This window comes from Pelmatolapia mariae, linkage group LG7, assembly GCF_036321145.2.
Source record: "Pelmatolapia mariae isolate MD_Pm_ZW linkage group LG7, Pm_UMD_F_2, whole genome shotgun sequence".
NCBI classification, from domain to species: domain Eukaryota; kingdom Metazoa; phylum Chordata; class Actinopteri; order Cichliformes; family Cichlidae; genus Pelmatolapia; species Pelmatolapia mariae.
The window spans coordinates 29,190,600-29,320,152 of record NC_086233.1 but is presented as its reverse complement, the minus strand read 5'-3'; the positions used below and the strand labels follow the sequence as shown (position 1 = coordinate 29,320,152).

Sequence of the window (129,553 nt, the reverse complement as noted above, 5' to 3'; positions counted from 1 at the left end):
TGTTTCACTAATTGTCACTTTCTCACATGCAGCAAACACAATATTATATTCCACAGCTTGAAAGATCGATCATATCCAATGCTTTTCTTACGTGCAAACAATGCGCAGTATCCACAGCGTCACAAGCTGTCAAAATCAGACCAGCTTCCTCCAGCTTGCCAAATCAAGCACATGCAAGCACACAACGCAAACCAATGTACCCAATGGACAAGCGGTGACACAAACTGTGTTCAAAACATTCAATAATACACCGAGTGAATCTGCGTGTCCTACCGCTTCTGATGTGTATGTTGCGTCAATCTTTTTCGTGTCACTGTGGCGGTGCCGTTTCCAATAACTCCTTTGAGAACAGCGTCCGACTATCTGAAAGCTTCGTGACTCCAAAACGTATATCCACAAATCCTCTTCATTGTTCTGATGCATGCGATAAAACACATTTGAATGTTGGGACTTCCATCCGCAAATGTGGATGTGTGACGTGTCTCCAATGAGCCACTTAGTCCCATTTGTGTTTGCGTATTTATTTTAAAACAAAACAACAAACTTTGCGCTTTGATTCAAAACAAATGTACAAATGTATTAACTGATGTGCTAAAATGACGGTCACCAGAAAAGTTTGCAACCAAACCACTCCCCCAACCTCCGTGTTGAGAACGTCAGGTAAATAACGTGCGACCCCAGGATGCAATTATCTGAGGTGCGGGGAAAATCTAAAGTGCCACCATAACAAATAAAGAAAACCTAAACATTCCCTTTGGCTCTTACAGTGAAGTTCAAGTCTTATTACTCTGGTGTAGTTCTTTTATAGCATAAATGTTAGCACTGCACCTTTAGTGAAAATGTGTAAGAGAACAAAACAAAAAGTTGTTAATTTGAGAACAATATTTTCTGAACAAAACATTTCATCTCTGCTGCACTCTATACAGAAATTAAAGTCAACCAATTCCTCAAACAACATGTTCAAAAAACCAGCAAAAACTGCAAAAATCTGCCCCACAACGCAAAGATTCAGCTCAAAACCTCATTACGGGTTTCTCATACTTTAAATGATCCGTCAGTTTTGGAATACAACTTATTTTCATCAAACTTAGCACTTTTTTTCTTATATAACTAGTATATTGTCTTTTAGAAATCAAAATGTAAACATAATTAAAGCTCAGACCTAAAGCCGACTCCATGGGTCTAAACTGACTGGAGTTTTTGTTTACGCACCAAATAACATCGGTCTGCTCTTGACGCTCAGTGGAAAAACAAACAAAGGAAACGTTCGCTGTTCAAGCTTAACAAATATAAAAATTAAAAATACACTTTTATAGTTGCGGTGGTGTTGTTTTTCTTGCACAACAAAGAACCGAAGCCTAAGCAATGGCTAAAACAGAGGTAAACAATTGAAACCCAAACACACTCCCGCTCATTTCAATACGCATGATCTGAGCATGCGCGGAATGCAAACGCTCCACTTTGATGGGTTCCAGCGACAGTGACGTCAGCGCTTTTGTATGAGAAGATCAAAGAAGATCAAAGCGCTGACGTCACTGTCGCCGCCACAGAAATGCTTAAATACCCCACTTTCACCTTCCTAAACACAGTTTCACTTGGAGCATTTTCAGAAACAGCGATTTGTCCTTGCAAACTAGTATTCTTTGAGAAAGGGAATACTTTTACATTTAAAGAATTCAACAAGCGTTCTTTTTTTTCTTTCGACACTTTGCATTAAGTTTTTAAAGAAATGTCACAGGAAAGATTAAATAATTCACCTTCTAACAGAGAGAATCGAGAGGAGTCACAAAGACAGAGAATGCAGGCAGGGTTTGAAACCATTGAGATGATGCTCCATGAGCTTCAGAAAAACCAAGTGTTTCTCCTTGAGCAGAACAGTAACATTGCTGCTGAGTTGTCCCAGGCCGAAAGCGAGAGAAATGAACAACAGAAAGAGAACACAAATCTCAGGACAGGTTTGGAAAATCCCGAGTGGCAAGTGGGAGAAGCTCTGTGTTTACTAATTAAAAATAATGAAGTAATAGAAAAACAGACCAGGGCAGAGATTAAAACCATTCAGATGCATCTGTATGAGCTTCGGGAAAACCAAGATCTTCTACTGGAGCAGAACAGCAGCATTACTGCTGAGCTTTCCATAGTTGAAAGTGAGCGAGATGGACAAATTAAAGAAAACACAGATCTCAGTCAAGAGAATGCAGATCTCAGGAAAGATTTAGAAACTCTTGAGTGCCAAATGGGAGAAGCACAGGGTTTAATAATTCAAAATAATGAAATAATAGAAAAACAGAGCAAGACAATTGTGGACAAGCAGAAACAGATAGATGAGCTTTATAAGGATTTAGAAATGAGAAGACAGATGGTCCAAGATCTTAAAGAGCTGGTCAGTATGAAGCAAAACGAAAATGTATTGGTTGACGTGAACAATGTTAGAGAGGAATGTCAGATTGCTGGTGAACCTCTGCAGCTGGAGAATCTTGCTCCTGAATCGGAGGCACTTGAGACTCCTGTTGCAAAACCAGTTCCTGACACTCATGAAGAGGTTCAGACTAGTGATTCGGGGCATCGTGGTGCTAAACATCTACCTAAAGTAGGTTTAGGGCTTGCCACAGTGGGTCTTGTTGTTCCTGCAGTTTACTGGGCCTACTCAAAGATGTTCAACTGAAGTGAATGTCCCAGCTGTTATTTGTGGAATTGTGCTCATTATCTACTCAAGCCCTACTGCAATTGTCGATGTGCGCCAGTTACATTTTAAAGAACAGTAATGATGTTTTCCAACCACGTTCTACTGACCATAGCAACCTGTGGTAACTATACTGTGCTCTCCTTTATGTTTTATTTGGCCCCTCATCTCCCAACCAGTCATGGCAGATGGCTGCCCCTCCCTGAGCCTGGTTCTGTCATAGGTTTCTTCCTGTTAAAAGGGAGTTTTTCCTTTCCACAGTTGCCTAGTGCTTGCTCATAGGGGATCATTTGATTGTTGGGGTTGATAATTTCAATCCAATTGGATTGAAATTAATTGGCTTGAAGTGAAAAACTTCAGGTGAGGGGTTCACTTGATGGGGAGCACTAAAAAAACTATGGAAAAAGAGAAAATGTAGTTAAAAGCAAATGAAAATAAAGAAAATAAAAATTAAAAAATCTCCTACTGCTTTGTTTATTTATTTAAATGAACAGTTTTACATTTTGGCCACTGTCTCATTTACTGCTAAGTAAATTATTTCAGACTGGCCAGAACATCACATGAACATCAGCCTGCTATAACTAATTTTTCAGTGACTTAGGATGAAGTAAAGGTCCTACAGACAATGTGTGTGTGTGTGTGTGTGTGTGTGTGTGTGTGTGTGTGTGTGTGTGTGTGTGTGGACGGGTATTAACATCTTCATGGGGACCAAAAATTGGTAGTTTACTATACTTGTGGGGACAAACAGCCCTTGTGGGGACCAAAATCCCGGTCCCCACGAGTTTGAAGGCATTTTTGAGCCTCAAAATGGGGTTTTAGTGTCAGGGTTACAATTAGGTTATGGTTAGGTTTAGGGTAAGGGTCAGGGTTAGGCATTCATTTTTGATGGTTAGGGTTAGGGTAAGGGGCTAGGGAAAGCATTGTGTCAATGAGATGTCCCCACAAGGATATAAATACACACATGTGTGTGTGTGTGTGTGTGTGTGTGTGTGTGTGTGTGTGTGTGTGTGGCCAAGCCACACAGTAAACCTGGATTAGTTGAATTTATTAAAGTAAAGAAGAAAAAAAACTGTAAAACAACATTCAGTTATCTGACATATTTCGAAGGAGTACAGGGGATGTAATCTATAGGCTAGTGTTTGGATTTTTAAGAACGACAGGTGTTTATCTGAGATAAACGGAGGCGGAGAAACCTCTCCGACCCACACTCCAGTCCAGAAGGTGGCGATAATGCAACTAAAAGTTGTTTGCAACCGCCATTAAAATGTAGAAGAAGAAGCACAAGAAGAAGAAGAAGAAGAAGAAGAAGAATTTTTTTCGCTGGTTTGCTGAGTAGCACTCGTCAGTACAGCCCTGTTACTAGTACTAGTCTGTTGTAACTACGTTTTCTTGTATATAGATTCCTGGACCCATTTCTGTTTCCTGATCTGTTCTCCTGAGTCTGGCAGTGAGGTGTGGAGCAAAGGAGAGCGTGAGTGGTGAAGAGGATTGTGAAAGTGGAGAGTGAGGAGCGGACGTGTGGTGTGTTTTGGAACCGTTTCCCTTGCATCCCTGGAAATCCCAGCCCTGTGCACTGTATATAGTTTCATCTAGTGTTGTTGTTAATAAACTTGGGACTTTTATTCTGAATTCAGCTGCTCTATGCCTGAGTCCGTTCCTCCCTTATGACAGTTTTCTAAATAATCGAATATTAATACAACGATAAAAAACACTTGAAATTGGAGAAAACTAATGAAAATAAGGTCCTGGCATTTCTGCACATTTCCTAGTAATTAGTGCATCTTTCCCTGGAATTAATTCAAGACAGACTGGTGATCACAGTCTTGAAGGAAATGTTTGATGGACTGAGATGGAATGACCCGGGAGTACATAAAAGTCCCACAGGTCTTAAACTAACAGCTTTACTTTATGTTTTCCACCAAACACCAGTCACAACATCCACACTGAAGAGTGGTCTCCAGGCTGCTGCGCTTCCGGGTAGAGCGGCAAAGAAGAAGCCAATAAAAGGAAAAAGTTGAGATGGTCAAGTCAATTGGCTTTTATTGTCATTTCAACCATGTACAGTGCTACAGTACAGAGTGAAACGAGACAATGTTCCTCCGAGGCTGGTGCTACATATGACATATAACAGACAATCAAGACAGGATTACATAAAGTGCAATATGCAAAAATTGTAAAAAAAAAAAAAAAAAAAACCCAAGACAAGACAGTGCAACACTAGACAGAACAGGACGATACAGACACAAGACAGTATTTATTATTTTGTTCCACTTCCCCTTTGCCCCATTTATTCAGTATATTTCTGGTTTTCCTTAACAAAAAAATTGCTGTCTATGGTCTCATCATTCACACCATCTGGGCTCCTAAAGAACGTTTCTTCTGCGCGTAAGTCAGTTAAACTCACCCTGCTACGGCCCTAGCAGGGCCTCCTCCTGAAGGTGCCTGTGTGGGCGTGTCCTACAATCTCTTCTGCCTGAGGTGCCACCTTTCTCTTTTACACAGCTAACTCACATCAGTAATTAAAGGTATTTAAGCCCAGGGAAAGGTGAGCTCTGGGCCAGAGTGCCATGTGAATGGTTGCAGCTAGTGAGCTGCTGGTGCTTTTTGTGCCTATTGGTGGTTGCAGCTAGTAAGCTGCGTGTGCTCTGCTCCTACTTGGTGGGGAGTAGTGTGTTTAGCAATTTATCCTTCTCTGGCTTACTTCTCAGTTTAATTGACCAACGTTTGAGTTTTGTTTTGTTTCTTTAAATGGTGATAGCGGCTTGTCCGTCTCTTTCAGTTAGTATCGATAGAAACTTTAATAAAACTCTTTAATTTAACCATTTTGCCTCTGTCTCCTTTTTCTGACCCAGACACATTTTGTTACTTCCCCTTCATCGCCTGGACCCTTTTAGGGGAACGTAACACACCCATTGCAATAAATCTAGCCCTTAAATAACTTTGCATTACACTGCTTTTCTGGCTTGCCTTTTAACGGTGAGTGCAACTGTTTCATAAAGGTTTTAGTGCACCATAAACTCCAGCAGATATTTTTGTCACAATGAAAAACATTTTAGGAAAATAACAAGAAGTAAAAGAAGGAAACCCACAGAAGCAGAAAGGATAAGACGTGCACCATATCTGAGACAATAACCAGGGCCAGACCGTTTCTGACACCTCGATCATATTTATTGTGCAACAACACGGCACCAGAGGACATTTTTAATTTGTCTTGGGAATAATTCACAGGACTCAGATCAACACAGTCTACTCTCCAAAACCAGAACCAGAACAATAGGCTGAGTTCATGGTGGACGATAAATATTCATCACTAGAACGATGAGACACAAACACAGAAGAGCCGTTTGTAACGGCAGGAGATGCAGTGTTGACAGGCGGCAAGAAATGTAAGTACAAGGCTACGTCTGTCTCTATCAATAATTATCCCATATCATACAAAAGATATGACACATATAAACAGAGAATTGTCCAGGTTCATCCTGACCATCAACCTTTCTGACTGAAGATCACTTCTGCCAGCACCACAACACTTACTGCTAAACACATTTAAAGGACCAGTTCTGTGTTTTTACAGTTTTAGCTCACTTCATTTTAATGCTATAAACAAATGCTTCATAAAAACGTGACTGAAGAAATCCTCCAAAGCTCACTGTCATGGTTTCATATCGTTTTCCTACATTCAAGGCAGCCTTTGCTTTACTTCAGTCCAATCTTGTGCAGCTTGGTTTAGCAATCAGTACAAGCCCACAATGACTCCTGGGGTTCATCGGGGATCTGCTTCATATTTCCAGTTTATTTTAATGTAAACAAAAACAAATAGAAATCTAACAGCACACAGATGAAACTCTGTAGAGATTTCGCATGTCTTTCCAACCCACTGCTGTCAGACTCCACAACAAAGACTTTAACTGATCAAACACACACACCCACACATGTGCAATAACACTAAGTGCAATACTCCTTTCTGGCATCGTTGTATTTTTACTCAGTTGTGTACAACATTTTATTCTATTTTTATCCTATTGTATATTTTATTCTACTGTATATAGTATTTGATTTTATTCTATTCTGTACAGTTGTGTACTGTATTTATTCTTATTGTAGTCTAATTATTGCTTCAGAACTTTTGCACTGTCCACTTCCTGCTGTGACAAAACAAATTTCCCACGTGTGGGACTACTAAAGGTCATGTTATCTTATCTTATTTAAACATGGTGAAGGTGTTGATGAACTTACAGTGATTACATGGTTTCACACACAATCACCTGCCAATCAACTTTAAATGACATAAATACAGATGCAATTAAACTGCACATGAATCCCATAAACATGAAGCTCTGACCTCCTACATGACTGAAGGACTTCAGGTTTATCAGTGACTGAATCAGTTGATCCTAACAGCTCCCATCGTGACAGACAGATAAATAAATCTACAACATTAAACACTAGAAATGAAATATATTAGCAAGACCTTCATAAAACCTGCGTTTAAAGTAATTCACATTCATGTGCTCAGACTGTCTCTACTGCCGGCATGACAGGCAGTAAATTGAGGATTTGATCTGTTTAGAAGCTCAGGCCTGCAGTCTGTCACATCAAAGTCAAGCCAATGTACGCTTCATTGTCATCTCCGCTATATACAGTACAGTATCTAGAGATGAGATGATGAGGCTCCAGTTACATTCAGTGCAATCCCCCCCCCCCCCAAAGAAATAATAATATAAGAAGAGTGAAAAAATAAATATACACTTTAAGACTTGGAGGTAAATGTATTAATAACAATTTACAATTTGAATGATTTAAAGTGACCTTGAAGTGATTTAAAGTGACCAGCGTAGCAGCTTGTAAACATGAGCAGAGTTCTTGAGTGTAAGGATTGTCCATAGAGCAGCATCTGCATTACAAAGGCAGTGGTATGTGGAGTGCAATAGAGTTAGGTAACGGTTTGTGTGGGTGTGGGTGGTGGGGGGGAGTGGGAGAGCCGGTAGTGAGTTCAAGAGTCTGATGGCTTGTGGGAAAAAGCTACTTCGCAGCCTGGAGGATTGGGCCCCAATGCTGCGATAGCGTCGGCCAGACGGGAGGAGAGAAAAGAGTGCGTGTGAGGGAGAGAGATGTTCCAGTGATCTTGGCAGCTGCTTTAACAATCCGTTGTAGCTGGATGAGCTTGCCGAACCACACGGAGATGCAGCTGGTCAGAACACTCTCTATGGTGCTCCTGTAGAACACGGTGAGGATGGGAAGAGGAAGGCTGGCCCGCTTCAGGCGTCTCAGGAAGTGGAGGCGCTGCTAGGCTATTTTGGTGATGGAGGTGGTGTTGGTGGTCTCGCTGCACCAGAACGCCAGCTGCTCAAACTCATCTCTGTACGCCGACTCGTCGTCGTTGCTGATGAGCGAACCTGATGATGTGGTTGGAGCTGTGTAGAGCAGTGCAGTGTCAGGACAGCGAACAACAGCGGGGTGAGAACACAGCCTCGAGGAGCTCCTGTTCTCAGTCTGATGGTGCTGGAGATGTTGTCGCCGATTCTGTAGAGCTGTCTCGGTTTTACTGACCTGCTGGGAGGCAGATGTTCAATCTTCAATCTTAAGCAGAATATCCAGTGATGAGCAGCTTCTTTGTACTTCCCGTTTCACTGTTGTTTCTTCTCCCAGCAGATGACTTTCTTATTTTGGAATCATATAGTATATGTGAGGAAACCTGCTGTAAACTGCAGTCTGTGCACTTAATACACAATGAAAATATATATTTTATGTTATTAGAATAAGATGTGTAAAAGGACTTTGATGTGTGTGAGTGACTTCTATTGTTATATCATACACTGATTAGTTTTCTCTGAAATCTAAACAGAAGAAACAAAGAGGTATTTACCCTCCGCCTCTTCCTATAACTGTACAAATATTATATTTTATTATAACTGTCTTGTTAAACAGAATTCAGATGGTGGCGACAGTCTCACCCTGGCGGTTCAGCTCCTTTCCCTCGTCCATCAGGTCAGAGGTCATTTCACTGTCTTCCATAAACTGCTGGAAGCCCAGAAGATCAAGGCAGCGGGTCCTTAAACTGAAGAGAACATTGATTACGACACAGAATCACAAACATAATTACATACAGTACTGTGCAAAGCTTTCATCAATCAACAAAATGCAGTGAATGAACAAAAGAGAAATCTAAATCACGTCGCATTTTGAAGGAACTCAGCTGGTCGGTTGTTCCAAAGATCTTGGAGAACTAACCACAGATTTTCTGTGGATACAGGCTTCCTCAACCCCTTCTGTCTCTTCATGTAATCCCAGACACATTCGATGATGTTAAGATCAGAGCTCTGTGGGGGCCGTACCATCACTTCCAGTACTTCTTGTTCTTCTTTACACTGAAGATAGTTCCTAATGACTTTGGCTGTGTGTTTGGGGTCGTTGTCCTGCTGTAGAATACATTTGGGGTTAATAAACAATCATTAATCATTCATGAACTGAATTGAATGGAATGAATTGAACTGGAGATTGCTATACATGCATTTATTTCCTCACGCTTGGACTACTGTAACTCACTGTTGATGTATCTAAGCAAAGGTTCTCTGGATCGTCTGCAGGTTGTGCAAAACGCTGCCGCTAGGGTTTTGACAAAATCTGTATTCACATGTGACACCGTTGCTATCTCAGCTACACTGGCTTCCTGTTGAATTCAGAGGCCATTTTAAGATCCTGGTCTTGACTTTTAGATCAGAGATGTTGGCACCAGCCTACATCTCTGATCTGCTACAGCCCTATGTCCCTAGACTGTGGAACTCTCTCCCCCAAACCTTAAGAATTGTGGATGGAGTAGTTGTTTTTAAAAAAAACTGCTTTTGGTTAATTTTGCCTGTTTTAAATTGTCTGTTTGATATTGTCTGTTTTACCTTTCTATGACTGGTTATCTTATGTGCAGCACTTTATGACTCTGCCTAGAAAGGCGCTATATATATACAGTATATATATAATTTTATTTACTTATTTATTTTTCTGAACGCATTCTATGTTTACAGCGTTGTTGCATACCTGCCTAAACCTTTGGCACACTACTGTATATGCAACCGCTGTGTTCCTGCATTGTGTTCCTGCGATGAAAGGTAAAAAGAATGAAAGACCTCCAAGTAATTAACTTGCCCGCTCCAGTTCCTCTCCTACAGGGAATTGTAGAAAAGGGGAGAGGCCAAAGGGGTACCCCAAATTTAAAGGGTTGCACCAAAAAGGTGTAACAGCAGGTGTGTTACACAGTGTGGGTATTTACAGAGGTGTGAGCAGTCTGCAGCTTGTTGTGGTGGGAGATGGCCGAGTCCATGTGGATCAAACAGGGGAGGAGTGAGACGACAGGACAGCCTGCAGGAGGAAAACACCACAAAGTCACAAAACCTCCATCAAGTTGACTCCTCCATTATCTCCGGGTCAACATCTGGGTCACATGATATGTTGTTTAATAACACGTTGACTCACTGCACAACTCTGTAGTTTGTGTGCTTTAAGAAAAATAAGAGGAGACTTTAAGGTCTTTTGAAACAGTAAAAATGTTCGCCCTGTATATGAGGAGGAACATTCCCGAAAGAAACACGTGTACTTGTGTCTTCTCTTGGTTTACAGGGATGTGTTTCCTCACGCTTTCAGAACCCTTTCAAGTACCCTCACAGAGTGGAGTGTCTTTTAACATGATGAACTAGAGACTCACACAACCGCAGGTTACATCAAGCACTGCATGGACACTGTCTCCACGGAAAAGCCTGTCCTGCTCTACCCCAAACGTAAACCCTGGATGACGAGTAAGGTTCAGGCATTGTTAAAGGCATGCAACTCAACACACAAATCTGGGGACCAGGACATGTACAGCAGAGCAAGAGCAGACCTTAAATAAGGCATCAGAGCAGCAAAGCTGGACTATTCAAACAATCTATCAGACCACCTCTGTGATAACAACTCCAGAAAGGTATGGGAAGGCCTGAAACACATCACCAATTACAAAGGCAGTTGGACAAATATAGATAATATGGACATCTCATTAGCAGAGGAACATAAGCACTTCTTTGCCCGCTTCGAGAAAACTGCAGTCAACCCCACCATGCACGACGCCCTGCCCACAGCCTCCTCTGAGCACAGTCCCCACACATTTAGCCTCCAAGAACATGAGGTCGGCAATGTGTTCAGAGCAGAATATCAGAGGAAAGCAGCTGGCCCTGACGGAATACCTGGTAGATTGCTCAAAGCCTGCGCTGACCAGCTGGCTCCCATGTTCACCAGACTATTCAATCTCTCCCTGTCACATGCCACTGTCCCTCACTCTCTGAAATCTGCAACAATAGTCCCCAAGTCCACCACCATCAGTAGCCTCAGCGACTACAGACCCATCGCACTGACTCCAGTGATTGCACAGTGCTTCAAGAAGCTGCTCCTAAGGCACATAAAGGACTGCCTCCCACCCTACAAGGCAAAAAAGTCCACAGAGGATGCAATTTGCACCGCCCTTCACTCTCCTCTGCATCACCTGGAGTATCCTGGGAAATCAGTAAGGATGCTCTTTATTGAATTCAGCTCGGCCTTCAATACCATCATCCCAGACATTCGTATAGACAAGCTTTTAAACCTAGACCCAGACCATTTCATCTCCGCCGAAGTTATCTCGGAGAGAAGTAGAGCAAGTGTGTAAGTTCATCTCTGAATGTTTGTAAAGCGTTCCCATGTTAAGCTTAACAACCGATATATGGAGCGACTGCCTCTCGCTCTCCTGCTGCTACTTCAATCGTGAAACTGCTTAATGATCAGCTGATCGGCTTTTCTGTCACGAGTCCGTCTCTCTTCTTTGTTTTTGGCTCACTTTGCGCCAGAAAGAGTAAAACCAGCGGCTGAACAACAGCAGCACGTTTAACCTTGATAAGCTGTTGTTAGAATATATTTAATATTACTTTCTAGACCAGGATCGTTTTCTACGCAGCTGACGGCTGGTAACTGTGCAGGGGCGGATCTAGCAAAGTTTAGCCAGGGGGGCCGATAGGGCATGAACAGGGAAAAGGGGGGCACAAAGACATACCTTTCTTTCTTATTCTCATTTAAAATGTCTAGCTTTTAATAAATAATTATCTGAATCTTACACCCAAAGTTTTAATCTGATGTAAAATGTGTAGAAGTCCATTACTGTATATAGTAACTGTTAAGTCTAATATACCCTAGTAAGCTATAGTACTTTTTCCTTTGGGAAAGTACCATCTGTGAATCCTGCAATTCTGTTGAAGAAAGATGTTTAAGCTATTTACTTATTCTTGAAAAATTATTTGTTTCTGTGCATTTTGTTTTCATCCTGCATCAAATTAAAGTTGATTACATCGATTAAGCATCATGAGGTGGAGGGTGGTTCCCTATTTTTTCTTTTTTTTTTTTTTTGCTGGGAGTTTGCAACCCTATTAGTTAGGTTGCTTAATATTTATGCTAAGTACTCTACCAGAATAGGGAGGATGGAGTAGGTTTAAGTTTATTAGATTGATCAGTGTTGCTGAACTATGAAATATTTTGGGTGCAGTGTATTTTTTTCCCCACACACAGGTATAATGCAGAATAGCTTTAGTGTTGTTGTTTATTTAAACTTGAGTATGAACTTATACAAAATGCAGCGAGATATTAAAAAACAGTTTTATTGATTAAGAAACACACAATATCGGATTCATATGGGTATCGGCTGATATCCAAATTTATGATATCAGTATCGGACATAAAAAAGTGGTATCGTGCCATCTCTACCCTAAACACCAAGGAAACAAAGGAAGAGGTCAGCGTACCACACGCCATCCCTGTGTGGTACGCTGGTTGCACAACAGCTGGCAAGAAGATTATGTGCAATGTCTTATGTGCAATGTCTTATGTGCAATATCTCACTCTTTCCATGCTCTGTGCAATATTTTTGGCTCATGTGCAATATTTTGGTCTCATTGGAATCACCACCCCCACCCTAAATGACCATGGCCCCTCCACCCTTATTTTATTTATTATATTATATAACTGCCCTTGTATACAACCACACAATGTTTCAATGTTTCCTACGCACACACCATGTATATAGTTCACTCACACATATATGGATACATATATATTGCTTTTTATTTATTTATTTGTTTCCCCCTCATTGTATATTGTTTTCCCTTCTTTACTTTTCACCTTGTGGTCCAGCTACCCAGTTTCGCTGTGCAAGAAACTACACAATGACAATAAAACTCTAAGTCAATACCAGGTGCAAAGGAAGAAGATTGTGATGAAGCATGCCATCTGGTGGAGAGAGCAAGCATTACGAGGCAGTGAGCTGAACAAGAGGAGCTCAGCGGTCTGAATGAAGTGAGATCGTGTTTCAACAACGAAGCACTGAAACAAACGTCACATGTCACGTTTCCTTCATTGTAACACAACAAAGACTCAGCTGTGCAGCACTCCATCACACAGCAGCTTTAAACACTTTTAGAGGCTGTATAGAAATATGAAGCTCTGTGTCTGACGGTTTGTGTGTAAACTAGCGTCTGCCCTCTCAGGCTCACCTCGATGTACTGGTAGTTGTAGCCTCTCAGCCAACCGGATGACAATCAGCGAGAGGACGGGCCACGTGCTGAAGAAGGTGAAGAAGGTGCACTTGGACCAAACCACAGCCACGCTGAACAGAGTGAGGACGACGGAGAGGAGGCGGTAAAACCAAAGGTTCAGGAGGCACTCCTAGTACTACTCTGTGACACACACACACACACACACATACACAGGGCAGTGTTTACTCTTCGATGTCACTGCCACTAGCACCCAAAGGAAAACTGTAGCAGGACACCTGTGCAGGTGATCACAGCAGGAATCTGATTACAACCACCTACAGTCAGGATGTAGATGTATCTGCTGAGCCAGCCGGCTGGCTCTGACAACGGGAAGCTGTGGACGAATTGGTGGGTGGAGCTGTTCTCCTTCTTGGCCACATCATCCAGGTGGATGGCATGCTGCAAGAGGATCTACCACTGCACATCAGTACTGTTGTGTCTCAGCACGGTGTAGATCACCTGCACATGATGGGTTGAGACATGAGAGCATAAAAAAAAACACAAAGTTACTGCTAACATTAACCAATCCATGAGAGCGTGACAGCAGGTGACTTATTACCTTAAAACCCCTGAGGAGAAAACCAGTACTTTAAGAGTGCACAGGAAACAGAAGATTTCAGCTGTGTGCAGCCTGAGGAGGAAACTACGAGCACAGAGAGAAACCTCATCATCACCTCGTCATTATCTTCCTCTTCTTTTTTTGCTCTGTGGTGGAACGAGGACTATCTTTTCTCCTCTTCTTCTGCTGTTTACCTGAACCACCATCAAACAAAGCTCAGCTGACAGCAGTGATTACAAAGCTATTGAGTCATGTCTTTATCGCCTTTTGCATCGTGTGCCTTAGTTTGGTTGAAGTCTATGGTACCGTCACACTGGTGCTCTTTCAATGAACCATCACAATGAATAACACGTGTGACAAGCCAGCACAGCTGCTAGGAAACTAATACTCTCCCCACGTTTTACATACAGATCTTTCTCCTGTGTGATTTCACTGTTGCTTCTTGAGATTAAAAATATAAATAAAAAGCTTTTCTTTGCCACTTTGTGTCAGGTTTATATTATTGGATTGTCATTTATGCTTAGAAATATTTACTCATATATGCTTAGAGTTTTATAATCAATTGCATGTTGATAGAGGTTTGATCCTTAGCAGTCTGTAAAGACTCTGTGTGCCTTCCAGAGTGTTCTGGCATACACACTCACATCCTGCGGTCACGAGAAGAGGTTGTACCTTCTTTTATTGTTTTATGGTATAGCAAACAAGTATAAGTGTACTGTAAAATCTAATTGGTTCCCAGAACTAAAAAAAAAGTTGAGTAAAGCTTAGCTAAAAATGACTAAATTTGGACAACTTATTTATTTTGAGTACTCTGTACAGGCTCATTTGTTCCCTGAACTCTGTTTAACAGGTACCGCATCCGTATCTGCCAACGGAATGAGTCGCCACCAAAAAACCCCCCACAAAATTACTCTGGTAAAGAAAAAAAAATACACATCTCTCCATAACAAAATGGAGCCCGAAAGAAAAACGTTTCTGCTGTGTGGGATCATTTTGATCTTTTAACTGCAAATAAGGTAACTGTTTGTTTCAGTGTAATCTACCAGAATAGGAAAAACAGCAATTTGACTTGAAGTGTAAATTATTTATTTCATTTTATGCAGGATAAATGTTGCATCTGTTCTGCAGAGCTTTCTTACAAACAAAAACAAATCCTCAGTGTTACAGAGGCATTACAGAGCCAAACATGAAAATGAGGAGACAAACACACTGAGAATGAACACAGGTCGGCCTATACTGACACTGAACAGCTTTATCATCATTTTTTTTTATTAGTATGCGTTTTATTTTTCAAATCAAGCATCTAGGAAGACTGTTCTGGACCAAGCAGTCCTGAATTTTATTATAAAGGACTGCCAACCCCTTAGTATTGTGGAGAGTGTCAGAGAGAAAAATTCCAAGATCAGAGGATCCTTTAACGTACTGGGGGAATAGGAAGACATCTTATCAGAACCTTTTCCACCTGACTTTACAGCTTTTGTGTACCCCAGCTTCATCTGTGCCTGTGAGTTTTCCAAAGCTGGGGAAAAGGTGTAAAAAACAAACAAACAAAAAAAACAAAACAAAAAAAACACAATAGACTAAATGCAAAAAGATTGGATAAACTTATATTTCTGAATAGAAATTTATAATAAACTGAGTCGAATGGGTAATATTACATTCACAATACTTTCATCTTAATTTTCATTTAATGTGATTCACACTATATTTTAAAGATGTAAATGGCCTGTATTTGTATAGCACTTTACTAGTCCCTAAGGACCCCAAAGCGCTTTACACATCCAGTCATCCACCCATTCACACACTGGTGATGTCTACAATATTTGCAACATAAAAGATATAAAATGATTCCATAGAAAGTACAATACCTTACAGTGTATAAGTATGACTAGGTCATTGAATTGTTGTGAATTGTTGTGAGTCTCAAGTAAGTTGCCTACAATGATATTTAAGGTCCAGCAGGTGTCAGTATGGAGCAAAACAGCAAAACTGTGTCCACACAGTTTGGGGAATGTGCTGAAACGCTTCACGAGGCCTCATCTACCCATCACTACCAATTAGTATGCCAAATAACAACTTGGCCTATGGCATCAATTAGTGCACAACTATACAAAAAACATCAAGTTACAGTCAAAATCTATCAAAGTCATTCAAGCTGCGCTCAAGCTGCGATCAACAGAAAGTTTTGCCTCATGCTCACCCTACCTTTCTGCTCACCAACATCAGGTGCAGTGAACAGGTGAGTGCAACCACATTTATCATCTACCACACCCATGAGGCACGCCCCACACCTGTGCACCAATACAGTGAGTCCATTTAAACCAACCCACTTAGTCAAAAAAGAGCAACTCATATGGCTCCTACATTACTTATATAATCAAGATAAAATACTTTTCCACTCGATAAAGGTTAACGTGAGGGTTCGTGGTGGTTAGGGACAAATGCAATCACATGGCAAGATGCTGTAAACGGACCAAACTTCAGTCAGGAGCACAACTGAGATAATCCATCCACAATACGAGGTTAGTCATTAATATACAGCAACAACATGGGAATAGAGCAGCTGTGATAGAATACAGCATTAATGAATCAATGGTACAGAAGTGGAGGACGCAAGAAGAATGAGTTGAATAAAGTTTGATTTATCTGACTGCTTTGTTTCGCTTAATGTGCCTTATAATCCCGTGCACCTTATGGTCCGAAAAATACATATTTGGCTTTTTTATTTGGCACACTGCAGTTTAATGTTGCAAAGCACCTCTTTTTAACTTCAGTGGATATTATAAATGGTTATGCTCAGGATATGTCAGCCCATTTCTACTGGAAATGCATTTGGGTTAAACTTTCAGCAAGGAATTTGCATTTGCACTGTTAAATTTTGATATAGCTTTAATGCATCAAAAAAAAACAGCTGCTTGTTTAAGTGAAAATAAATGGATGGGTTTTTTCTTTTTGCGCTAGTTGTGGAGTTGTATTTTGTCTCGCATCAATTATATTGTCAGTTATATCGTTATCGCAAATTTTCAAATACATATGGTGATAATTATTTTTGGCCATATCGCCCTGCTCTAGTCTTTAACTTCCCTTAAGTAGAGTGGCAGTGGATGTGGGTTGGAGATGCAATGAGCTTGAACCTGCAGGCGACCATCTTCACTGACCACACCATCTGTGACGGAGGACCCATCTCTCCTGTTGTCCTGCAAGCAAACAATCATATTTTTTGGAACATGAACTTAATTGCTTTCTTAAAATATTTTTTTCTGCATTTGGTATAGAACAGACTCAAATTTAGACAATCTCAGGCTCCCTCCCCACTGGAGAGTTGACATTCAATGTCCCAATTGTCAGTCTGGATAGCCCTGACCACCAACCAACACTGTTACGAGTTCAAAATATTGGGGATGGATACAAGAGGAAAACCAAAATAACAACACTGGTCCGGCCGGGTCAAGTCAAAACGATGATTTTAATGCACACGTGTGGGAGATGAATACGGCGCGCCGACAGCATCGATCTCTCACCGAAAACCACAGAACAATAGTTTTTATGAACCTCAGGGTATTAGAACGCCCCCTCATGCGTAAAGTAGGTACAATACAATCAATGTTGACAACTTTTAACACATTAAAAGAACATCTTCCTCTTCCCGAGGCCAGATCCTTCCCAGTAATCTTCTAACTCTGCTTATCCCCTGGAACAAACAGTCTCTCCTGCAAGCACAATCAAACAGCTACAAGGCCTTGCAAACTGTTTTCTAAATATTTGAACTCTCCCCTTCACATGAGTTTAACTACTGCTTGTGTGTGTGCGTGTGTGCCTCGACCTCAGCATTCACTCTGTCTGTAAGGACAGAGGCCAACTCTTCATATGTGGAATAACCTAACTGAAACCATACAGCTAATATGTTGAATAAATGTTCTAATCAAATGCCACTACTCAACGCTTAATAAAAGAATATAAATGAATAAAGGATAATGATGCATAACATGGTATATGTGTTTTGTAAGCGTGTGCGGCCTTCTACGCTCTGAGCCACTTCCCTCAATATATCAGTCAGACATCCCGCTGACTGTAGCTTTTAACCCTTACTGACTTGAGCACAACTCCATAATAAGCACCAGGCGGCAATATGTATAAAGATGATCATGGTTACACCTGCAATGAAAGATTATATGATTATACTAACACCTGTAAATAGAAGATTAACATGAGGTTATAACAATCACTGTCATCCAAACTAATGTAATGTCAATAGCTTCAATAAATGCTTTAATGTAATGCTTATTATATGATTCTGATGCAATGATAAAATAACAGTAAAATATATTTTCTCATGACCTCTGGATTACTCCAGAGGTCACCACACTTAGTTTTGTGTCACTCCTCGACCTACACAGCCACCTCCATGTCCATTAATGGCATCATGGGCCCCGGAACCACCGTTCCCAGGTCCACTGCCCTCGCTCTGACCCTCTCAAGCCGTCCTCTGGCTCAGGAATGAGTCAACAACCTCAGGTGTTCAAAGAGGCGTTCTCACCCCCTTACCCCGTTGAAATCCCCCTTACACTCGTCAGACACGTCGTCTGGTGTCCGTGCCTTTCTCTGTAAGAGACAGAAAACCAAAACACCGCCCTACCTAATCTTCATAATCTAACTTTATTGTTCATTGTTCTTTCAGTACTGCAAATTTGGTTTAGAATATCATGTTCAGGGCTCTCTGACCCAGCAACTTATTCTAACCATAATCTATGTGTGTGTAAGCGTGTTTGCATTTACCCCTCTGCACTCAAGGCCAATACCTACAATATATCAGTCCGGACAATCACGCCGAACGAAGCTTATGACCTTCAAGACCGAGCGCTAACTCATTATGAGCACATTTGCAATGTGTGTATGAAAATTATTAGAACCACTCATTTTAATCAAAGACAGCAAAAACAAATTAACCATTTCAATTCTAACATTTGCCCCCTTTTCACAAAAAACATGTGTTTCCTTTAGCCTACCGTCCCAGAGTTTCCTCTCCAGTGTGATACTCAGCATCTCGTGAACACAGGCATTTTATCTTCTAAACGCTATTCAGTTTATTTAAATCATTAACGCTCAAACATGGAAATATTGATATATGCTTCCCAGTTGCTCCCTAAAAAATTCTGGGAACAATAAGGTCATTATCAGCTTAAGTTTTACCATACCGACATTATTAAACACACAAGTAAAGTCATAAAAATGTTCATAACACCATTGTTTTATGTTAAACTTCCCCCCTTTTGACACAATCCCTTGTGTCGGATTCATCCGAGCTAGAAAATTAAAAGAAAAGGTTAGTGACATCATATCTCAGAAAGTATCAGAAATTCTCTTCTCCCGTGTTGTTGCTCCAGCCTTGTCTTCCTGTGCTAGGGAATGAAATCAATTTAGTTATCATGATTGACCTGTTACACTCCGGGCTCCGCCCAGAGCCTGCATCCGCAGAATTGCCTAGAAACAAAACCTGTATTAATATGAACTTCACATATAAAACGCCTTTCTAAATTTTTATTTCCCCCTTGTTTTCCCTCGCTGACCACAGCAGGGGAATCTATGTCTTGATTCAGCCATGAATCCAGCTCACCTGATTCATCACTGAGCCCAACCGTCACTGGCATCTGATAGTGTGGCACTGCATCTTCTTCTCTTAGTGTCACTATTTTCAATCTGTTAATTACAATTCTTGAACATGAAGTAGACTGTGTTTATAACAAGTCAATACAGCTGTAAATGTGGCCAATTATCAATCAATTAACAGTCAATAACAAAATCATAGCTTTTATTTTATGCATGTTTAAGTCAACCACTTACCCAGAGGATCCTCAATCCCAGAAAATTTCTTCTCCACCTTTAATACTGTCTGTCATCCGTCCATGCCCTGGCAACTGGGCTATCCAGAGCTGTATCATTTTGAAATATACATACAACAAGCCAAACCATACCTTGGTCACACCAACCCCTCTCTCCACCCTGAGGATGTCCAACGCCATCCTAGTCTGGACTGTGAAAGGTGACTTTAACGCCGACTGTTTCAACAATCCAGTTTACTGCCTTCCCTGGTCAGGTTAGCCAATGTCTGCACACTAGTATAAACATAATCAACATGGTCCGCATTATATTGCATGTTATTTCACAGTATTATAGACTCCAAACCTCCATCCTTCTGTGGGTCGCTAAATTACGTTTATCCAGAACTCCGTTCTGTCTCTAAATTTTGGAGAATTTTATGCTTGTTGTCAAGATTTGAAGAACCTTGAGTTGTTAAGTTCTCCCAATTCTTTCGGTCCTTTGGGCTAAAGGAAGGACACTGCTCGGTGTATAAATGCTTGATCGACCATTACTTTATTCCATACAATTCAACACTTTTAAGCATAAACCATCGTAAAAGCCTAAACATGCACATTCTTTCTCTCACACGGCGCCTAAGTAGCGGCCTTGGCTCCCGTTTTATCTCCTCCTGATGAGATGAGGCAGAAAACCTCTCCGGTATATTCTGCTCTCTTCTAATCAGACAAATAAGGTCATAATTCTCTAAAAACAGTATTTCTTATAATTCCCCGGTATAATGCATTATAAAACAATATCATTCATGCACAATAAATCAGCAGTCCAATGTAATACAAATCAGTTTAAACAAGTGTAATAGTTATCACCTTCTTTTAATCCAGGAGAACAATGCAAACTAAAACTACATAATAGTTTCACCATCTAGTTTCACAATATAATAATCTTACAATTCCCCCTTTGTGATCTCTTTTTTAAAGAGATCACCTACACCTCATAATCCAGTTTTGTGAGGTCCATTGCTTTTTTTTGCTCCTAAATCTAAGGTCCTCTGTCCCCCTTTAACGAGTGGAGTATAATGACTTCTATGTTAGCGCATATCAGATGCAACACAAACTAAATTTACAACAACAACCCAGTTTTTAATTATAAGAATTCAATTCAAATCTATGGTTTTATCACCCCCATCGGGGCTTACCTTTCCCACTACTGATAATATTTCTCCCTCGAATATTGGCAATTGCCCTCCTTTGGTGGCGAAAAGCTGTTGGTGTGGTCAAGCGGGTGCTATAGGAAACAAAAGCTCAGGACAGAACAGTTATCAGTCATGTACTTCATACAGAATTTGCATACATTTTGATTTCATATTGATCCTCTGAGTGTAGTGGTACATTTCACCTGAATTTGTCAAAAGGAATTTTATAAAATACACGAAACACAATAGGTTTTCTTTCTTCACTTTGCTCTTGTTCTTATGCAGCGCCACATCCTATCACATGGCCCTGTCGGTTATATTCTACTTTTTAAATTTCTGACCGTTTCAAGAAAGAACCTAATTCACATGGACCAGTGTTTGTTATTACATATCTCTTATTCTGAATGTGAAGTTTTCCATTTCCCTGATAATCATGCATTTTATTAAAGTTTTGGCTTTTTCTCCATAAACGTTAATTGACTTTTTACAGTGGCCTGCTATGGTTAATAATAACATGTTCAGTCATTAGTAACATCAAACCTTTCCTTCACTGTAGCCTTTGACATTCCCCAACATTTTTAAGGTGGATATAATGTAATGACTTTAATCGAAACACAACTAATAAAACACAATTTTCTTAATGCAAACATCAATAACTCAAAATTAGCAACCAAACGGTTAAGTCCGCAGCTCCACACTCTCATGTGAAGCTACATTCTCCCCCTCCAGTCTCTGTTATCTTCCTACAAAAACAAGGCAAGACAAAACATCCACCCTTCTCTCACAGGCTGGGTGAATTGTCTGTCGACATTTATTAATCCTAAAGTTGGTGCAGTCTTTATCTCAGTCTCAAGTCAGTCCATCACAGTCCAGTTACATGCATACATTCACACACATTCGTACCAGATATTGCTGATAATGGAGTCTCACACGCAACCTATTCGAGTATCCATCACCAGCAAGATGACGCCATCATTTTAAAGGAAACAATTCCTTGTTTTTTAGACTGGATTGACTCGCTGCAATCCTTATAGACTCAGGACTTCTCATGTGATCAGTGTCCCATATAAGTGAAGTTCTCCCAAGCCCATTTTAATCATGGAGAAAAACACTTTGCGACTGTTTTCAGTAAGAATATTTTATCGAGCTTTAAAGTTCAATCTCTCAGGCCTGGATTAAAGAGCTGATTTGTTAAATCAGGAACTCTCAAAATACCAAAATATCACCACCGGTGGATCACACCTCTCAGATTTTCTTATCTCAGTGCACTGTAACAAAAGCAAAAACAAACGTCACCAATAAAATACTAATAAAATACCAAATACTGGGGCCCGTTGCAGACATGTCCACGCATAGACCCATCTCTCTCTCTCTTAGAGAAAGAAAACAGGCGTGAGGTTCTGGGGGCGCTCCGTCTCTGGGCTGGGGCCCTGGCCGGGCCTCGGGGGCTCGGGTCCTGGTTGGTGTGTTGCTGGGGTTGTGGGCGGGTGGGTATATGGGGGCCCAGTCCTGGCGCAGGGCGCCGCCGGTGCATCGAGCCACCTGGGGGACTCTTCAACTGGTGGGGGAGGTTGTCACATCTTGCAGGAGCTTTCCTCTCCTCAGGAATTCTCTCTGCAGGAGGGGGAGATATAGGAGAGGTGGAGGAAGATCTCAGCCTGGGCGTCTATTGTCTTGTGTAGTCTGGAAGATGAGTGGATGATGGGGTGGGTGCAGTTTTCTCTGTAGTGGGGTCGGGTGGGCTGTCCCGGGCTCTGTGGGGCCGGGCGGCGCTGCTGCACTGGGCCCTGGTCCGGATGGGCCTGGGCCCCCTTTCCCTGGCGGGTTGCAGAGCATGGGGGTGCCTACTGGGGTCAGCGGGGGAGCTGGCCCCAGGGAGGGGTCACTTGCCCCTCCCTTTCTTCCCTCCCCATCTCCAGCTGCCTCCCTCTTCCCGCTCCACCACAATCACCCACACATGCAGGGCCTTGGGGTAGGGGTGTGTCACCAGGGTGCAGAGGAGGCATCCCCCCCCTCTGTCCCCTTCTGGCTGCCTCTGCCTCAATTTTATCTCACAACTTAGACATTCACATTACTCACACTCTCATAACACATACATATAGGATCTTGGGGGTGGGCTCACAACACGGACTCCAAATTACCATCAGGGTGTACACCGCACCCCTGGCGTAGTTGCCCACCTCTCAATTTTAAATACACGTAGACATTGAGGGCTATCAGGAGGGGCTATGCGCTTACCTGCTGCTCTCTGGCAGGTAGCTCCATGCCCTCCTGGGTTTTAATTGCACCTTAGAACACATATACATCAACACTACATATGAGCGGGTAGAGGGAGGTTTGGAGTCTTCTCACACCCCCGGTCTCTGCGGCCTGCTGGAGCGGGGGGGCTAGGAGGAGGAGTTGGCCGTCCGACTGGGGTCTGGTGTGTGGGGCCTCCCTGCTGCTGCGGAGTCGGGGCAGTCTGCTTCTCCCCACTGCAGGGAAAAGGGTAACACCACCTGGGTCTGGGTGCACTTTCCCCCTCCAGGGGCAAGGGTACCTAGACCCGGTTCTTAGAGTACGCTTGGGGAGTGTGATTGTGTGTACAGCGTCTCTTTATGTCTGTCTCCACGTTGGTTGAGTGTGGAGTAATTGCCTATGAGAGCATGAGGGTGGGAATGGATGTTTGTATTTGAGTGTGCCTGTATGTCTGTGTCCATATGTCAGGTTGGGTATCAGACGCCACCTCTCTGGGGACATCTCAGGCCCTCCAAGGTTTGGAGGCCTATCTCCCCCCACCACTTCCCCTGCCGGTGGCAGACGCCCTCAGACATCGATGCGTTGGTGGTTCTTTGTGTCCGGGGGTGGGCGTCCGGGTACACACCGGCTCACTCCTTGGTGGCTGCTTATCCGGGCCTGGAACCTGGGGCTCGCTCGGGCCACTTCGGGGGTGGGGTGCCTTCGGCCTCTCGGCCTGGGGCTCGGTCACTCAGGCACAGCTGGCTGCCGGCGGAGCTCACGGGCACGTCACTGCAACCCCCCCTGGCTTCTGCTCCGCGGCTGCTGGGTGACCCCTCATCTGGGACTCTCCTCAGCTCTTTCTGGGACAGTGGCGCGGCTGCCCCTCTGTTGGTCTTCCTTGGTCTCTTGTGTTCTGGGGGCCTCTGGATGTCTGGAGTTTTGATCTCCTCCATACCTGCTTCATGCCCTGGAGGATGGGACTGTGGCCCCCCACACCCTCTAGCAGATCATTACATTAAGGAACCTTTTAAATACAAGCGCGCTCATGCTCACAGGTGTACACACAGGTGATCACACACACAAACTACACCCTTTTTGGCTCCTACCTCAAAGCACACTGTGCGCTGTCGATCTTACGTGCTGCACAATAATGTTTAATATTAAGTATTTAGTGTTATATTCCCATATATCATTGTGATGTTGTTTATTCTATTACTCTCGTTTTCTTCTGCTTGTTTTCTTTTTTCTTTCTCAACAGGTGATCCAGGTGATCGATATATGTATTTTTTGTCTGCTTATTTTGTTGGTTTTTGTTTTTTGCCCTTTATCCCCGTCCCTCTTCTCCGCTGTTTTTTTTTTTTGTTTTGTTTTGTTTTGCTTTTTTCCCCCCTCTTTCTTTCTCCCTTTTCTTTTCCCCTGTCCCGTATCTAGCAAGTTAAAAAAAAAATAATAATAAAATAAAATAAAATAAACAATAAAAGGTAAATCAAATGGACCATTACGGCAAGGCTGGGATGGTCCATTTGGTAAAGTAAATCCGTTGGGCATCTTTCTTCGCCTTTAGACAACAATTCTGATGGCAAAAGAACCAAACGGGACAGGTTTTAAAAAAAAAAAAAAAAAAAAAAAAAAAAAAAAGAGAGAAAGAAAACAACCCAAACCTCACTCATAAAAATCGACCTAGTGTTAAGCAAAACCCAAAAATTAACCAAAACTTCACCACAAAGTTCTCCTAACTCCACGGACAATATCGTGTAGGAATACAGGTACCATAACTCCTTTTGCACTGAAAAACATGTTGGATTTACTTGATTCAATAGTGGACACCGGTTGCACACAAATATTTTGTATTGGCAGAAACTTAAACAACTGAGTTAAATCAACACAACTTTTCCATATTCAGTAAACCTGTGCCTTTTGTGTTCATAGAACATGATTGAAACATATTCAGATCAAGTAAGTTGAGCTCTTGGAATATTTCAATCCTTCACAATTCTGTCAATTTATTTCAACACTATTCAATAACACTTATATAAATACTACTCGGTCACTTAAATACTACATGTTGTCTTCATATCACATACTGTTTAACAAAGTCTAGGTCCCGGTTACCATAAAAATTGAATGGGCCTACAACAACTACCATCCTCCTATCTTTATCCTGGTTGCAGGAGGGCTGGGAAACAACCCTGAAGAGATAGGTTACTAGGCGGGGACGGCTCGCCAGTTTATCACATAAAAACAAACAACCATTTACACTTACATTCACTGGTAATTTAGAATCATCAATTAACCTAGCTCTAATAACTGCATGACTTCTACCTGTGGCAGGAAACCAGAATACCCAAAGAGAAACCACTGCAAACTAGCCAGACTGTGGACTTGAACCCAGGACCTTCTTTTTTTCTTCCAGTGTGTTCCTGCTTTAATTAAGTCTCCATCACCAACATGTGGTGCTCTGAAATAAAACTCACACCGTTAATTCAACATTTTCACTCTGTACCACACAGGCTGTGTGAAGCACAGTAAACAATTCAGTCGAGGCCCTGAGCCATAAACAGACTTTGTTTTCATAACCAAACTGCTTTAGACCCTGTCTCTTAAATCTACAGAAATGCCCTCTGGGTGACATGAAACGCATTTACCAATAAACAATCAATGGCTTCTTGTTGTTGTGACAGATTCTGTGTTTGGATGTTTGTGTGCAGCATTTTTTCTTTTTTTTTTTGCGTATCAGCATAAGCATTTGTTAGCAAAGCATTCTTCATTGCATCAGCGCATGTGTGTGTGCGCATCACTCTTCATTGCACAAGCGTGTGCATGTGTATGTATCACTTCTAATGCCTCAGCATTTCGATTCAGGTGTGTGGTTGTGTGTGTGTATGTGTGTGTGTCATTTCTCACTCAATCAACGAGTGCACATGTGTTCATGTGTGTGTTTCTCTTCATTCTGAGTCAGTGTATATATATGTGTGTGTTTGTGTGTTCATCACTTTCCTGTTCTGGTGTCTTGGGTAAACCACGGCCTGAAGCGTGCCCTGGGGTCCTGCCCTCCTCCATTTCAGCCTGTTCGCCACCCTTGCTGCTGTTCAAAGTTCAGTCTGTCCTGGTTCTGGCCCCAAATCAGGCAGTGCTTTTCTCCAGTGTCCATGTTCACCGCAGGTGAAACCTGCATCTTCTCCTTGTCCAGCTCCTCCTGAGCCATGCTCAGTTTCTGCTCTGATGCCTTGAGCTCTTACTGAGGACAGAAACCTCAGAGTCTTTTCCGTACACGTCAGATTGAAGTTTATTGATGTTTTCCTTGCTTTGCTCCACGGACTTCTGCACCTCTGCTGTCCGGCTCTTCTCAGAGGTCAGCTCCTGGCTGAGCCCCGACACCTGTGCCTTCAGCTTATTTTCTTCTTGTGCTTTTGTCCGTTCTGAGGTGCCTCCTGACCTCAGTTACTCCTCCTGTCTCTGGCACGCCTTTTTTGCTGCCGTGTTGGTCCATCACTGTCCTGCACAGTGTTAATGCAGAGTTGTTAAGGTCAGCATTCTGTTGCTCGGCCTCACCTTTCATCCGGGCTTAATGGGCGTCTCGTCACAGCTCTGTCAGCTGAAGCTGTCTCAAAATCTCCCCCGTGTAGTGAAACGAGCCTTGGGTTTAACGCGCTCCGTCTCTGCTGCATGAGATCGCTTTCCTGCAGCACTGTTTACATTTTCAGGTTGTTGTTGTGGGTCCAGCTGCTGCAGCGTTTGGTCAGGGTCACATCAAAGATGGCAGAGGGGAGAGCAGGAGTCCAGGTCAGCCTCGGCTTTCCGGGCTGGCAACGCAGCCTGCAATTAAACATAAAGAGATAAAACAAAACAAAACAAAAACAGACGAACAGGAAAATGATGTTGTTTTGGCTGTGTTATTCAGAGAGGGGAGAAACACCGGGCCAGGCCCTGTGTCAGCCTTCTCTCACCCTTTTGTTTTTTCTCACCGTATAATCAACCCACCAAGTTGACAGGACAACACAGGTACATGTTAAAATTCTTAGGATCGTGTTTAAAAGCCCAAAAAGCAATTTCCTTCCTTCAGTAATCACTTATATTATTCAATCAGCAGAAAACATCTCACAATTTGACTCTTAACCACTAAATCTGTTGTTTCAACACTGGTTGGTCATACCAGTATCTTTCTTTTTGAAGTTAAGTTGTTGTCCTGCAACCCAGAGAGTTTATTTGTTAGTAGTGGATAAACTTCATCATTAAAACAACAGGTGTCTGTTCATTTTCGCTGCTTTAACCTTGCTGGAAAATCTTCACATGTTCATGAGTGTAAGCTGTTTCTTCATTGCATGTGTGTGCGTTTGTAGGTGGGTTATTTTAACTTGCTTCTCCAGCAAGGCATTCCTCTAACAAGTGCCTTTCTCATACATTTCTCTGGTTGTGTGTGTGTTTTTATTTTGTTTCCCAACTTTTGATTTCCCACCTTAAATAACAGCATTCCTTGTCTTCAGCCAGGAGTTAGGGCTTGCTCGTGAGATTCAGGGACACATGGTGCTAACAACAATTTAGCCAAAAACTTGCCTGAAAATTTCCAGTGATGGTAACCGATAACCGGATGAGAAGATGTCTTTTAAGCTTCTTCTCAGGGTGGGGACCAAGTAAGAGGTCAAGGCTGTAAAATTTTGAGCCAGTCTGTCGTCCTAATCCTGTTAATCTATCCTTTTTCGCTGTACTCAGGTTTCCAGGTTGAGAGAAATCCACCTGTATTAACACACTAAAACATTCAATTAGTATTCCATTTCTGAAAACCGCCATTCACTTCATCTACCTAGATTTTACTCTCTCTCTGTCTGGGTGCATACTCCACACAGTCTGGCAGTTGCCTTTTATGGGCATGCAGAGTTCCTGTCACACACACACACAGCTACTCACACCCAGCAGCTGCAAAGTTGTCTTCACGGTATCTATCCGCACACTTAGCCACAATCATCCGCTCCTCAATATCAATGTATAAAACCAGTATTACCCCTAGAAACACACACACCCTCAAGAATTCACTGTATTTAATCCTTTATTCATACTCACTGAGACAAATGCAATTCATGTAAAGAAAATCCCCTATAGGTGAAATTTCAATTTGGCACGGCCCTGAAATAAGCATGCCCTTTATCTACACAAAATTAAGTTGCTACACCACATATAGTGGTGAAATTCATGCTTAATCACACCCTATATAATGATAGAACCAAACAGTAAAGTAAATTAAATGTAAATGCTTATATTATTCAACTAAAACAATAACCACTTAAAGATCTTATAAAATCATGCTTCACACCGCAAACATGATCCAAATCATTTTATGATTTTATCATTACAAATACAATTTTCTTTAAAGTCTGTCTGTAAGTACAAATCAATTTAAACTTTTCACCAGACTTATGTTAAACTGCCCCTAACAAGTCCACTTTATTGCGTGCTCATAGATTTTTTTTATCAGAGAGATTCACCAAATGTACTTTGTTTAAGCTTATTGCTCTGTCACGCTCATTAGGCTACGTTCACACTGCAGGCGAAAGCGCATCAAATCCGATTTTTTCGACCCTATGCGACCCGTATCCGATCATGGTATGACAGTGTGAACGGCACAAATCCGATATTTTCAAATCCGATCTGGGTCACTTTCGTAAGTGGTACTGAATCCGATACGTATCCGATGTTTTAGAAAGCGACTGCTGTGTGAACGGTCAGGTCGCATTAAATCCGTCTTTTACGTCACTGACACAAGACAGACGCCGATTATCAGCGCCGGAGAAGCGCCCGATAGGACATCGCGAACGCTTCCTGGCCATCCAGTGTAGATGTTAGTGAAACTGTTGGGAAGACAACGTTGGAGAAACGTGAACATTTTATTTGTACTGTATAATCTGCAGAATCTGACAGTAATCTGCAGCTATCCTTTGAAGCACCGCTCCTCTAAAACAGCAATAAGGATAATTATTAGGTTATATACATTATTATGTAAATAACAAAATAACTTAAAGCAAAAATTGTGAAACGTAAAGTCCGAAGTCTTTATTTTAAGGGCCATCAGTCAAACAATATTGTTTGCTCTGGGTCTAAACAGCACCTTGTGTGTGACATCTTCTTTTGCGCATGCGGGCCGCTTTGAGCGTTCACACTGGAGAGCGTTTGCTGTCGCATTTTATGTGTAGTGTGAACAAGCAGACAAAAAAATCGGATTTGATCAAAAAATCGGAATTGAGCATTAAGACCTGCAGTGTGAACGTAGCAGCTCATGACTGCTTAAAGCCTGTGTCTGGAGTTGACCACAGAGGCAGAACATCATTCAATCCTCCACGATGGCAAACTCCACTTTCTCTGTATCAAGATAGCTCATACTCTAAATACACCATACATTATACTAAAGCCAAACGGTAACTTGATTTATCAAAAATATCTATCTATGTGTTTTCAAGCTGAGAGAAAAAGAAACTCAACCTTTTGTATCATCATGTATACATTACTTGAATCAAAAGCATTTTCAAACTCTAAAACATCCAGCTTTGCATCACAATATGCCAACCACAGCCATTAATCACATATTCACAACAATACACTTCTCATGAGGTTTTCACCAAAATCAAAACAGACCTTTACCAGTAATTTCAGTGAGCAGACTTTTAATTTTGTCAATGTCCAATTTGGCACACTTCGGAATAAATCAACAGGTAGTGCCTCACCTTTTAGATGTGACCAGTCTGCCCACTCACTTCAGCTCACTGGCTCGCGCCTGTCCGTTCGACCACCTCGGACCGTCCAAGCCTCCAGATTCAACTTCCACCCCAATACCTCAGGACGAGCCCCCATAACTGTTATGAGTTCAAAATATTGGGGATGGATACAAGAGGAAAACCAAAATAACAACACTGGTCCAGCCGGGTCAAGTCAAAACGATGATTTTAATGCACACGTGTGGGAGATGAATACTGCGCCGACAGCATCGATCTCTCACCGAAAACCACACAACAATAGTTTTTATGAACCTCAGGGTATTAGAACGCCCCCTCATGCGTAAAGTAGGTACAATACAATCAATGTTGACAACTTTTAACACATTAAAAGTAGAGATGGACCGATCCGATATTACGTATCGGTATCGGTCCGATACTGACGTAAATTGCTGGATCGGATATCGGTGAGAAATAAAAAATGTAATCCGATCCATTAAATATCAAAAAAGCACCTCACAAAACTTGCGACACGGCGTAACTCGGCTCATAACCGTAGCATGTCGGAGCAGTGTGCTCACGTGATAGAGCGGCTGTGTGTATTTGTAGCCTCGCTAGCAAACCAGCATTTCATCTCCGAGGAAGTTATCCCAGAGAGAAGTAAAGCAAGTGTGTAAGTTCATCTCTGAATGTTTGTAAAGCGTACCTACGTTAAGCTTAACAACCGATATATGGAGCGACTGCCTCTCTCTCCCTCCCTCTCCTGCCGCTACTTCATGAAACTGCTTAATGATCAGCTGATCGGCTTTTCTGTCGCGAGTCCGTCTCTCTTCTTTGTTTTTGGCTCACTTTGCACCAGAAAGAGGAAACCAGCGGCTGAACAACAGCAGCACGTTTAACCTTGATAAGCTGTCGTTAGAATTTATTTAATATTACTTTCTAGACCAGGATCCTTTGTACGTAGCTGACGGCTGGTAACTGTGCAGGGGCGGATCTAGCAAAGTTTAGCCAGGGGGGCCGATAGGGCATTAACAGGGAAAAGGGGGCACAAAGACATACTTTTCTTTCTTATTCTCATTTAAAATGTCTAGCTTTTAATAAATAATTATCTGAATCTTACACCCAAAGTTTTAATCTGATGTAAAATGTGTAGAAGTCCATTACTGTATATAGTAACTGTTAAGTCTAATATACCCTAGTAAGCTATAGTACTTTTTCCTTTGGGAAGATACCATCTGTGCAGTCTGCAATTCTGTAGAAGAAAGATGTTGAATCTATTTAATTATTCTTGAAAAATAATTTATTTCTGTGCATTTTTTTTTCCACACTGCATCAAATTAAAGTTGATTACGTTGATTAAGCATCATGAGGTGGGGGGTGGTTCCCTTTTTTTTTTTTTTTCATGGGAGTTTGCAACCCTATTAGTTAGGTTGCTTAATATTTCTGCTAAGTACTCTTTAAAATACCAGAATAGGAAGGATGGAGTAGGTTTAAGTTTATTAGATTGATCAGTATTGCTGAACTATGAAATATTTTGGGTGCAGTGTATTTTTTACATACAGGTATAACAGAATAGCTTTAGTGTTGTTGTTTATTTAAACTTGAGTATGAACTTATACAAAATGCAGCAAGATATTAAAAAAACAGTTTTATTGATTAAAAAACACACTATATCGGATTAATATCGGTATCGGCAGATATCCAAATTTATGATATCGGTATCGGTATCGGACATAAAAAAGTGGTATCGTGCCATCTCTAATTAAAAGAACATCTTCCTCTTCCCGAGGCCAGATCCTTCCCAGTAATCTTCTAACTCTGCTTATCCCCTGGAACAAACAGTCTCTCCTGCAAGCACAGTCAAACAGCTACAAGGCCTTGCAAACTGTTTTCTAAATATTTGAACTCTCCCCTTCACATGAGTTTAACTACTGCTTGTGTGTGTGCGTGTGTGCCTCGACCTCAGCATTCACTCTGTCTGTAAGGACAGAGGCCAACTCTTCATATGTGGAATAACCTAACTGAAACCATACAGCTAATATGTTGAATAAATGTTCTAATCAAATGCCACTACTCAAAGCTTAATAAAAGAATATAAATGAATAAAGGATAATGATGCATAACATGGTATATGTGTTTTGTAAGCGTGTGCGGCCTTCTACGCTCTGAGCCACTTCCCTCAATAGATCAGTCAGACATCCCGCTGACTGTAGCTTTTAACCCTTACTGACTTGAGCACAACTCCATAATAAGCACCAGGGGGCAATATGTATAAAGATGATCATGGTTACACCTGCAATGAAAGATTATATGATTATACTAACACCTGTAAATAGAAGATTAACATGAGGTTATAACAGTCACTGTCATCCAAACTTTAATGTAATGTCAATAGCTTCAATAAATGCTTTAATGTAATGCTTATTACATATGATTCTGATGCAATGATAAAATAACAGTAAAATATATTTTCTCAACACACAATAATGTCATGAAAGCATCATTTTAAAAAGGTCTATGCAAACATGGCCAATAACTTTCATTCTAATGATGTGCAAAATGATTTGGGCACAAAACAAATTTTGCTGTTAGAAAACTTGCAGACTTCACTATATACAGTGTAAACCCTCTAAACTAAGTTTGGGGGATGTGATCTTTCAAGAAATGCAGACCAAACTGTTGTTGTTTGTTTACTTACACAGCATGTCTTGTAGAATTAACTGGAGTCACAGCAACAGCATAGTGCAGTCATATCTCAAGTCTAATAACAGAAGACAGGAAAAGATCAGTAAAGAAACAACTTTCCCAAACCATAGCAAAATTAAACAATAAGTAAAACAGGCTGATCTAAAGTATGATTAAAGTTCAGCCTGATTAATATAAATCTCACTGACAGTTGCTAATGTATTGGAAAACCAAAATACTTACCACTGAGTTGATTTCTTTTTGTCCAACAACAGGAGTGCTGGTCCCGAGCCTCAAAGACAGTAAGAAGCAAGCAGAGGGAGAAAAAAACAGAACATTTTTCAGAAACTGATTTCATCCTTAATGGCTGTGCAATCACGGGCGACCGTGGCTCAGGGGGTTGGGAAGGGCACCTGTAACCGGAAGGTCGCCGGTTCGATCCCCGGCCTCTGTCCTGGTCGTTGTGTCCTTGGGCAAGACACTTTACCCTACCGCCTACTGGTGTTGGCCAGAGGGATATGGCAGCCTCGCTTCTGTCAGTCTGCCCCAGAGCAGCTGTGGCTACAACCGTAGCTTGCCTCCACCAGTGTGTGAATGTGAGCGTAAATGAATAATGGCATTGTAAAGCGCTTTCGGTGCCTTAAAGCTCACAAAACTATTTCCACAACCACCAAACAGCAAATGAGAGCAGGCACACGGATTCCACACAAAGACGTAACACAGAGCGGACCCGACGCATCAGAATCAGCTTTGTCTTTCTCGGCTTTCTCACCCGATGATAACATCTTGAGCTGACGCTTCTCCAGGTTTGATCAACATATTCCATAACAAATGCTGGCACTATGAACATGCGGACTGATCCGCGAGGGAGAAGGACGGTAGTGACCTGGCATTTTCAAAACACATCTTTCATCCTTCCGCAGTGAGAAGCAAAACTTCCGGCTTACTTAGTATTTTCTAAATTAAGACAACTCAAATAAATTGAGTTTATCAGCATTTTTGCATAAAAAGTACTGGTAACTTTTGACCAGTTGGTCTTCCTCGTATACGAGAAACAGCCAATGATGCTGCCAAAATGCTGCTGTAACAAAGACTTTCTGAATCCTGCTTCTGAAGTCATGTGTAGGCAACTCCTCACAGGTTCTCTTGGTTGTCCTTTTGTGTATTGTTCTAAATAATAAAGAAAACCTCTAGGGTTTTATTTCTGCTTTCAATGTTGTGTTCAAATCATTTAATAAAAGTCTGCGTCACAGTCGTAGCCGACCCGAGAGAAAAGGACTCCAATGCAGGATGCAGATGGAGCACAGGGAACGTTTAAGTGACAAAGTTTATTTAGAAAACAAGTGAATGCAACAAGGCTATTCAACTGTGAACTAAGCAGCGAGTTTACACTTGTGCCGTGAACAATGCCGAAACTATGGAGCACTTATGCAATCAATCTGAGCTAAGCAAACAATAAGTGAGATTTCAATTAATGAAACTGCAGTTCTGCGATTTGGGGGCCAAAGGGAGAGTCAGACTGGATGGAGGGTCCTGGGCAAGGGTCAGAGTCACTGAAACAAGAGTAACCAAGTTCAGGTATGGTTCCAGAAGAATGCTGGCAGATATTGGCTCTGAAAGTTCCTGTAAACTGCTTCCTTGTCGCAGGTGGATCAGCAGCGTGGAGGGGAGAGTGATCCGGATGAGTGGTAAGAAATCCAAAACTCCTGATGTTGAGGCATGCAGGTACAAGGGCAAGGTAATTTACTATGACGTTTACAAAACACAACAGTGGCCTGCATTAACTGTGGTTAGCTGCGAATCTGGCAAAGCGAAGTTGAGAGCGCTGGCCTTATAATTCGACAGCTTTATTACCCACAGGTGAGAGCAATTAGCAGGGACACTGTGGATCCTCCCAGAGGGAAACTGCCGGCTCAATGAAAGAAAAAAAGAAAAAAAAAAACACTGGCACACAAACACACCCAGACCATGACAGGTACTGAAGTAGATCACCATCAAAAACTGGGCTCTCCTTTTTAGGTAATGAAGAAAAATCATGCTGTTGGATTAATCAAGCAGTGGGTTCATTTTGCTTACTTGTGACAGATAAGATGTAACATTCTTCTTCATGACTAGAAACTTGAGAACATTGTGACAAAGTGGGTAAGAACACCACTTGTCCATATTCTTAGTTAACATTCTTGTTTTGATTTAACCATATTTCATATGTAGTCTGCAATAGGCAAACATCTAGTCAAGTCTTACCACACACACACTTTTATTTTCATGTGAATTTCTAATGTTTGACTGCTATGTCAAGGGATCTTCAGAAAAAGTCTGTGGTTAATTTGGAACTTTGCCTCCAGTTAAGAGCGTGTCAATCTGCAACATTATGCTCCTTAAAGATATGCACATGTTGCTTTTCATGTACAGGATCATCAGGACTAGTACAATATTTTCTGAACAAAACATTTCATCTCTGCTGCACTCTATACAGAAATTAAAGTCAACCAATTCCTCAAACAACAAAAGCTAAAAAACTGCAAGGGTTGCGCTTGCAAACCGCAGCAAAAACTGCAAAAAATCTGCCCCACAACGCAAAGGTTCAGCTCAAAACCTCATTACAGGTTTCTCATACTTTAAATGATCCGTCAGTTTTGGAATACAACTTATTTTCATCAAACTGAGCACTTTTTTTTCTTATGTAACTAGTATATTGTCTTTTAGAAATCAAAATGTAAACATAATTAAAGCTCAGACCTAAACCTAAACACACTCCCGTTCATTTCAATACGCATGATCTGAGCATGCGCGGAATGCAAACGCTCCACTTTATGGGTTCCAGCGACAGTGACGTCAGCGCTTTGAAATGAGAAGATCAAAGTAGATCAAAGCGCTGACGTCACTGTCGCCACCACAGAAATGCTTAAATACCCCACTTTCACCTTCCTAAACACAGTTTCACTTGGAGCATTTTCAGAAACAGCGAGTTGTTTTTGCAAACCAGGAAATTTTGAGAAAGAGAAGGATTTAGTGATTTATGCGTTAAGCTCTTAAAGAAATGTCACAGGAAAAATTCAATTATTCACCTTCTGACAAAGAGAATCGAGAGGAATCACAAAGACATACAGAGGCACAGGTATCTCATAAGACAAAAATGCAGGCAAAGATTAAAACAATTAAGATGCATCTGCATGAGATTCAGAAAAGACAAGAGTTTCTCCTTAAGCAGGAAATGAGCATTGCTGGCTTAGAAAGTCTTGAACGCCAAGTGGGAGAAGCTCAGTTTTTCATAATTAAAAATAATGTAATAATAGAAAGACAGAACACAGCAGAGATTAAAAACATTAATCTGATGCTCCATGAGCTTCAGGAAAAGGAAGAATTTCTCCTTGAGCAGAACAGCAGCATTACTGCTGAGCTTTCCAATGTTGAAAGTGAGAGAGATGGAGAAAAGATAGATAACACAAATCTCAGGAAAGCTTTGGAAAATCTTGAGTGCAAAGTGTCAGAAGCACAGGATTTAATAATTAAAAACAATGAAATAATAACAAAACAGAACAGAGCAGAGATTAAAACCATTCAGATGCATCTGCATGAGATTCAAAAAAAGCAAGCGTTTCTCTTTAAGCGGAGAAGGAGCATTGCTGCTTTACACACACTTGAGCGGCAAGCGGGAGAAGCTCATCGTCTAATAATTCAAAATAATGACATAATAGAAAGACAGTACAGGGAAATTGTGTACAAGTGGGAACTGATAGATGACCTTCATAAAGTTTTAGAAACAAGGCTACAGACGGCCCAAGATCTTAAGGATGTGCTCAGTATGGTGCAAAAACAAAATGTATCGGGTGATGTGAACAATGTGCAAGAGGAATGTCAGATTGCTGGTGAACTTCTGCAGCTGGAGAATCCTCCTGACGAGGTTCAGACTAGTGATTCGTGGTGTTGTGGTGCCAAACGACTACTTAAAGTAGGTTTAGGTCTTGCCACAGCGGGCCTTGTTGCTTGCTGGGCCTACTCAAAGATGTTCAACTGAAGTGAATGTCCCAGCTGCTATTTGTGGAATTGTGCTTATTATCTACTCGAGCCCTACTGCAATTGTCGATGTGCACCAGTTACATTTTAAAGAACAGTAATGATGTTTTCCAACCACGTTCTACTGACCATACCAACCTGTGGTAACTATACTGTGCTCTCTTTTATGTTTTATTTGGCCCCTCATCTCCCAACCAGTCATGGCAGATGGCTGCCCCTCCCTGAGCCTGGTTCTGTCATAGGTTTCTTCCTGTTAAAAGGGAGTTTTTCCTTTCCACAGTTGCCTAGTGCTTGCTCATAGGGGATCATTTGATTGTTGGGGTTGATAATTTCAATCCAATTGGATTGAAATTAATTGGCTTGAAGTGAAAAACTTCAGGTGAGGGGTTCACTTGATGAAGAGCACTAAAAAAAACTGCGGAAAAACATCAAATGTAGTTATTTGCAAATGAAAATAAAGAAAATAAAAATTAAAAAATCTCCTACTGCTTTGTTTATTTATTTAAATGAACAGTTTTACATTTTGGCCACTGTGTCATTTACTGCCAAGTAAATGGTTTCAGACTGGCCAGAACATCACTTGAACATCAGCCTGCTATAACGAATTTATCTTAGGATGACTTAGGATGAAGTAAAGGTCCTATAGACACCGTTTCCATGTAATTTCATGCTGTGGCTGTTTGTGTGTGTGTGTGTGAAATTAGATCATCTTTCCTTGGAATTAATTCAAGAAAGACTGATGATCACAGTCTTGATGGAAATGTTTGATGGACTGAGATGGAATGACCCACGAGTCAAAAACCAGTCACAGCCTCCACACTGAAGAGTGGTCTCCAGGCTGCTGCGCCTTCTGGTAGAGCGGCAAAGAAGAAGCCAATAAAAGGAAAAAGTTGAGATGGTCAAATTATTACTTTTATTGTCATTTCAACCATGTACAGTGGTACAGTACAGAGTGAAACAGGACAACGTTCCTCCGAGGCTGGTGCTATATGACATATAAGTCATATGTAGCACAGTTAGTTAGTTTCAGTTAGTATCAATAGAAACTTTAATAAAACTCTTTAATTTAACCATTTTGCCTCTGTCTCCTTTTTCTGACCCAGACACATTTTGTTACTTCCCCTTCATCGCCTGGACCCTTTTAGGGGAACGTAACACACCCATTGCAATAAATCTAGCCCTTAAATAATGCGATGCGATGCGATGTCATGCGATAAAACACATTTGAATGTTGGGACTTCCATCCGCAAATGTGGATGTGTGACGTGTCTCCAATGAGCCACTTAGTCCCATTTGTGTTTGCGTATTTATTTTAAAACAAGACAACAAACTTTGCGCTTTGATTCCAAACAAATGTACAAATGTATTAACTGACGTGCTAAAATGACGGTCAGCAGAAAAGTTTGCAACCAAACCACTCCCCCAACCTCCGTGTTGAGAACGTCAGGTAAATAACGTGTGACCCAGCCATGCAATCATCTGAGGTGCGGGGAAAATCTAAAGTGCCACCATAACAAATAAAGAAAACCTAAACATTCCCTTTGGCTCTTACAGTGAAGTTCAAGTCTTATTACTCTGGTGTAGTTCTTTTATAGCATAAATGTTAGCACTGCACCTTTAGTGAAAATGTGTAAGAGAACAAAACAAAAAGTTGTTAATTTGAGAACAATATTTTCTGAACAAAACATTTCATCTCTGCTGCACTCTATACAGAAATTAAAGTCAACCAATTCCTCAAACAACAAGTTCAAAAAACCAGCAAAAACTGCAAAAATCTGCCCCACAACGCAAAGACTCAGCTCAAAACCTCATTACAGGTTTCTCATACTTTAAACAAGCAGCTGTTTTTTTTTTATGCATTAAAGCTATATCAAAATTTAACAGTGCAAATGCAAATTCCTTGCTGAAAGTTTAACCCAAATGCATTTCCAGTAGAAATGGGCTGACATATCCTGAGCATAACCATTTATAATATCCACTTAAGTTAAAAAGAGGTGCTTTGCAACATTAAACTGCAGTGTGTCTGTGAAGGTTCTCAGTCATCCAGGTCATCGTAGACTAAGGAGCTTGGAAAGAAAAGCGTCTGGACTTCTTGAGTTGCTTGAAGACGTTTCACCTCTCATCCGAGAAGCTTCTTCAGTTCTAAGGGGAACTGAAGAAGAACTGAACTGAAGAAGCTTCTCGGATGAGAGGTGAAACGTCTTCAAGCAACTCAAGAAGTCCAGACGCTTTTCTTTCCAAGCTCCTTATTAAACTGCAGTGTGCCAAATAAAAAAGCCAAATATGTATTTTTCGGACCATAAGGTGCACGGGATTATAAGGCACTTTAAGCGAAACAAAGCAGTCAGATAAATCAAACTTTATTCAACTCATTCTTCTTGCTTCCTCCACTTCTGTACCATTGATTCATTAATGCTGTATTCTATCACAGCTGCTCTATTCCCATGTTGTTGCTGTATATTAATGACTAACCTCGTATTGTGGATGGATTATCTCAGTTGTTCTCCTGACTGAAGTTTGGTCCGTTTACAGCATCTTGCCATGTGATTGCATTTGTCCCTAACCACCACGAACCCTCACGTTAACCTTTATCGAGTGGAAAAGTGTTAGCGTTTATCCTCCAGCTTCACTGTTTATGTTATGCTAACATAGCTGTGTCGCTAGCGATCACGTAGCACATCATTATATACCACATAGCCCAACTTCAGTAACCCTACAAACGTCACTGCTGTTTAATTTTCTGTCTTCATTTATGTTGGAAGTGATAGCAGAGCTATACGTTTGAATTTTTTCAGAAATCACTCAGTCAGAACATGCTATACCATGCTTAGGTAACTAGAGAGCTAACTTCCGCTTAAATGTAATAAATTCTGTTTTCATGGATGCCTGGATGTTAAACACCTGGTAAAGCAGCAATGCTGATCGTTTTATTAAAGATGAAAGAATTTAGACAGTTTTTAACTCTCAGTGATGCTGTGTGTTCGGTTGACTTTGGGACCTGAAGCGACGGAGATTAGGACCCAGATTACTCCCAGATTTACAAGCACCTTAGTCCGACAAATATGGCAATAACGACGGCCCGCTTGCATGTTCTACAAAAAAATGTGCTTTGCTGTGTATCTGACGGACAAACACCAAACCAGTTCCACATCACTGAAGTTGCACCATTTTTACAAACCGATTCTGGTTCATCCGTTTCACTCAACAATCAGCCATGTGCGTATGAAAACAAAGGCACTGCGCATGCGCGTTTTACCCATATTCTATCGCTATATTTCATTTTCTTATCGTTGCCTAACATTGTACCGGTATTACCGTGAACGGTATAATATGGCCCAGCCCTATTAAAGACTTTCTTCTGCACCTACATTTGGATCACCTCGATCCATGACAGTCATTCAGGCAGTAATGCCTGGACTGGAAACAAGTCATCTTTAAAATATTACGACATTCCAGCTCCTGTGTTGGAATGAAAAACAAATGTGTTGTTTAAATAAGAGACTGCACTTGTGACAGAACAATAAATATATTTTATCTTGATTATATAAGTAATGTAGGAGCCATATGAGTTGCTCTTTTTTGACTAAGTGGGTTGGTTTAAATGGACTCACTGTATTGGTGCACGGGTGTGGGACGTGCCTCATGGGTGTGGTAGAAGATAAATGTGGTTGCACTCACCTGTTCACTGCACCTGATGTTGGTGAGCAGAAAGGTAGGGTGAGCATGAGGCAAAACTTTCTGTTGAGCGCAGCTTGAGCGCAGCTTGAATGACTTTGATAGATTTTGACTGTAACTTGATGTTTTTTGTATAGTTGTGCACTAATTGATGCCATAGGCCAAGTTGTTATTTGGCAAACTAATTGGTAGTGATGGGTAGATGAGGCCTCGTGAAGCGTTTCAGCACATTCCCCAAACTGTGTGGACACAGTTTTGCTGTTTTGCTCCATACTGACACCTGCTGGACCTTAAATATCATTGTAGGCAACTTACTTGAGACTCACAACATTTCACAACAATTCAATGACCTAGTCATACTTATACACTGTAAGGTATTGTACTTTCTATGGAATCATTTTATATCTTTTATGTTGCAAATATTGTAGACATCACCAGTGTGTGAATGGGTGGATGACTGGATGTGTAAAGCGCTTTGGGGTCCTTAGGGACTAGTAAAGTGCTATACAAATACAGGCCATTTACATCTTTAAAATATAGTGTGAATCACATTAAATGAAAATTAAGATGAAAGTATTGTGAATGTAATATTACCCATTCGACTCAGTTTATTATAAATTTCTATTCAGAAATATAAGTTTATCCAATCTTTTTGCATTTAGTCTATTGTGTTGTTTTTTTTTTTTGTTTGTTTGTTTGTTTGTTTGTTTGTTTGTTTGTTTTTTACACCTTTTCCCCAGCTTTGGAAAACTCACAGGCACAGATGAAGCTAGGGTACACAAAAGCTGTAAAGTCAGGTGGAAAAGGTTCTGATAAGATGTCTTCCTATTCCCCCAGTACGTTAAAGGATCCTCTGATCTTGGAATTTTTCTCTCTGACACTCTCCACAATACTAAGGGGTTGGCAGTCCTTTATAATAAAATTCAGGACTGCTTGGTCCAGAACAGTCTTCCTAGATGCTTGATTTGAAAAATAAAACGCATACTAATAAAAAAAAAATGATGATAAAGCTGTTCAGTGTCAGTATAGGCCGACCTGTGTTCATTCTCAGTGTGTTTGTCTCCTCATTTTCATGTTTGGCTCTGTAATGCCTCTGTAACACTGAGGATTTGTTTTTGTTTGTAAGAAAGCTCCGCAGAACAGATGCAACATTTATCCTGCATAAAATGAAATAAATAATTTACACTTCAAGTCAAATTGCTGTTTTTCCTATTCTGGTAGATTACACTGAAACAAACAGTTACCTTATTTGCAGTTAAAAGATCAAAATGATCCCACACAGCAGAAACGTTTTTCTTTCGGGCTCCATTTTGTTATGGAGAGATGTGTATTTTTTTTTCTTTGCCAGAGTAATTTTGTGGGGGGTTTTTTGGTGGCGACTCATTCCGTTGGCAGATACGGATGCGGTACCTGTTAAACAGAGTTCAGGGAACAAATGAGCCTGTACAGAGTACTCAAAATAAATAAGTTGTCCAAATTTAGTCATTTTTAGCTAAGCTTTACTCAACTTTTTTTTTTAGTTCTGGGAACCAATTAGATTTTACAGTACACTTATACTTGTTTGCTATACCATAAAACAATAAAAGAAGGTACAACCTCTTCTCGTGACCGCAGGATGTGAGTGTGTATGCCAGAACACTCTGGAAGGCACACAGTCTTTACAGACTGCTAAGGATCAAACCTCTATCAACATGCAATTGATTATAAAACTCTAAGCATATATGAGTAAATATTTCTAAGCATAAATGACAATCCAATAATATAAACCTGACACAAAGTGGCAAAGAAAAGCTTTTTATTTATATTTTTAATCTCAAGAAGCAACAGTGAAATCACACAGGAGAAAGATCTGTATGTAAAACGTGGGGAGAGTATTAGTTTCCTAGCAGCTGTGCTGGCTTGTCACACGTGTTATTCATTGTGATGGTTCATTGAAAGAGCACCAGTGTGACGGTACCATAGACTTCAACCAAACTAAGGCACACGATGCAAAAGGCGATAAAGACATGACTCAATAGCTTTGTAATCACTGCTGTCAGCTGAGCTTTGTTTGATGGTGGTTCAGGTAAACAGCAGAAGAAGAGGAGAAAAGATAGTCCTCGTTCCACCACAGAGCAAAAAAAGAAGAGGAAGATAATGACGAGGTGATGATGAGGTTTCTCTCTGTGCTCGTAGTTTCCTCCTCAGGCTGCACACAGCTGAAATCTTCTGTTTCCTGTGCACTCTTAAAGTACTGGTTTTCTCCTCAGGGGTTTTAAGGTAATAAGTCACCTGCTGTCACGCTCTCATGGATTGGTTAATGTTAGCAGTAACTCTGTGTTTTTTTTTTATGCTCTCATGTCTGAACCCATCATGTGCAGGTGATCTACACCGTGCTGAGACACAACAGTACTGATGTGCAGTGGTAGATCCTCTTGCAGCATGCCATCCACCTGGATGATGTGGCCAAGAAGGAGAACAGCTCCACCCACCAATTCGTCCACAGCTTCCCGTTGTCAGAGCCAGCCGGCTGGCTCAGCAGATACATCTACATCCTGACTGTAGGTGGGTGTAATCAGATTCCTGCTGTGATCACCTGCACAGGTGTCCTGCTACAGTTTTCCTTTGGGTGCTAGTGGCAGTGACATCGAAGAGTAAACACTGCCCTGTGTATGTGTGTGTGTGTGTGTGTGTGTGTGTGTGTCACAGAGTAGTACTAGGAGTGCCTCCTGAACCTTTGGTTTTACCGCCTCCTCTCCGTCGTCCTCACTCTGTTCAGCGTGGCTGTGGTTTGGTCCAAGTGCACCTTCTTCACCTTCTTCAGCACGTGGCCTGTCCTCTCGCTGATTGTCATCCGGTTGGCTGAGAGGCTACAACTACCAGTACATCGAGGTGAGCCTGAGAGGGCAGACGCTAGTTTACACACAAACCGTCAGACACAGAGCTTCATATTTCTATACAGCCTCTAAAAGTGTTTAAAGCTGCTGTGTGATGGAGTGCTGCACAGCTGAGTCTTTGTTGTGTTACAATGAAGGAAACGTGACATGTGACGTTTGTTTCAGTGCTTCGTTGTTGAAACACGATCTCACTTCATTCAGACCGCTGAGCTCCTCTTGTTCAGCTCACTGCCTCGTAATGCTTGCTCTCTCCACCAGATGGCATGCTTCATCACAATCTTCTTCCTTTGCACCTGGTATTGACTTAGAGTTTTATTGTCATTGTGTAGTTTCTTGCACAGCGAAACTGGGTAGCTGGACCACAAGGTGAAAAGTAAAGAAGGGAAAACAATATACAATGAGGGGGAAACAAATAAATAAATAAAAAGCAATATATATGTATCCATATATGTGTGAGTGAACTATATACATGGTGTGTGCGTAGGAAACATTGAAACATTGTGTGGTTGTATACAAGGGCAGTTATATAATATAATAAATAAAATAAGGGTGGAGGGGCCATGGTCATTTAGGGTGGGGGTGGTGATTCCAATGAGACCAAAATATTGCACATGAGCCAAAAATATTGCACAGAGCATGGAAAGAGTGAGATATTGCACATAAGACATTGCACATAATCTTCTTGCCAGCTGTTGTGCAACCAGCGTACCACACGGGGATGGCGTGTGGTACGCTGACCTCTTCCTTTGTTTTCTTGGTGTTTAGGGTAGAGATGGCACGATACCACTTTTTTATGTCCGATACCGATATCATAAATTTGGATATCAGCCGATACCCATATGAATCCGATATTGTGTGTTTCTTAATCAATAAAACTGTTTTTTAATATCTCGCTGCATTTTGTATAAGTTCATACTCAAGTTTAAATAAACAACAACACTAAAGCTATTCTGCATTATACCTGTGTGTGGGGAAAAAATACACTGCACCCAAAATATTTCATAGTTCAGCAACACTGATCAATCTAATAAACTTAAACCTACTCCATCCTCCCTATTCTGGTAGAGTACTTAGCATAAATATTAAGCAACCTAACTAATAGGGTTGCAAACTCCCAGCAAAAAAAAAAAAAAAGAAAAAATAGGGAACCACCCTCCAACTCATGATGCTTAATCGATGTAATCAACTTTAATTTGATGCAGGATGAAAACAAAATGCACAGAAACAAATAATTTTTCAAGAATAAGTAAATAGCTTAAACATCTTTCTTCAACAGAATTGCAGGATTCACAGATGGTACTTTCCCAAAGGAAAAAGTACTATAGCTTACTAGGGTATATTAGACTTAACAGTTACTATATACAGTAATGGACTTCTACACATTTTACATCAGATTAAAACTTTGGGTGTAAGATTCAGATAATTATTTATTAAAAGCTAGACATTTTAAATGAGAATAAGAAAGAAAGGTATGTCTTTGTGCCCCCCTTTTCCCTGTTCATGCCCTATCGGCCCCCTTGGCTAAACTTTGCTAGATCCGCCCCTGCACAGTTACCAGTTGTCAGCTGCGTAGAAAACGATCCTGGTCTAGAAAGTAATATTAAATATATTCTAACAACAGCTTATCAAGCTTAAACGTGCTGCTGTTGTTCAGCCGCTGGTTTTACTCTTTCTGGCGCAAAGTGGGCCAAAAACAAAGAAGAGAGACGGACTCGTGACAGAAAAGCCGATCAGCTGATCATTAAGCAGTTTCACGATTGAAGTAGCAGCAGGAGAGCGAGAGGCAGTCGCTCCATATATCGGTTGTTAAGCTTAACATGGGAACGCTTTACAAACATTCAGAGATGAACTTACACACTTGCTCTACTTCTCTCCGAGATAACTTCGGCGGAGATGAAATGGTCTGGGTCTAGGTTTAAAAGGTTGTCTATACGAATGTCTGGGATGATGGTATTGAAGGCCGAGCTGAATTCAATAAAGAGCATCCTTACTGATTTCCCAGGATACTCCAGGTGATGCAGAGGAGAGTGAAGGGCGGTGCAAATTGCATCCTCTGTGGACTTTTTTGCCTTGTAGGGTGGGAGGCAGTCCTTTATGTGCCTTAGGAGCAGCTTCTCGAAGCACTGTGCAATCACTGGAGTCAGTGCGATGGGTCTGTAGTCGCTGAGGCTACTGATGGTGGTGGACTTGGGGACTATTGTTGCAGATTTCAGAGAGTGAGGGACAGTGGCATGTGACAGGGAGAGATTGAATAGTCTGGTGAACATGGGAGCCAGCTGGTCGGCGCAGGCTTTGAGCAATCTACCAGGTATTCCGTCAGGGCCAGCTGCTTTCCTCTGATATTCTGCTCTGAACACATTGCCGACCTCATGTTCTTGGAGGCTAAATGTGTGGGGACTGTGCTCAGAGGAGGCTGTGGGCAGGGCGTCGTGCATGGTGGGGTTGACTGCAGTTTTCTCGAAGCGGGCAAAGAAGTGCTTATGTTCCTCTGCTAATGAGATGTCCATATTATCTATATTTGTCCCACTGCCTTTGTAATTGGTGATGTGTTTCAGGCCTTCCCATACCTTTCTGGAGTTGTTATCACAGAGGTGGTCTGATAGATTGTTTGAATAGTCCAGCTTTGCTGCTCTGATGCCTTATTTAAGGTCTGCTCTTGCTCTGCTGTACATGTCCTGGTCCCCAGATTTGTGTGTTGAGTTGCATGCCTTTAACAATGCCTGAACCTTACTCGTCATCCAGGGTTTACGTTTGGGGTAGAGCAGGACAGGCTTTTCCGTGGAGACAGTGTCCATGCAGTGCTTGATGTAACCTGCGGTTGTGTGAGTCTCTAGTTCATCATGTTAAAAGACACTCCACTCTGTGAGGGTACTTGAAAGGGTTCTGAAAGCGTGAGGAAACACATCCCTGTAAACCAAGAGAAGACACAAGTACACGTGTTTCTTTCGGGAATGTTCCTCCTCATATACAGGGCGAACATTTGTACTGTTTCAAAAGACCTTAAAGTCTCCTCTTATTTTTCTTAAAGCACACAAACTACAGAGTTGTGCAGTGAGTCAACGTGTTATTAAACAACATATCATGTGACCCAGATGTTGACCCGGAGATAATGGAGGAGTCAACTTGATGGAGGTTTTGTGACTTTGTGGTGTTTTCCTCCTGCAGGCTGTCCTGTCGTCTCACTCCTCCCCTGTTTGATCCACATGGACTCGGCCATCTCCCACCACAACAAGCTGCAGACTGCTCACACCTCTGTAAATACCCACACTGTGTAACACACCTGCTGTTACACCTTTTTGGTGCAACCCTTTAAATTTGGGGTACCCCTTTGGCCTCTCCCCTTTTCTACAATTCCCTGTAGGAGAGGAACTGGAGCGGGCAAGTTAATTACTTGGAGGTCTTTCATTCTTTTTACCTTTCATCGCAGGAACACAATGCAGGAACACAGCGGTTACATATACAGTAGTGTGCCAAAGGTTTAGGCAGGTATGCAACAACGCTGTAAACATAGAATGCGTTCAGAAAAATAAATAAGTAAATAAAATTATATATATACTGTATATATATAGCGCCTTTCTAGACAGAGTCATAAAGTGCTGCACATAAGATAACCAGTCATAGAAAGGTAAAACAGACAATATCAAACAGACAATTTAAAACAGGCAAAATTAACCAAAAGCAGTTTTTTTTAAAAACAACTACTCCATCCACAATTCTTAAGGTTTGGGGGAGAGAGTTCCACAGTCTAGGGACGTAGGGCTGTAGCAGATCAGAGATGTAGGCTGGTGCCAACATCTCTGATCTAAAAGTCAAGACCAGGATCTTAAAATGGCCTCTGAATTCAACAGGAAGCCAGTGTAGCTGAGATAGCAACGGTGTCACATGTGAATACAGATTTTGTCAAAACCCTAGCGGCAGCGTTTTGCACAACCTGCAGACGATCCAGAGAACCTTTGCTTAGATACATCAACAGTGAGTTACAGTAGTCCAAGCGTGAGGAAATAAATGCATGTATAGCAATCTCCAGTTCAATTCATTCCATTCAATTCAGTTCATGAATGATTAATGATTGTTTATTAACCCCAAATGTATTCTACAGCAGGACAACGACCCCAAACACACAGCCAAAGTCATTAGGAACTATCTTCAGTGTAAAGAAGAACAAGAAGTACTGGAAGTGATGGTACGGCCCCCACAGAGCTCTGATCTTAACATCATCGAATGTGTCTGGGATTACATGAAGAGACAGAAGGGGTTGAGGAAGCCTGTATCCACAGAAAATCTGTGGTTAGTTCTCCAAGATCTTTGGAACAACCGACCAGCTGAGTTCCTTCAAAATGCGACGTGATTTAGATTTCTCTTTTGCTCATTCACTGCATTTTGTTGATTGATGAAAGCTTTGCACAGTACTGTATGTAATTATGTTTGTGATTCTGTGTCGTAATCAATGTTCTCTTCAGTTTAAGGACCCGCTGCCTTGATCTTCTGGGCTTCCAGCAGTTTATGGAAGACAGTGAAATGACCTCTGACCTGATGGACGAGGGAAAGGAGCTGAACCGCCAGGGTGAGACTGTCGCCACCATCTGAATTCTGTTTAACAAGACAGTTATAATAAAATATAATATTTGTACAGTTATAGGAAGAGGCGGAGGGTAAATACCTCTTTGTTTCTTCTGTTTAGATTTCAGAGAAAACTAATCAGTGTATGATATAACAATAGAAGTCACTCACACACATCAAAGTCCTTTTACACATCTTATTCTAATAACATAAAATATATATTTTCATTGTGTATTAAGTGCACAGACTGCAGTTTACAGCAGGTTTCCTCACATATACTATATGATTCCAAAATAAGAAAGTCATCTGCTGGGAGAAGAAACAACAGTGAAACGGGAAGTACAAAGAAGCTGCTCATCACTGGATATTCTGCTTAAGATTGAAGATTGAACATCTGCCTCCCAGCAGGTCAGTAAAACCGAGACAGCTCTTCAGAATCGGCGACAACATCTCCAGCACCATCAGACTGAGAACAGGAGCTCCTCGAGGCTGTGTTCTCACCCCGCTGTTGTTCGCTGTCCTGACACTGCACTGCTCTACACAGCTCCAACCACATCATCAGGTTCGCTCATCAGCAACGACGACGAGTCGGCGTACAGAGATGAGTTTGAGCAGCTGGCGTTCTGGTGCAGCGAGACCATCAACACCACCTCCATCACCAAAATAGCCTAGCAGCGCCTCCACTTCCTGAGACGCCTGAAGCGGGCCAGCCTTCCTCTTCCCATCCTCACCGTGTTCTACAGGAGCACCATAGAGAGTGTTCTGACCAGCTGCATCTCTGTGTGGTTCGGCAATCTCATCCAGCTACAACGGATTGTTAAAGCAGCTGCCAAGATCACTGGAACATCTCTCTCCCTCACACGCACTCTTTTCTCTCCTCCCGTCTGGCCGACGCTATCGCAGCATTGGGGCCCAATCCTCCAGGCTGCGAAGTAGCTTTTTCCCACAAGCCATCAGACTCTTGAACTCACTACCGGCTCTCCCACTCCCCCCCAACACCCACACCCACACAAACCGTTACCTAACTCTATTGCACTCCACATACCACTGCCTTTGTAATGCAGATGCTGCTCTATGGACAATCCTTACACTCAAGAACTCTGCTCATGTTTACAAGCTGCTACGCTGGTCACTTTAAATCACTTCAAGGTCACTTTAAATCATTCAAATTGTAAATTGTTATTAATACATTTACCTCCAAGTCTTAAAGTGTATATTTATTTTTTCACTCTTCTTATATTATTATTTCTTTGGGGGGGGGGGGGGGGGGGCTGTCATGCCGGCAGTAGAGACAGTGTGAGCACATGAATGTGAATCACTTTAAATGTAGGTTTTATGAAGGTCTTGCTAATATATTTCATTTCTAGTGTTTAATGTTGTAGATTTATTTATCTGTCTGTCACGATGGGAGCTGTTAGGATCAACTGATTCAGTCACTGATAAACCTGAAGTCCTTCAGTCATGTAGGAGGTCAGAGCTTCATGTTTATGGGATTCATGTGCAGTTTAATTGCATCTGTATTTATGTCATTTAAAGTTGATTGGCAGGTGATTGTGTGTGAAACCATGTAATCACTGTAAGTTCATCAACACCTTCACCATGTTTAAATAAGATAAGATAACATGACCTTTAGTAGTCCCACACGTGGGAAATTTGTTTTGTCACAGCAGGAAGTGGACAGTGCAAAAGTTCTGAAGCAATAATTAGACTACAATAAGAATAAATACAGTACACAACTGTACAGAATAGAATAAAATCAAATACTATATACAGTAGAATAAAATATACAATAGGATAAAAATAGAATAAAATGTTGTACACAACTGAGTAAAAATACAACGATGCCAGAAAGGAGTATTGCACTTAGTGTTATTGCACATGTGTGGGTGTGTGTTTGATCAGTTAAAGTCTTTGTTGTGGAGTCTGACAACAGTGGGTTGGAAAGACCTGCGAAATCTCTACAGAGTTTCATCTGTGTGCTGTTAGATTTCTATTTGTTTTTGTTTACATTAAAATAAACTGGAAATATGAAGCAGATCCCCGATGAACCCCAGGAGTCATTGTGGGCTTGTACTGATTGCTAAACCAAGCTGCACAAGATTGGACTGAAGTAAAGCAAAGGCTGCCTTGAATGTAGGAAAACGATATGAAACCATGACAGTGAGCTTTGGAGGATTTCTTCAGTCACGTTTTTATGAAGCATTTGTTTATAGCATTAAAATGAAGTGAGCTAAAACTGTAAAAACACAGAACTGGTCCTTTAAATGTGTTTAGCAGTAAGTGTTGTGGTGCTGGCAGAAGTGATCTTCAGTCAGAAAGGTTGATGGTCAGGATGAACCTGGACAATTCTCTGTTTATATGTGTCATATCTTTTGTATGATATGGGATAATTATTGATAGAGACAGACGTAGCCTTGTACTTACATTTCTTGCCGCCTGTCAACACTGCATCTCCTGCCGTTACAAACGGCTCTTCTGTGTTTGTGTCTCATCGTTCTAGTGATGAATATTTATCGTCCACCATGAACTCAGCCTATTGTTCTGGTTCTGGTTTTGGAGAGTAGACTGTGTTGATCTGAGTCCTGTGAATTATTCCCAAGACAAATTAAAAATGTCCTCTGGTGCCATGTTGTTGCACAATAAATATGATCGAGGTGTCAGAAACGGTCTGGCCCTGGTTATTGTCTCAGATCTGGTGCACGTCTTATCCTTTCTGCTTCTGTGGGTTTCCTTCTTTTACTTCTTGTTATTTTCCTAAAATGTTTTTCATTGTGACAAAAATATCTGCTGGAGTTTATGGTGCACTAAAACCTTTATGAAACAGTTGCACTCACCATTAAAAGGCAAGCCAGAAAAGCAGTGTAATGCAAAGTTATTTAAGGGCTAGATTTATTGCAATGGGTGTGTTACGTTCCCCTAAAAGGGTCCAGGCGATGAAGGGGAAGTAACAAAATGTGTCTGGGTCAGAAAAAGGAGACAGAGGCAAAATGGTTAAATTAAAGAGTTTTATTAAAGTTTCTATCGATACTAACTGAAAGAGACGGACAAGCCGCTATCACCATTTAAAGAAACAAAACAAAACTCAAACGTTGGTCAATTAAACTGAGAAGTAAGCCAGAGAAGGATAAATTGCCAAACACACTACTCCCCACCAAGTAGGAGCAGAGCACACGCAGCTTACTAGCTGCAACTATTCACATGGCACTCTGGCCCAGAGCTCACCTTTCCCTGGGCTTAAATACCTTTAATTACTGATGTGAGTTAGCTGTGTAAAAGAGAAAGGTGGCACCTCAGGCAGAAGAGATTGTAGGACACGCCCACACAGGCACCTTCAGGAGGAGGCCCTGCTAGGGCCGTAGCAGGATGAGTTTAACTGACTTACGCGCAGAAGAAAAGTTCTTTAGGAGCCCAGATGGTGTGAATGATGAGACCATAGACAGCAATTTTTTTGTTAAGGAAAACCAGAAATATACTGAATAAATGGGGCAAAGGGGAAGTGGAACAAAATAATAAATACTGTCTTGTGTCTGTATCGTCCTGTTCTGTCTAGTGTTGCACTGTCTTGTCTTGGGTTTTTTTTTTTTTTACAATTTTTACATATTGCACTTTATGTAATCCTGTCTTGATTGTCTGTTATATGTCATATGTAGCACCAGCCTCGGAGGAACATTGTCTCGTTTCACTCTGTACTGTAGCACTGTACATGGTTGAAATGACAATAAAAGCCAATTGACTTGACCATCTCAACTTTTTCCTTTTATTGGCTTCTTCTTTGCCGCTCTACTCGGAAGCGCAGCAGCCTGGAGACCACTCTTCAGTGTGGATGTTGTGACTGGTGTTTGGTGGAAAACATAAAGTAAAGCTGTTAGTTTAAGACCTGTGGGACTCTTATGTACTCCCGGGTCATTCCATCTCAGTCCATCAAACATTTCCTTCAAGACTGTGATCACCAGTCTGTCTTGAATTAATTCCAGGGAAAGATGCACTAATTACTAGGAAATGTGCAGAAATGCCAGGACCTTATTTTCATTAGTTTTCTCCAATTTCAAGTGTTTTTTATCGTTGTATTAATATTCGATTATTTAGAAAACTGTCATAAGGGAGGAACGGACTCAGGCATAGAGCAGCTGAATTCAGAATAAAAGTCCCAAGTTTATTAACAACAACACGAGATGAAACTATATACAGTGCACAGGGCTGGGATTTCCAGGGATGGAAGGGAAACGGTTCCAAAACACACCACACGTCCGCTCCTCACTCTCCACTTTCACAATCCTCTTCACCACTCACGCTCTCGTTTGCTCCACACCTCACTGCCAGACTCAGGAGAACAGATCAGGAAACAGAAATGGGTCCAGGAATCTATATACAAGAAAACGTAGTTACAACAGACTAGTACTAGTAACATGGCTGTACTGACGAGTGCTTCTCAGCAAACCAACGAAAAAACATTCTTCTTCTTCTTCTTCTTCTTCTTGTGCTTCTTCTTCTACATTTTAATGGCGGTTGCAAACAACTTTTAGTTGCATTATCGCCACCTTCTGGACTGGAGTGTGGGTCGGAGAGGTTTCTCCGCCTCCGTTTATCTCAGATAAACACCTGTCGTTCTTAAAAATCCAAACACTAGCCTATAGATTACATCCCCTGTACTCCTTCGAAATATGTCAGATAACTGAATGTTGTTTTACAGTTTTTTTTCTTCTTTACTTTAACCTCCCAAGACCCGAACTCTGCCACGACATGCATTTTTAATTTCTCTTGGATATTTGTGCATATTGGGGCCCAATGAATGTAAAAACAAAGAATTTCCAGATTTTTACCTTAGTTTTTGTTTTTTAAAAAATGAGAGCCACAAATGAGGATATTCATTTAAAATGTTGATAGAACAGTAGCAGTATAATGTCCTCGTAAGTAGATATCAGGCCCGTGTAGAGCAAATTTGAATATTTTGGTCTAAATAACGCAAGATGTGATGTCCACATATGTGGACGGCAGGTCCTAGGAGGTTAATAAATAAATTCAACTCATCCAGGTTCACTGTGTGGCTTGGCCACACACACACACACACACACACACACACACATGTCTGGTTTGCTATCCTCGTGGGGACATCCCATTGACATAATGCTTTCCCTAGCCCCTTACCCTAACCCTAACCATTAAAAATGAATGCCTAACCCTAACCCTTACCCTAAACCTAACCATAACCTAATTGTAACCCTGACAGTAAAACCGCATTTTGAGTGTGAAAATTGCTTTCAACCCCAAGGGGACCTGGATTTTGGTCCCCACGGTGCAGAAAGTCCCCACCAGGATAGTAAAAGTCAGATTTTGGTCCCCACCAGGATAGTACGAACCCGTACACACACACACACACACACACACACACACACACACACACATTGTCTATAGGACGATTACTTCATACTAAGTCACTGAAAAATTAGTTATAGCAGGCTGATGTTCATGTGACGTTCTGGCCAGTCTGAAACCATTTACTTGGCAGTAAATGACACAGTGGCCAAAATGTAAAACTGTTCATTTAAATAAATAAACAAAGCAGTAGGGAATTTTTAAATATTTGTTTTCTTTATTTTGATTTGCAAATAACTACATTTGATGTTTTTCCGCAGTTTTTTTTAGTGCTCTTCATCAAGTGAACCCCTCACCTGAAGTTTTTCACTTCAAGCCAATTAATTTCAATCCAATTGGATTGAAATTATCAACCCCAACAATCAAATGATCCCCTATGAGCAAGCACTAGGCAACTGTGGAAAGGAAAAACTCCCTTTTAACAGGAAGAAACCTATGACAGAACCAGGCTCAGGGAGGGGCAGCCATCTGCCATGACTGGTTGGGAGATGAGGAGCCAAAAACATAAAAGAGAGCACAGCATATTTCCTTAAGATCTGAGTACAGGCTTTTCATTATTTTCAGTTTTGATTTTCTTATTTACTCGAAGGGCATGAACCTTTAGCTGCAGATTGTAATTTTCTGCCTAATTTTTTCTGACGATCATACAGGGCCGCTCTGAGACTTCTCATCTCTTTTTGATATTCCTCCATCAGATGTTCCAGATGGGCCACTTTATCATCGAGGTTGTCTTCAATCTCATCTGAAACTAATCTCTCTTTTTCAAGGTCTTCTGATGATAATTGATGATAATTCTTTTCGAGCTTTAGAGTGTTCATCTCCAACTGGAGATCTTTAATTTTCTGTTTAAGCTCTATATGCTCAGATAGTTCTCTCTCCACTGACTTATACACTCTGCGTAAAGTCAGATGGCCAAAAATCTTTGAGAATCCCCAATAAGCTGCAGGAGCAAGAAGGCCCAGTGTGGCAATACCTAAACCTATGTCAAGTAGGCGTTTGGCACCACGACGCCATGAACCACTAGTCTGAACCTCGTCAGCAGGTGGTTCAGAGGCAGGACTCTCTGAACTGCCTGCTGTGGCAAGATGTAAACCTACTTCAAGTAGGCATTTGGCACCACGACGCCATGAACCACTAGTCTGAACCTCGTCAGCAGGTGGTTCAGAGGCAGGACTCTCTGAACTGCCTGCTGTGGCAAGATGTAAACCTACTTCAAGTAGGCATTTGGCACCACGACGCCATGAACCACTAGTCTGAACCTCGTCAGCAGGTGGTTCAGAGGCAGGACTCTCTGAACTGCCTGCTGTGGCAAGATGTAAACCTACTTCAAGTAGGCGTTTGGCACCACGACGCCATGAACCACTAGTCTGAACCTCATTAGGAGGTGGTTCGGAGACAGGAGTCTCAACTTCCTCAGGTTCAAGAGGAGGATTCTCCAGCTGCAGAAGTTCATCAGCGATCTGACATTCCTCTTGCACATTGTTCACATTAGCCGATACATTTTGTTTTTGCACCATACTGAGCACATCCTTAAGATCTTGGGCCGTCTGTAGCCTTGTTTCTAAAATTTTATAAAGGTCATCTATCAGTTCCCACTTGTACACAATTTCCCTGTACTGTCTTTCTATTATTTCATTATTTTGAATTATTAAATGCTGAGCTTCTCCTGCTTGGCACTCAAGATTTTCTAAAGCAGCAATGCTCCTTTTCTGCTTAAATAGAAACGCTTGCTTTTTTTGAATCTCATGCAGATGCATCTGAATGGTTTTAATCTCTGCCCTGTTCTGTTTTGTTATTATTTCATTGTTTTTAAGTATTAAACCCTGTGCTTCTGCCACTTTGCACTCAAGATTTTCCAAAGCTTTCCTGAGATTTGTGTTGTCTTTATTTTGTTCACCTCTCTCACTTTCAACATTGGACAGGTCAACAGCAATGCTCCTTTTCTGCTCAAGGAGAAACACTTCCTTTTCCTGAAGCTCATGGAGCATCAGATTAATGGTTTCAATCTCTGCTGTGTACTGTCTTTCTATTATTTCATTATTTTTAATTACAAAACACTGAGCTTCTCCCACTTGGCATTCAAGACCTTCTAAATCAGCAATGCTCGTTTCCTGCTTAAGGAGACACTCTTGCCTTTTCTGAAGCTCATGGAGCATCATCTCAATGGTTTCAAACCCTGCCTGCATTCTTGTGTTATGAGATACCTGTGCCTCAGTCTGTCTTTGTGATGAATTAATGAATCTTTCCTGTGACATTTCTTTAAAAACTTTACACAAAGTGTCGAAAGAAAAAAAAGAACGCTTGTTGAATTCTTTAAATGTAAAAGTATTCCCTTTCTCAAAGAATACTAGTTTGCAAGAACAAATCGCTGTTTCTGAAAATGCTCCAAGTGAAACTGTGTTTAGGAAGGTGAAAGTGGGGTATTTAAGCATTTCTGTGGCGGCGACAGTGACGTCAGCGCTTTGATCTTCTTTGATCTTCTCATACAAAAGCGCTGACGTCACTGTCGCTGGAACCCATCAAAGTGGAGCGTTTGCATTCCGCGCATGCTCAGATCATGCGTATTGAAATGAACGGGAGTGTGTTTGGGTTTCAATTGTTTACCTCTGTTTTAGCCATTGCTTAGGCTTCGGTTCTTTGTTGTGCAAGAAAAACAACACCACCGCAACTATAAAAGTGTATTTTTAATTTTTATATTTGTTAAGCTTGAACAGCGAACGTTTCCTTTGTTTGTTTTTCCACTGAGCGTCAAGAGCAGACCGATGTTATTTGGTGCGTAAACAAAAACTCCAGTCAGTTTAGACCCATGGAGTCGGCTTTAGGTCTGAGCTTTAATTATGTTTACATTTTGATTTCTAAAAGACAATATACTAGTTATATAAGAAAAAAAGTGCTAAGTTTGATGAAAATAAGTTGTATTCCAAAACTGACGGATCATTTAAAGTATGAGAAACCTGTAATGAGGTTTTGAGCTGAATCTTTGCGTTGTGGGGCAGATTTTTGCAGTTTTTGCTGGTTTTTTGAACATGTTGTTTGAGGAATTGGTTGACTTTAATTTCTGTATAGAGTGCAGCAGAGATGAAATGTTTTGTTCAGAAAATATTGTTCTCAAATTAACAACTTTTTGTTTTGTTCTCTTACACATTTTCACTAAAGGTGCAGTGCTAACATTTATGCTATAAAAGAACTACACCAGAGTAATAAGACTTGAACTTCACTGTGAGAGCCAAAGGGAATGTTTAGGTTTTCTTTATTTGTTATGGTGGCACTTTAGATTTTCCCCGCACCTCAGATAATTGCATCCTGGGGTCGCACGTTATTTACCTGACGTTCTCAACACGGAGGTTGGGGGAGTGGTTTGGTTGCAAACTTTTCTGCTGACCGTCATTTTAGCACGTCAGTTAATACATTTGTACATTTGTTTTGAATCAAAGCGCAAAGTTTGTTGTTTTGTTTTAAAATAAATACGCAAACACAAATGGGACTAAGTGGCTCATTGGAGACACGTCACACATCCACATTTGCGGATGGAAGTCCCAACATTCAAATGTGTTTTATCGCATGCATCAGAACAATGAAGAGGATTTGTGGATATACGTTTTGGAGTCACGAAGCTTTCAGATAGTCGGACGCTGTTCTCAAAGGAGTTATTGGAAACGGCACCGCCACAGTGACACGAAAAAGATTGACGCAACATACACATCAGAAGCGGTAGGACACGCAGATTCACTCTGTGTATTATTGAATGTTTTGAACACAGTTTGTGTCACTGCTTGTCCATTGGGTACATTGGTTTGCGTTGTGTGCTTGCATGTGCTTGATTTGGCAAGCTGGAGGAAGCTGGTCTGATTTTGACAGCTTGTGACGCTGTGGATACTGCGCATTGTTTGCACGTAAGAAAAGCATTGGATATGACGTGGTTGAAATGACAATAAAAGCCAATTGACTTGACCATCTCAACTTTTTCCTTTTATTGGCTTCTTCTTTGCCGCTCTACCCGGAAGCGCAGCAGCCTGGAGACCACTCTTCAGTGTGGATGTTGTGACTGGTGTTTGGTGGAAAACATAAAGTAAAGCTGTTAGTTTAAGACCTGTGGGACTTTTATGTACTCCTGGGTCATTCCATCTCAGTCCATCAAACATTTCCATCAAGACTGTGATCACCAGTCTGTCTTGAATTAATTCCAGGGAAAGATGCACCAATTACTAGGAAATGTGCAGAAACGCCAGGACCTTATTTTCATTAGTTTTCTCCAATTTCAAGTGTTTTTTATCGTTGTATTAATATTCGATTATTTAGAAAACTGTCATAAGGGAGGAACGGACTCAGGCATAGAGCAGCTGAATTCAGAATAAAAGTCCCAAGTTTATTAACAACAACACGAGATGAAACTATATACAGTGCACAGGGCTGGGATTTCCAGGGATGCAAGGGAAACGGTTCCAAAACACACCACACGTCCGCTCCTCACTCTCCACTTTCACAATCCTCTTCACCACTCACGCTCTCGTTTACTCCACACCTCACTGCCAGACTCAGGGGAACAGATCAGGAAACAGAAATGGGTCCAGGAATCTATATACAAGAAAACGTAGTTACAACAGACTAGTACTAGTAACAGGGCTGTACTGACGAGTGCTACTGTTAAGGTTCAGATATTGAGGAGGAATCCAAAATAACCACCACTGATCCGGCCGTGTGCAATTAGACGGCATTTTAATGAATACACGCAGCGTGGAGCCAACACTGTACAGATTCAGTGTTGGACTCTCTTACAATAGTCAGAACCCAATATTTATAGGGGTGAAACAGTACAGCCCCCCTTTCTGTTGCCAGGCAGAAACCAAAACCACAATGACTTTTAACATAGTTTAAAAAGAACATCGTCGCGTCTCCATCCAGGTGCCTTCCTGTTGTCCCCGGACGCTCGCTTATCGGTCTGGAACATCCTGCAGCTGCTTCTCAAACAGTCACATATGCACGCACAATTTTGCAGTTGCAAGTAAAACACAAGATTAACTTTTACCTATATAACTGAGTCTATCTACGATGTGTGTGTGTGTATGTGTCAGCCTCTGCTTGCACTTTGTTTCACCTCTCAGCTCCCCAGCTAGACCTTGTAACCTTTCCACTAGACAGAAGGCCAGCACAACTGAAACTATGTGTGTGCATGTGTGTATGTCTGTCTGTGCGTGCACAGAGTTTGCATATGCTCTCTGCACCTTAGTTGACCTCAGCTTAAGCAACCAGGCTAAGGCTATCCTGTGTGTGCCGATCTTGACTTATATGTAAAATGTATAAAACAAATGTTCCAATCTAATACAACTACTTAAAGCTTAATCAGCGATAAATGCATACAAGACACCCTACTCTTAACTTGCACTTAGACTCTGGTTTCAGTTTCGCTTCTGCAAAAGCATACTCTGCACAAGCCTGTGTCTCCTGTCAAGACCGTGTAGGCCTAAAGTTAGACCTTCTCTTCTATAAAATAATGTGGCCAGGAAGTACGTATTCAGATTATAAATTTAAATCTCAATAATTCCCCCTTTTTGTGTTTCCCTAGAAACACAACACAATTCCTAGTTTTCACCCTATCTGTCCCCTCAAAGGGTTGTATATTTTCAATGTTTCCTCATTATTTTGTCATAATTACTTCTATCCACAACAAATAAATCAAACAAATAAGCTATGACCGGTCCTAAATCTACTTCCTTCACCCCCTTTTCACCCAGTTTAGTTTTCTTTCAATCCTACTTTAAACTCTTCCTGATTTTTGTTCATATATAGTCTTAAACAGCACTTATTGTAATCTACAACATTCTAACAGTCTTAAAGCACTGCTTTCACGCCCCCGCATATATTTCCTGCTGCTCCCCTTATCTGATCATCAACATCCTGTACTGTCGCAGCTGCATGTAACTCTCATCTAAAATCACATTTCACAAGAAAAATCATCATAAACGCCTATTCTACTAAAGGATTGAAGAAAAAAACAACCATTCTAATCAGCCAAGTGTAAGCATATACTTAATTACTCATCCTAGCTAAAAGCTCCCTAAACACAAGTTCTATATGTTAACCCTAACTTCATTTTAAACTCACATTTCCTGTGTTATTCCGGTTCTTGGTATAACATTTTATTTCACTTTGCTGCTCTTAATGTAAGGGTACATTCTAATTTATACTTTATCAGACTTAACCAAAATATATATGCTTTCCCCATTTACTTCTGTTTTAAAACAAAAAACTTGGTCACTTCACCAAGCATTTGTTATTCTGTAACTGCATTTTATATAATAAGACTAATTTAGAGCTGCATGTGTTATCGCAATATTTTACATGTCACACAGTTTAGTTACAAGCAAAACTCCTATTCAAACAGAGGCTAAATGGATTTGAGGCCTTTGGCCTGGAATCAATACTGTCATGTGTGGTTATGGACTCTATATGTCTGTAAGCGTGTGCGGCCTTCCATGCTCTGTCATCTTGCACAATAAATTGCTTGGACATCGCGCCAAACAAAGCTTCTGACCTTCAGTTATTGACTTGAGCAACATTTCTTTAATAAGCACAAAATGCAATGTGTATGAAATCATTTCTATGTATGTAATATTCAATGCTATTCCTTTGGGTCAGTGACACTTTTAACATCCTCATAAAAAGCTCTCCTCTACCCTAGAAATAAATCTATTTAATATCTGTTTCTAAAGCCTACATTATAACAGCTTATTCTACAAATAAAAATAAATCAAACATTTTCTACTCCTAAAATCTTCACTAGTTTTCCCCAAATTATCTAAGCCTATCTTTTATTCCCACAGTTTTCCTTTAAATTTGGTGTACAACTTCTCATGGACACCATTTATCTTCTGAACAGAATTCAGTTCATTTTACTCCTTTAACTTAAACATGAAAATAACAATTCCTGCCTCAGTTTTACCATATCTAAATTATCACAAAAAACCCCATAATTATAAACTCATCCTAAAACCCATTTCAAATTAAATCCCCCTTTTTATTTGGACTTCACATGTGTGTCCAAATAAAACTCAAAATGCATCACCCAGGCTTAAGAAATTAAAGGGAAAAAAGGTTAGTCATATCATCTCTCTAAACACTCAAACACTACAGCCATCCTCCTCCCAGGTATTTTGCCCTAAAAACCTGTGTTCAAGGAATAAAATCAATTTAATCATCATGACCCATCTCCTTGCTCCTTTCGAAATCTGGATCCTTGAAAATTCCTGGAAACAGAACTGTACTTTACATTTCATAACCAACTCCCCCTTTATGATCCAATCCGTGTTATAAGAAAGAAACCCCAACAAAGCACAATTATCAAGCAAATACATTATAAAAAATAGCAGCAAAAATAGCAGCAAAATATGAAACATGTGTTTCTTCTGTTAATGGTAACATGAGTTATAAAAAATAGCAGCAGAAATATCAGCAAAATACGAATCTAACCCCAGTCAGTAAAACAGAAATTCCCTCAAAGCAACTCAAAAGTCAGCATCCCCCGAATTAAGTCTCCCCCTTGTCCTGCTTATGACAAAAGCAAAACAAAGCATCCCATTTCTCTTCCTGGCATGGTAAACTGTTTGTCCACATTCATTCATCCCCTCTTTGGTCCAGTCACTCACATTCACTCACACGCATTCACACATGATGTTTGCTGATATCGAGCCTCCAAATAATCAGATACTCCACATCAGCAAAATGAGCTCAATCATTTGTTTTATTTCGTTGTCCTTTTTAAGAAAATAGTCCTTTAGGCTTTTGACTGGATTGAATCGCTACAATCCTTTTAGACAGAGACTCACAGCCAATCAGGTCCCCACGATGGACTCCTCTTCAGCCAATTACAATCTGAAAAGCCCACCCTACATTTTGTTCTCCCGAGAATTTTGTCAGCGCTGCTCACCCTCTTCCAGGCCTGCTTCAGAACAAAAATGAGAAAAAGAGAGCTGCTTATTAGCTCATCAAAGTACAAAACAAAATCACCTGACAGGTTTTTTCTAAGTGCACTACTACAAAAACTATGGGCCCTTTTCGACATGTCCATGTTTATTAAAACTCCTTCTATTAAAATAAAAACCGCAACCTCACAAATCTTAACCAATCCCAAATGTCACCCGTTCAACACACCGAAAACCCCGTCAAAAGCTGCACCGTTTTCCACACAACAATGTCTCCCTAGACACTTCACCATACTTAGATTCAGCATAAGATATACACCCATTACAACAACGTATCATCACTACATTATAAATTTCCTGTCCAAATCTGCATCTCTGAACAGACCTGACCACCATAATCAATTATCCTGTTACTTTACCATCATATATTTCGCCCAATAATCCTTCTCAGTCACTGCTCCGTTTGCTCACTGAAAGCCTGAGTCTCACACGCACACAGGAAGTGTCTTCTTCACCACTCACTCCAGCTAATTTGCATACTGAGTCATATCTCAAGAAGTTACTGTGACAAGAAAAATGCATGTTTAAACCTTATCACATCATTCAATTATTTTCATTTTCTTTCTATACTAATCACTTGCTTTGATCATTCAGCGCAAAAGCACTCCTAACTCACTCTTATAAAAACTACTTTAATCACTGTTCTGTTTGTTTTTTCCATAACTCACTCCCTTGTCATACAGCTTCTTTTGAGTCAACTTCAAGCTTTAATCTATCTTATTAAACATTCACACCCTTCTATCACTCATACACTTAGCAAGCTGATTTAATTGCATGTGTTTGTGTCCTTTAGCCAAGTTTAATCACTATCTTTGCATTACTCTTCACAAGCTTGTCTCTATCTTCTTAAGGTTAGTGCATTTTCTGTTTGTGTGGGTCATTTTGTATGTGTTGCTTTTCCAGTGATTCAGACTCCTTCACAATTCTCCAGTTAAACAGTCAGTTTTCTCCTTCCCCGAATTACTAGCCCAAACTTTTCGATTTCCCACCTTAAATAACAGCCCTCCTGGTCTTCAGCCAGGAGTTAGGGCTTGCTTTCAGGTTCCTGGACACATCATGCTGTGAACAATTCAACCAGAAACTTGCCTTAACATATCCATTGATGTTAACCTATAATTTCTTCCGACCGCTGCTGTGGAGAATTGGTCCAGGTCTGCTTTGCTCCTGAAAATAACAAAACTGAAACGTTTTCATTATTATCACGGGTACCTAAACGACCCATTTCTCTTTCTCTGGTCAGAAATACCAACTTATGTCATGTATGTAAGCGTGTTCTTCCTTGCGTTATGGGGTCATGTAAATGCAGTGTAAGCTGTTTCTTCATTGCATCTTACGTTATAATCAGGTTTAATTCATGCGTCTTTTCTCTGAGTTCTGGATTCAAACTATCTCACTTCTGCTTCTCTCCAAAAATACTTTCACATGTAACAATTTGTGCATGTGTGTTTTCTATCCATTAATATAGTTGTCAGTTATTTACTTTCATTATTTTACCTTTTCTATTGTTTACCTGTTTGTTGTGACGTGGTGGACCTCCCTAAACCATCATAAGTCCAGCCTTCAATTTCAACCCAATCATATCCTATATTCTCGCAGTCAAACTTGTCCTGCTTCACCTGACACCGGTCCCTCTCTTCACAGTGTCCTGTGCGGCCTTCAAAGCTCCAACAAACACAGTCTGTTTCTTCTCTGTTTTGATGTTTCAGTATTCTTCTTTTAAGTTGAGTTCCAGTCTGGCAAAATATCACGTTCAGTGCCTTCGACTCAGTGCCCCCCAGTCCAGTCACACTGCTCTTTACCAGCAACTGGGCATATTGCATCACGTGCTTTCATTCATACTGCTGGACTCATCAGTCGTCGTCAGTGTTAATGCTTTCACTTGCACTGCCTTTTGGCTGCAGTCAATTCTTCCATGATGTTCTGTCGGTCTTCCTCAGGAGATTAACTGTCCTTTAAGCTTCTTCTCAGAGTCCGGACAAAGTGACAGGTGAAGCTATCAACTTTTAGCCAAAAAAGTGGCCTGTTTTCCCAATTGTGTTAATCTACGCTTTTGCCGCTGTACTCAGGGTTCCAGGTTGAGAGAAGTCCACCTGTATTAACACACTAAAGCATACAATTAATATCCTTTTCATTTCTTTTCTCTTCTGTGCTTTCTCCACCCAGAGTTTAACTCGTCTCTCTCTCTGGGTTCTCTCTTCACACACTCCGTTCCTTTTATGGGCATGCAGCCCCGGTTACACACACACACAGGCACACAGAGCCATATTTCCTGTTTCTTCAGACTAATCTAACTCTTTTGTTTTTCATCGTATTTATAGTCTACAGACCCTCTTTAATTCTACTAAATCTTAATCTAAAATACACCTTTATTTCCTGCACACTTTTAACTATTCTAACCTCTTTCAGACATCATGAATCGTCTCACACACACTGCCTTTTCTCTCACACTTCCACTTTTTCGCTCACTCTACTATCAACCTCCTGAGTGTTATTATTACCTATTTACTTATTTTATACAAATCACGCACAGTCACTCAAATACTTACATCATTCACACAGTTAAAATCACTCAAAATACCCTCTCCAGCATTTGTGGCTCAAGATAGGTTACTACTTTACAATAATATATTGGTCTTAGGTACTGTACAATGCACTCAATCTATATATATCTATCAAAAGTCAGTCAACTCCTATACATCTACAGTAATCAATTCACACTCTATTTATACAATTGTAGTGAGCAAAACCAGCATCTCAGTCACAGGCTTTTAGCCATTTTCAAACAATAGTTATAAAGCTCAATCACACTCTAAACTGAAAGCAACACTCTCCATGCACGTCACCGCTCCTCATTTGCATTCTCACACACACACCGTGCATGTTCACAGACTCTCTAAAAATAACTCACAGGACCGTAGCATCCTGTCACTCAGTCAGACTCATCACACACCACTCTGTTTATACATAACTTTACACAGACGTCATATATACACAACTGCACAGATTTTCGGCCTAGTGGTTCCTAACAAATTTCGATAAATTTAACCTAACGGCTCCAACCGATAAAGTCCCAGACTTTTTTGCGTCCACTTCACCAGAACAGACTTTAACTGCTCCGTCCAGATTTCTAACCCTAACTTTAATTTACAGGTAGCCAAACAAGCGCAGAAATAGGAGACTTTAACTCCTAGCAGTTTTGAAGGTTCCCAACATTCCTTCCCCGCTGTCGACGGTACTATCCCTACTCGCCGGTAGGTCAAGGGTCAGCGTCCTGCCCAGGCGCAAGCGTTACCAAGGAGAAAATGCGCTTCTTAACAGACGCCGCTGTTGTTCTAGAAAGATTTGGAGTAATTTAAACCCACCATCTACACTCCCCAACAGGAGTAAGATTCAGGCCGACTTATCCTTGTGGACATAGGGGCTCCAACCCACAAAATGACCATCACAGAATACAGTCAATGATCAATCGGGCTCCAACCCACAAAATGACCAAATTCCCTACCACACTAAATTAGCAGCTCCAACTGCTTTAATTCTCTCGACGGCTCCAACCGTTCTTAATTCTCTCAGCGGCTCCAACCGCTTTTAATTCTCTCAATACTGTACTTTATTACTTTCATTATCTTAATGTCAATTCCATTAAATTTTCACCAAAATCGAAACAGACATTCACCAGTAATTTCCAGTGATTAGGCTTTAATTTGACATGCCCAATGTGACACCTTTTGGAAATATATTTTGTAACACCTACTTAGTATAGTAAGGTTAAGCTTATCAACTAGATTCGAGAGGAGTAAAATAAATTTGAGATAATTGAGTGTTGAACAGCCGGCAGATTTATTACAATGTTACAATGGTGCGGTAACCCAATGTAAACAACATAGAAAATTAACAGAAGATCAACAGAGAAGAGCGCTCTTTTGAAAATAACAACAAAATAAAATAAATAGTCCCTTTAGACCTGACTCCTGATGAACAGGATATTGTGAGTTCAATAGTTTCCGGAGAAACGATCCGTATGAAGTAAGCAGTTTTGCTCTTGCTTATCTGAAATCCTGTGATCCGAAGTAAGTCAGACTGTAGCTCTACTCCTGCATCCAGAACAGCTGGCCACACTGCTTTTGGATTCGCCAAGAGTTTTCACAGGGTCTGGCTCGCCATCCATATCCAGAACCACTTCAGATCCAGGATCACAAAAAACCAGTCTGCACATACAGTACAGAGCAATAAACAAAACAGTTCTTAACAGTTTTTCTAAATAAAATGAGATCTCATAACGTTTTCAAAATCAAGTACACTGTTGTTTTAACATTGTTCTGTCTCTATGAATTCCATTTGTATTGCTTTACAGCATTACAATCAATTGTATTTATATACCCCCTTTTTAAGGCATATGTAATCACATCATGAAATGTTTGTAACGTAACTAGTTTTAAATAACTTATTTACATGAATCAACCCATAACTGAAATCACAAAGTGCAGAAAAAGCACTGAACAATGTTCATGGCTAAAAGAAACGTGCATCCTGCATTAGTTTTGCACATTTGTGAAGATGCCCAATCAAATAGACAATAAAATAAGATACGACACCCCATTTCACATACAATTCAAGTACTCCGACTGGTTTTAAGCTTCTTAGACAATGCAGAATTCACACTGTTGCAGTATTTACCACATGTAAAATTAGCATAGGTTTTCCTGCTAACTTATCATCTTTAGTAACTCACCGGAGTTCCCAAGAAACAAACACACGCTCTGCCTGGTTTTGGTCGAGAGTAAAACACATAAAGGCCTCTGAAAAGTACATAACTTTAAGTTAGAGACTGTTAAAAATACTTTATAACACTTATTTTATATCGAAAGACTCACTGTGTAGCTTGTTAATTGCTCTCGGGTGTCTTGCTCCGTTTTGCCTAGCTTAATGCAGCAGCGTGCTTTTGTCGCATTCACTGAACTACGGAAAATCAAAGTGTGTTCAAGGGGTGTCGGAAATAATAATACAAGGTAAAACAAACAAAATACTAGTAACCATGTCTATAGGGGTTACACCCTCCCCCTTTGAATAAACATGAGTCCCTTCATGTACTTAAATTTTATCTAAACATCATAGATTTGAGTGTTTTCATAGCTACTAAACGACTCAAGAGCTTGGTTAAAGTTATCCAGAAATTGTTGTGCAAAGGATATAAGGGGTTGACCCAACTGGGGGTAATGAAACCGTCCTGGGGGTCGCTTTAATCTCTCAGATTTTCTCACTTGAGATGTTTCAGGAGTTATTTCAGGCATTTGGTCAACATGTATGTCAATGACACTTTCACTCTGCTCTGTGTTTTCTATCTCAACATCTGGTTCTCCTTGAACTTGGACAATATGATCCTCTCCCATGATGTTGGAGTGAGATTCCTCATTGAACAGTTCAGATTCAGTTTGATTTCTCTGTCCATGGTCAATCTCGTCCGAGATTGTCTCTATTGGTTGGAGCAAAGGGTTGTCACTTTTGAGCGTACATGAATCATTTTGAACTTCTGAGCTGGTTGTCACATTGGAATGGTTTTGAGTTTGGTCACAAATCCTGATAAACGTCTCGGTTTGGACTGAGGGATGACCTAAAATGCATTCATACTCCTCCTCAGACTCTGACATTTCTGTATCTTTAGGTTCAGAAGGGCTCTGACGAGTCTTAGGTCGACGTGGAGGTTTGGGCTTAGTCTCAACCTCATCCTCAATGTCTGAGAGATCACCACATGCAAGTAAAAGGTCTCGATGAAGAGTCCTGCTCGGACCATCACCCTTCTCTGGTTGGACCACATACACAGGAACATTTTCCAGTTTCTTAACAACACGGTACACCATGTGTTCCCATTTATCGCCAAGTTTGTGTTTACTGCGCAGGCGAACGTTCTTGACTAAGACTCTGTCCCCAGCTTGAAGTGTGGACTCTCTGACTTTTTTATCAAACCTGTTCTTGTTTCGCTCAGCAATCCTCTTGGAGTTTTCGAGTGCAATCTGGTAACTTTCCTCAAGCCTAGCTTTCAGATTGCGCACATACTGGGAATGGGATGTTGGTGAGTCCCCTGTAACTGGCAACCCAAAGGCAAGGTCGACTGGTAGCTTGGGTTTATGACCAAACATTAGCTCATAAGGGCTAAACCCGGTAACCTCACTCTTTGAACAGTCGTAGGCATGGGTAAGAGGCTTGACAAAATCACGCCAATGAATCTTTTGCTCATCCTTCAGGGTGCCCAGCATACCAAGCAGGGTGCGATTGAATCGCTCAACGGGGTTACCCCTCGGGTGATAAGGACTGGTCCTTACTTTTTTAATGCCTGTGATAGAGCACAATTCCCTAATCACATGTGACTCAAAATCCCTCCCCTGGTCACTATGAAGGCGTTCGGGGAACCCGTAGTGAACTAAAAAGTTTTCCCAAAGGTTTTTGGCCACAGTGGTTGCCTTTTGGTCTCGGGTGGGCAAGGCCACTGCGTATTTCGTGAAATGATCTGTGATGACCAACACATCTTTGGTACTCTTACTGTCAGGTTCAATAGAAAGAAAGTCCATACACACCAATTCCATTGGGCGTGTGGTTTTGATGTTAACCAGCGGCGCTGCCTTTTCAGGCGAGGACTTCCTTCTAACACAACGACCACAGTTCTTTATTTTGGTCTCAATATCAGTACCCATCTTAGGCCAATAGAATCTCGCCCTCACTAGATCATGAGTCCTCTCCCACCCCATATGACCCATATCATCATGGAGCAGCTTGAGAACAGTAGACCTAAGAGAGACAGGGAGTACAAGCTGGTAAGTTGTAACTGAGTCACACTGTCGTTTCCTAAACAAAAGGCCATTTCTCATTTCAAAACGTTTCCATTCTCTGAGCATCAGTTTTATGTCAAATGCTTCAGACCTGTTTTCACGTGGAACATCAGCACCAGATTCTAGTAACTGAATGACGTGGTTTATGCTTGGGTCAGCTCTTTGGTGTTCTTTAAGCTCATGCTCAGAAAACAAGGGAGCAGCTACTTGACCAGATGTTTCAGCATCACTGTATGCATCAGGAATGGCATCAGCACTCATAGCCAAGGACTCAACCAGAGTGACATAAGGTGAGTTTTCACTTTTCTCATTGACAAGATGCTTATTACATATAGCTGCTACAGTGTTAGGGCATACACTGTTAGAGCTTGGAAGGAATCCGAGAAGACGTGAGGTGAGTTGTTGAATCCTGTTTTCCTCTTCCAGTGTCACACTATCTGCAGCCAGAGTTTGATGAGGCCTCCTTGATAGGCCGTCGGCATCCTGGTTAGCCTTCCCAGCTCTGTATTTGATTTGGAAGTTGAAGGTAGACAGCGCTGCTAACCAGCGATAACTCGCTGCGTCAAGTTTTGCCGTGGTCAGAATATATGTAAGCGGATTGTTATCCGTTACAACAATGAACTCGTTACCGTAAAGGTAATCATAGAATTTTTCGACAATGGACCATTTCAGAGCTAGAAATTCTAGCTTATGAGTTGGATATCTGGTCTCGCTTGGTGTCAATCCCCTACTAGCATAGGCAATGACGCGCATTTTACCATCCTGCTCCTGATAAAGAGCGGCACCCAGGCCCGTGGTGCTAGCGTCAGTGTGCAGAACATATTGGAGCTTTGGATCTGCAAACCCCAATACAGGGGATGATGTTAACTTCTCCTTAATGCATTCAAAGGCTGACTGACAAACAGATGTCCATCTGTCTGCAAAGGGTTCTCGAGGATTGAGATATTTGGAAGTGCCTGTTTGTTTCTGGCCTTTTCTGAGAGGTGGATAGCCGCATGTGAGGTCATTTAAGGGCCGGACTATCTTTGAATAGTCCTTAACAAATCGGCGATAATAGCCTGTGAACCCTAGAAATGACTTCAGCTGTTTCAAGTTTTGTGGCACTGGCCAGGTCTTGATAGCAGCAACCTTTTCAGGATCTGTCTCCACACCATTTTTGGAGACAATATGGCCCAAATATTTAACTGATGTCTGGAAAAAGCGACATTTTTTCGGGGACAACTTTAAGCCATATTCACGAAGACGGTCCAAAACATGCTTTAGCCTCTGTTCATGTTGCTCGAGGGAGTCTGAGAAAACAATCAAATCGTCTAGGAAGACGAGTACCTCCTTGAGATTAATGTCTCCCATACACCTCTCCATTAACCTCTGAAATGTGCTGGGAGCATTTGTGATGCCTTGGGGCATTCGATTGAACTCATAAAACCCCAGTGGGCATACGAAGGCTGTTTTGGCTTTATCCTCCTCCTCCATCTCTATCTGGTAATAGCCTGACTTCAAGTCCATGACAGAGAACCAGTTTGAACCAGATAGGGCGGAGAAGGTCTCTTCGAGGTTTGGCAACGCGTAAGCGTCTTTCACCGTTTGCACATTAAGCTTACGGTAATCCACACAGAGGCGTACCTCACCATTCTTTTTCTTGACTACAACGATGGGGAATGAGAAGGGAGATTCTGATGGTCTTATTACCCCAGCATCGAGAAGCATTTTAAGGTGTTTCCTGACTGCTTCGTAGTCATTTGGATGAATGGGCCGCGATCTCTGTTTTATAGGCGTTTCGTCTTTAAGCTTGATCTTATGCTTAACTTTAGTGGCATGGCCAAAGTCGAGATCGTGGCATGCAAAAACGTCATGGTAGGCACTAAGACTCTGTGTGACCCGACTTTTCCATTCCTCGGGCAGAGGTGAATCGCCAAAATCAAAAGTCAACTGGTCACTGGGTAATGAACATGAGTCTGCAGACAGGCTGCAACACCCTACAGAGTTTGCACTCGACGTGGATTGAGTTTCAAGAACTTGGTCTGCAATGTGTAGTTCAGCAAGAACACAGTTGCCAGGAAGCATGATGTCATGATCAGTTTCGTTTCTGATCCAAATAGGATGCTTGTAAGGACTTCGCCGTGGCACTGTGATAAGGCAGCAATCGACAAAGATTCCTCCCGGAAGGGCTGAGGAAGTTGGCTGCTCTACAACTGCCCATCTGTCAGTGGGTGGTGAATTTAGGTGGGCGTAACTCTCTAGGCAAACCCTTTCATGAGCTGGTATTACGTAAGGTGTGTTGCCCCTCAGTGTCATTAGTCCAAGCTTTCCTGTACTTTTTGTTTCATGTCTATGTTCAAGGATTTTTAAAATCTGACTATAGCCATAGACTGCTGATGAAATGGGAGTATCCCTACAGTGTTCTTCATATAAAACATCAAGGGCATTTGTACCAATTAAAACTGGTAAGTCTGTGCTGGAACGTAAGTCAGGGACAATGAGAGCTAATGTAGAAATTTGGGGCTCAGACTCAACAAACTCTTTTGGAAAGCCAATTGGAACTTCTACATACCCTAGATAAGGTACAACTTGTCCATTTGCACCCTCAACATCTAAGTCACTGATCGGCTGGATGGGGAGATCAGACAAATGTCTCTGGTAAAATGAGTGTGAAATAGTCGTTACTTGCGACCCAGAGTCTAACAAAGAATTGCAACTCACTCCAGCTATGTTGACATTAGCTGTGCACTTCTTGCCAATTAAGCCCTCTGGAAAGCTAGAATGATGCATACTTGTTTGTGCACAAGAATGTTTTCTTGGGGGCTTTTGAGTGGGACTTGTGTCGCTTCTAGTTCCAGTTTGTCCCTCAACTGAAACAGGAACTAGTTTAAATCAGAGTCACATTGGTCTTCCCAAGCTTTTTGTTTCGCCCTTAGCTCTTTCCGCTTGGCTTCAACAGTACTGGGATTCGGCTCATTGTCACAAGAGGGAGCTATATGGCCATCCTCGCCACAGTTAAAGCAGAACCATGGGCGAGGCTTTTTGTTTTTGCCAAAGACTTCATTTTTCAATTGAGAGTTCTGGGTTTGTGCTTCCTTTAGCTGCTGTTTCTTTACAGCTTTTGGGAATTTTGCCTTAGGTTTCTTTGCAACCATGGTTTCCATTGAAGCTTTTAAGGAAGTTAACTGTTCTTGCCGCTGAGCAATTTGCTTTTGCAGTTTCTTGGCAGATGCTTGAGCTGAGCTGTCAGCAGCAGCAGCTTGAAACTCAGTGTTTGAGTAAACATTTAAAGGATTGGACTGCACCTTCACTTTTGAAATTCCCAAGTGCTGCTTCATGCGAGTTGACTTGGCTGCCTGCTTATCTTCCTCTGTTCGCAAGAGTAAAAGCAGCTCAGAAAAGGAGGGTGGACTGGATTTCTTTTGCTCTAGATGGAGGCTAGCGATTAGGTTATCATCCCAGCATCCCCTACAGAACTGCTTCAAAAGCTGCCGATCGAAATCACTAACTGGGACTCCTCCCCCTTTTACAACTTTGTCAAGGGTAGTCTGCAGCCTGTGCACATAGGCTGAAGGTTTTTCGCCAGCATTTTGGTTTGTACTCAAGAATTTTGCGAACAGCTCATCAACGTCATCTACAGTCCCATATGCAGAATCAAGCAAGCTCAAAAAGTCTTTGGGGCTGGACAAGGGACCCAATTGTTTAACAATGTTTGCAGCTGGCGGTAAGAGGCTTTCAATGATCCTCCGCACTACTTGTCTTTCAGGAACAGAAGAATCTGCAAGATAAAACTCAACATGACTTCGCCAAGTGTCATAGTCAACCTCCGTATTAGGGCATGGAGTTTTTCCAGAAAAGGACCTGAACTTTGCAGAGCTTGGATAGGATTGGGACATGTCAGTACTTTTGACAATGTGCTCCACAATGACCCTCTGGACTTCAGGTGTGGTCAAGTGTTCAGGGTTCAAAACAGGGGCTGGTCTGTCAATAAGGGAAGGATTGATGGTATCAGTGGTCAGAGTGGGTGGGATAGTTTCACTGCTTGGTCGCCTCAAAACAGAACCAGGTATTAAAGGGACTGGGTCATCTACTGAAATGACCTTAGAGGGGGCTGTACCCTCCCTTTCCCCAGCAGAGGCCTGAAGTTTGTTAAGTTCACTGAGTAGTATTTTCTCATAATCGACCCCACTCACCTTAGCAATCCCTTTTAACTTAGAAAGGTAGGACTCTGTACTACTAGCCGTTAGCTTAGCACTGTAAATTGGGGATAAGAGTTGGATGCCATGAACTACATTTGGGTCAGATGTTGTTCTTTGACAGGGTAGTTCACCCTGAATCGACTCAATGGCTGTGCCATACTCAAACTCAACTATAGCTGTATCTTTAAAGTCGGGGTCAGAACTAGTAATTTTCACTGTTCCTGCAATAGAACCATAGTGTTGCAAAAACGTAACAACTTCTTCATCAGTCTCTGTACTAGAAAACCCACTTATTAGTACAGCATTTGGTACCTTGATACGTTCACGTTCAATGACATCCATGTTACTTCAGTGGAAAAATGTGCAAAAATTGTCATAAAACTGCCAAACTGTGTGCCAATGATTGGATTAAAGGCATTAAATAGCCAACTCCTCCTGGCTGGCTCGCCACTGTTATGTAACACCTACTTAGTATAGTAAGGTTAAGCTTATCAACTAGATTCGAGAGGAGTAAAATAAATTTGAGATAATTGAGTGTTGAACAGCCGGCAGATTTATTACAATGTCACAATGGTGCGGTAACCCAATGTAAACAACATAGAAAATTAACAGAAGATCAACAGAGAAGAGCGCTCTTTTGAAAATAACAACAAAATAAAATAAATAGTCCCTTTAGACCTGACTCCTGATGAACAGGATATTGTGAGTTCAATAGTTTCCGGAGAAACGATCCGTATGAAGTAAGCAGTTTTGCTCTTGCTTATCTGAAATCCTGTGATCCGAAGTAAGTCAGACTGTAGCTCTACTCCTGCATCCAGAACAGCTGGCCACACTGCTTTTGGATTCGCCAAGAGTTTTCACAGGGTCTGGCTCGCCATCCATATCCAGAACCACTTCAGATCCAGGATCACAAAAAACCAGTCTGCACATACAGTACAGAGCAATAAACAAAACAGTTCTTAACAGTTTTTCTAAATAAAATCAGATCTCATAACGTTTTCAAAATCAAGTACACTGTTGTTTTAACATTGTTCTGTCTCTATGAATTCCATTTGTATTGCTTTACAGCATTACAATCAATTGTATTTATATACCCCCTTTTTAAGGCATATGTAATCACATCATGAAATGTTTGTAACGTAACTAGTTTTAAATAACTTATTTACATGAATCAACCCATAACTGAAATCACAAAGTGCAGAAAAAGCACTGAACAATGTTCATGGCTAAAAGAAACGTGTATCCTGCATTAGTTTTGCACATTTGTGAAGATGCCCAATCAAATAGACAATAAAATAAGATACGACACCCCATTTCACATACAATTCAAGTACTCCGACTGGTTTTAGGCTTCTTAGACAATGCAGAATTCACACTGTTGCAGTATTTACCACATGTAAAATTAGCATAGGTTTTCCTGCTAACTTATCATCTTTAGTAACTCACCGGAGTTCCCAAGAAACAAACACACGCTCTGCCTGGTTTTGGTCGAGAGTAAAACACATAAAGGCCTCTGAAAAGTACATAACTTTAAGTTAGAGACTGTTAAAAATACTTTATAACACTTATTTTATATCGAAAGACTCACTGTGTAGCTTGTTAATTGCTCTCGGGTGTCTTGCTCCGTTTTGCCTAGCTTAATGCAGCAGCGTGCTTTTGTCGCATTCACTGAACTACGGAAAATCAAAGTGTGTTCAAGGGGTGTCGGAAATAATAATACAAGGTAAAACAAACAAAATACTAGTAACCATGTCTATAGGGGTTACAATTTCAACAGGCAGTGTCTTACCTTTAAATGCCCCGGGGAATGCCTCCTCACTTTCACTACTGATTAGCGTCTGCCCGTCTAATCACCACGGACCCCGGATCTCTCCGTCTACACCTCCAAAATTCCCCCTCTCACCGGACGATGCCCCCAAATGTTAAGGTTCAGATATTGAGGAGGAATCCAAAATAACCACCACTGATCCGGCCGTGTGCAATTAGACGGCATTTTAATGAATACACGCAGCGTGGAGCCAACACTGTACAGATTCAGTGTTGGACTCTCTTACAATAGTCAGAACCCAATATTTATAGGGGTGAAACAGTACAGCGAAACAGTACAGCCCCCCTTTCTGTTGCCAGGCAGAAACCAAAACCACAATGACTTTTAACATAGTTTAAAAAGAACATCGTTGCGTCTCCATCCAGGTGCCTTCCTGTTGTCCCCGGACGCTCGCTTATCGGTCTGGAACATCCTGCAGCTGTTTCTCAAACAGTCACATATGCACGCACAATTTTGCAGTTGCAAGCAAAACACAAGATTAACTTTTACCTATATAACTGAGTCTATCTACGATGTGTGTGTGTGTATGTGTCAGCCTCTGCTTGCACTTTGTTTCACCTCTCAGCTCCCCAGCTAGACCTTGTAACCTTTCCACTAGACAGAAGGCCAGCACAACTGAAACTATGTGTGTGCATGTGTGTATGTCTGTCTGTGCGTGCACAGAGTTTGCATATGCTCTCTGCACCTTAGTTGACCTCAGCTTAAGCAACCAGGCTAAGGCTATCCTGTGTGTGCCGATCTTGACTTATATGTAAAATGTATAAAACAAATGTTCCAATCTAATACAACTACTTAAAGCTTAATCAGCGATAAATGCATACAAGACACCCTACTCTTAACTTGCACTTAGACTCTGGTTTCAGTTTCGCTTCTGCAAAAGCATACTCTGCACAAGCCTGTGTCTCCTGTCAAGACCGTGTAGGCCTAAAGTTAGACCTTCTCTTCTATAAAATAATGTGGCCAGGAAGTACGTATTCAGATTATAAATTTAAATCTCAATACTACTCAGCAAACCAGCGAAAAAAATTCTTCTTCTTCTTCTTCTTCTTCTTCTTCTTGTGCTTCTTCTTCTACATTTTAATGGCGGTTGCAAACAACTTTTAGTTGCATTATCGCCACCTTCTGGACTGGAGTGTGGGTCGGAGAGGTTTCTCCGCCTCCGTTTATCTCAGATAAACACCTGTCGTTCTTAAAAATCCAAACACTACCCTATAGATTACATCCCCTGTACTCCTTCGAAATATGTCAGATAACTGAATGTTGTTTTACAGTTTTTTTTCTTGTTTACTTTAACCTCCCAAGACCCGAACTCTGCCACGACATGCATTTTTAATTTCTCTTGGATATTTGTGCATATTGGGGCCCAATGAATGTAAAAACAAAGAATTTCCAGATTTTTACCTTAGTTTTTGTTTTTTAAAAAATGAGAGCCACAAATGAGGATATTCATTTAAAATGTTGATAGAACAGTAGCAGTATAATGTCCTCGTAAGTAGATATCAGGCCCGTGTAGAGCAAATTTGAATATTTTGGTCTAAATAACGCAAGATGTGATGTCCACATATGTGGACGGCAGGTCCTAGGAGGTTAATAAATAAATTCAACTCATCCAGGTTCACTGTGTGGCTTGGCCACACACACACACACACACACACACACACACACACACACACACACACACACACACACACACATTGTCTATAGGACGATTACTTCATCCTAAGTCACTGAAAAATTAGTTATAGCAGGCTGATGTTCATGTGACGTTCTGGCCAGTCTGAAACCATTTACTTGGCAGTAAATGACACAGTGGCCAAAATGTAAAACTGTTCATTTAAATAAATAAACAAAGCAGTAGGGAATTTTTAAATATTTGTTTTCTTTATTTTGATTTGCAAATAACTACATTTGATGTTTTTCCGCAGTTTTTTTTAGTGCTCTTCATCAAGTGAACCCCTCACCTGAAGTTTTTCACTTCAAGCCAATTAATTTCAATCCAATTGGATTGAAATTATCAACCCCAACAATCAAATGATCCCCTATGAGCAAGCACTAGGCAACTGTGGAAAGGAAAAACTCCCTTTTAACAGGAAGAAACCTATGACAGAACCAGGCTCAGGGAGGGGCAGCCATCTGCCATGACTGGTTGGGAGATGAGGAGCCAAAAACATAAAAGAGAGCACAGCATATTTCCTTAAGATCTGAGTACAGGCTTTTCATTATTTTCAGTTTTGATTTTCTTATTTACTCGAAGGGCATGAACCTTTAGCTGCAGATTGTAATTTTCTGCCTAATTTTTTCTGACGATCATACAGGGCCGCTCTGAGACTTCTCATCTCTTTTTGATATTCCTCCATCAGATGTTCCAGATGGGCCACTTTATCATCAAGGTTGTCTTCAATCTCATCTGAAACTAATCTCTCTTTTTCAAGGTCTTCTGATGATAATTGATGATAATTCTTTTCGAGCTTTAGAGTGTTCATCTCCAACTGGAGATCTTTAATTTTCTGTTTAAGCTCTATATGCTCAGATAGTTCTCTCTCCACTGACTTATACACTCTGCGTAAATTCAGATGGCCAAAAATCTTTGAGAATCCCCAATAAGCTGCAGGAGCAAGAAGGCCCAGTGTGGCAATACCTAAACCTATGTCAAGTAGGCGTTTGGCACCACGACGCCATGAACCACTAGTCTGTACCTCGTCAGCAGGTGGTTCAGAGGCAGGACTCTCTGAACTGCCTGCTGTGGCAAGATGTAAACCTACTTCAAGTAGGCATTTGGCACCACGACGCCATGAACCACTAGTCTGAACCTCGTCAGCAGGTGGTTCAGAGGCAGGACTCTCTGAACTGCCTGCTGTGGCAAGATGTAAACCTACTTCAAGTAGGCGTTTGGCACCACGACGCCATGAACCACTAGTCTGAACCTCGTCAGCAGGTGGTTCAGAGGTAGGACTCTCTGAACTGCCTGCTGTGGCAAGATGTAAACCTACTTCAAGTAGGCGTTTGGCACCACGACGCCATGAACCACTAGTCTGAACCTCATTAGGAGGTGGTTCGGAGACAGGAGTCTCAACTTCCTCAGGTTCAAGAGGAGGATTCTCCAGCTGCAGAAGTTCATCAGCGATCTGACATTCCTCTTGCACATTGTTCACATTAGCCGATACATTTTGTTTTTGCACCATACTGAGCACATCCTTAAGATCTTGGGCCGTCTGTAGCCTTGTTTCTAAAATTTTATAAAGGTCATCTATCAGTTCCCACTTGTACACAATTTCCCTGTACTGTCTTTCTATTATTTCATTATTTTGAATTATTAAATGCTGAGCTTCTCCTGCTTGGCACTCAAGATTTTCTAAAGCAGCAATGCTCCTTTTCTGCTTAAATAGAAACGCTTGCTTTTTTTGAATCTCATGCAGATGCATCTGAATGGTTTTAATCTCTGCCCTGTTCTGTTTTGTTATTATTTCATTGTTTTTAAGTATTAAACCCTGTGCTTCTGCCACTTTGCACTCAAGATTTTCCAAAGCTTTCCTGAGATTTGTGTTGTCTTTATTTTGTTCACCTCTCTCACTTTCAACATTGGACAGGTCAACAGCAATGCTCCTTTTCTGCTCAAGGAGAAACACTTCCTTTTCCTGAAGCTCATGGAGCATCAGATTAATGGTTTCAATCTCTGCTGTGTACTGTCTTTCTATTATTTCATTATTTTTAATTACAAAACACTGAGCTTCTCCCACTTGGCATTCAAGACCTTCTAAATCAGCAATGCTCGTTTCCTGCTTAAGGAGACACTCTTGCCTTTTCTGAAGCTCATGGAGCATCATCTCAATGGTTTCAAACCCTGCCTGCATTCTTGTGTTATGAGATACCTGTGCCTCAGTCTGTCTTTGTGATGAATTAATGAATCTTTCCTGTGACATTTCTTTAAAAACTTTACACAAAGTGTCGAAAGAAAAAAAAGAACGCTTGTTGAATTCTTTAAATGTAAAAGTATTCCCTTTCTCAAAGAATACTAGTTTGCAAGAACAAATCGCTGTTTCTGAAAATGCTCCAAGTGAAACTGTGTTTAGGAAGGTGAAAGTGGGGTATTTAAGCATTTCTGTGGCGGCGACAGTGACGTCAGCGCTTTGATCTTCTTTGATCTTCTCATACAAAAGCGCTGACGTCACTGTCGCTGGAACCCATCAAAGTGGAGCGTTTGCATTCCGCGCATGCTCAGATCATGCGTATTGAAATGAACGGGAGTGTGTTTGGGTTTCAATTGTTTACCTCTGTTTTAGCCATTGCTTAGGCTTCGGTTCTTTGTTGTGCAAGAAAAACAACACCACCGCAACTATAAAAGTGTATTTTTAATTTTTATATTTGTTAAGCTTGAACAGCGAACGTTTCCTTTGTTTGTTTTTCCACTGAGCGTCAAGAGCAGACCGATGTTATTTGGTGCGTAAACAAAAACTCCAGTCAGTTTAGACCCATGGAGTCGGCTTTAGGTCTGAGCTTTAATTATGTTTACATTTTGATTTCTAAAAGACAATATACTAGTTATATAAGAAAAAAAGTGCTAAGTTTGATGAAAATAAGTTGTATTCCAAAACTGACGGATCATTTAAAGTATGAGAAACCTGTAATGAGGTTTTGAGCTGAATCTTTGCGTTGTGGGGCAGATTTTTGCAGTTTTTGCTGGTTTTTTGAACATGTTGTTTGAGGAATTGGTTGACTTTAATTTCTGTATAGAGTGCAGCAGAGATGAAATGTTTTGTTCAGAAAATATTGTTCTCAAATTAACAACTTTTTGTTTTGTTCTCTTACACATTTTCACTAAAGGTGCAGTGCTAACATTTATGCTATAAAAGAACTACACCAGAGTAATAAGACTTGAACTTCACTGTAAGAGCCAAAGGGAATGTTTAGGTTTTCTTTATTTGTTATGGTGGCACTTTAGATTTTCCCCGCACCTCAGATAATTGCATCCTGGGGTCGCACGTTATTTACCTGACGTTCTCAACACGGAGGTTGGGGGAGTGGTTTGGTTGCAAACTTTTCTGCTGACCGTCATTTTAGCACGTCAGTTAATACATTTGTACATTTGTTTTGAATCAAAGCGCAAAGTTTGTTGTTTTGTTTTAAAATAAATACGCAAACACAAATGGGACTAAGTGGCTCATTGGAGACACGTCACACATCCACATTTGCGGATGGAAGTCCCAACATTCAAATGTGTTTTATCGCATGCATCAGAACAATGAAGAGGATTTGTGGATATACGTTTTGGAGTCACGAAGCTTTCAGATAGTCGGACGCTGTTCTCAAAGGAGTTATTGGAAACGTCACCGCCACAGTGACACGAAAAAGATTGACGCAACATACACATCAGAAGCGGTAGGACACGCAGATTCACTCGGTGTATTATTGAATGTTTTGAACACAGTTTGTGTCACCGCTTGTCCATTGGGTACATTGGTTTGCGTTGTGTGCTTGCATGTGCTTGATTTGGCAAGCTGGAGGAAGCTGGTCTGATTTTGACAGCTTGTGACGCTGTGGATACTGCGCATTGTTTGCACGTAAGAAAAGCATTGGATATGATCGATCTTTCAAGCTGTGGAATATAATATTGTGTTTGCTGCATGTGAGAAAGTGACAATTAGTGAAACATAAGAAGCCACATGAACTGGAAGAAAAAAAAGATCTGCAAAACTGACGGGTAAATCACGTGCTTATAAAATGGAAACCACAGAAAGAGCGAAAACCTCAGGTTAATATCACGCGTTAACCCTTGAATTTTGTTAAAGAACTACGGTTGCCCTGAGAGGCCAAACGGCCCGCAACTTAAGAAAACACAGAAACCACCCGCAATAAGAAAAACGCCGCAAAAACGCAAAACGCAACTGAAATGGGGGGAAAAAAATTCCAAAAGCACAAGGGAAGTGTTTCTGGGGAGACAATAACCCGACGGAGCAGTTGCAGGAACCAAAATATGCCAAGAATTGCGCTGGGAGACATTTAAAAGAAGTGGAGGATCTATCGGTTTTGTGAGGGGGAAAAAGATGAGAGGTAAGTGGGTTAGCCTAAAAATCCGTCATCAGTATTATATGAATCTTGATAAAACACATCTACCATGTTTTGGATTCCTGCAACTGGTCTGTTGGGTTATTGCTTTTGGAAACCGTAAAGAAAGAAAGGGTCACCGTAAAGAACTGATTAAAAAAAAAAAGAAGCAAAAGCTGTGCAGTTCAAATTGGAAAAACTGAATGATTTGTATCAAAATGCTGAAGCAGTTCATGATCCATTCATTTTACTGATTCCGGAAGATGAACAAGACACTCATGTTGACTGTTTGGGACGCATCACAAAATGTAATAATGATTTTGTTTGACAGCGGGAGCAACTGGAGCTGGAAACAAATATAGCTGCCACGGTTGCAAAAATGAAAGTACTTGGAGACTCAAAAGGATCCAGCATTAAAAGTAAACTTACCAAAATATGTGATGGTATGGAGTCTTATTTTGAAAAGGGACAAAAGGTAACTAATACATTGAATACTAGTCCTGATGATCCTGTACATGAAAAGCAACATGTGCATATCTTTAAGGAGCATAATGTTGCAGATTGACACGCTCTTAACTGGAGGCAAAGTTCCAAATTAACCACAGACTTTTTCTGAAGATCCCTTGACATAGCAGTCAAACATTAGAAATTCACATGAAAATAAAAGTGTGTGTGGTAAGACTTGACTGAAGTGGCCAAAGAAGTGCAGGAGAAAAATGCTGTCCAGTGTAGCAAGTGATTTATTCACCAATTAAATCAACGGATTTAAGGTCAAACTGCACACAGCTAAACTGACCTGTTTTGTTTTTTTATTCCTGAACACCTGCGTTCATCTGCTTAAATAGTCAATTCACCCTGGACTATTCCATTAGGGCAGGTAAGGCAAACATATTCTCCGACCTATACTGCTACTCTTCCTAGCAATAAAACTCTACGGTATACTCTAGACATCTTACAACAAATCCTGTTTCTCTACTAACACTCTAAAATCAGCTTTATTAAATTACAGGGATTCTCCCCCTTCTTCTCCTGGTCTCTTCCTGTGACCTCAGATTAACCAGGAAGCTATAAATGCAGGAAGTAAAACAATATTTCCTCCTTTTGTTCCTAGAACACAGGTAGGTGAGTTCAAACAAAACCAATTAACAGTTAAAATAAATACATGTTAACTTAACAAACTTGTAGGAATTGATTTAAACCAAGATGTTATGTTACATAATCTGTAAAAAAGCAAAACATAAACAAACCCGGGATAGTAGATGTTTGCCTATTGCAGACTACATATGAAATATGGTTAAATCAAAACAAGAATGTTAACTAAGAATATGGACAAGTGGTGTTCTTACCCACTTTGTCACAATGTTCTCAAGTTTCTAGTCATGAAGAAGAATGTTACATCTTATCTGTCACAAGTAAGCAAAATGAACCCACTGCTTGATTAATCCAACAGCATGATTTTTCTTCATTACCTAAAAAGGAGAGCCCAGTTTTTGATGGTGATCTACTTCAGTACCTGTCATGGTCTGGGTGTGTTTGTGTGCCAGTGTTTTTTTTTTTTTCTTTTTTTCTTTCATTGAGCCGGCAGTTTCCCTCTGGGAGGATCCACAGTGTCCCTGCTAATTGCTCTCACCTGTGGGTAATAAAGCTGTCGAATTATAAGGCCAGCGCTCTCAACTTCGCTTTGCCAGATTCGCAGCTAACCACAGTTAATGCAGGCCACTGTTGTGTTTTGTAAACGTCATAGTAAATTACCTTGCCCTTGTACCTGCATGCCTCAACATCAGGAGTTTTGGATTTCTTACCACTCATCCGGATCACTCTCCCCTCCACGCTGCTGATCCACCTGCGACAAGGAAGCAGTTTACAGGAACTTTCAGAGCCAATATCTGCCAGCATTCTTCTGGAACCATACCTGAACTTGGTTACTCTTGTTTCAGTGACTCTGACCCTTGCCCAGGACCCTCCATCCAGTCTGACTCTCCCTTTGGCCCCCAAATCGCAGAACTGCAGTTTCATTAATTGAAATCTCACTTATTGTTTGCTTAGCTCAGATTGATTGCATAAGTGCTCCATAGTTTCGGCATTGTTCACGGCACAAGTGTAAACTCGCTGCTTAGTTCACAGTTGAATAGCCTTGTTGCATTCACTTGTTTTCTAAATAAACTTTGTCACTTAAACGTTCCCTGTGCTCCATCTGCATCCTGCATTGGAGTCCTTTTCTCTCGGGTCGGCTACGACTGTGACGCAGACTTTTATTAAATGATTTGAACACAACATTGAAAGCAGAAATAAAACCCTAGAGGTTTTCTTTATTATTTAGAACAATACACAAAAGGACAACCAAGAGAACCTGTGAGGAGTTGCCTACACATGACTTCAGAAGCAGGATTCAGAAAGTCTTTGTTACAGCAGCATTTTGGCAGCATCATTGGCTGTTTCTCGTATACGAGGAAGACCAACTGGTCAAAAGTTACCAGTACTTTTTATGCAAAAATGCTGATAAACTCAATTTATTTGAGTTGTCTTAATTTAGAAAATACTAAGTAAGCCGGAAGTTTTGCTTCTCACTGCGGAAGGATGAAAGATGTGTTTTGAAAATGCCAGGTCACTACCGTCCTTCTCCCTCGCGGATCAGTCCGCATGTTCATAGTGCCAGCATTTGTTATGGAATATGTTGATCAAACCTGGAGAAGCGTCAGCTCAAGATGTTATCATCGGGTGAGAAAGCCGAGAAAGACAAAGCTGATTCTGATGCGTCGGGTCCGCTCTGTGTTACGTCTTTGTGTGGAATCCGTGTGCCTGCTCTCATTTGCTGTTTGGTGGTTGTGGAAATAGTTTTGTGAGCTTTAAGGCACCGAAAGCGCTTTACAATGCCATTATTCATTTACGCTCACATTCACACACTGGTGGAGGCAAGCTACGGTTGTAGCCACAGCTGCTCTGGGGCAGACTGACAGAAGCGAGGCTGCCATATCCCTCTGGCCAACACCAGTAGGCGGTAGGGTAAAGTGTCTTGCCCAAGGACACAACGACCAGGACAGAGGCCGGGGATCGAACCGGCGACCTTCCGGTTACAGGTGCCCTTCCCAACCCCCTGAGCCACGGTCGCCCGTGATTGCACAGCCATTAAGGATGAAATCAGTTTCTGAAAAATGTTCTGTTTTTTTCTCCCTCTGCTTGCTTCTTACTGTCTTTGAGGCTCGGGACCAGCACTCCTGTTGTTGGACAAAAAGAAATCAACTCAGTGTTTTGGTTTTCCAATATATTAGCAACTGTCAGTGAGATTTATATTAATCAGGCTGAACTTTAATCATACTTTAGATCAGCCTGTTTTACTTATTGTTTAATTTTGCTATGGTTTGGGAAAGTTGTTTCTTTACTGATCTTTTCCTGTCTTCTGTTATTAGACTTGAGATATGACTGCACTATGCTGTTGCTGTGACTCCAGTTAATTCTACAAGACATGCTGTGTAAGTAAACAAACAACAACAGTTTGGTCTGCATTTCTTGAAAGATCACATCCCCCAAACTTAGTTTAGAGGGTTTACACTGTATATAGTGAAGTCTGCAAGTTTTCTAACAGCAAAATTTGTTTTGTGCCCAAATCATTTTGCACATCATTAGAATGAAAGTTATTGGCCATGTTTGCATAGACCTTTTTAAAATGATGCTTTCATGACATTATTGTGTGTTGAGAAAATATATTTTACTGTTATTTTATCATTGCATCAGAATCATATGTAATAAGCATTACATTAAAGCATTTATTGAAGCTATTGACATTACATTAAAGTTTGGATGACAGTGACTGTTATAACCTCATGTTAATCTTCTATTTACAGGTGTTAGTATAATCATATAATCTTTCATTGCAGGTGTAACCATGATCATCTTTATACATATTGCCCCCTGGTGCTTATTATGGAGTTGTGCTCAAGTCAGTAAGGGTTAAAAGCTACAGTCAGCGGGATGTCTGACTGATCTATTGAGGGAAGTGGCTCAGAGCGTAGAAGGCCGCACACGCTTACAAAACACATATACCATGTTATGCATCATTATCCTTTATTAAGTGTGCCTATGTAATGGCACACTTATTACTATTCGACGGATTTATTATTCTTATACTTATTATTATTTTTCTTCCGCCTGAAATTATGAACCGTTTCACGGCCCGCAGCTTTGAGATGACCCCCACGTATGTCACACCGTTTCGTGCGGCTCGATCGGGAATAGGGTGCTATGACTTTTGGTAGGGATTCGTTGCACAGTTTTCCCAAAATTCCACAAAAAAGACCCCATTTTTCCCCATGCATTTCGATTGGGAAGGGCCCAAAAAAAGGCGCCAACCCAGGCCACTTTGAAGGCCTACCGCTCGGCCATACTTTGTCGTGGAAACGTCATTTAAACTTTAAACGGGTCACAAGATGTTGGACTTTTATTGACCAAATCCTCGTTGCAATATCTTTTACGGTTGTTTCACAAGAGCAGTTTAAGTTTTAGGAAAATTGAGATTTTCACGGAATGTTCGCCGCACTGTCAACTGCCAAAAAAACAGAGTGTGGGGAATAATTTAAAAAATTTGTCTTTCTCTTCCTGTCCCATCCAAACTATTTACCCTACATCAATAATTTATACAGCAAAACGTAGCTATCGTTGTCTTCTTTCATCCAATGTTTTTCTTATCAAGATCAGATTTACGGTTTTCTCACAAATGCCATCAAAGCGCAGCCTCCTCCCTCTCTGTCCCCCATAGACGACCATTCTAAAACTGCTCTCAATTTTCAGCTCAAACCTAACATCGAAGGGTGTCTTTACACTGTCACCACGTCAGTATAATACACTCTACAGGCATGAAAATTTAATATGTTGTAGTCTGGAAGTTCCTGCCACTCATGGTGAAAGAATTATTGCGATCGGACCTACAGTTTTCTCTTGGCAAGCATTTGTTTCAGAGCTTAATTCCTGTTTGCCCAACTCTCTGTCTGACCCCAACTGCAGAGTGTGTGTGTGTGTGTCCCATCCCCTCCTGCCACTCACAGGAGTTACTATAGCAACAGGCCCTAACAGCTGAGTACAGGAAAAGCTGATGACTCTCTGCTTAAAACTCAGCAGTTTTTTGCTCTAAATACATACATCCTGATGACTTTGGACAACTGATCCGGCAGTAGCATAGGCACACTTAAAATTTCTTCGGAAATTTTCGCTTTCTAGTTCATTTATATTCTTTTATTAAGCGTTGAGTAGTGGCATTTGATTAGAACATTTATTCAACATATTAGCTGTATGGTTTCAGTTAGGTTATTCCACATATGAAGAGTTGGCCTCTGTCCTTACAGACAGAGTGAATGCTGAGGTCGAGGCACACACGCACACACACAAGCAGTAGTTAAACTCATGTGAAGGGGAGAGTTCAAATATTTAGAAAACAGTTTGCAAGGCCTTGTAGCTGTTTGATTGTGCTTGCAGGAGAGACTGTTTGTTCCAGGGGATAAGCAGAGTTAGAAGATTACTGGGAAGGATCTGGCCTCGGGAAGAGGAAGATGTTCTTTTAATGTGTTAAAAGTTGTCAACATTGATTGTATTGTACCTACTTTACGCATGAGGGGACGTTCTAATACCCTGAGGTTCATAAAAACTATTGTTCTGTGGTTTTCGGTGAGAGATCAATGCTGTCGGCGCGCAGTATTCATCTCCCACACGTGTGCATTAAAATCATCGTTTTGACTTGACCCGGCCGGACCAGTGTTGTTATTTTGGTTTTCCTCTTGTATCCATCCCCAATATTTTGAACTCGTAACAGTGTTGGTTGGTGGTCAGGGCTATCCAGACTGACAATTGGGACATTGAATGTCAACTCTCCAGTGGGGAGGGAGCCTGAGATTGTCTAAATTTGAGTCTGTTCTATACCAAATGCAGAAAAAAATATTTTAAGAAAGCAATTAAGTTCATGTTCCAAAAAATATGATTGTTTGCTTGCAGGACAACAGGAGAGATGGGTCCTCCGTCACAGATGGTGTGGTCAGTGAAGATGGTCGCCTGCAGGTTCAAGCTCATTGCATCTCCAACCCACATCCACTGCCACTCTACTTAAGGGAAGTTAAAGACTAGAGCAGGGCGATATGGCCAAAAATTATTATCACCATATGTATTTGAAAATTTGCGATAACGATATAACTGACGATATAATTGATGCGAGACAAAATACAACTCCACAACTTTACTAGCGCAAAAAAAAAAACAACCCATCCATTTATTTTCACTTAAACAAGCAGCTGTTTTTTTTTATGCATTAAAGCTATATCAAAATTTAACAGTGCAAATGCAAATTCCTTGCTGAAAGTTTAACCCAAATGCATTTCCAGTAGAAATGGGCTGACATATCCTGAGCATAACCATTTATAATATCAACTGAAGTTAAAAAGAGGTGCTTTGCAACATTAAACTGCAGTGTGTCTGTGAAGGTTCTCAGTCATCCAGGTCATCGTAGACTAAGGAGCTTGGAAAGAAAAGCGTCTGGACTTCTTGAGTTGCTTGAAGACGTTTCACCTCTCATCCGAGAAGCTTCTTCAGTTCTAAGGGGAACTGAAGAAGAACTGAACTGAAGAAGCTTCTCGGATGAGAGGTGAAACGTCTTCAAGCAACTCAAGAAGTCCAGACGCTTTTCTTTCCAAGCTCCTTATTAAACTGCAGTGTGCCAAATAAAAAAGCCAAATATGTATTTTTCGGACCATAAGGTGCACGGGATTATAAGGCACTTTAAGCGAAACAAAGCAGTCAGATAAATCAAACTTTATTCAACTCATTCTTCTTGCTTCCTCCACTTCTGTACCATTGATTCATTAATGCTGTATTCTATCACAGCTGCTCTATTCCCATGTTGTTGCTGTATATTAATGACTAACCTCGTATTGTGGATGGATTATCTCAGTTGTTCTCCTGACTGAAGTTTGGTCCGTTTACAGCATCTTGCCATGTGATTGCATTTGTCCCTAACCACCACGAACCCTCACGTTAACCTTTATCGAGTGGAAAAGTGTTAGCGTTTATCCTCCAGCTTCACTGTTTATGTTATGCTAACATAGCTGTGTCGCTAGCGATCACGTAGCACATCATTATATACCACATAGCCCAACTTCAGTAACCCTACAAACGTCACTGCTGTTTAATTTTCTGTCTTCATTTATGTTGGAAGTGATAGCAGAGCTATACGTTTGAATTTTTTCAGAAATCACTCAGTCAGAACATGCTATACCATGCTTAGGTAACTAGCGAGCTAACTTCCGCTTAAATGTAATAAATTCTGTTTTCATGGATGCCTGGATGTTAAACACCTGGTAAAGCAGCAATGCTGATCGTTTTATTAAAGATGAAAGAATTTAGACAGTTTTTAACTCTCAGTGATGCTGTGTGTTCGGTTGACTTTGGGACCTGAGGCGACGGAGTTTAGGACCCAGATTACTCCCAGATTTACAAGCACCTTAGTCCGACAAATATGGCAATAACGACGGCCCGCTTGCATGTTCTACAAAAAAATGTGCTTTGCTGTGTATCTGACGGACAAACACCAAACCAGTTCCACATCACTGAAGTTGCACCATTTTTACAAACCGATTCTGTTTCATCCGTTTCACTCAACAATCAGCCATGTGCGTATGAAAACAAAGGCACTGCGCATGCGCGTTTTACCCATATTCTATCGCGATATTTCATTTTCTTATCGTTGCCTAACATTGTACCGGTATTACCGTGAACGGTATAATATGGCCCAGCCCTATTAAAGACTTTCTTCTGCACCTACATTTGGATCACCTCGATCCATGACAGTCATTCAGGCAGTAATGCCTGGACTGGAAACAAGTCATCTTTAAAATATTACAATATTCCAGCTCCTGTGTTGGAATGAAAAACAAATGTGTTGTTTAAATTAGAGACTGCACTTGTGACAGAACAATAAATATATTTTATCTTGATTATATAAGTAATGTAGGAGCCATATGAGTTGCTCTTTTTTGACTAAGTGGGTTGGTTTAAATGGACTCACTGTATTGGTGCACGGGTGTGGGGCGTGCCTCATGGGTGTGGTAGATGATAAATGTGGTTGCACTCACCTGTTCACTGCACCTGATGTTGGTGAGCAGAAAGGTAGGGTGAGCATGAGGCAAAATTTTCTGTTGAGCGCAGCTTGAATGACTTTGATAGATTTTGACTGTAACTTGATGTTTTTTGTATAGTTGTGCACTAATTGATGCCATAGGCCAAGTTGTTATTTGGCATACTAATTGGTAGTGATGGGTAGATGAGGCCTCGTGAAGCGTTTCAGCACATTCCCCAAACTGTGTGGACACAGTTTTGCTGTTTTGCTCCATACTGACACCTGCTGGACCTTAAATATCATTGTAGGCAACTTACTTGAGACTCACAACATTTCACAACAATTCAATGACCTAGTCATACTTATACACTGTAAGGTATTGTACTTTCTATGGAATCATTTTATATCTTTTATGTTGCAAATATTGTAGACATCACCAGTGTGTGAATGGGTGGATGACTGGATGTGTAAAGCGCTTTGGGGTCCTTAGGGACTAGTAAAGTGCTATACAAATACAGGCCATTTACATCTTTAAAATATAGTGTGAATCACATTAAATGAAAATTAAGATGAAAGTATTGTGAATGTAATATTACCCATTCGACTCAGTTTATTATAAATTTCTATTCAGAAATATAAGTTTATCCAATCTTTTTGCATTTAGTCTATTGTGTTGTTTTTTTTTTGTTTGTTTGTTTGTTTGTTTGTTTTTTACACCTTTTCCCCAGCTTTGGAAAACTCACAGGCACAGATGAAGCTGGGGTACACAAAAGCTGTAAAGTCAGGTGGAAAAGGTTCTGATAAGATGTCTTCCTATTCCCCCAGTACGTTAAAGGATCCTCTGATCTTGGAATTTTTCTCTCTGACACTCTCCACAATACTAAGGGGTTGGCAGTCCTTTATAATAAAATTCAGGACTGCTTGGTCCAGAACAGTCTTCCTAGATGCTTGATTTGAAAAATAAAACGCATACTAATAAAAAAAAATGATGATAAAGCTGTTCAGTGTCAGTATAGGCCGACCTGTGTTCATTCTCAGTGTGTTTGTCTCCTCATTTTCATGTTTGGCTCTGTAATGCCTCTGTAACACTGAGGATTTGCTTTTGTTTGTAAGAAAGCTCTGCAGAACAGATGCAACATTTATCCTGCATAAAATGAAATAAATAATTTACACTTCAAGTCAAATTGCTGTTTTTCCTATTCTGATAGATTACACTGAAACAAACGGTTACCTTATTTGCAGTTAAAAGATCAAAATGATCCCACACAGCAGAAACGTTTTTCTTTCGGGCTCCATTTTGTTATGGAGAGATGTGTATTTTTTTTTCTTTGCCAGAGTAATTTTGTGGGGGGTTTTTTGGTGGCGACTCATTCCGTTGGCAGATACGGATGCGGTACCTGTTAAACAGAGTTCAGGGAACAAATGAGCCTGTACAGAGTACTCAAAATAAATAAGTTGTCCAAATTTAGTCATTTTTAGCTAAGCTTTACTCAACTTTTTTTTTTAGTTCTGGGAACCAATTAGATTTTACAGTACACTTATACTTGTTTGCTATACCATAAAACAATAAAAGAAGGTACAACCTCTTCTCGTGACCGCAGGATGTGAGTGTGTATGCCAGAACACTCTGGAAGGCACACAGAGTCTTTACAGACTGCTAAGGATCAAACCTCTATCAACATGCAATTGATTATAAAACACTAAGCATATATGAGTAAATATTTCTAAGCATAAATGACTTATGAATAAAATAAGGGTGGAGGGGCCATGGTCATTTAGGGTGGGGGTGGTGATTCCAATGAGACCAAAATATTGCACATGAGCCAAAAATATTGCACAGAGCATGGAAAGAGTGAGATATTGCACATAAGACATTGCACATAATCTTCTTGCCAGCTGTTGTGCAACCAGCGTACCACACGGGGATGGCGTTTGGTACGCTGACCTCTTCCTTTGTTTTCTTGGTGTTTAGGGTAGAGATGGCACGATACCACTTTTTTATGTCCGATACCGATATCATAAATTTGGATATCGGCCGATACCCATATGAATCCGATATTGTGTGTTTCTTAATCAATAAAACTGTTTTTTAATATCTCGCTGCATTTTGTATAAGTTCATACTCAAGTTTAAATAAACAACAACACTAAAGCTATTCTGCATTATACCTGTGTGTGGGGAAAAAAAATACACTGCACCCAAAATATTTCATAGTTCAGCAACACTGATCAATCTAATAAACTTAAACCTACTCCATCCTCCCTATTCTGGTATTTTAAAGACTACTTAGCAGAAATATTAAGCAACCTAACTAATAGGGTTGCAAACTCCCAGCAACAAAAAAAAAAAAAATAGGGAACCACCCTCCACCTCATGATGCTTAATCGATGTAATCAACTTTAATTTGATGCAGGATGAAAACAAAATGCACAGAAACAAATAATTTTTCAAGAATAAGTAAATAGATTAAACATCTTTCTTCAACAGAATTGCAGGATTCACAGATGGTACTTTCCCAAAGGAAAAAGTACTATAGCTTACTAGGGTATATTAGACTTAACAGTTACTATATACAGTAATGGACTTCTACACATTTTACATCAGATTAAAACTTTGGGTGTAAGATTCAGATAATTATTTATTAAAAGCTAGACATTTTAAATGAGAATAAGAAAGAAAGGTATGTCTTTGTGCCCCCCTTTTCCCTGTTCATGCCCTATCGGCCCCCCTGGTTAAACTTTGCTAGATCCGCCCCTGCACAGTTACCAGCCGTCAGCTGCGTAGAAAGCGATCCTGGTCTAGAAAGTAATATTAAATATATTCTAACAACAGCTTATCAAGCTTAAACGTGCTGCTGTTGTTCAGCCGCTGGTTTTACTCTTTCTGGCGCAAAGTGGGCCAAAAACAAAGAAGAGAGACGGACTCGTGACAGAAAAGCCGATCAGCTGATCATTAAGCAGTTTCACGATTGAAGTAGCAGCAGGAGAGCGAGAGGCAGTCGCTCCATATATCGGTTGTTAAGCTTAACATGGGAACGCTTTACAAACATTCAGAGATGAACTTACACACTTGCTTTACTTCTCTCCGAGATAACTTCGGCGGAGATGAAATGGTCTGGGTCTAGGTTTAAAAGCTTGTCTATACGAATGTCTGGGATGATGGTATTGAAGGCCGAGCTGAATTCAATAAAGAGCATCCTTACTGATTTCCCAGGATACTCCAGGTGATGCAGAGGAGAGTGAAGGGCGGTGCAAATTGCATCCTCTGTGGACTTTTTTGCCTTGTAGGGTGGGAGGCAGTCCTTTATGTGCCTTAGGAGCAGCTTCTCGAAGCACTGTGCAATCACTGGAGTCAGTGCGATGGGTCTGTAGTCGCTGAGGCTACTGATGGTGGTTATTTATGGTCTGCTCTTGCTCTGCTGTACATGTCCTGGTCCCCAGATTTGTGTGTTGAGTTGCATGCCTTTAACAATGCCTGAACCTTACTCGTCATCCAGGTTTTACGTTTGGGGTAGAGCCGGACAGGCTTTTCCGTGGAGACAGTGTCCATGCAGTGCTTGATGTAACCTGCGGTTGTGTGAGTCTCTAGTTCATCATGTTAAAAGACACTCCACTCTGTGAGGGTACTTGAAAAGGTTCTGAAAGCGTGAGGAAACACATTCCTGTAAACCAAGAGAAGACACAAGTACACGTGTTTCTTTCGGGAATGTTCCTCCTCATATACAGGGCGAACATTTGTACTGTTTTAAAAGACCTTAAAGTCTCCTCTTATTTTTCTTAAAGCACACAAACTACAGAGTTGTGCAGTGAGTCAACGTGTTATTAAACAACATATCATGTGACCCAGATGTTGACCCGGAGATAATGGAGGAGTCAACTTGATGGAGGTTTTGTGACTTTGTGGTGTTTTCCTCCTGCAGGCTGTCCTGTCGTCTCACTCCTCCCCTGCTTGATCCACATGGACTCGGCCATCTCCCACCACAACAAGCTGCAGACTGCTCACACCTCTGTAAATACCCACACTGTGTAACACACCTGCTGTTACACCTTTTTGGTGCAACCCTTTAAATTTGGGGTACCCCTTTGGCCTCTCCCCTTTTCTACAATTCCCTGTAGGAGAGGAACTGGAGCGGGCAAGTTAATTACTTGGAGGTCTTTCATTCTTTTTACCTTTCATCGCAGGAACACAATGCAGGAACACAGCGGTTACATATACAGTAGTGTGCCAAAGGTTTAGGCAGGTATGCAACAACGCTGTAAACATAGAATGCGTTCAGAAAAATAAATAAGTAAATAAAATTATATATATACTGTATATATATAGCGCCTTTCTAGACAGAGTCATAAAGTGCTGCACATAAGATAACCAGTCATAGAAAGGTAAAACAGACAATATCAAACAGACAATTTAAAACAGGCAAAATTAACCAAAAGCAGTTTTTTTTAAAAACAACTACTCCATCCACAATTCTTAAGGTTTGGGGGAGAGAGTTCCACAGTCTAGGGACGTAGGGCTGTAGCAGATCAGAGATGTAGGCTGGTGCCAACATCTCTGATCTAAAAGTCAAGACCAGGATCTTAAAATGGCCTCTGAATTCAACAGGAAGCCAGTGTAGCTGAGATAGCAACGGTGTCACATGTGAATACAGATTTTGTCAAAACCCTAGCGGCAGCGTTTTGCACAACCTGCAGACGATCCAGAGAACCTTTGCTTAGATACATCAACAGTGAGTTACAGTAGTCCAAGCGTGAGGAAATAAATGCATGTATAGCAATCTCCAGTTCAATTCATTCCATTCAATTCAGTTCATGAATGATTAATGATTGTTTATTAACCCCAAATGTATTCTACAGCAGGACAACGACCCCAAACACACAGCCAAAGTCATTAGGAACTATCTTCAGTGTAAAGAAGAACAAGAAGTACTGGAAGTGATGGTACGGCCCCCACAGAGCTCTGATCTTAACATCATCGAATGTGTCTGGGATTACATGAAGAGACAGAAGGGGTTGAGGAAGCCTGTATCCACAGAAAATCTGTGGTTAGTTCTCCAAGATCTTTGGAACAACCGACCAGCTGAGTTCCTTCAAAATGCGACGTGATTTAGATTTCTCTTTTGTTCATTCACTGCATTTTGTTGATTGATGAAAGCTTTGCACAGTACTGTATGTAATTATGTTTGTGATTCTGTGTCGTAATCAATGTTCTCTTCAGTTTAAGGACCCGCTGCCTTAATCTTCTGGGCTTCCAGCAGTTTATGGAAGACAGTGAAATGACCTCTGACCTGATGGACGAGGGAAAGGAGCTGAACCGCCAGGGTGAGACTGTCGCCACCATCTGAATTCTGTTTAACAAGACAGTTATAATAAAATATAATATTTGTACAGTTATAGGAAGAGGCGGAGGGTAAATACCTCTTTGTTTCTTCTGTTTAGATTTCAGAGAAAACTAATCAGTGTATGATATAACAATAGAAGTCACTCACACACATCAAAGTCCTTTTACACATCTTATTCTAATAACATAAAATATATATTTTCATTGTGTATTAAGTGCACAGACTGCAGTTTACAGCAGGTTTCCTCACATATACTATATGATTCCAAAATAAGAAAGTCATCTGCTGGGAGAAGAAACAACAGTGAAACGGGAAGTACAAAGAAGCTGCTCATCACTGGATATTCTGCTTAAGATTGAAGATTGAACATCTGCCTCCCAGCAGGTCAGTAAAACCGAGACAGCTCTTCAGAATCGGCGACAACATCTCCAGCACCATCAGACTGAGAACAGGAGCTCCTCGAGGCTGTGTTCTCACCCCACTGTTGTTCGCTGTCCTGACACTGCACTGCTCTACACAGCTCCAACCACATCATCAGGTTCGCTCATCAGCAACGACGACGAGTCGGCGTACAGAGATGAGGTTGAGCAGCTGGCGTTCTGGTGCAGCGAGACCACCAACACCACCTCCATCACCAAAATAGCCTAGCAGCGCCTCCACTTCCTGAGACGCCTGAAGCGGGCCAGCCTTCCTCTTCCCATCCTCACCGTGTTCTACAGGAGCACCATAGAGAGTGTTCTGACCAGCTGCATCTCCGTGTGGTTCGGCAATCTCATCCAGCTACAACGGATTGTTAAAGCAGCTGCCAAGATCACTGGAACATCTCTCTCTCTCTCTCTCTGCTACAGGACATCTTCACCAAGCTCTGCATTAGCAAGGCCTCCTGGATCATGCTTGACCCCTCACACGCACTCTTTTCTCTCCTCCCGTCTGGCCGACGCTATCGCAGCATTGGGGCCCAATCCTCCAGGCTGCGAAGTAGCTTTTTCCCACAAGCCATCAGACTCTTGAACTCACTACCGGCTCTCCCACTCCCCCCCACCACCCACACCCACACAAACCGTTACCTAACTCTATTGCACTCCACATACCACTGCCTTTGTAATGCAGATGCTGCTCTATGGACAATCCTTACACTCAAGAACTCTGCTCATGTTTACAAGCTGCTACGCTGGTCACTTTAAATCACTTCAAGGTCACTTTAAATCATTCAAATTGTAAATTGTTATTAATACATTTACCTCCAAGTCTTAAAGTGTATATTTATTTTTTCACTTTTCTTATATTATTATTTCTTTGGGGGGGGGGGGATTGCACTGAATGTAACTGGAGCCTCATCATCTCATCTCTAGATACTGTACTGTATATAGCGGAGATGACAATAAAGCGTACATTGGCTTGACTTTGATGTGACAGACTGCAGGCCTGAGCTTCTAAACAGATCAAATCCTCAATTTACTGCCTGTCATGCCGGCAGTAGAGACAGTCTGAGCACATGAATGTGAATCACTTTAAATCAGAATCAGAATCAGAATCGTGTTTATTGGCCAAGTATATGTGCAGACAAATACAAGGAATTTGGTTCCGGTAGATGGTGGCTCTCAAGCACAGCAATGTAAAAACACACACACACACACACACACACACACACACACACACACACACACACACACACACACACCTATATGTACATTACGCATGCATACACATACATACACAAAGCTGTGTGAACCAACTATAAATAACTAAACTTATGTACATAAGATACAGAAATGAAATGAGGTGGAATGAATACTACAGAATGTACATAAGGTGCAGTCTGGCAGTGGGAAGCAGTGTGACAGGTCAACTGTTTAGGAGGGAGATGGCGAGGGGAAAGAAAGTGTTCCTGTGTCGGGTGGTCTTGGTTTGCAGGCTTCTGTACCGTCTGCCAGAGGGCAGCAGGTCAAAAAGTCTGTGTCCAGGGTGTGAGGGGTCTGTGACGATTTTCCCTGCCCGTTTCCTGGTTCTTGAGAGGTACAGATCCTGGATGGAGGGCAGGGGGGCACCGATGATCCTTTCTGCTGCCCGTACAGTCCGCTGCAGTCTGCTCCTGTCCTGTTTAGTGGCTGCACCATACCAGACTGTGATGGAGGAGCACAGGACAGACTCAATGACTGCAGTGTAGAACTGGATCAGCAGCTCCTGTGGAAGACTGTACTTCCCCAGTTGTCTCAGGAAGTACATCCTCTGCTGGGTCTTTTTGAGGATGGAGTTGATGTTGGTCTCCCACTTCAGGTCCTGGGAGATGGTGGTACCCAGGAACTTGAAGATCTCCACAGTCGACACAGGGCTGTCTGATATGATGAGGGGGGGCAGAGTTGGGGGGTGTCTCCTGAAGTCCACTGTCATCTCTACAGTTTTAAGAGTGTTCAGCTCCAGATTGTGCTGACTGCACCAGAGTACCAGCCGCTCAACTTCCTGCCGGTATGCAGACTCATCACCATCCTGAATGAGGCCAATGACGGTGGTGTCATCTGCAAACTTTAGGAGTTTAACAGCCGAGTTCTTGGAGGTGCAGTCATTAGTGTAGAGGGAGAACAGTAGTGGTGAGAGGACACATCCTTGAGGGGCACCAGTACTGAGGGACCGAGTTTCAGAGGTGATCTCCCCCAGCCTCACTTGTTGCTTTCTGTCTGTCAGGAAGCTGGTGATCCACTGACAGGTAGCTGGAGACACGCTGAGCTGGGAGAGTTTGGAAGAGAGAAGTTCAGGCACGATGGTGTTAAAAGCCGAACTAAAGTCCACAAACAGGATCCTGGCATAAGTTCCCGGGCGGTCGAGGTGTTGCAGGATGTAATGCAGCCCCATATTCACTGCATCATCCACCGACCTGTTTGCCCGGTAGGCAAACTGCAGAGGGTCCAGCTGGTGGCCTGTAATGTCCTTCAGATGGGCTAACACCAGTCGTTCGAAGGATTTCATGACCACAGACGTCAAGGCGATAGGTCTGTAGTTGTTCAGTCCTGTGATGGTAGGTTTCTTGGGAACAGGGATGATGGTGGAGCGTTTGAAGCAGGATGGAACTTCACACAGCTCCAGGGATCTGTTGAAGATGTGAGTGAAGATGGGAGCCAGCTGTTCAGCACAGGTCTTGAGGCAGGAGGGTGAAACACCGTCTGGTCCGGGGGCTTTCCTGGGCTTCTGTTTCTGAAATAGTCGGCTCACATCCTCAGTGTGTATTCTGAGTTCCAGGGAGGAGGAAAGGGGGGTGGGAGGTGTGATGGAGGTCGTTGAGTCTGGATTGGAGAGGGTGGTGGCGGTCGTTGAGTCTGAAATGGGAAGGGTGGTGGTGGTCGTTGGGTCTGGATTGGGGAGGGTGGGGGTTGTCGTTGAGACTGGATTGGGGAGGGGGAGGGTGAAGGGGGGAGAAGTGGAAGGTGTGTTGGGGGTCATTGTCTGAAGCAGTGTCTCTGGGGAGGGGAGGATGAGGCGTGGGAGTCTGTCCGTCTCAAACCTGCAGTAGAATGTATTTAGCTCGTTGGCCAGGTCTTTGTTTGCTTCAACAGTGGGTGGGGGGCGTCTGTAGCTGGTGATTTCCTGCAGGCCCCTCCACACTGACGCAGGGTCGTTGGCTGAGAGCCGTTCTTCCAGCTTCTGGGAGTAGATCCTTTTAGCTGCTTTGATCTCCTTGGTCAGTGTGTTCCTGGCTTGCTTGTACAGGGCCCTGTCACCACTTCTGTAGGCGTCCTCCTTAGCTTTACGAAGATGTTGGAGTTTAGGAGTGAACCATGGTTTATTGTTGTTGTATGTGCAAAAGGTCTTTGTTGGCACACACACATCTTCACAAAAACTGATGTATGATGTCACAGTGTCCGTGAGCTCATCCAGGTTATCAGATGCAGCTTCAAAAACAGTCCAATCAGTGCAGTCAAAACAGTCCTGTAGTTCCTGCTTTGCTGCGTTAGTCCACTTCTTCACAGTTTTGACTACAGGTTTGGCACGTTTGAGTTTTTGCCTATAAACTGGAATAAGATGGACCATGCAGTGATCAGAATGTCCCAAAGCTGCCCGGGGCACAGAGCGATAGGCATCTTTTAGAGTGGTGTAGCAGTGATCCAGTATGATGTTGTCCCTGGTGGGGCAGTCTATATGCTGTCTGTATTTAGGGAGTTCGTGGTTGAGGTTTGCTCTGTTAAAATCCTCAAGGATAATTGTAAAGGAGTCCGGGAATTTCCTCTCCAGGGTGGTGATCTGGTCAGCCAGCTCGCACAGTGCGTTGTTCGCGTTGGCCTGAGGAGGGATGTAAACTCCGACCAGCATGAAGGAAGAAAACTCCCGCGGTGAATAAAACGGTTTACAATTGATGAAAAGACTTTCCAAGTGTGGGCTGCAGTGTTTCTGTAACACTGTGACATCAGTACACCAACCTTCATTAATGTAGAAGCAGACTCCACCACCCTTTGTTTTCCCTGAGAGCTCCGTTTCGCGGTCCGCCCGGTGAAGTTGGAAGCCCGGCAGATTTAAGACAGCGTCTGGGACACGCTCACTGAGCCAGGTTTCAGTGAAGCAGAGGGCAGCAGAGCGTGCAAAGTCCTTGTTAGTCCGGTTTAAGAGCAGTAATTCGTCGACTTTGTTTGGAAGAGAGCGGAGATTCGCGAGGTGAATGGAGGGGAGTGCCGTGCGGAATCCTCGCCGACGTAGTTTCACCAGTGCACCAGCGCGGGTCCCCCGTCTGCGTCTCCTCCAGGAGCCACAGAGAGCTGCTGCGCCTCCAACTAAAATCTCCAAAAAACTTTCCGGGTTTGTGAAAAATGGATAAGAACTATAGTGAGACGACTGCCTGATGTTTAGCAGTTCATCTCTGGAGAAAGTGATGTGGTCTGAGTGACCAAAAGCGCAGAAAATAAACAAAAACAAGAAAAGTGCGAGAGAGCGCAGTACCGAGGCTGCCATCCGCGGCGCCATCTTGAAACAAACAAATGCAGGTTTTATGAAGGTCTTGCTAATATATTTCATTTCTAGTGTTTAATGTTGTAGATTTATTTATCTGTCTGTCACGATGGGAGCTGTTAGGATCAACTGATTCAGTCACTGATAAACCTGAAGTCCTTCAGTCATGTAGGAGGTCAGAGCTTCATGTTTATGGGATTCATGTGCAGTTTAATTGCATCTGTATTTATGTCATTTAAAGTTGATTGGCAGGTGATTGTGTGTGAAACCATGTAATCACTGTAAGTTCATCAACACCTTCACCATGTTTAAATACGATAAGATAACATGACCTTTAGTAGTCCCACACATGGGAAATTTGTTTTGTCACAGCAGGAAGTGGACAGTGCAAAAGTTCTGAAGCAATAATTAGACTACAATAAGAATAAATACAGTACACAACTGTACAGAATAGAATAAAATCAAATACTATATACAGTAGAATAAAATATACAATAGGATAAAAATAGAATAAAATGTTGTACACAACTGAGTAAAAATACAACGATGCCAGAAAGGAGTATTGCACTTAGTGTTATTGCACATGTGTGGGTGTGTGTGTTTGATCAGTTAAAGTCTTTGTTGTGGAGTCTGACAGCAGTGGGTTGGAAAGACCTGCGAAATCTCTCCGTCCCACACCGTGGGTGCTGCAGCCTGCCACTGAAGGAGCTGCTCAGTGCTGTCACAGTCTCCTGCATGGGGTGGGAGATGTTGTCCAACAGGGATGACAGCTTAGCCACCATTCTCCTGTCACTCACCACCTCCACTGGGCGCAACGATTCATTGAAACGTGCAAATATTCCAATATCCATTAAAAAAAATACAGAATATGAAGGAAAAACAAAGCTTTTACAGTTTTAACGAGCTTGTAAGTGAATGTGTGGTCTGACCTATATCCGTCAGCTCACTCTGAACTCTCTGAGCAGCTCTCGGTCATCTGTGTGAGGATCTGCAGGAACACTTCTCCAGGCTTCTTGAAGGACATTCAAAGCTCTTCCTTGGATGTTTCTGCCATTTGTTGATGATTCCACACTTTTATGTCATGCTGAGCTTTGTGCTCTGGGAAAGCCAGCCCATGACTGATAGTGTTATCGTCTTATATCTCACATCACTGCTGAACTGTTTTTCTGTTTCTTAAGGACGTGACTTTGACATACTGTTCAGAAAATATTCCAAACTTTGAATCAAAAATATTAAACAAATTAAGGGCAGCTTTACACTTTTGGACATTACTGTGCGCTATCGAAGGAAATATTGACAAGTGTTTGCTTCATACATGGATTACAGAAGTAAGAAAAAGAGAAGTGACCTTTTAAAACTCAGTTTCAGCTTCGAGGGTAACCGTGGTGCTGGTCATTCTTACAAAGCTGTCATGTTTTAGAGCTTTGGATGGTTTTTCTTAACTTCCAGGCAGCCAATGTTATTTTTGTAAAGTACAGAGTTTCATCTGTGTGCTGTTAGATTTCTATTTGTTTTTGTTTACATTAAAATAAACTGGAAATATGAAGCAGATCCCCGATGAACCCCAGGAGTCATTGTGGGCTTGTACTGATTGCTAAACCAAGCTGCACAAGATTGGACTGAAGTAAAGCAAAGGCTGCCTTGAAAGTAGGAAAACGATATGAAACCATGACAGTGAGCTTTGGAGGATTTCTTCAGTCACGTTTTTATGAAGCATTTGTTTATAGCATTAAAATGAAGTGAGCTAAAACTGTAAAAACACAGAACTGGTCCTTTAAATGTGTTTAGCAGTAAGTGTTGTGGTGCTGGCAGAAGTGATCTTCAGTCAGAAAGGTTGATGGTCAGGATGAACCTGGACAATTCTCTGTTTATATGTGTCATATCTTTTGTATGATATGGGATAATTATTGATAGAGACAGACGTAGCCTTGTACTTACATTTCTTGCCGCCTGTCAACACTGCATCTCCTGCCGTTACAAACGGCTCTTCTGTGTTTGTGTCTCATCGTTCTAGTGATGAATATTTATCGTCCACCATGATCTCAGCCTATTGTTCTGGTTCTGGTTTTGGAGAGTAGACTGTGTGTTGATCTGAGTCCTGTGAATTATTCCCAAGACAAATTAAAAATGTCCTCTGGTGCCGTGTTGTTGCACAACAAATATGATTGAGGTGTCAGAAACGGTCTGGCCCTGGTTATTGTCTCAGATATGGTGCACGTCTTATCCTTTCTGCTTCTGTGGGTTTCCTTCTTTTACTTCTTGTTATTTTCCTAAAATGTTTTTCATTGTGACAAAAATATCTGCTGGAGTTTATGGTGCACTAAAACCTTTATGAAACAGTTGCACTCACCGTTAAAAGGCAAGCCAGAAAAGCAGTGTAATGCAAAGTTATTTAAGGGCTAGATTTATTGCAATGGGTGTGTTACGTTCCCCTAAAAGGGTCCAGGCGATGAAGGGGAAGTAACAAAATGTGTCTGGGTCAGAAAAAGGAGACAGAGGCAAAATGGTTAAATTAAAGAGTTTTATTAAAGTTTCTATTGATACTAACTGAAACTAACTAACTGTGCTACATATGACTTATATGTCATATAGCACCAGCCTCGGAGGAACGTTGTCCTGTTTCACTCTGTACTGTACCACTGTACATGGTTGAAATGACAATAAAAGTAATAATTTGACCATCTCAACTTTTTCCTTTTATTGGCTTCTTCTTTGCCGCTCTGCCAGAAGGCGCAGCAGCCTGGAGACCACTCTTCAGTGTGGATGCTGTGACTGGTGTTTGACTCGTGGGTCATTCCATCTCAGTCCATCAAACATTTCCATCAAGACTGTGATCATCAGTCTTTCTTGAATTAATTCCAAGGAAAGATGATCTAATTTCACACACACACACACAAACAGCCACAGCATGAAATTACATGGAAACGGTGTCTATAGGACCTTTACTTCATCCTAAGTCATCCTAAGAAAAATTAGTTATAGCAGGCTGATGTTCATGTGATGTTCTGGCCAGTCTGAAATAATTTACTTAGCAGTAAATGAGACAGTGGCCAAAATGTAAAACTGTTCATTTAAATAAATAAAGCAGTAGGAGATTTTTTAATTTTTATTTTCTTTATTTTCATTTGTTTTTAACTACATTTTCTCTTTTTCCATAGTTTTTTTTTTTAGTGCTCCCCATCAAGTGAACCCCTCACCTGAAGTTTTTTCACTTCAAGCCAATTAATTTCAATCCAATTGGATTGAAATTATCAACCCCAACAATCAAATGATCCCCTATGAGCAAGCACTAGGCAACTGTGGAAAGGAAAAACTCCCTTTTAACAGGAAGAAACCTATGACAGAACCAGGCTCAGGGAGGGGCAGCCATCTGCCATGACTGGTTGGGAGATGAGGGGCCAAATAAAACATAAAAGAGAGCACAGTTTAGTTACCACAGGTTGCTATGGTCAGTAGAACGTGGTTGGAAAACATTACTGTTCTTTAAAATGTAACTGGTGCACATCGACAATTGCAGTAGGGCTCGAGTAGATAATAAGCACAATTCCACAAATAGCAGCTGGGACATTCACTTCAGTTGAACATCTTTGAGTAGGCCCAGCAAGCAACAAGGCCCGCTGTGGCAAGACCTAAACCTACTTTAAGTAGTCGTTTGGCACCACAACACCACGAATCACTAGTCTGAACCTCGTCAGGAGGATTCTCCAGCTGCAGAAGTTCACCAGCAATCTGACATTCCTCTTGCACATTGTTCACATCACCCGATACATTTTGTTTTTGCACCATACTGAGCACATCCTTAAGATCTTGGGCCGTCTGTAGCCTTGTTTCTAAAACTTTATAAAGGTCATCTATCAGTTCCCACTTGTACACAATTTCCCTGTACTGTCTTTCTATTATGTCATTATTTTGAATTATTAGACGATGAGCTTCTCCCGCTTGCCGCTCAAGTGTGTGTAAAGCAGCAATGCTCCTTCTCCGCTTAAAGAGAAACGCTTGCTTTTTTTGAATCTCATGCAGATGCATCTGAATGGTTTTAATCTCTGCCCTGTTCTGTTTTGTTATTATTTCATTGTTTTTAATTATTAAATCCTGTGCTTCTGCCACTTTGCACTCAAGATTTTCCAAAGCTTTCCTGAGATTTGTGTTATCTATCTTTTCTCCATCTCTCTCACTTTCAACATTGGAAAGCTCAGCAGTAATGCTGCTGTTCTGCTCAAGGAGAAATTCTTCCTTTTCCTGAAGCTCATGGAGCTTCAGATTAATGTTTTTAATCTCTGCTGTGTTCTGTCTTTCTATTATTACATTATTTTTAATTATGAAAAACTGAGCTTCTCCCACTTGGCGTTCAAGACTTTCTAAGCCAGCAATGCTCATTTCCTGCTTAAGGAGAAACTCTTGTCTTTTCTGAATCTCATGCAGATGCATCTTAATTGTTTTAATCTTTGCCTGCATTCTTGTCTTATGAGATACCTGTGCCTCTGTATGTCTTTGTGATTCCTCTCGATTCTCTTTGTCAGAAGGTGAATAATTGAATTTTTCCTGTGACATTTCTTTAAGAGCTTAACGCATAAATCACTAAATCCTTCTCTTTCTCAAAATTTCCTGGTTTGCAAAAACAACTCGCTGTTTCTGAAAATGCTCCAAGTGAAACTGTGTTTAGGAAGGTGAAAGTGGGGTATTTAAGCATTTCTGTGGCGGCGACAGTGACGTCAGCGCTTTGATCTTCTTTGATCTTCTCGTTTCAAAGCGCTGACATCACTGTCGCTAAAGTGGAGCGTTTGCATTCCGCGCATGCTCAGATCATGCGTATTGAAATGAACGGGAGTGTGTTTGGGTTTAGGTCTGAGCTTTAATTATGTTTACATTTTGATTTCTAAAAGACAATATACTAGTTACATAAGAAAAAAAAGTGCTCAGTTTGATGAAAATAAGTTGTATTCCAAAACTGACGGATCATTTAAAGTATGAGAAACCTGTAATGAGGTTTTGAGCTGAATCTTTGCGTTGTGGGGCAGATTTTTTGCAGTTTTTGCTGCGGTTTGCAAGCGCAACCCTTGCAGTTTTTTAGCTTTTGTTGTTTGAGGAACTGGTTGACTTTAATTTCTGTATAGAGTGCAGCAGAGATGAAATGTTTTGTTCAGAAAATATTGTACTAGTCCTGATGATCCTGTACATGAAAAGCAACATGTGCATATCTTTAAGGAGCATAATGTTGCAGATTGACACGCTCTTAACTGGAGGCAAAGTTCCAAATTAACCACAGACTTTTTCTGAAGATCCCTTGACATAGCAGTCAAACATTAGAAATTCACATGAAAATAAAAGTGTGTGTGGTAAGACTTGACTGAAGTGGCCAAAGAAGTGCAGGAGAAAAATGCTGTCCAGTGTAGCAAGTGATTTATTCACCATTTAAATCAACGGATTTAAGGTCAAACTGCACACAGCTAAACTGACCTGTTTTGTTTTTTTATTCCTGAACACCTGCGTTCATCTGCTTAAATAGTCAATTCACCCTGGACTATTCCATTAGGGCAGGTAAGGCAAACATATTCTCCGACCTATACTGCTACTCTTCCTAGCAATAAAACTCTACGGTATACTCTAGACATCTTACAACAAATCCTGTTTCTCTACTAACACTCTAAAATCAGCTTTATTAAATTACAGGGATTCTCCCCCTTCTTCTCCTGGTCTCTTCCTGTGACCTCAGATTAACCAGGAAGCTATAAATGCAGGAAGTAAAACAATATTTCCTCCTTTTGTTCCTAGAACACAGGTAGGTGAGTTCAAACAAAACCAATTAACAGTTAAAATAAATACATGTTAACTTAACAAACTTGTAGGAATTGATTTAAACCAAGATGTTATGTTACATAATCTGTAAAAAAGCAAAACATAAACAAACCCGGGATAGTAGATGTTTGCCTATTGCAGACTACATATGAAATATGGTTAAATCAAAACAAGAATGTTAACTAAGAATATGGACAAGTGGTGTTCTTACCCACTTTGTCACAATGTTCTCAAGTTTCTAGTCATGAAGAAGAATGTTACATCTTATCTGTCACAAGTAAGCAAAATGAACCCACTGCTTGATTAATCCAACAGCATGATTTTTCTTCATTACCTAAAAAGGAGAGCCCAGTTTTTGATGGTGATCTACTTCAGTACCTGTCATGGTCTGGGTGTGTTTGTGTGCCAGTGTTTTGTTTTTTTTCTTTTTTTCTTTCATTGAGCCGGCAGTTTCCCTCTGGGAGGATCCACAGTGTCCCTGCTAATTGCTCTCACCTGTGGGTAATAAAGGTGTCGAATTATAAGGCCAGCGCTCTCAACTTCGCTTTGCCAGATTCGCAGCTAACCACAGTTAATGCAGGCCACTGTTGTGTTTTGTAAACGTCATAGTAAATTACCTTGCCCTTGTACCTGCATGCCTCAACATCAGGAGTTTTGGATTTCTTACCACTCATCCGGATCACTCTCCCCTCCACGCTGCTGATCCACCTGCGACAAGGAAGCAGTTTACAGGAACTTTCAGAGCCAATATCTGCCAGCATTCTTCTGGAACCATACCTGAACTTGGTTACTCTTGTTTCAGTGACTCTGACCCTTGCCCAGGACCCTCCATCCAGTCTGACTCTCCCTTTGGCCCCCAAATCGCAGAACTGCAGTTTCATTAATTGAAATCTCACTTACTGTTTGCTTAGCTCAGATTGATTGCATAAGTGCTCCATAGTTTTGGCTTTGTTCACGGCACAAGTGTAAACTCGCTGCTTAGTTCACAGTTGAATAGCCTTGTTGCATTCACTTGTTTTCTAAATAAACTTTGTCACTTAAACGTTCCCTGTGCTCCATCTGCATCCTGCATTGGAGTCCTTTTCTCTCGGGTCGGCTACGACTGTGACGCAGACTTTTATTAAATGATTTGAACACAACATTGAAAGCAGAAATAAAACCCTAGAGGTTTTCTTTATTATTTAGAACAATACACAAAAGGACAACCAAGAGAACCTGTGAGGAGTTGCCTACACATGACTTCAGAAGCAGGATTCAGAAAGTCTTTGTTACAGCAGCATTTTGGCAACATCATTAGCTGTTTCTCGTATACGAGGAAGACCAACTGGTCAAAAGTTACCAGTACTTTTTATGCAAAAATGCTGATAAACTCAATTTATTTGAGTTGTCTTAATTTAGAAAATACTAAGTAAGCCGGAAGTTTTGCTTCTCACTGCGGAAGGATGAAAGATGTGTTTTGAAAATGCCAGGTCACTACCGTCCTTCTCCCTCGCGGATCAGTTCGCATGTTCATAGTGCCAGCATTTGTTATGGAATATGTTGATCAAACCTGGAGAAGCGTCAGCTCAAGATGTTATCATCGGGTGAGAAAGCCGAGAAAGACAAAGCTGATTCTGATGCGTCGGGTCCGCTCTGTGTTACGTCTTTGTGTGGAATCCGTGTGCCTGCTCTCATTTGCTGTTTGGTGGTTGTGGAAATAGTTTTGTGAGCTTTAAGGCACCGAAAGCGCTTTACAATGATTATACTTTACATTATTCATTTACGCTCACATTCACACACTGGTGGAGGCAAGCTACGGTTGTAGCCACAGCTGCTCTGGGGCAGACTGACAGAAGCGAGGCTGCCATATCCCTCCTTACACTGTATATAGTGCAGTCTGCAAGTTTTCTAACAGCAAAATTTGTTTTGTGCCCAAATCATTTTGCACATCATTAGAATGAAAGTTATTGGCCATGTTTGCATAGCCCTTTTTAAAATGATGCTTTCATGACATTATTGTGTGTTGAGAAAATATATTTTACTGTTATTTTATCATTGCATCAGAATCATATGTAATAAGCATTACATTAAAGCATTTATTGAAGCTATTGACATTACATTAAAGTTTGGATGACAGTGACTGTTATAACCTCATGTTAATCTTCTATTTACAGGTGTTAGTATAATCATATAATCTTTCATTGCAGGTGTAACCATGATCATCTTTATACATATTGCCCCCTGGTGCTTATTATGGAGTTGTGCTCAAGTCAGTAAGGGTTAAAAGCTACAGTCAGCGGGATGTCTGACTGATCTATTGAGGGAAGTGGCTCAGAGCGTAGAAGGCCGCACACGCTTACAAAACACATATACCATGTTATGCATCATTATCCTTTATTCATTTATATTCTTTTATTAAGCTTTGAGTAGTGGCATTTGATTAGAACATTTATTCAACATATTAGCTGTATGGTTTCAGTTAGGTTATTCCACATATGAAGAGTTGGCCTCTGTCCTTACAGACAGCGTGAATGCTGAGGTCGAGGCACACACGCACACACACAAGCAGTAGTTAAACTCATGTGAAGGGGAGAGTTCAAATATTTAGAAAACAGTTTGCAAGGCCTTGTAGCTGTTTGATTGTGCTTGCAGGAGAGACTGTTTGTTCCAGGGGATAAGCAGAGTTAGAAGATTACTGGGAAGGATTTGGCCTCGGGAAGAGGAAGATGTTCTTTTAATGTGTTAAAAGTTGTCAACATTGATTGTATTGTACCTACTTTACGCATGAGGGGACGTTCTAATACCCTGAGGTTCATAAAAACTATTGTTGTGTGGTTTTCGGTGAGAGATCGATGCTGTCGGCGCGCCGTATTCATCTCCCACATGTGTGCATTAAAATCATCGTTTTGACTTGACCCGGCCGGACCAGTGTTGTTATTTTGGTTTTCCTCTTGTATCCATCCCCAATATTTTGAACTCGTAACAGTGTTGGTTGGTGGTCAGGGCTATCCAGACTGACAATTGGGACATTGAATGTCAACTCTCCAGTGGGGAGGGAGCCTGAGATTGTCTAAATTTGAGTCTGTTCTATACCAAATGCAGAAAAAAATATTTTAAGAAAGCAATTAAGTTCATGTTCCAAAAAATATGATTGTTTGCTTGCAGGACAACAGGAGAGATGGGTCCTCCGTCACAGATGGTGTGGTCAGTGAAGATGGTCGCCTGCAGGTTCAAGCTCATTGCATCTTCAACCCACATCCACTGCCACTCTACTTAAGGGAAGTTAAAGACTAGAGCAGGGCGATATGGCCAAAAATATTTATCACCATATATATTTGAAAATTTGCGATAACGATATAACTGACGATATAATTGATGCGAGACAAAATACAACTCCACAACTAGCGCAAAAAGAAAAAACCCCATCCATTTATTTTCACTTAAACAAGCAGCTGTTTTTTTTATGCATTAAAGCTATATCAAAATTTAACAGTGCAAATGCAAATTCCTTGCTGAAAGTTTAACCCAAATGCATTTCCAGTAGAAATGGGCTGACATATCCTGAGCATAACCATTTATAATATCCACTGAAGTTAAAAAGAGGTGCTTTGCAACATTAAACTGCAGTGTGCCAAATAAAAAAGCCAAATATGTATTTTTCGGACCATAAGGTGCACGGGATTATAAGGCACATTAAGCGAAACAAAGCAGTCAGATAAATCAAACTTTATTCAACTCATTCTTCTTGCTTCCTCCACTTCTGTACCATTGATTCATTAATGCTGTATTCTATCACAGCTGCTCTATTCCCATGTTGTTGCTGTATATTAATGACTAACCTCGTATTGTGGATGGATTATCTCAGTTGTTCTCCTGACTGAAGTTTGGTCCGTTTACAGCATCTTGCCATGTGATTGCATTTGTCCCTAACCACCACGAACCCTCACGTTAACCTTTATCGAGTGGAAAAGTATTTTATCTTGATTATATAAGTAATGTAGGAGCCATATGAGTTGCTCTTTTTTGACTAAGTGGGTTGGTTTAAATGGACTCACTGTATTGGTGCACAGGTGTGGGGCGTGCCTCATGGGTGTGGTAGATGATAAATGTGGTTGCACTCACCTGTTCACTGCACCTGATGTTGGTGAGCAGAAAGGTAGGGTGAGCATGAGGCAAAACTTTCTGTTGATCGCAGCTTGAGCGCAGCTTGAATGACTTTGATAGATTTTGACTGTAACTTGATGTTTTTTGTATAGTTGTGCACTAATTGATGCCATAGGCCAAGTTGTTATTTGGCATACTAATTGGTAGTGATGGGTAGATGAGGCCTCGTGAAGCGTTTCAGCACATTCCCCAAACTGTGTGGACACAGTTTTGCTGTTTTGCTCCATACTGACACCTGCTGGACCTTAAATATCATTGTAGGCAACTTACTTGAGACTCACAACAATTCACAACAATTCAATGACCTAGTCATACTTATACACTGTAAGGTATTGTACTTTCTATGGAATCATTTTATATCTTTTATGTTGCAAATATTGTAGACATCACCAGTGTGTGAATGGGTGGATGACTGGATGTGTAAAGCGCTTTGGGGTCCTTAGGGACTAGTAAAGTGCTATACAAATACAGGCCATTTACATCTTTAAAATATAGTGTGAATCACATTAAATGAAAATTAAGATGAAAGTATTGTGAATGTAATATTACCCATTCGACTCAGTTTATTATAAATTTCTATTCAGAAATATAAGTTTATCCAATCTTTTTGCATTTAGTCTATTGTGGGTTTTTTTTGTTTTTGTTTGTTTGTTTGTTTGTTTTTTACACCTTTTCCCCAGCTTTGGAAAACTCACAGGCACAGATGAAGCTGGGGTACACAAAAGCTGTAAAGTCAGGTGGAAAAGGTTCTGATAAGATGTCTTCCTATTCCCCCAGTACGTTAAAGGATCCTCTGATCTTGGAATTTTTCTCTCTGACACTCTCCACAATACTAAGGGGTTGGCAGTCCTTTATAATAAAATTCAGGACTGCTTGGTCCAGAACAGTCTTCCTAGATGCTTGATTTGAAAAATAAAACGCATACTAATAAAAAAAAAAATGATGATAAAGCTGTTCAGTGTCAGTATAGGCCGACCTGTGTTCATTCTCAGTGTGTTTGTCTCCTCATTTTCATGTTTGGCTCTGTAATGCCTCTGTAACACTGAGGATTTGCTTTTGTTTGTAAGAAAGCTCTGCAGAACAGATGCAACATTTATCCTGCATAAAATGAAATAAATAATTTACACTTCAAGTCAAATTGCTGTTTTTCCTATTCTGGTAGATTACACTGAAACAAACAGTTACCTTTTTTGCAGTTAAAAGATCAAAATGATCCCACACAGCAGAAACGTTTTTCTTTCGGGCTCCATTTTGTTATGGAGAGATGTGTATTTTTTTTTCTTTGCCAGAGTAATTTTGTGGGGGGTTTTTTGGTGGCGACTCATTCCGTTGGCAGATACGGATGCGGTACCTGTTAAACAGAGTTCTGGGAACAAATGAGCCTGTACAGAGTACTCAAAATAAATAAGTTGTCCAAATTTAGTCATTTTTAGCTAAGCTTTACTCAACTTTTTTTTTAGTTCTGGGAACCAATTAGATTTTACAGTACACTTATACTTGTTTGCTATACCATAAAACAATAAAAGAAGGTACAACCTCTTCTCGTGACCGCAGGATGTGAGTGTGTATGCCAGAACACTCTGGAAGGCACACAGAGTCTTTACAGACTGCTAAGGATCAAACCTCTATCAACATGCAATTGATTATAAAACTCTAAGCATATATGAGTAAATATTTCTTTTTTTTTTCTTTTTTTTTTTTTTTTTTTTTTTTAAACCTGTCCCGTTTGGTTCTTTTGCCATCAGAATTGTTGTCTAAAAGCGAAGAAAGATGCCCAACGGATTTACTTTACCAAATGGACCATCCCAGCCTTGCCGTAATGGTCCATTTGATTTACCTTTTATTGTTTATTTTATTTTATTTTATTATTATTTTTTTTTTACTTGCTAGATACGGGACAGGGGAAAAGAAAAGGGAGAAAGAAAGAGGGGGGAAAAAAACAAAACAAAACAAAACAAAAAAAAAAACAGCGGAGAAGAGGGACGGGGATAAAGGGCAAAAAACAAAAACCAACAAAATAAGCAGACAAAAAATACATATATCGATCACCTGGATCACCTGTTGAGAAAGAAAAAAGAAAACAAGCAGAAGAAAACGAGAGTAATAGAATAAACAACATCACAATGATATATGGGAATATAACACTAAATATTTAATATTAAACATTATTGTGCAGCACGTAAGATCGACAGCGCACAGTGTGCTTTGAGGTAGGAGCCGTGTAGTTTGTGTGTGTGATCACCTGTGTGTACACCTGTGAGCATGAGCGCGCTTGTATTTAAAAGGTTCCTTAATGTAATGATCTGCTAGAGGGTGTGGGGGGCCACAGTCCCATCCTCCAGGGCATGAAGCAGGTATGGAGGAGATCAAAACTCCAGACATCCAGAGGCCCCCAGAACACAAGAGACCAAGGAAGACCAACATGAGTAAATATTTCTAAGCATAAATGACAATCCAATAATATAAACCTGACACAAAGTGGCAAAGAAAAGCTTTTTATTTATATTTTTAATCTCAAGAAGCAACAGTGAAATCACACAGGAGAAAGATCTGTATGTAAAACGTGGGGAGAGTATTAGTTTCCTAGCAGCTGTGCTGGCTTGTCACACGTGTTATTCATTGTGATGGTTCATTGAAAGAGCACCAGTGTGACGGTACCATAGACTTCAACCAAACTAAGGCACACGATGCAAAAGGCGATAAAGACATGACTCAATAGCTTTGTAATCACTGCTGTCAGCTGAGCTTTGTTTGATGGTGGTTCAGGTAAACAGCAGAAGAAGAGGAGAAAAGATAGTCCTCGTTCCACCACAGAGCAAAAAAAGAAGAGGAAGATAATGACGAGGTGATGATGAGGTTTCTCTCTGTGCTCGTAGTTTCCTCCTCAGGCTGCACACAGCTGAAATCTTCTGTTTCCTGTGCACTCTTAAAGTACTGGTTTTCTCCTCAGGGGTTTTAAGGTAATAAGTCACCTGCTGTCACGCTCTCATGGATTGGTTAATGTTAGCAGTAACTTTGTGTTTTTCATGCTCTCATGTCTGAACCCATCATGTGCAGGTGATCTACACCGTGCTGAGACACAACAGTACTGATGTGCAGTGGTAGATCCTCTTGCAGCACGCCATCCACCTGGATGATGTGGCCAAGAAGGAGAACGACTCCACCCACCAATTCGTCCACAGCTTCCCGTTGTCAGAGCCAGCCGGCTGGCTCAGCAGATACATCTACATCCCGACTGTAGGTGGTTGTGTGTGTGTCACAGAGTAGTACTAGGAGTGCCTCCTGAACCTCTGGTTTTACTGCCTCCTCTCCGTCGTCCTCACTCTGTTCAGCGTGGCTGTGGTTTGGTCCAAGTGCACCTTCTTCACCTTCTTCAGCACGTGGCCCGTCCTCTCGCTGATTGTCATCCGGTTGGCTGAGAGGCTACAACTACCAGTACATCGAGGTGAGCCTGAGAGGGCAGACGCTAGTTTACACACAAACCGTCAGACACAGAGCTTCATATTTCTATACAGCCTCTAAAAGTGTTTAAAGCTGCTGTGTGATGGAGTGCTGCACAGCTGAGTCTTTGTTGTGTTACAATGAAGGAAACGTGACATGTGACGTTTGTTTCAGTGCTTCGTTGTTGAAACACGATCTCACTTCATTCAGACCGCTGAGCTCCTCTTGTTCAGCTCACTGCCTCGTAATGCTTGCTCTCTCCACCAGATGGCATGCTTCATCACAATCTTCTTCCTTTGCACCTGGTATTGACTTAGAGTTTTATTGTCATTGTGTAGTTTCTTGCACAGCGAAACTGGGTAGCTGGACCACAAGGTGAAAAAGTAAAGAAGGGAAAACAATATACAATGAGGGGGAAACAAATAAATAAATAAAAAGCAATATATATGTATCCATATATGTGTGAGTGAACTATATACATGGTGTGTGCGTAGGAAACATTGAAACATTGTGTGGTTGTATACAAGGGCAGTTATATAATATAATAAATAAAATAAGGGTGGAGGGGCCATGGTCATTTAGGGTGGGGGTGGTGATTCCAATGAGACCAAAATATTGCACATGAGCCAAAAATATTGCACAGAGCATGGAAAGAGTGAGATATTGCACATAAGACATTGCACATAATCTTCTTGCCAGCTGATGTGCAACCAGCGTACCACACGGGGATGGCGTGTGGTACGCTGACCTCTTCCTTTGTTTCCTTGGTGTTTAGGGTAGAGATGGCACGATACCACTTTTTTATGTCCGATACCGATATCATAAATTTGGATATCGGCCGATACCCATATGAATCCGATATTGTGTGTTTCTTAATCAATAAAACTGTTTTTTAATATCTCGCTGCATTTTGTATAAGTTCATACTCAAGTTTAAATAAACAACAACACTAAAGCTATTCTGCATTATACCTGTGTGTGGGGAAAAAAATACACTGCACCCAAAATATTTCATAGTTCAGCAACACTGATCAATCTAATAAACTTAAACCTACTCCATCCTCCCTATTCTGGTAGAGTACTTAGCATAAATATTAAGCAACCTAACTAATAGGGTTGCAAACTCCCAGCAAAAAAAAAAAAAAAGAAAAAATAGGGAACCACCCTCCACCTCATGATGCTTAATCGATGTAATCAACTTTAATTTGATGCAGGATGAAAACAAAATGCACAGAAACAAATAATTTTTCAAGAATAATTAAATAGCTTAAACATCTTTCTTCAACAGAATTGCAGGATTCACAGATGGTACTTTCCCAAAGGAAAAAGTACTATAGCTTACTAGGGTATATTAGACTTAACAGTTACTATATACAGTAATGGACTTCTACACATTTTACATCAGATTAAAACTTTGGGTGTAAGATTCAGATAATTATTTATTAAAAGCTAGACATTTTAAATGAGAATAAGAAAGAAAGGTATGTCTTTGTGCCCCCCTTTTCCCTGTTCATGCCCTATCGGCCCCCCTGGCTAAACTTTGCTAGATCCGCCCCTGCACAGTTACCAGCCGTCAGCTGCGTAGAAAACGATCCTGGTCTAGAAAGTAATATTAAATATATTCTAACAACAGCTTATCAAGCTTAAACGTGCTGCTGTTGTTCAGCCGCTGGTTTTACTCTTTCTGGCGCAAAGTGAGCCAAAAACAAAGAAGAGAGACGGACTCGTGACAGAAAAGCCGATCAGCTGATCATTAAGCAGTTTCACGATTGAAGTAGCAGCAGGAGAGCGAGAGGCAGTCGCTCCATATATCGGTTGTTAAGCTTAACATGGGAACGCTTTACAAACATTCAGAGATGAACTTACACACTTGCTCTACTTCTCTCCGAGATAACTTCGGCGGAGATGAAATGGTCTGGGTCTAGGTTTAAAAGGTTGTCTATACAAATGTCTGGGATGATGGTATTGAAGGCCGAGCTGAATTCAATAAAGAGCATCCTTACTGATTTCCCAGGATACTCCAGGTGATGCAGAGGAGAGTGAAGGGCGGTGCAAATTGCATCCTCTGTGGACTTTTTTGCCTTGTAGGGTGGGAGGCAGTCCTTTATGTGCCTTAGGAGCAGCTTCTCGAAGCACTGTGCAATCACTGGAGTCAGTGCGATGGGTCTGTAGTCGCTGAGGCTACTGATGGTGGTGGACTTGGGGACTATTGTTGCAGATTTCAGAGAGTGAGGGACAGTGGCATGTGACAGGGAGAGATTGAATAGTCTGGTGAACATGGGAGCCAGCTGGTCGGCGCAGGCTTTGAGCAATCTACCAGGTATTCCGTCAGGGCCAGCTGCTTTCCTCTGATATTCTGCTCTGAACACATTGCCGACCTCATGTTCTTGGAGGCTAAATGTGTGGGGACTGTGCTCAGAGGAGGCTGTGGGCAGGGCGTCGTGCATGGTGGGGTTGACTGCAGTTTTCTCGAAGCGGGCAAAGAAGTGCTTATGTTCCTCTGCTAATGAGATGTCCATATTATCTATATTTGTCCCACTGCCTTTGTAATTGGTGATGTGTTTCAGGCCTTCCCATACCTTTCTGGAGTTGTTATCACAGAGGTGGTCTGATAGATTGTTTGAATAGTCCAGCTTTGCTGCTCTGATGCCTTATTTAAGGTCTGCTCTTGCTCTGCTGTACATGTCCTGGTCCCCAGATTTGTGTGCCTTTAACAATGCCTGAACCTTACTCGTCATCCAGGGTTTACGTTTGGGGTAGAGCAGGACAGGCTTTTCCGTGGAGACAGTGTCCATGCAGTGCTTGATGTAACCTGCGGTTGTGTGAGTCTCTAGTTCATCATGTTAAAAGACACTCCACTCTGTGAGGGTACTTGAAAGGGTTCTGAAAGCGTGAGGAAACACATCCCTGTAAACCAAGAGAAGACACAAGTACACGTGTTTCTTTCGGGAATGTTCCTCCTCATATACAGGGCGAACATTTGTACTGTTTCAAAAGACCTTAAAGTCTCCTCTTATTTTTCTTAAAGCACACAAACTACAGAGTTGTGCAGTGAGTCAACGTGTTATTAAACAACATATCATGTGACCCAGATGTTGACCCGGAGATAATGGAGGAGTCAACTTGATGGAGGTTTTGTGACTTTGTGGTGTTTTCCTCCTGCAGGCTGTCCTGTCGTCTCACTCCTCCCCTGTTTGATCCACATGGACTCGGCCATCTCCCACCACAACAAGCTGCAGACTGCTCACACCTCTGTAAATACCCACACTGTGTAACACACCTGCTGTTACACCTTTTTGGTGCAACCCTTTAAATTTGGGGTACCCCTTTGGCCTCTCCCCTTTTCTACAATTCCCTGTAGGAGAGGAACTGGAGCGGGCAAGTTAATTACTTGGAGGTCTTTCATTCTTTTTACCTTTCATCGCAGGAACACAATGCAGGAACACAGCGGTTACATATACAGTAGTGTGCCAAAGGTTTAGGCAGGTATGCAACAACGCTGTAAACATAGAATGCGTTCAGAAAAATAAATAAGTAAATAAAATTATATATATACTATATATATATATAGCGCCTTTCTAGACAGAGTCATAAAGTGCTGCACATAAGATAACCAGTCATAAAAAGGTAAAACAGACAATATCAAACAGACAATTTAAAACAGGCAAAATTAACCAAAAGCAGTTTTTTTTAAAAACAACTACTCCATCCACAATTCTTAAGGTTTGGGGGAGAGAGTTCCACAGTCTAGGGACGTAGGGCTGTAGCAGATCAGAGATGTAGGCTGGTGCCAACATCTCTGATCTAAAAGTCAAGACCAGGATCTTAAAATGGCCTCTGAATTCAACAGGAAGCCAGTGTAGCTGAGATAGCAACGGTGTCACATGTGAATACAGATTTTGTCAAAACCCTAGCGGCAGCGTTTTGCACAACCTGCAGACGATCCAGAGAACCTTTGCTTAGATACATCAACAGTGAGTTACAGTAGTCCAAGCGTGAGGAAATAAATGCATGTATAGCAATCTCCAGTTCAATTCATTCCATTCAATTCAGTTCATGAATGATTAATGATTGTTTATTAACCCCAAATGTATTCTACAGCAGGACAACGACCCCAAACACACAGCCAAAGTCATTAGGAACTATCTTCAGTGTAAAGAAGAACAAGAAGTACTGGAAGTGATGGTACGGCCCCCACAGAGCTCTGATCTTAACATCATCGAATGTGTCTGGGATTACATGAAGAGACAGAAGGGGTTGAGGAAGCCTGTATCCACAGAAAATCTGTGGTTAGTTCTCCAAGATCTTTGGAACAACCGACCAGCTGAGTTCCTTCAAAATGCGACGTGATTTAGATTTCTCTTTTGTTCATTCACTGCATTTTGTTGATTGATGAAAGCTTTGCACAGTACTGTATGTAATTATGTTTGTGATTCTGTGTCGTAATCAATGTTCTCTTCAGTTTAAGGACCCGCTGCCTTAATCTTCTGGGCTTCCAGCAGTTTATGGAAGACAGTGAAATGACCTCTGACCTGATGGACGAGGGAAAGGAGCTGAACCGCCAGGGTGAGACTGTCGCCACCATCTGAATTCTGTTTAACAAGACAGTTATAATAAAATATAATATTTGTACAGTTATAGGAAGAGGCGGAGGGTAAATACCTCTTTGTTTCTTCTGTTTAGATTTCAGAGAAAACTAATCAGTGTATGATATAACAATAGAAGTCACTCACACACATCAAAGTCCTTTTACACATCTTATTCTATTAACATAAAATATATATTTTCATTGTGTATTAAGTGCACAGACTGCAGTTTACAGCAGGTTTCCTCACATATACTATATGATTCCAAAATAAGAAAGTCATCTGCTGGGAGAAGAAACAACAGTGAAACGGGAAGTACAAAGAAGCTGCTCATCACTGGATATTCTGCTTAAGATTGAAGATTGAACATCTGCCTCCCAGCAGGTCAGTAAAACCGAGACAGCTCTTCAGAATCGGCGACAACATCTCCAGCACCATCAGACTGAGAACAGGAGCTCCTCGAGGCTGTGTTCTCACCCCGCTGTTGTTCGCTGTCCTGACACTGCACTGCTCTACACAGCTCCAACCACATCATCAGGTTCGCTCATCAGCAACGACGACGAGTCGGCGTACAGAGATGAGTTTGAGCAGCTGGCGTTCTGGTGCAGCGAGACCACCAACACCACCTCCATCACCAAAATAGCCTAGCAGCGCCTCCACTTCCTGAGACGCCTGAAGCGGGCCAGCCTTCCTCTTCCCATCCTCACCGTGTTCTACAGGAGCACCATAGAGAGTGTTCTGACCAGCTGCATCTCCGTGTGGTTCGGCAATCTCATCCAGCTACAACGGATTGTTAAAGCAGCTGCCAAGATCACTGGAACATCTCTCTCCCTCACACGCACTCTTTTCTCTCCTCCCGTCTGGCCGACGCTATCGCAGCATTGGGGCCCAATCCTCCAGGCTGCGAAGTAGCTTTTTCCCACAAGCCATCAGACTCTTGAACTCACTACCGGCTCTCCCACTCCCCCCCACCACCCACACCCACACAAACCGTTACCTAACTCTATTGCACTCCACATACCACTGCCTTTGTAATGCAGATGCTGCTCTATGGACAATCCTTACACTCAAGAACTCTGCTCATGTTTACAAGCTGCTACGCTGGTCACTTTAAATCACTTCAAGGTCACTTTAAATCATTCAAATTGTAAATTGTTATTAATACATTTACCTCCAAGTCTTAAAGTGTATATTTATTTTTTCATTCTTCTTATATTATTATTTCTTTGGGGGGGGGGGATTGCACTGAATGTAACTGGAGCCTCATCATCTCATCTCTAGATACTGTACTGTATATAGCGGAGATGACAATAAAGCGTACATTGGCTTGACTTTGATGTGACAGACTGCAGGCCTGAGCTTCTAAACAGATCAAATCCTCAATTTACTGCCTGTCATGCCGGCAGTAGAGACAGTCTGAGCACATGAATGTGAATCACTTTAAACGCAGGTTTTATGAAGGTCTTGCTAATATATTTCATTTCTAGTGTTTAATGTTGTAGATTTATTTATCTGTCTGTCACGATGGGAGCTGTTAGGATCAACTGATTCAGTCACTGATAAACCTGAAGTCCTTCAGTCATGTAGGAGGTCAGAGCTTCATGTTTATGGGATTCATGTGCAGTTTAATTGCATCTGTATTTATGTCATTTAAAGTTGATTGGCAGGTGATTGTGTGTGAAACCATGTAATCACTGTAAGTTCATCAACACCTTCACCATGTTTAAATAAGATAAGATAACATGACCTTTAGTAGTCCCACACGTGGGAAATTTGTTTTGTCACAGCAGGAAGTGGACAGTGCAAAAGTTCTGAAGCAATAATTAGACTACAATAAGAATAAATACAGTACACAACTGTACAGAATAGAATAAAATCAAATACTATATACAGTAGAATAAAATATACAATAGGATAAAAATAGAATAAAATGTTGTACACAACTGAGTAAAAATACAACGATGCCAGAAAGGAGTATTGCACTTAGTGTTATTGCACATGTGTGGGTGTGTGTGTTTGATCAGTTAAAGTCTTTGTTGTGGAGTCTGACAGCAGTGGGTTGGAAAGACATGCGAAATCTCTACAGAGTTTCATCTGTGTGCTGTTAGATTTCTATTTGTTTTTGTTTACATTAAAATAAACTGGAAATATGAAGCAGATCCCCGATGAACCCCAGGAGTCATTGTGGGCTTGTACTGATTGCTAAACCAAGCTGCACAAGATTGGACTGAAGTAAAGCAAAGGCTGCCTTGAATGTAGGAAAATGATATGAAACCATGACAGTGAGCTTTGGAGGATTTCTTCAGTCACGTTTTTATGAAGCATTTGTTTATAGCATTAAAATGAAGTGAGCTAAAACTGTAAAAACACAGAACTGGTCCTTTAAATGTGTTTAGCAGTAAGTGTTGTGGTGCTGGCAGAAGTGATCTTCAGTCAGAAAGGTTGATGGTCAGGATGAACCTGGACAATTCTCTGTTTATATGTGTCATATCTTTTGTATGATATGGGATAATTATTGATAGAGACAGACGTAGCCTTGTACTTACATTTCTTGCCGCCTGTCAACACTGCATCTCCTGCCGTTACAAACGGCTCTTCTGTGTTTGTGTCTCATCGTTCTAGTGATGAATATTTATCGTCCACCATGAACTCAGCCTATTGTTCTGGTTCTGGTTTTGGAGAGTAGACTGTGTGTTGATCTGAGTCCTGTGAATTATTCCCAAGACAAATTAAAAATGTCCTCTGGTGCCGTGTTGTTGCACAATAAATATGATCGAGGTGTCAGAAACGGTCTGGCCCTGGTTATTGTCTCAGATATGGTGCACGTCTTATCCTTTCTGCTTCTGTGGGTTTCCTTCTTTTACTTCTTGTTATTTTCCTAAAATGTTTTTCATTGTGACAAAAATATCTGCTGGAGTTTATGGTGCACTAAAACCTTTATGAAACAGTTGCACTCACCGTTAAAAGGCCAGCCAGAAAAGCAGTGTAATGCAAAGTTATTTAAGGGCTAGATTTATTGCAATGGGTGTGTTACGTTCCCCTAAAAGGGTCCAGGCGATGAAGGGGAAGTAACAAAATGTGTCTGGGTCAGAAAAAGGAGACAGAGGCAAAATGGTTAAATTAAAGAGTTTTATTAAAGTTTCTATCGATACTAACTGAAAGAGACGGACAAGCCGCTATCACCATTTAAAGAAACAAAACAAAACTCAAACGTTGGTCAATTAAACTGAGAAGTAAGCCAGAGAAGGATAAATTGCCAAACACACTACTCCCCACCAAGTAGGAGCAGAGCACACGCAGCTTACTAGCTGCAACCACCAATAGGCACAAAAAGCACCAGCAGCTCACTAGCTGCAACCATTCACATGGCACTCTGGCCCAGAGCTCACCTTTCCCTGGGCTTAAATACCTTTAATTACTGATGTGAGTTAGCTGTGTAAAAGAGAAAGGTGGCACCTCAGGCAGAAGAGATTGTAGGACACGCCCACACAGGCACCTTCAGGAGGAGGCCCTGCTAGGGCCGTAGCAGGATGAGTTTAACTGACTTACGCGCAGAAGAAAAGTTCTTTAGGAGCCCAGATGGTGTGAATGATGAGACCATAGACAGCAATTTTTTTGTTAAGGAAAACCAGAAATATACTGAATAAATGGGGCAAAGGGGAAGTGGAACAAAATAATAAATACTGTCTTGTGTCTGTATCGTCCTGTTCTGTCTAGTGTTGCACTGTCTTGTCTTGGGTTTTTTTTTTTTTACAATTTTTGCATATTGCACTTTATGTAATCCTGTCTTGATTGTCTGTTATATGTCATATGTAGCACCAGCCTCGGAGGAACATTGTCTCGTTTCACTCTGTACTGTAGCACTGTACATGGTTGAAATGACAATAAAAGCCAATTGACTTGACCATCTCAACTTTTTCCTTTTATTGGCTTCTTCTTTGCCGCTCTACCCGGAAGCGCAGCAGCCTGGAGACCACTCTTCAGTGTGGATGTTGTGACTGGTGTTTGGTGGAAAACATAAAGTAAAGCTGTTAGTTTAAGACCTGTGGGACTCTTATGTACTCCCGGGTCATTCCATCTCAGTCCATCAAACATTTCCTTCAAGACTGTGATCACCAGTCTGTCTTGAATTAATTCCAGGGAAAGATGCACTAATTACTAGGAAATGTGCAGAAATGCCAGGACCTTATTTTCATTAGTTTTCTCCAATTTCAAGTGTTTTTTATCGTTGTATTAATATTCGATTATTTAGAAAACTGTCATAAGGGAGGAACGGACTCAGGCATAGAGCAGCTGAATTCAGAATAAAAGTCCCAAGTTTATTAACAACAACACTAGATGAAACTATATACAGTGCACAGGGCTGGGATTTCCAGGGATGCAAGGGAAACGGTTCCAAAACACACCACACGTCCGCTCCTCACTCTCCACTTTCACAATCCTCTTCACCACTCACGCTCTCCTTTGCTCCACACCTCACTGCCAGACTCAGGAGAACAGATCAGGAAACAGAAATGGGTCCAGGAATCTATATACAAGAAAACGTAGTTACAACAGACTAGTACTAGTAACAGGGCTGTACTGACGAGTGCTACTCAGCAAACCAGCGAAAAAAATTCTTCTTCTTCTTCTTCTTGTGCTTCTTCTTCTACATTTTAATGGCGGTTGCAAACAACTTTTAGTTGCATTATCGCCACCTTCTGGACTGGAGTGTGGGTCGGAGAGGTTTCTCCGCCTCCGTTTATCTCAGATAAACACCTGTCGTTCTTAAAAATCCAAACACTACCCTATAGATTACATCCCCTGTACTCCTTCGAAATATGTCAGATAACTGAATGTTGTTTTACAGTTTTTTTTCTTCTTTACTTTAATAAATTCAACTAATCCAGGTTTACTGTGTGGCTTGGCACACACACACACACACACACACACACACACACACACACACACACACACACACACACACACACACACACACACACACATTGTCTGTAGGACCTTTACTTCATCCTAAGTCACTGAAAAATTAGTTATAGCAGGCTGATGTTCATGTGATGTTCTGGCCAGTCTGAAATAATTTACTTAGCAGTAAATGAGACAGTGGCCAAAATGTAAAACTGTTCATTTAAATAAATAAACAAAGCAGTAGGAGATTTTTTAATTTTTATTTTCTTTATTTTCATTTGCTTTTAACTACATTTTCTCTTTTTCCATAGTTTTTTTAGTGCTCCCCATCAAGTGAACCCCTCACCTGAAGTTTTTCACTTCAAGCCAATTAATTTCAATCCAATTGGATTGAAATTATCAACCCCAACAATCAAATGATCCCCTATGAGCAAGCACTAGGCAACTGTGGAAAGGAAAAACTCCCTTTTAACAGGAAGAAACCCATGACAGAACCAGGCTCAGGGAGGGGCAGCCATCTGCCATGACTGGTTGGGAGATGAGGGGCCAAATAAAACATAAAGGAGAGCACAGTATAGTTACCACAGGTTGGTATGGTCAGTAGAACGTGGTTGGAAAACATCATTACTGTTCTTTAAAATGTAACTGGCGCACATCGACAATTGCAGTAGGGCTTGAGTAGATAATGAGCACAATTCCACAAATAACAGCTGGGACATTCACTTCAGTTGAACATCTTTGAGTAGGCCCAGTAAACTGCAGGAACAACAAGACCCACTGTGGCAAGCCCTAAACCTACTTTAGGTAGATGTTTAGCACCACGATGCCCCGAATCACTAGTCTGAACCTCTTCATGAGTGTCAGGAACTGGTTTTGCAACAGGAGTCTCAAGTGCCTCCGATTCAGGAGCAAGATTCTCCAGCTGCAGAGGTTCACCAGCAATCTGACATTCCTCTCTAACATTGTTCACGTCAACCAATACATTTTCGTTTTGCTTCATACTGACCAGCTCTTTAAGATCTTGGACCATCTGTCTTCTCATTTCTAAATCCTTATAAAGCTCATCTATCTGTTTCTGCTTGTCCACAATTGTCTTGCTCTGTTTTTCTATTATTTCATTATTTTGAATTATTAAACCCTGTGCTTCTCCCATTTGGCACTCAAGAGTTTCTAAATCTTTCCTGAGATCTGCATTCTCTTGACTGAGATCTGTGTTTTCTTTAATTTGTCCATCTCGCTCACTTTCAACTATGGAAAGCTCAGCAGTAATGCTGCTGTTCTGCTCCAGTAGAAGATCTTGGTTTTCCCGAAGCTCATACAGATGCATCTGAATGGTTTTAATCTCTGCCCTGGTCTGTTTTTCTATTACTTCATTATTTTTAATTAGTAAACACAGAGCTTCTCCCACTTGCCACTCGGGATTTTCCAAACCTGTCCTGAGATTTGTGTTCTCTTTCTGTTGTTCATTTCTCTCGCTTTCGGCCTGGGACAACTCAGCAGCAATGTTACTGTTCTGCTCAAGGAGAAACACTTGGTTTTTCTGAAGCTCATGGAGCATCATCTCAATGGTTTCAAACCCTGCCTGCATTCTCTGTCTTTGTGACTCCTCTCGATTCTCTCTGTTAGAAGGTGAATTATTTAATCTTTCCTGTGACATTTCTTTAAAAACTTTACACAAAGTGTCGAAAGAAAAAAAAGAATTCTTTAAATGTAAAAGTATTCCCTTTCTCAAAGAATACTAGTTTGCAAGAACAAATCGCTGTTTCTGAAAATGCTCCAAGTGAAACTGTGTTTAGGAAGGTGAAAGTGGGGTATTTAAGCATTTCTGTGGCGGCGACAGTGACGTCAGCGCTTTGATCTTCTTTGATCTTCTCATACAAAAGCGCTGACGTCACTGTCGCTGGAACCCATCAAAGTGGAGCGTTTGCATTCCGCGCATGCTCAGATCATGCGTATTGAAATGAACGGGAGTGTGTTTGGGTTTCAATTGTTTACCTCTGTTTTAGCCATTGCTTAGGCTTCGGTTCTTTGTTGTGCAAGAAAAACAACACCACCGCAACTATAAAAGTGTATTTTTAATTTTTATATTTGTTAAGCTTGAACAGCGAACGTTTCCTTTGTTTGTTTTTCCACTGAGCGTCAAGAGCAGACCGATGTTATTTGGTGCGTAAACAAAAACTCCAGTCAGTTTAGACCCATGGAGTCGGCTTTAGGTCTGAGCTTTAATTATGTTTACATTTTGATTTCTAAAAGACAATATACTAGTTATATAAGAAAAAAAGTGCTAAGTTTGATGAAAATAAGTTGTATTCCAAAACTGACGGATCATTTAAAGTATGAGAAACCCGTAATGAGGTTTTGAGCTGAATCTTTGCGTTGTGGGGCAGATTTTTGCAGTTTTTGCTGGTTTTTTGAACATGTTGTTTGAGGAATTGGTTGACTTTAATTTCTGTATAGAGTGCAGCAGAGATGAAATGTTTTGTTCAGAAAATATTGTTCTCAAATTAACAACTTTTTGTTTTGTTCTCTTACACATTTTCACTAAAGGTGCAGTGCTAACATTTATGCTATAAAAGAACTACACCAGAGTAATAAGACTTGAACTTCACTGTAAGAGCCAAAGGGAATGTTTAGGTTTTCTTTATTTGTTATGGTGGCACTTTAGATTTTCCCCGCACCTCAGATAATTGCATCCTGGGGTCGCACGTTATTTACCTGACGTTCTCAACACGGAGGTTGGGGGAGTGGTTTGGTTGCAAACTTTTCTGCTGACCGTCATTTTAGCACGTCAGTTAATACATTTGTACATTTGTTTTGAATCAAAGCGCAAAGTTTGTTGTTTTGTTTTAAAATAAATACGCAAACACAAATGGGACTAAGTGGCTCATTGGAGACACGTCACACATCCACATTTGCGGATGGAAGTCCCAACATTCAAATGTGTTTTATCGCATGCATCAGAACAATGAAGAGGATTTGTGGATATACGTTTTGGAGTCACGAAGCTTTCAGATAGTCGGACGCTGTTCTCAAAGGAGTTATTGGAAACGTCACCGCCACAGTGACACGAAAAAGATTGACGCAACATACACATCAGAAGCGGTAGGACACGCAGATTCACTCGGTGTATTATTGAATGTTTTGAACACAGTTTGTGTCACCGCTTGTCCATTGGGTACATTGGTTTGCGTTGTGTGCTTGCATGTGCTTGATTTGGCAAGCTGGAGGAAGCTGGTCTGATTTTGACAGCTTGTGACGCTGTGGATACTGCGCATTGTTTGCACGTAAGAAAAGCATTGGATATGATCGATCTTTCAAGCTGTGGAATATAATATTGTGTTTGCTGCATGTGAGAAAGTGACAATTAGTGAAACATAAGAAGCCACATGAACTGGAAGAAAAAAAAGATCTGCAAAACTGACGGGTAAATCACGTGCTTATAAAATGGAAACCACAGAAAGAGCGAAAACCTCAGGTTAATATCACGCGTTAACCCTTGAATTTTGTTAAAGAACTACGGTTGCCCTGAGAGGCCAAACGGCCCGCAACTTAAGAAAACACAGAAACCACCCGCAATAAGAAAAACGCCGCAAAAACGCAAAACGCAACTGAAATGGGGGGAAAAAAATTCCAAAAGCACAAGGGAAGTGTTTCTGGGGAGACAATAACCCGACGGAGCAGTTGCAGGAACCAAAATATGCCAAGAATTGCGCTGGGAGACATTTAAAAGAAGTGGAGGATCTATCGGTTTTGTGAGGGGGAAAAAAGATGAGAGGTAAGTGGGTTAGCCTAAAAATCCGTCATCAGTATTATATGAATCTTGATAAAACACATCTACCATGTTTTGGATTCCTGCAACTGGTCTGTTGGGTTATTGCTTTTGGAAACCGTAAAGAAAGAAAGGGTCACCGTAAAGAACTGATTAAAAAAAAGAAAGAAGCAAAAGCTGTGCAGTTCAAATTGGAAAAACTGAATGATTTGTATCAAAATGCTGAAGCAGTTCATGATGCATTCATTTTACTGATTCCGGAAGATGAACAAGACACTCATGTTGACTGGTTGGGACGCATCACAAAATGTAATAATGATTTTGTTTGACAGCGGGAGCAACTGGAGCTGGAAACAAATATAGCTGCCACGGTTTCAAAAATGAAAGTACTTGGAGACTCAAAAGGATCCAGCATTAAAAGTAAACTTACCAAAATATGTGATGGTATGGAGTCTTATTTTGAAAAGGGACAAAAGGTAACTAATACATTGAATACTAGTCCTGATGATCCTGTACATGAAAAGCAACATGTGCATATCTTTAAGGAGCATAATGTTGCAGATTGACACGCTCTTAACTGGAGGCAAAGTTCCAAATTAACCACAGACTTTTTCTGAAGATCCCTTGACATAGCAGTCAAACATTAGAAATTCACATGAAAATAAAAGTGTGTGTGTGGTAAGACTTGACTGAAGTGGCCAAAGAAGTGCAGGAGAAAAATGCTGTCCAGTGTAGCAAGTGATTTATTCACCATTTAAATCAACGGATTTAAGGTCAAACTGCACACAGCTAAACTGACCTGTTTTGTTTTTTTATTCCTGAACACCTGCGTTCATCTGCTTAAATAGTCAATTCACCCTGGACTATTCCATTAGGGTAGGTAAGGCAAACATATTCTCCGACCTATACTGCTACTCTTCCTAGCAATAAAACTCTACGGTATACTCTAGACATCTTACAACAAATCCTGTTTCTCTACTAACACTCTAAAATCAGCTTTATTAAATTACAGGGATTCTCCCCCTTCTTCTCCTGGTCTCTTCCTGTGACCTCAGATTAACCAGGAAGCTATAAATGCAGGAAGTAAAACAATATTTCCTCCTTTTGTTCCTAGAACACAGGTAGGTGAGTTCAAACAAAACCAATTAACAGTTAAAATAAATACATGTTAACTTAACAAACTTGTAGGAATTGATTTAAACCAAGATGTTATGTTACATAATCTGTAAAAAAGCAAAACATAAACAAACCCGGGATAGTAGATGTTTGCCTATTGCAGACTACATATGAAATATGGTTAAATCAAAACAAGAATGTTAACTAAGAATATGGACAAGTGGTGTTCTTACCCACTTTGTCACAATGTTCTCAAGTTTCTAGTCATGAAGAAGAATGTTACATCTTATCTGTCACAAGTAAGCAAAATGAACCCACTGCTTGATTAATCCAACAGCATGATTTTTCTTCATTACCTAAAAAGGAGAGCCCAGTTTTTGATGGTGATCTACTTCAGTACCTGTCATGGTCTGGGTGTGTTTGTGTGCCAGTGTTTTGTTTTTTTTCTTTTTTTCTTTCATTGAGCCGGCAGTTTCCCTCTGGGAGGATCCACAGTGTCCCTGCTAATTGCTCTCACCTGTGGGTAATAAAGCTGTCGAATTATAAGGCCAGCGCTCTCAACTTCGCTTTGCCAGATTCGCAGCTAACCACAGTTAATGCAGGCCACTGTTGTGTTTTGTAAACGTCATAGTAAATTACCTTGCCCTTGTACCTGCATGCCTCAACATCAGGAGTTTTGGATTTCTTACCACTCATCCGGATCACTCTCCCCTCCACGCTGCTGATCCACCTGCGACAAGGAAGCAGTTTACAGGAACTTTCAGAGCCAATATCTGCCAGCATTCTTCTGGAACCATACCTGAACTTGGTTACTCTTGTTTCAGTGACTCTGACCCTTGCCCAGGACCCTCCATCCAGTCTGACTCTCCCTTTGGCCCCCAAATCGCAGAACTGCAGTTTCATTAATTGAAATCTCACTTACTGTTTGCTTAGCTCAGATTGATTGCATAAGTGCTCCATAGTTTTGGCTTTGTTCACGGCACAAGTGTAAACTCGCTGCTTAGTTCACAGTTGAATAGCCTTGTTGCATTCACTTGTTTTCTAAATAAACTTTGTCACTTAAACGTTCCCTGTGCTCCATCTGCATCCTGCATTGGAGTCCTTTTCTCTCGGGTCGGCTACGACTGTGACGCAGACTTTTATTAAATGATTTGAACACAACATTGAAAGCAGAAATAAAACCCTAGAGGTTTTCTTTATTATTTAGAACAATACACAAAAGGACAACCAAGAGAACCTGTGAGGAGTTGCCTACACATGACTTCAGAAGCAGGATTCAGAAAGTCTTTGTTACAGCAGCATTTTGGCAGCATCATTGGCTGTTTCTCGTATACGAGGAAGACCAACTGGTCAAAAGTTACCAGTACTTTTTATGCAAAAATGCTGATAAACTCAATTTATTTGAGTTGTCTTAATTTAGAAAATACTAAGTAAGCCGGAAGTTTTGCTTCTCACTGCGGAAGGATGAAAGATGTGTTTTGAAAATGCCAGGTCACTACCGTCCTTCTCCCTCGCGGATCAGTCCGCATGTTCATAGTGCCAGCATTTGTTATGGAATATGTTGATCAAACCTGGAGAAGCGTCAGCTCAAGATGTTATCATCGGGTGAGAAAGCCAAGAAAGACAAAGCTGATTCTGATGCGTCGGGTCCGCTCTGTGTTACATCTTTGTGTGGAATCCGTGTGCCTGCTCTCATTTGCTGTTTGGTGGTTGTGGAAATAGTTTTGTGAGCTTTAAGGCACCGAAAGCGCTTTACAATGCCATTATTCATTTACGCTCACATTCACACACTGGTGGAGGCAAGCTACGGTTGTAGCCACAGCTGCTCTGGGGCAGACTGACAGAAGCGAGGCTGCCATATCCCTCTGGCCAACACCAGTAGGCGGTAGGGTAAAGTGTCTTGCCCAAGGACACAACGACCAGGACAGAGGCCGGGGATCGAACCGGCGACCTTCCGGTTACAGGTGCCCTTCCCAACCCCCTGAGCCACGGTTGCCCGTGATTGCACAGCCATTAAGGATGAAATCAGTTTCTGAAAAATGTTCTGTTTTTTTCTCCCTCTGCTTGCTTCTTACTGTCTTTGAGGCTCGGGACCAGCACTCCTGTTGTTGGACAAAAAGAAATCAACTCAGTGTTTTGGTTTTCCAATATATTAGCAACTGTCAGTGAGATTTATATTAATCAGGCTGAACTTTAATCATACTTTAGATCAGCCTGTTTTACTTATTGTTTAATTTTGCTATGGTTTGGGAAAGTTGTTTCTTTACTGATCTTTTCCTGTCTTCTGTTATTAGACTTGAGATATGACTGCACTATGCTGTTGCTGTGACTCCAGTTAATTCTACAAGACATGCTGTGTAAGTAAACAAACAACAACAGTTTGGTCTGCATTTCTTGAAAGATCACATCCCCCAAACTTAGTTTAGAGGGTTTACACTGTATATAGTGAAGTCTGCAAGTTTTCTAACAGCAAAATTTGTTTTGTGCCCAAATCATTTTGCACATCATTAGAATGAAAGTTATTGGCCATGTTTGCATAGCCCTTTTTAAAATGATGCTTTCATGACATTATTGTGTGTTGAGAAAATATATTTTACTGTTATTTTATCATTGCATCAGAATCATATGTAATAAGCATTACATTAAAGCATTTATTGAAGCTATTGACATTACATTAAAGTTTGGATGACAGTGACTGTTATAACCTCATGTTAATCTTCTATTTACAGGTGTTAGTATAATCATATAATCTTTCATTGCAGGTGTAACCATGATCATCTTTATACATATTGCCCCCTGGTGCTTATTATGGAGTTGTGCTCAAGTCAGTAAGGGTTAAAAGCTACAGTCAGCGGGATGTCTGACTGATCTATTGAGGGAAGTGGCTCAGAGCGTAGAAGGCCGCACACGCTTACAAAACACATATACCATGTTATGCATCATTATCCTTTATTCATTTATATTCTTTTATTAAGCTTTGAGTAGTGGCATTTGATTAGAACATTTATTCAACATATTACCTGTATGGTTTCAGTTAGGTTATTCCACATATGAAGAGTTGGCCTCTGTCCTTACAGACAGAGTGAATGCTGAGGTCGAGGCACACACGCACACACAAGCAGTAGTTAAACTCATGTGAAGGGGAGAGTTCAAATATTTAGAAAACAGTTTGCAAGGCCTTGTAGCTGTTTGATTGTGCTTGCAGGAGAGACTGTTTGTTCCAGGGGATAAGCAGAGTTAGAAGATTACTAGGAAGGATCTGGCCTCGGGAAGAGGAAGATGTTCTTTTAATTAGAGATGGCACGATACCACTTTTTTATGTCCGATACCGATATCATAAATTTGGATATCTGCCGATACCGATATTAATCCGATATAGTGTGTTTTTTAATCAATAAAACTGTTTTTTTAATATCTTGCTGCATTTTGTATAAGTTCATACTCAAGTTTAAATAAACAACAACACTAAAGCTATTCTGTTATACCTGTATGTAAAAAATACACTGCACCCAAAATATTTCATAGTTCAGCAATACTGATCAATCTAATAAACTTAAACCTACTCCATCCTTCCTATTCTGGTATTTTAAAGAGTACTTAGCAGAAATATTAAGCAACCTAACTAATAGGGTTGCAAACTCCCAGCAAAAAAA

At 41.2% G+C, this 129,553-nt stretch overlaps 4 protein-coding genes and 2 long non-coding RNA genes across 18 annotated transcripts; 3 read left to right on the top strand and 3 right to left on the bottom strand.

Moving 5' to 3' along the window:
* Nucleotides 1–7,859: 7,859 nt before the first annotated feature.
* Nucleotides 7,860–13,942, bottom strand: LOC134631725 (G-protein coupled receptor-associated protein LMBRD2B-like). The gene is made up of 10 exons (XM_063480282.1): nucleotides 13,935–13,942; nucleotides 13,820–13,829; nucleotides 13,540–13,659; nucleotides 13,447–13,496; nucleotides 13,219–13,331; nucleotides 9,945–10,033; nucleotides 8,912–9,099; nucleotides 8,635–8,738; nucleotides 8,231–8,340; nucleotides 7,860–8,094 (listed from the first exon to the last, which is right to left on the bottom strand). Exons 1-9 carry the CDS (start codon nucleotides 13,940–13,942, stop codon nucleotides 8,249–8,251), a joined length of 774 nt encoding a protein of 257 aa, XP_063336352.1. The 3' UTR covers nucleotides 7,860–8,094; nucleotides 8,231–8,248.
* Nucleotides 13,943–16,839: 2,897 nt separating this feature from the next.
* Nucleotides 16,840–33,292, bottom strand: LOC134630248 (uncharacterized). The gene is made up of 3 exons (XR_010094268.1): nucleotides 33,207–33,292; nucleotides 32,448–32,510; nucleotides 16,840–17,016 (listed from the first exon to the last, which is right to left on the bottom strand). It is a non-coding gene; the product is annotated as an uncharacterized LOC134630248 (long non-coding RNA).
* A 12,711-nt stretch (nucleotides 33,293–46,003) lies between these two features.
* On the top strand, nucleotides 46,004–48,168 carry LOC134632156 (G-protein coupled receptor-associated protein LMBRD2B-like). 6 transcript variants are annotated; one of them, XR_010094470.1, is made up of 5 exons: nucleotides 46,004–46,256; nucleotides 47,102–47,289; nucleotides 47,463–47,566; nucleotides 47,865–47,970; nucleotides 48,107–48,168. XR_010094470.1 is itself a non-coding variant. In XM_063480795.1 (5 exons), the coding sequence occupies exons 1-4, from the start codon at nucleotides 46,206–46,208 to the stop codon at nucleotides 47,950–47,952; spliced, it is 435 nt and encodes a 144-aa protein (XP_063336865.1). In that variant the 5' UTR covers nucleotides 46,004–46,205; the 3' UTR covers nucleotides 47,953–47,970; nucleotides 48,107–48,168. The 6 variants fall into 6 exon arrangements, 5 of the variants coding, with proteins under 5 accessions (XP_063336865.1, XP_063336869.1, XP_063336868.1 ...); XM_063480795.1 differs by having other exon boundaries at nucleotides 47,861–47,970; XM_063480799.1 differs by lacking the exon at nucleotides 47,865–47,970 and having other exon boundaries at nucleotides 47,971–48,159.
* Nucleotides 48,169–72,501: 24,333 nt separating this feature from the next.
* LOC134632154 (uncharacterized) lies at nucleotides 72,502–73,641 on the bottom strand. The gene is made up of 3 exons (XR_010094469.1): nucleotides 73,502–73,641; nucleotides 73,360–73,426; nucleotides 72,502–72,835 (listed from the first exon to the last, which is right to left on the bottom strand). It is a non-coding gene; the product is annotated as an uncharacterized LOC134632154 (long non-coding RNA).
* A 4,350-nt stretch (nucleotides 73,642–77,991) lies between these two features.
* On the top strand, nucleotides 77,992–93,707 carry LOC134630945 (G-protein coupled receptor-associated protein LMBRD2B-like). 2 transcript variants are annotated; one of them, XM_063478768.1, is made up of 6 exons: nucleotides 77,992–79,117; nucleotides 83,191–83,253; nucleotides 91,795–91,883; nucleotides 92,729–92,973; nucleotides 93,090–93,193; nucleotides 93,598–93,707. In XM_063478768.1, the coding sequence occupies exons 2-6, from the start codon at nucleotides 83,247–83,249 to the stop codon at nucleotides 93,603–93,605; spliced, it is 453 nt and encodes a 150-aa protein (XP_063334838.1). In that variant the 5' UTR covers nucleotides 77,992–79,117; nucleotides 83,191–83,246; the 3' UTR covers nucleotides 93,606–93,707. The 2 variants fall into 2 exon arrangements, with proteins under 2 accessions (XP_063334838.1, XP_063334837.1); XM_063478767.1 differs by lacking the exon at nucleotides 93,598–93,707 and adding an exon at nucleotides 93,488–93,594 and having other exon boundaries at nucleotides 92,729–92,916.
* A 20,818-nt stretch (nucleotides 93,708–114,525) lies between these two features.
* On the top strand, nucleotides 114,526–128,248 carry LOC134632153 (G-protein coupled receptor-associated protein LMBRD2B-like). Of its 7 annotated transcripts, XM_063480788.1 has the most exons (5): nucleotides 114,526–114,778; nucleotides 115,626–115,870; nucleotides 115,987–116,090; nucleotides 116,385–116,494; nucleotides 116,631–117,282. In XM_063480788.1, exons 1-4 carry the CDS (start codon nucleotides 114,728–114,730, stop codon nucleotides 116,474–116,476), a joined length of 492 nt encoding a protein of 163 aa, XP_063336858.1. In that variant the 5' UTR covers nucleotides 114,526–114,727; the 3' UTR covers nucleotides 116,477–116,494; nucleotides 116,631–117,282. The 7 variants fall into 7 exon arrangements, 6 of the variants coding, with proteins under 6 accessions (XP_063336858.1, XP_063336860.1, XP_063336859.1 ...); XR_010573734.1 differs by having other exon boundaries at nucleotides 115,626–115,813; nucleotides 116,389–117,282; XM_063480790.1 differs by lacking the exons at nucleotides 116,385–116,494; nucleotides 116,631–117,282 and adding an exon at nucleotides 128,195–128,248.
* The last annotated feature ends 1,305 nt before the right edge of the window (nucleotides 128,249–129,553 follow it).

Excerpts from the sequence above, each read along its gene's own strand:
- LOC134631725 (XM_063480282.1), bottom strand. Across the intron at positions 13,497-13,539 it reads GATACATCTACATCCTGACT|GTGTCCTGCTACAGTTTTCC; the intron begins GTAGGTGGTTGT and ends TCACCTGCACAG. Across the intron at positions 8,739-8,911 it reads GTATCCACAGAAAATCTGTG|TTTAAGGACCCGCTGCCTTG; the intron begins GTTAGTTCTCCA and ends TGTTCTCTTCAG.
- LOC134632156 (XM_063480795.1), top strand. The coding sequence starts at position 46,206 with ATGGACTCGGCCATCTCCCACCACAACAAGCTGCAGACTGCTCACACC. Across the intron at positions 46,257-47,101 it reads TGCAGACTGCTCACACCTCT|CAGGACAACGACCCCAAACA; the intron begins GTAAATACCCAC and ends TGTATTCTACAG. Across the intron at positions 47,290-47,462 it reads GTATCCACAGAAAATCTGTG|TTTAAGGACCCGCTGCCTTG; the intron begins GTTAGTTCTCCA and ends TGTTCTCTTCAG.
- LOC134630945 (XM_063478767.1), top strand. Across the intron at positions 91,884-92,728 it reads TGCAGACTGCTCACACCTCT|CAGGACAACGACCCCAAACA; the intron begins GTAAATACCCAC and ends TGTATTCTACAG. Across the intron at positions 93,194-93,487 it reads AAAGGAGCTGAACCGCCAGG|AAAGTCATCTGCTGGGAGAA; the intron begins GTGAGACTGTCG and ends TTCCAAAATAAG.
- LOC134632153 (XM_063480788.1), top strand. The coding sequence starts at position 114,728 with ATGGACTCGGCCATCTCCCACCACAACAAGCTGCAGACTGCTCACACC. Across the intron at positions 115,871-115,986 it reads GAGTTCCTTCAAAATGCGAC|TTTAAGGACCCGCTGCCTTA; the intron begins GTGATTTAGATT and ends TGTTCTCTTCAG. Across the intron at positions 116,091-116,384 it reads AAAGGAGCTGAACCGCCAGG|AAAGTCATCTGCTGGGAGAA; the intron begins GTGAGACTGTCG and ends TTCCAAAATAAG.